This window comes from Anastrepha obliqua, chromosome 4 (genome assembly GCF_027943255.1).
Source record: "Anastrepha obliqua isolate idAnaObli1 chromosome 4, idAnaObli1_1.0, whole genome shotgun sequence".
Taxonomy (NCBI): domain Eukaryota; kingdom Metazoa; phylum Arthropoda; class Insecta; order Diptera; family Tephritidae; genus Anastrepha; species Anastrepha obliqua.
This window is the reverse complement of record NC_072895.1, coordinates 43,631,320-43,775,498: the sequence shown is the minus strand read 5'-3', so window position 1 is coordinate 43,775,498 and position 144,179 is coordinate 43,631,320. Positions and strand designations below refer to the sequence as shown.

The following is a 144,179-nucleotide window of genomic DNA, read 5'->3' as shown; positions in this document are numbered from 1 at the left end:
TGATTTTCGATTGGGTGATGTAATTTTTATGTAGCGCTACGTAAGCATTTTTTGAAGTAAAGCAATTGTTTTCTAAAAGCTACAGTTATTAAATGGTGCTTCAAGATTTCAATTTTGAGAAAAAATCGGTAAGTAACAATAAGTTTTTAAGAATAAAATAATCAAAACAATGAATGTGGATAAAGTCATTTGGGGCACATTTGACTTTTGAGTGTGGGGTACTTTTGACGAATGTCAAATGTGCCCCTTGTTATAATTATGTTAATATGTTTGGTAACTGTAAGTAATTTGGCTTATGTATATATGACTTTTGTACAGTAATGGTACGAAACTATAAGAAAAAGTCATCTGGAAAGGAAATAAATGAAGAAAATATTAAAATAGCCATGAAAATACATCATCAAAAGAACGACATTTATAATGCGAATGAAGCGTCAAGGTCCACTTAAACTTACGGTGGACTCTAATAATAGTCATATCGTGTCAACTCTTCACAAAGAAACTCGAAGAGCAGCTTACTGACTATATAAAGAAATGTGCGTTTTACGCATATGGCTTGTCATACCAGATAGTCAGAAAGTGTGTTTGTGATTATGCTAAAATAAATCAGATCACCGTTCCAGTTGGATGGAATGTTACTAAGGAAGAAAGTAAGGACAGGTTTTATGCTTTTCTCAAAATAAACCCAACTATTTCATTGCGAAAGCTAGAGAAAGTAAGCCTGGCCAGACTTTCGGGCTTTACAAAATCAGCTCTAGAAGAATTTTACTCAAATCTCAGGGCAACTTATAAAAAATACTCCTTCCAGCCAAAGGATATATATAACTTAGATGAAACTGGAGTAGTCTCATTATAGTCTCGAAAGCATTAACTTTTGCAGAGATAATGGAATTGTGATGCTATCTTTTCCACCTCATACCTCGCACCGTTTGTAGCTTTTAGATGTGTCCATATTCGGACCATTTAAAAAACTTTGCCGAAAGAGCTTCAACGATTTTACTGTTTCAAACATCGGAAAACAAATAACTACGAGTATTTATAATGTGGCAAAACTAACTTGTCAGAAAATATATTGAAAGGGTTTAAAAGTACAGGTATTTAACCCTTTAACTCACACATTTTTAGTGACGACATGTTTACGTTGGAAGACTTGCCGGAAGAAGAATCTCGCCCAGTTATTAATGTCAGCGAAAACGTAGAAAACAGACAAAATATAATAAATGTGCAAGAAAGCCCACAAAGCAATTCGGCCCAAAACCGAACTCCTGAAATGGTTCGCCCATTCAAACGTTTGTGTGCCTCTAAAAAAACGGCCAAAAGTTCAACATTCCGTATCATAACGAGTTCAGCTGAGAAACAGAAGATGATGGAACCTAACAAAAAAAAAATATATATTCATAATGTAAAGCGAACTATTGTGTCAAAAAAAAGCGAACGCTTTTAAAGAAAAAATCCATAAAATATGACGTAATTGAGTCTGATACGACTGAAGAAAATGAAGATAACGTTTCCTACTGTGAATCCATTAATTCCATTGGTCCATTTCCGACGACGAAGGAAATTATGACATCGAAGATAACAACTTATCTAAATGGAAATTAACCGACGAAAATATAATATTAGATATAGGAGATTTTGTTCTGGTTAAATTTGCTCCTAAAAATCAAAAGCCATTCCACTATATTGGTGAAATAACGGAAAAATTCAGTAACAACGCTTTTAACATAAAATATTTACGAAGATTTGCAACATTGAACTGGGTATTTGTAAAACCAGACGTAGGATACATCGCACTAGCTTCAAGAAGTGAAATTGAACTTAAATTACCACAGCCAACTAATCCCGTATTTATTTTATGTTAACTTTGGAAACTGCTATATTAAATAATCAAATACTTTTTAATTACCTTTGTTCTCTCTTACAAATTTTTACTATGATATAATATTATTTTGATGTAGCTTCGATGGAAAAAAGAAGCCCGTGTATTTGTTTTTTGAAATAACGTCTTGTTTTTTACGTTATTGTAAGTATAAAATAAAGCAAACAACGCGATGGTCAAATGTGCCCCTTTAAAAGTCAAAGGAACCCCTCCGGCGGGTCACTTTTGACAAATTGGCTATTTTTTAAAAAGAGGCCGAATAACAATTGGCGCGTACACTTCTGTTAAGTGTTTGGCCGAGCTCTTCCTCCTATCTGTGGTGTACGCCTTGATGCTGTTTCACAAATGGAGGGACCTACAGTTTCAAGCCGATTCCGAATGGCAGATATTTTTTAACAGGAGCGTTTTTCATGACAGAAAATCACCCGGAGGTCCGGCATTGCCTGCTGAGGGGCGCCCGCTATTAGAAAAAACTTGTTGCATTATTTTGCTGTCACGAAGCATCTGTTGCTTTTTTGATTGTATGCGGCAATACTTTCATTGTGGCCCCACAGCACGTTTTACACTTCACGTCAGTCAAATGCGTTGCCGCAACGGACACGAGGAACCCATTGTGGCAGCCATATTATTGAAGAACAAATATAATACATACTTTTTCTTTTTATGTTCTCATCAGGCAGAAAAAATAAATCTCTTTTTGAAGCAAGCCGAACATTTTTTTTGTCAATCAAATCAAATTTGGTATTCAAATAAAAAAATGCATCTATGTATGTATCTTTTTATATTAGTTTACAAATTTAAAATATGTAATCTCATTTTGTAGCTTGGTTTTCATTTTTTTGCACTGAATTTCAACTTAAGCTGACATGAATGCTCGTAATACGCAGATTTTAATTAATTCACTGACAATTACGACTTTAATTCGAATAATTTTATACATAGCTCTGTGAGGCCATAAATCTATTTGTCACATTTCAAGGCAGACAGCTTTAAATGTCATAGAATTTTCATTCAACTCATTCACAAATTCACAAATGTATGTGTGTTGATAATAACGGTATGGAAATGTATGTATAGAAATAGGCATTTCAATGTTGCTCGGCAGCAACGCCCACAAATCAAGAGCGCCCATTACACGCACCACCACTAATCCGACGACTTGCACAACAATTAATATTTAAATTTGTTGAAAAGCCAATAACAAATTTGCACTAACGACACATGTTTAAAAAGTAATATTTTGCATGCGAAATGATATGAGATTTGCAAGCGGAGGTATTGCTGCGTGTTTTACAACTAAAAAGTTATATATCAGCAAATATCTGTAATATTTTTTATTATAATATTTTACTCTTATCCCAAAAGAATCTTAATATTATGGAATTGTATGCTTTGGAAAATGGATACGCATAAATGAGAAAAAAAATGTTTCGCTTGATGCTCATAAACCATTGGCAGCCCTGGGTACCATTCCAATATTTTTTTATTCACTATTCCTTTATGCGCATAATTTTTAATAATATTTTACTCTCAGTTTTTATTCATTGTGCTTTCAAGAAGTTTAATATAATAAATATAAGTGTCAAAACTGTTTAAAATTGGAAGTAATTTTTTGTTTGTTTTTGTTTTTTTTTTTGTTTGTCTTCCTCCAAATAAAAAATGTCTAGCAGTCGTTATATGAAGAAAATCAAGGCGAATCTATTAAAGGTAGTGTTGGTAAATCAGCTGATTTATTTTTTTTCTCTCGCTGTGTCCATGTGGCTCTCAGCACAGAATAAAATAAGGCGAATTAATTTTTCGTTTTCAACTTTTCCAATACTTTGCCATGACAATCAAACGTACAAAACATTGCACAAAGCCGCAAAAAAAAAAAATTGTCAGAGAGCAGCGCGATTTTAGAGCACCTGAAGTTGTATTTATATGGTTTTTGCAGGAGAGTGTACCACATTTTCATAAAATACAATTATAGATAACGCGAATTTAACATAAACCTTATATTTTTACATATGTATATATATTTTTTTTTGGCGGTTCAAAATACCTTCGCACCATATACATACATATTTAGTAACCGTCGCTACTACGTGCGTGGTGATTCCACTAAAAATATCCCTCCTCTTCTCTTGGAATTTTCCCTCCACCCCGGGACTGCTTCCGCTTCGAGGTAGAGGGTCAAGACGGCGTCCTAAGAAGGACACTTACTTACTCACCCTGCGGCCAGGGTCGCCTGTTTTGAGAAACCTATGCTCAATGATCTTCAGCATAACTTTCCATGTGAGCGTTTGAACTCTAATATCGGAGAAGCGTGGTACTGGGATTCCTGTGTTTTTTGCCTCCCATCTCCGTTTGCGCTCTTGTGCTAGAATATCTATAGGGATGGTTCCGCTGGTAACTAACACCGCTGCTTCAGATACTGTTCTGTATGACGAAGCCACTCTGAGAGCACAGGTGAGTTGCACAGATTGCAGAATTTTCCGCCGGCATTGCACCCTTAGCGAATCTGCCCATATTTCGCATCCGTATAAAAGAATCGAGTTCGTCGTGTCCATTAAAAGTTTTCGCTTGTTCTGCGTTGGACGTCCAAGGTTTGCCATGAGCTTACTTAACATGCCGCTTACTTTGGCTGCTCTTGTGGCAGCATGGTTTATGTGCGCCCAATAAGTTAGTCTTGTGTCTATTTGCACTCCTAGGTATTTGACCACTCTTTTTCTCGATAAAGTGGCATCGAGCACTCGTATGTCTACTTCTAATGAGATGCGTCGGTTCGTTAGAAGGATTGGCTCTGCTTTCTCTGTGGCCAGCTTTAATCCATGGTCTTCTAGCCATTTCTGAACTCGGATCATCACCTGATTTAACTTCCTTTTGGCTTCGTCAGTGTTTCGGGCGATTATTACAGCTGCAATGTAATCTGCGTATCCCACTAAATGCACATCCTTAGGCATCTCTATTGCAAGGATTTCATTGTATCTTATATTCCAATATTTTCACATATGAAAGAATATTATATAGATAAAAGAAGACGGTTTAATAATTTTTCAACTCTATTTTTTATTTTATTTCATTATGGTTAGCAGTTTAAGAGTTCTGTAAAAATTACTACCATGCTTTAGATTTCATATAGATGAAATGACAGTTTGCCTTTTAAAAGGTCTCCCATTGTAAAAAAATATCTGATAATTTATACGCTAACTTCTTCAGTGGTAGGTAGGTTCAGTTTCAGAAGTGTGCACACTATTTCTGATTTCTTGAGGTGGCGCTCTTATCAGCCGCCCCTCGTGCTTATGTAAGTATAGGTAAGAAGTTTCTTTTATGCAAAGCAAAAATCATCCCGACCATAACCACAACCAATATCAGAATGGCCTACGAGGCTGAGTTTACTTACTGCTTTATGGTCTGCTAAGCATCTTAAACATTTTAGTCACCAAAACTAAATTTTAAATTTTGAAACTTTAAAATTGCATGTAGAAAATATGTAAAAAAAAATAAAAATAGAAACGAATTATGCAAAAAAATTATTGCGCAACTGTACCGAACCTAAAATTTAAGCCTTTTGAAAATAATTTGTGCAAGTCGCTAATGAAGTCAATGAGTATACGAGTATGCACCAGTTTTTTACCATTTAAAAAATTTTAACTCAATTTTAAATAGCTTTCAACTGCATGCTCTTGCCTTAGTTCAATTCTCCTTTTTCGCTTTACAAGTTAAAGAATTTTCTTGACACCTTTTTAACGGTAATAAACTGTATTTATTCGTGTGCACTCGAGCGCAGCTGCTGCCCCACGCCCACTCCCACTTCGAGTGCACTGCGCGAGCGCAGAAAACCTGTCATCAAAGCTTCAAACAACTTTAGTGTTCATTTATTTGTAAAATGCTTTGTCGCCTCTGTTCTATGCAAATGCAGACAGGTTGTTACAGTTTACTTTAATGATGACTGTAATTATTTAAATGGCGTTGCGATTTGTTATCGTTCACTCAACGCGGATTTTCTTTTTTTTTTATCACATATTGTAGAGCAACATTTTTTTTTTTGCTTTTCAATGGTAAGGAGACAAATTGCCAACAAGTCGGTGGTATGACGTATGATTTGCAGTTTTGAAATCATGAAATGAATTTTAGTTCATATAAGCTTTGTACTTGTAAAAAAATGTATGAGAGAGATTTTTGATCTTTCAGAATTGGCCAGGAAAGAGAATTTTCATTAGCTACTCTAGCGTAGCTGTTAGGTCGAATTGTTTAATAAAGTATTTTAGAAATAATGTAAATGAAGAAAGCATTCACAGGAGGTATACTTATAGTGAGTTATTTCCGTAAGCAGTCCACGTGGGGTGGAAAAATTTCGCGACCATCATTCACCTAAAATTGTATAGAAGCGAAACTTTTGCTTACGATTTTTGATACGATAATTGTAAACATCGGAGCTTAGGGGATTTCGTTCTTACCAAATTGCGATGATGAGATGTAAAAGCTTAAAGCCCTGCTAAAAACTTAATTCTGGTGCAATGGCCTTAACTGGATATACAGTGGTCACACAATTTATTCGTACACTCACAGTTTATAAACACGATCGACCTGATACTTAGCACGATTTATACAAAAGAACAAAATTTGAATATATTCGTAAGAAATAACATTTTTATTCAATATTTAAGGAACCAAAACTTCCAAATTCATTTCTGGAATTAGAGAACTTAAGGTAATAACGAAATAAGGCAAATAATTTTATGCAAAAATATTATTCGTACATAGCCATATAAAGAATATTTTATTTAAAAAAATAATAGAAAAAACGAGTATTCAGTACTTTGTTGGGTCACCTTTAGCTTTAGTAACTGCATCCAAACATCGGTGCATACTTTTCACCAATACCTTGGTTTCATTTGCTGCAATTTTATGCCACTCAACACTTAAAGCTGCCTTTAATGATGCCTTTGACGTTATTTTGTGCTTTCTGATTCTCCTTTTAAGAGCTCTCAGACATGCGCAATTGGGTTCAGATCCGGTGATTGATGTGGAGTTTTAAGCTGCTTACAGTGGTAAATAAGCCATTCAGCGCGAGATAAGATGAATGTTTTGGGTCATTGACTTGTTGAAACAAGAACCCTTGGACTGGATGCTGTCCAAGTTTAAAGGCAATACCATGGAAATTATTCTTCAAAATATTTAAATACAGATGTTTGTCCATTTTATCATCAATAAAAAATATTTTTCGTACTCCAGATGCAACTATGCACACCCAAACCACTGCGTTTCCTCCTTCTCCAAACGACTGCATTTCCTCCTCCATACCTAACGGTAGAATACGATTTTTTCATTCAGTTCTGTATTTTCTGTTCGCCAAACTTTTGGAGGGTCATCTAATCCGAAAATATTAAATTTCGACTTATGACTGAATACGACGCTCTCCCAAAAAGAATCTGGCTCATTTATATAGCGTTTGGCGAACTTCAATCTCTTCCCTCTGTTAATATCTGAAATGTAAGGCTTTCGGCGTGTCATTCTGCTATGATACCCATCGTTATACAGGCAATTACGGACTGTTTGTGGGCTTACTTTTTTGTGCAAAGGCTCTTGAATATTTCGGCATAGTATTGTGAGGTTATTTTTGGATTTTGCGCTCCTCATGGGGAGTCAATATTTCTCGCCTTCCGGCTTGGTAGTGATTAACTTCCAATTTACCAGTATTAACGTATTTAGCAATAAGACTTTTCGCTGTAGAATGCGATTTGCCAATTGTTTTACAGGGTTTCGCGCAGAGACTTGTTTTCCAAGTACAAATTAATAACAAGTAATAATTAATAATTTTACGCATTTCTAATGGTAATTTCGTACTTCGTCCAATTTTGCCACTTTCAATCGAGATATTACATCCAACTCAAACTAAAGCGACGATAAAAACTAAGAAGAACCAATCTTATTTCATTTTCAGCAATATGAGTGAAAAAACAAACGAATTTTACTGTTACTTTTGCACCAACAATATCATGAGCTGAAAGTGTACGAATAAATGTTTTGCGGCATTTTGCTACGTCTGCCTGCTTTTCTTGAAACCCTTCAGCGTGAGTTGAAATAACGGGAGTTTTGTTTGCGGAAATTCATTAATAATGAAACATTCTTACAGTGACCCAAAAAAATATATTGCCACAGCAAATATTTTGCGCAAAGCTAAAGTTTTTTACGTACTACGCAGGGTATACGAATTAATTGTATGATCACTGTATATGTATTGTATATATATATTGTACCAGCAGCATAGACCCCGCCTGTCGTGGGAAGATATAAATCTGCAAATCAACAGGAGACTCGAACCGACGTTCTCTCTGTGAATTCCGAATGGTAGTCACGCACCAACCCATTCGGCTACGACGGCCGCACTTTACTTTACTAAAATTGAAAAAAATAGAATACTAAAAGAAATTCTAATTTAAACTTCGGGAAAGGTGGTGAAATGTTTTAGGATTTTTTCTAATTTTTATATAAAGTTAGAGATTTGGATATTCAAGGTATAATAACTTTTTTACTAAATAAAAAAAAATGTATCTTTATTGTGGTCCTTACGCGCTCCATTGCTTGTCAGTTTGTATACTGCAGCTGTCTAGTTCACAAACGTCAAATGTGATTGAGATACGGCACCATTTGCAAAATTTATAAATCTTCCAATAGGGTGATTCATTTTGTGCCAGCTTGTATTTGGTTTTTGTTCGACAATGATCTATGTATGTATATAAAAAATAAAAATAATCAAAATTGGTCAAAATGCATTTTTGCGGGATATACATACATATTATATATTTGCTATAAAAGAATTCCTTTAGTCCAAATCCAGTATAAAATTATTTTTCGTATTGAAATTCTTGCGAATTTTACCAAATCGGGCATATGTAGTATAGTATGGTACTTTTGGTTATGCCTGCTTTATTTCTTTGCTTGTTTTTACTCAATAATTTAATAATAATTCAGTATGCAGCTGTAGGGCTGGAAGAAGTAGAAACTTGGCTGTCTCATCTTCTGTTATACAGATACCCTGCCAGAAAATTCTGACCCAGTAAAGATTTTAGAATTGGTATTTTTCAGAGCTGCCATTTAAGTTCAATTCAATTGAAAAGTTTCCAGAGAAAATTTTATTACTTTATAATATTTAATTTCATAAGAAGATATAATATAAAGTAGACCGCAAGTTGGTAGAAAAACAGTTCTATTATAGATTTCCACATGATTTTAGCTCCCCCATAAAGAGTTCTTGAATGACATTTAACAAATTCACAAATTCGCATTTTCTGTATTGGACGTGAACTGGCCCATCTAGCTATTTTCCAAACATCCGGACAAATATATATTAATATTTTTTAAATTAGTCCTATTATATTTTTCTTGCAATTAAGCATCTGGAAAATGTCCAGTACTAAAAAGTTGACTAGACTAGATAGTAATTGATTATGAATTTCACTTATGTCTTTTTTATATGCAGATACACACACTTTCTCAATAAAATACGGCATTTTTATTGTCATTTTAAATATTTCTGTTCTGGTTATTTTTGGGTAAAACGGAATTATTGAAAACAAATATACCAACTTTATTACTATTATGGGTACTAATAAGTAGAATATAACCGATTTTCCGCACTAAAAGATATGTATAAAAGAAATACAACTGAAACTTCCTAAGAACATCCTTATCTAAAAGACCCAAGTTTCTTGTTTGGAAAAGAGAAGTGGTGGCAGGCAACAGTCATTAAAAATGTTTGAACTTATCTAAAGTATCAACAGATAATCAAAAAAAAAAACTCAAGCTTCATGTTTTACTTAAAAAAGTTAAAAAAATTTATTAACTACACTTTGTAAAATTTGTGTTAATATTTTAAATACATAGAAGCATCTAGAGCAGGCCCGACGAAAGGGGGGAAGGGGGGAGATCGGGTACTTTTTCCCCCGGGCCCAGAGTTTCCAGAAGGGCCCGGACTCGAGGGTAATTCCAAGAAATTTCCTGCTTGAAAAAATATAGTAAATAATACTTCTACCAGAGTTCCGTCACAGACTTTTTTTGGTGTCACCATATCGCATGTTATGATCACGATTACGAAGAATAAATACATATAATATGGTGATACAAAAGTGAAAGAGATTAAATATAGATAGTTGTATTTTAAATCAAGACCACTTTTGAAACGTAGTTATTCTTTAAAGCAATTTGTCTTTACGTTGATAAAGAATTAAATGTAGAGATAGCAATAATACTTTTTATAGACTAGAAATTTTTGATTTTTCACTGGGTATGTTATTATATAAATAATTTTTTAAATTCGTTTCCCCAGTCAATTTCACACTTTTATTTTATTTTTTTATGTTTCGGCAACAAATGCGTGGCCCCTTTCAAGAAAAGGCTCACAAAATGAATAAAAAATTCATTTTAATCAATATTTCATAATTAATTCTATCAAAAATTTTATCAATTAGGTTTTCAATGTTTAAATGTTATATCACTATAACATAATATGCATTTTGATAAATAAAAAAAATTTGAAGGGGCCCGCATCTCAAGTTTCCCTCGGGGCCCGAATACTCTCTCCACAGCCCTGATCTAGAGTAATATTAGGAAGCTAGAACTAAAATTCCTAAGCTCGAACACTAAAATAAATGCTAAAACTAGTCTCGAAAAGGCTAACTTGGCCACACGGCTTATCTAAAACTTATTGGTACAAACAGTAATGAAAGCGAAACCAAATGTTTGCCTGTGGGGTGAAATTATGTTATATTCTAGTGAGGTAAGTTATAATATCTCCATTGTAGTGACGTTTCTAAATTCATTGCCTGGAACAGCATTCGTTCGCAACTAGCCGATTTCCTGCAGGGTAAGTATACACTAGAATGTGTGTGTATGGATATAACGACGCAAAAACGAGACATTCAATTGAAATGCACTTTCGGCTGTAAACGAATTGATATTACTCCGGGAGCTGAACTTTAATGAAGAATAAAATATCAATTTTATTAGATAAATTAATGGGAACCACAACCAGAGCCCATATATATGTAAGTAAATGGATATGCGCGCTAGAGTGGCTCGCAAAATGAATTTTTCAAGTTAATGTTTTTGGAAGATTTTGTTTTTTATTTTGTGAGAAAGTTCGTAGTGACAATCTAAGCCGGTTCCAAAAATTTACCTATAGGATAAATTTTTCTATGATATAAAATTTGGTTAAATGATCTAATCTTCAATCGGTTGCAGTACAAACTTTTAATTACTGCATTTTCACTTATAATCATTATGTTTTCAGAAAAAAACGTAAGTTGGGCGGATTCTCCCAAAAAATATAGTCAGAAAATATATAAAATATAATAAGAGAATAAAATATGATTTACCTACGTAAATAAATGATTAAGGCTTCTTTGAGATAAATTCAAATAAATAAACACTACGATAACAATTATAATAATTAAAATTACAAGTGAATTTCATTGACATTTTCTGGTAAATCCATTGAAATCCAATCCGAAGTGAACCACACAACCTGCCTGATTATTTTAAAACTCTGTTATATACTCGTAGTATTTATTTGCCTTTTATACTTTCACTAGCGAATAATACTTACTCTCTTTTTAAGGAAAAAAGAGTGGAAAAACAATAATCATCTTTCAAAAATCATAAGTTGATTATTAGTCTTAATCAAAAACATTTAAATTGAGAAATAATCAATACTAGGGAATGAAAAAAAAAATATAAAGGGTGGTTAAATTTCAAGGGCCGATATTGAATGTGAACCACACCTAAACGTGAAGTTTTTTCCGCATTTCATTTAACACTTTTTAATTTCAAACCAGCGCAATTTGAATAATGGAAATATACACAATCGAGCAGTTCGTTAAAGTTATTCAGGCTTATTATGAAAACGGGCGTTCAAATCAAATGCACTTCGGGATTTTTTCGGTCAATTTAATCGTCCAAATGTGCGTACAATTGGAAAAATTGTGCAAAAGTTTGAGCAAACCGGGTCTGTCGAAGATATGAAAAGACCGAGACCGAGACCGCGGCGGCCATTTGGCCAATATTTTGCTTCATACGTAATTGAGCCATACCAATATTATCATAATAAAGAGAACTGATAATAATTTAAAAAAAAAAATTTACTTTATTGAAAATCAATACCGGCCCTTGAAACTTAACCACCCTTTATAAAAAAATCGATATAATCACTTTTCGTAAAATATTAATATCAATACAGGGATTTAATTAATATTCGTAAGTGAAAAAAAGTTAAATTTAAATAATTACTGCTTTTGAACAAAAAAAATATAAATGTGATTATAAATATTGAAACAAAATAATAAAAAAAAATCAAATGTAGAATATCCTCATTTTTTTTTATTAAATAAAAACCAAAATTTTTATTTTCCGTCCCTGAAATCAAGGACTTAAACCTTTTAAAGATGAAAAATATGTGAAAATATTAACATAGATAAAATTTACAAAAATTTAAATAGGACATTTTTTTAGACAATTAAAATTATAGTCAAATAAATCCACTCCTTTTTATTTAAGACCTTAGTAAGTCTTGTAGTTCAATGAATTATTTTGAAGATTCGGTAACGCGATTTTGCTCATATAACTTTTGACTGGATGTAACATTAGAAAGATGGCGACTGCCGTGGCCTAATGGTTTGTGCGTGACTACCATTTGGTAGTTTTGTTTTTCATAAAATAATTAAATAATAAAAAACCAATAGAGATTTTTAAATTGTTATTTTTTTAAATCTTCGTTAGTTCTGTTGAAACAAAAAAAGAATTTATTTCATAAGTATTCTTAAAAAAAAACACTAATGAATAAATTTCTTAAATTCTGTAGAAAATAATTTGCGCAAATATTTTAGCGGAGAGTATCCTCTATAGAATTAAGATCAGGAGGCAATGCCAGCCACCGCAGTAATTAAATATTGCGGGACTCGAAAAATTACTTTGCAGCAATATTCAATTAACATGATGGAGCTTCTCTCCAAACTGAATAAGTTCACTGTCCGAAAGACTTATGTACATTCCGTCAAAAAAATAACGGGAATTGTTCATTTAAGGCCAGGTTACCCTTGATTTGTGTGCTTTTTTAAATAAACTTTATTCATAGTACAAAATATATTTATTAATCAATTTTTTTACATGTGAAAAAACAAATATTAAATTGCTTAAAAAAATTTTTTTTTTTTTTTTTCAAATGGTGGCTTTCAAAATGGCTGCTAAATTTTAGCTGATTCGTAGTTGGATGCCATCATATCTCGAAAACGAATTATCTGAAAGTAAAAAATCAAACGGTTTCATCTTCTGTATTGAATTGGTTATGACCGCAAGCAGAATCAAATATTTTTAATAAAAAAAAACAAAATGGCGGACTTTTGAATTTTTTGCCACTATTTTTTCACTTTTAATTGTTTATAACTTTTTTAAATAACAATAAATGTTTGTGATTCTGCTTGCGGCTATAACCAATTCAATACAGAAGATGAAACCGTTTGATTTTTTACTTTCAGATAATTCGTTTTCGAGATATGATGGCATCCAACTACGAATCAGCTAAAATTTAGCAGCCATTTTGAAAGCCACCATTTGAAAAAAAAAAAAAAAAAATTTTTTTAAGCAATTTAATATTTGTTTTTTCACATGTAAAAAAATTGATTAATAAATATATTTTGTACTATGAATAAAGTTTATTTAAAAAAGCACACAAATCAAGGGTAACCTGGCCTTAAAAAGCGCGCCTTAATTTCTAAATTTTTTTTTTGCTGGAATGTTGGTACAACTGCCGTCTATAGTGTCGCAGAGTTTACGCGTGATCTGTGAATTAGCTTCTTTTTGGCGTTTAATTATAATATATCAGTCAACCGCAGGAGTGCTCTGCGATTTTCACTATGGATAAAAATATCGAACAAAGAATTTGTCTTAAATTTGGAGTTTTGAACGGGATTTCGTGTGTCGAGTCGTTACAAATGTTACATAAAGCCTATGCTTAGTGTGCTTTATCAAAAACACGGGTCAAGGAGTGGTATACGAGTTTTAAAGAGGGACGAGAAGTTGTGAAATCTTTGGCCCGATCTGGTCGCCCATCTACGTCTTGAAAGGATGAAAACGAATCAATTCGCAACATTTTACACCATCAATTGGGCATGAGACGCGTGGCTACTCGACTCGTTCCAAGAGAGCTGAATTTCTTTCAAAAAATTCATCGGAAGAAGGTGGCTGAAGACATATTTGAGCCAGTAAATTCGGACCCAGCGTTTATTAAGCGAAAGTGAAAGTCATGCTACTGGTTTTCTTTGATTATCATGGTTATGTGTACTCGGACTCGTTCCAAATGGTTCTACGATAAATAAAGAATATTATTTGAGGAAAGACAACTCATGGATCTTGCACCATGATAACGTACCGTCTCACAAGGCTCATATTGTGATCACTTTTTTGGCCAAAAACTCGACAAATATCGAACGACCCCTGAATTCACCGGATTTAACCTTCTGTGACTTTATCCTTTTCCAACAACTTAAATTGCCACTCCGCGGACGCCACTTTGAGTCGATAGAGGTCATTAAGGAGAATTCGCTGAAGGAGCTGAAGAAGATCTCTTTAAAAGATGCTTTGATGGCTGGACTACCATTCGGAATTCACAGAGAGAACGTCGGTTCGAGTCTCGGTGAAACACCAAAATTAAGAAAAACATTTTTCTAATAGCGGTCGCCCCTCGGCAGGCAATGGCAAACCTCCGAGTGTACTTCTGCCATGAAAAAGCTTCTCATAAAAATATCTGCCGTTCGGAGTCGGCTTAAAACTGTAGGTCCCTCCATTTGTGGAAAAACATCAAGACGCGCACACCACAAATAGAAGGAGGAGCTCGGCCAAACACCCAAAAAGGGTGTACGCGCCAATTATAAATATATATATATGTGATAGCTTCGAATGGAGCTTATTTTGAAGGCGAAAAAATAAATGTTGATGATTAAGCAATTATTTTGCGTTTTATTCGCGGTACTTTTTTGACAGAATGTACATTTGCATTATTAACATTTTGTATGTAAAAGCGATTTGCCAGAGCTAATGGCAGCCCAAACAAGAGCCACCTCCGTGATTACGCTTATGGCAACTGTATCTTTCATGCCACATTTGTCGCCAATATTTGTGATGACCGGCAGGAGCATAAATAATGATATATATAAATAACTAATTATAACATGGTAGAGCTCTTCATCCCAAAAATTATTTAATAAGATGTTACATTTCTTTGATTCTCCTGCGCTCTCTATCTGATAATTTCGTTTTATGGGGCATTTTGTTGAAAAAAATTAAAGAATAGTAAAAAATAAGGCTTGATTGAAATTAGCTCCTTCCAATGGATTAGCATAGTATTAATAAAATGATATTTCTTTTTACGTCATGAGTTATCCAGTGTAGAAAATATTGATTTTCAATTTAAGATAACTTGAGAACTATGATAAGCTCTGTTAAAATTTTGAGATCGTAAAATGCCAATAAATTTAAACAATTGGCGATTTTTGTTTATTTGTCGATTTGTTTTTTCAATGTTTTTATTTTGACAGTATATGTACCAGTAGAATAAAAATAAAATAATTAATTCGAATATCGGCTTGCCTTAGTATACATACAAACGTGTGCAAATATGTGTAAAAAAAGGTCAGCATATTCTCTTTCTTGGCGCGTATTAAAATAAGCAAATTATTTATTATTTTCTATATACTCATACATAGGAACAATCAGCTGTTGATGCGCATACGTAAGAAAATATGTATGCTTATTTTTATGTAGCTGACAATGCGCGCTCATCAACAACACCGAGACACAGTGTAACGCGTGTGGCCAAAAATTGCACAAATGAAAGTGGCAAGTTTATTAAAAATATGTTGGGAATCAATCAAAAGTATTCTAATTAATAGGAGGCTGAAAATTATTCGCAATTTACTTTTTCTAATATAAAAATTCGCTTGTAAAAGTGGAAGTTTAAAGATGTGCTTTTTTTTACAAAAATTAATTATTTTGTAAGCTGTTTTTGGAAGGCTGTAGTTTTCTTATTTGTGAAAAAATTGTATTATTATTATTATTATTAAATTTGTATAATAACAAGCTATACAAATATAAGGCGGCAGCAGCATTAGCAGCATGGGCCATCGGCTGAAAAAAAATTATTTATTTGATTTGTAATCAACTCTGCATTTATTTAGCACTCAACCGCTTTTTCTCACAATCAATTATAACTTTTTTATTTCTGAGTAACAATTCATAAGTAAAAACATTGATTACATTAATTGACGGGTGGGGAAGTAGGCTAGGCTTCATCATATTAAAATTCTACGATTACTCAAAACATAAATTTAATCTCATTTAAGATGTGCTAAATTTTAATAAAATGGCGCTTCTTGTTGTCAAATTTGTTTCCAAATATTCAGTGCGCTCGCCCTGCATCGTAACGATAGCTCCTATCTCATTTCAAAAGAAATAAAGATCGATGATGCTGCCAATACTCTGTGAACTTCGTTAACAGGTTTTTTTTTTTCAAAGTATATCTTCAAAATTCAGAAGCCTTGTGCTTAAACTATTCATAATGACTTGCCAAACCTTTTTCTTTCTGTTCAGAAATTTCAACACAGTTTGTCATTCTGAACTGCCAAACCATAGGTATCGATATCGATAATTCTGATGCAGCTAAAAAATACCCTATATGGTAATACCTTACGCAATGAGGATATGGAAAATGTGCCGAGAATATGGAAATTGTGCCTAGACTTGCCTCAGCGTTTTCCCGCATATTATAAAATAAACATCATATTTCATGAAAATCAGACCGGATAGAACATTAGGCGCCACATTTTGTGTGGGTGGGGTGCTTACATGTGAACTAATCTTCGCTATTTTTCAGACTTATATTTCTATTGGTAAAATACATACGCACACCACATTAAATCAAAATCCGATAATTTTGAACAATTCCGCCCGCGAGGGTGGAGGCGTGGAAGTAGGCCAATCCTAATCATATTTCGTCTTTTCTAAGTGAAAGTAGGCCATAAACAAATTTTCAAAAAAATCGGCAAATGTTTTGTACTATATTTGGCCGTCGCTTGCATGGAGATGCTTCACTGTGCGCCACCGGCCGGCCGGCCATTTGAACGACTGATCAGTCACTTGATGGTTTATATTTGGTCTCCAATAGTACTGGACTGGCAATGTCGCCGCTCGTTATGGAATCGGCGAATTGACAATGTTTCAGTCAAGAAACGAAAGTAATCGAGGGTGTGTCGCGTAGCAAAGAATTTCGTTGAGCAAACGTAAAGAAAATAATTTTCACCATTGACGTAGGAGGAAAATGCCGATTTTCTCAAAATTCGCGCTGCTAAAAGGTGTGTAATTTTGTTTATAATATAATATTAAAAAAAAAAATATGTAGACAAAAAATAGGTATGAAGATATATATAGTATAAGTGTATGTATGTAAGTATTAGTGCGGATTTATTTATTGGCTGATAAAACGTATGGAGAAAAATATTTCAAGAAAAACCAATTTCAAGATACTATGGAATACCGGGCAGCGTCTGTAATTCAGCGCGAATAAATTTCATTGAACAATTTCTACCAATTACACTGCTATCAATTCAATAACGAGTGAATTTCAATGCAATTATTTGAAAATTTCAATTTCGATTTCTAGCAATTGAATTGAATTACAGCAGCAGTGGATTACAGAATCTGCCTGAATGTTTTAAAACAACTTCAAAAGTTTCACGAAAGTAGAGCGAAGAAAAAATAAAATTATTTTTATTGTAATTATATATGTATATACATATTTAGAGTAAAAAAAAGTAGTCCGCAGATGCTGTATTCGAACTTATATCATTTTTAACAAAAATACTTTGCAGAAATTACGATTAATTGAATTTTTATAATACATTAATAGAAATATATATGTCTTTTGCAAGAGAAAGCGACCTGACCTAATGATTCGTTTAATGTACGTAACATCTCTGTATATATGTAGCATCTCTGAACATATAGATACATGCATATTAGCATTCCACTACGAATTCTATTTATATGGCTGCCAAGAAGCACAACGAAAAATATTTCCAATAAACAACAGCTGTCAGCAAAAAAAAAAAAACAAAAAATGTTCCTGCGCAATCGAAATAAATTGCATTTTATAGTATTTTTAATATTTTTAATTTGCTTGCACTTTAAGTAATGCCTCTCCATTTCACTCGCAGGCGCTGATAGCCTACTACGCCAGCGTCAACGGTTCTTCGCCTTATCCAATGTGGCTGCCTCAACCGCACGTCCTGCGCTCACTCAATTCCGTGATATTCTCAATACACAAATTACCAACATTAAAGATGCAGGCACCTATAAAATGGAACGCATTATCACCTCTTCACAAAGCACCGAGATCACTGTGGAGGGTACATATAAACGCATTTTGAACTTTTGCGCGAATAATTATCTCGGCTTGGCGGTACGTACAGATACGCTTGTGCTCACGTAATTAAATCACTTTATCTTTTTGCAATATTCGCAATAATTTTCACGGTAAATTTTTTTCGTAATTGTTTTATACAAAAGTAGCTCATTGTAAAACAAAACCCCTCTAAATTAAAGTGACAATTTGTATAGGAAATTCACAAAAAAAATTATTAAAAAATTTTCACAAAAATGTTTCACTTTTTAAACAGAATCTTTAGAAAACTTTTGGGTATGCAAATTTGTAGCCAATTCAATTTTACTGTATTAAAGTGGAAGTTTCAAATTTTGAAAAAATTTAGAACCAGAATTTTTAGAATTTTTCTGAGTATGATTTTTGGCAATTTTTTTTTCAAACGTTGTTGAGCAATTCTATCGCACAAGTGCTTTAATAATATCGTATGCAAAACATTCAATAGGCCATTAAACGGCATACTAAGAAAAATTCTAAAAATTTTTGACATAGTTTGAAATTTGCGTTATATGTTTTTGTTGTACTATGAACTAAAAAAAACACAGTGTCTGTTTATAATTTAGCAACGGGGTGTATATTAGAGAAATCTTAGATATGAATTTATGAAGGGCAGGGCACATATATTATTTACTGACACTTACTTACACATAAATATATCTTTGAAAGGTTTTCGGCCAAGCTTCTTTTGCAAGTTTTCCAAACTCGACATGGAGAGAATGGTGGGAGCGACAACCACTACCATTTCAATATTAATGGCGTACATACATAAGTACCTAAACTGCGAGGAATCTTTATTGAACTCATACCAGGTTCGTTTTATTCGAACGATAAGTGATTTGCCGCCGCATCTCTTCCGAGTGACTTTAATTTGCCAAGTGTACAAAAGTTCATTGTAAACTATGGCAGGTAGTAGCCTTCTGCTAAGCACAAAATATTTAATACTGATACCAGCGTTTCGTACAGTTACCACGACTCAGATTACTTACAACTCAATGATCACTGTGCTGATTCACCGATAAATTGTAATTAATACTAAATTTGTGTTCGTTCTGACAGAGTCATAAATAATTGTTTGCTAAAAAATATTTTGGGATTTGATAAGTAAATACACACCGTTTCGCAAGAAAAAAGCGAAAACTGAGGTTTGCTAGATCTCTTTATGCTGATTTTAGAATGGTATTAGACGGTACCTCCATTTGTGGAACAATATCAAGATGCACACCACAAATAGGAGGAGGAGCTCGGCCAAACATTTAACAGAAGTGTACGCGCCAATTATTTATTTATTTTTTATTAGACGGTACCAGCCTTTTTCGTATTTTTTTTATAAAAATTGTATTTCTTCAAAAACTGAAAAAATATCTGCTTGTCTCAAAATAAATTATCTTTCTAATGATGTGCTAAGTTTTGTAAAGGGTCAAATGGTTTTCAGAATACGTAAAATTGACTTTTACCTTTAACATCTGCTCCATTTTTATTGGTTATGAGAATAAGTTTCCGCCCTAGAAAAAGAGGGTTGTCGCTGTTGATACTATTTTTGTGTTCGCTATAGTGATATAGTGGTGATTGGAAGGTGTATAAGTATGTGAGGTCTCGATCGCAGTAGTTTGCATTCGCCTAAAGATTCTTTTTTATCTGACGTCAACAATGTCTACGTTCGTCCGGAAAAAACAACATTTGGGAAGTCATACTTCATCATTACCTTTCGAAGAAAAGTGCAGCTACAACGAGTCGTATATTGCTTAATATTTACGGTAATCACGCTCCATCAAATATAATACAACTTGTAAAGAGTAGTTTCGACACTTCCAAAGTGGCGATTTCGGGGTGAGTGATAAAGATCGCGAAGAGGCACCGAAAAAAATCAAAGATACTCAATTACAACAATTATTGGATGAACCCTTGATGATATGTCTAAAGAGTTAAATATTGACAGAGCAGTCGTCGCTAAACATTTGCACGTGATCGGAATAGTCTAGAAAGTAGGTAACTGGGTGTCACATCAATTGAAGGAGAGGGATATCGAGAGACGTTTGGCGAACTGTGAGATACTTTTTAAATGGCAGTAAAGAAAAGGTTTTCTGCATCGCATCGTCACTGGCGAGGAAAAATGAGTTTATTATGACAACCCTAAGCGTCGAAAATGTTGGAGCCTGCCAGTTTAACCAGGTCCATCGACAACGAAAAAAAATATTCATGCATCAAAAGTTATGTTGTGCATCTGGTGCGATCAGAACGGTGTCAGCTATTATGAACTCCTTAAACCATCTGAAAGCATCACTGGCAATTCTTACCGACTGCGCCAATGCGTTTGAATCGAGCTCTCAATGAAAGGCGGCCAGAATGGGACGGTAGACATGACAAACTAATTATGCTGCATGACAACGCTAGGGCGCACGTTGCTAAATCGGTTCAGAAATATTTAGAAAACTGAGTTGTTAAATTTTGCCCTACCCGCCATATTTCCCAGACATTGCACCTTCGGATTACCATCTTTTGGAGAGCGGTTCACTTCCTATGAGAGCAACGCAAGCTGGCTCGTCAGAGGAATCCGTATGCTGCCCGAAAGATGGAAGCACATACTTCACATAATGTCTTGTATTATTTAATTGCTTTAATAATTCGTAACTTTGGCTAAGAAAGGACGAAAACTTATTCCCATACCCAATAGTTTCCGCAAAAACAGAAACATTTTTTTCATTAACTTTATTTTACTTACTCCAAGCTTTTTAGCACGGATCATATCAGCGAAATTGCGTTTATTTTAAATTTCTATCTATGATAGTTTCTTCTGTACATAATCTCACTCCATATATTTTCTAATTCCTCGTAGAACAATCCCGAAGTGGTAAGCTACAGCAAAGAGCTGCTGGACAAATATGGTGCCGGGCTTAGCTCGGTACGCTTCATTTGCGGCACACAATCGATACACAAGGAATTGGAAAAGAAGATCGCACAGTTCCATGGACGCGAGGATGCAATTTTATATGCGTCTTGCTTTGACGCAAATGCCGGTATTTTTGAAGCTATCCTCACACCTGACGATGCAGTCTTCTCTGATGAATTAAACCACGCCTCCATCATCGATGGCATACGCTTGTGTAAGGCACAGAAACAACGCTACAAGCATCGTGATGTGGGAGGTAAGAGCGTGAAAAGATTTGTCCTGTTACCCAATAATATATTCTCGAATAAACACAGATTTGGAAAAACAACTGCAATCGTCGTCGGCGCGCCTTAAATTGATTGTTACCGATGGCGTCTTCTCAATGGATGGCAACATCGCACCTTTGCCGAAAATCGTCGATCTCGCAGCCAAATATGATGCGCTCGTATTTATAGATGAATGTCATGCGACTGGTTTCTTTGGCGCTACTGGACGCGGTACTGAGGAGTACTATAATCTTTTGGGGCGGGTCGATATTATAAATTCAACATTGGGTAAAGCGCTAGGTGGCGCTGCCGGCGGTTACACAACTGGCCCTAAAGAATTGATTACGTTGCTACGTCAGAAATCACGACCTTATCTCTTCTCGAACTCACTGCCTCCACCAGTGGTGGCGACAGGCATCAAAGTCATGGATATGCTGATGCACTCCGATCAATTGTCACAGCGTGTGCAAAGCAATACAAAGCGTTTCCGTGATGCAATGACAAAGGCCGGATTTACAATCGCTGGGGAAAATCACCCCATTTGTCCAGTGATGTTGGGCGATGCGCGTCTCGCCTCAATTTTCGCCGATCAAATGCTTTGTAAGTAAAATTGAATTGAACAGCTGGATTAAAAACACTTTTCATTCGCATACTCCTTTACCGACAGCGCGTGGCATTTATGTCATTGGCTTCAGTTATCCGGTGGTACCTAAGGGGAAGGCGCGCATTCGCGTACAAATATCGGCAGCGCACACAACGGACGACGTCGATCATGCAGTGGCAGCCTTCATCGACGTCGGCAAATCGCTCAAGGTTATCAAGTGAAAATGAATGATCCCGATAGGAAACTAAATAGCTTGAGCGGAGCCTGAGCTGGATGCCAGGAGAAGTGGCGGTTTTTTTAAATGTGCATTTATTATGTGTAGTGGGTGTAGAGTAGGTAGGTGTAGTACCTACCTACGTGTTTAGAAATAAAGGAATATAAGACATTTGATATGCTGAAATTATTTAAGATTAATCAATAAAATTTGATTTTACTTTACGAGCCAGCCGTTTTCAGCTGATGGATGACTTAAAAGAAAACTTGATTCGAGAACTGAAGTGGATTCCAGAAAATGCGTTTGATAAATATTTTGATGATTGGCATACAGTGTGTTACAGCCAAAATGATGCAGTAAAATTTTTAAACCCAATAATGAGAATAACGAAAAATAAAACACATTTGTGACAAAATTGATTTGACAGTTGGTAAAAAACCATGTTTTTATTTTAAATATAAAAAAATCATTAATTTTCAATATTCAGGATATATTGCATAGTTTTGAAGACTACGTGGCATGGATTTCTTTCTTGTGTATTCTGGACTAATTTGTTTTTACTCTTCAAGTATCGCCTTTTTCAGATTTATTATGACTGTCATATTTTCTTATATTTGTACGATGACGTTAAAATCTGGTAATTGTGCAGAAGTCGTAGCATTTTTCCCGAAGACTTTCATTTTAACAAAAAACGGTAATTATATCAATAAGTTAATTAATTATATATTCGCCGTTGCTATTTACAACCTCTTCCGACTTCTCGACCAATTCGTTGATGCCGTTCCGCCTAACATCGTCTGGTCTGGTGTCAAAGAAGTTGTTGAGCCAGTTTTCATGAACCTCTTTGTTATCGAAGGTAACGCCCTTCATATGATTTGACAGGCAGCGGAAAAGATGGTAATCGGTTAATGCAAGGTGCGATGAATACGGTGCATATTGAAGAACCTCTTCGAGTGCGGCTTTGGCGACTTGTGCAACATGGGGCCTGCCATTGTCGTGAAGGAGTATGGTTTGACTTTGTCGATCAGGACTTTTCAGTCGGCAATGTAGAGCTCCTTGTTGACCGTGGCATTCCTTTCAAGCATTTCCTAGTGCACCATACCCTCCCAGTCCTACCAAACACATATCATGATCTGCTTTGGAGAAAGATCCGGCTTGACTCTCGGCTTTGGCGTATCTCCTGAAGCCATCCACTTCTTGCTTTGCTTCATATTGATGTATAGGCACCATTTCTCATCTTCCGTGACGATTCGGTAAAAAAGCGCTTTTTATGCCCGCGTGTTGCTCGATGGCGGGCCGGATGCTGAGAAGCATTTTCAAGTCGATTTTCTTGGTTTTTTTCGTTGAGCTCGTGAGGCACCCAGACTCCCAATTTTTCAGTAAAGCTCATTGACTGAAGGTTGAGATTCGTTGTATCATCACAGTTCATTTTTTTCGCCAATTCACGACTGGTTTGGCGATCGTTCTTCTTAAAAAGGGACTTGAGACGTTTTTCATCGAATTCAGAAGGCCTTCCACTGCGGGACGTGTCATCGACGTCAAAGTCACCATTTTTGCACTTTGCAAACTATTTCCGTGTGGAAGACTCGCTTATGACATGTTCTCTATACACGTCGTAAATGGCCCGGACCGCTTCGGCTGCTGTTTGACCTCGATGAAAAGCAAAGAAGTGCAGGTGTCGAAAATGTTGAGTTTTGCCTCCTGGGTACTCAATTTCTAAGCCTTACAACTAATAGCTCAAACATGTAATTAACATAGTTTTGTAGAGCAGAATGAACTCTATCGAATGAATACTTACCCTTTGCCCAACAACAATCAAATCGTTGTAAAATGAAATAAAATATAAAAATGTCATGCACTTATTCTCCAACCCAATAACAACCATGTTTGTATTATTTTTGACTTGTGAAAGTGAAAGTTATCTTCAATTTGGAATTTTCGAGCGCTTTGAAACAAATTTTCTTGCAGAACTTTTAAATAAACATATTTGTTCATTGTTTCTTCGATAAAGTCGAATTTCCAACTCTATTTGATGGCATGCATGCCCAAGCCATAACGTTGCCACCGCAGTGTTTTATATTAGCTCGCAAGTTTTGGAGTTTGAGCTTCGTATTTGCCTCGTACTAAATGAAAAGTTTGCCATATGGTCCGAATAAGTTTATTTTTACCTCGACTACAAAAGCTATGGCCCTGCAAAAGGCTGGGGTCTTATTTAGATGGTCACGCGCAAACTGAAATCTGTTGGCGCTATTCCTAGCTGCTACGAAAGGTGTATTAGGGTTTGTCATTTAAATTTGCTTACCTCAGTTTTCTTCGAGCAGTTTCTGGATGGCAAACCTTACGATTTTCATGCATAAAAAGTTCAATAATGTGCTGAACTATTCAGCTACTTTACGACGCGGCATTCCTTCTTTGAAATGCTCCAAAACTAGCTCACGCCCTTCTATCGAAGTACGCGGTCCAATGGCTAAAAAACAAGATTTAATATTACTTTATGTCAAACTCACTCGCATACTAAAAATGCAATTTCGTTTGTTGAAACTTGCGTCGGGAATAGTGGTACTTTTTACTGTATCGTTCAAGTTGCGGCGTGAATTGTCTGTATGTTGTTTTTGTTTTTTGCATTACAATCAAAAAATTAGTCACTTTTTTGTATTTTATGTTGAGAAATGAAATGAAATATAATAAATAAAATATCTGCATACTCTGTTTTTTCATTTTCGCAAAATATTTTGAAAAATGGAACATTTTACAAAAAAAATGTGTGTGTATCAAATAAGGTGTAAGTGACTGTAACTTATAATTGGCGCTTACATCTTTACACTAACCCATTCGGCAACTGCGCCAGCCTTAAGGCAACTGTGTGACAAAATCATGCAGTCCTAAAAACACATTGCTGATAACTAATATGGTAATACAAATTTTAAAGTTGTAGCAAATTTACATTTCGTAATGTATTTCTTCTTGAAATTAATAGCTTCGAGCCTGCTTTGAACCCATTCAACTAACTTCTTTGCATCCACAGAATAAATTTTTTGGTATTCTTCTTTGATTGCTTTTTTGATCTCAGATTGGTTTCAAATTTCGTATCTTTCGAATACCTTTATCTAGAACCGATTACAGGTTATTAATAACATTCAAATCTATTCCAAATGAGCCAATTTGTACAATCGCCGATTTATGCTTCATTTCGTTAACATAAGAGAAGCAAAAATTTTCTCGAATGCTTAAATGTAGTAAATTTTCTCTTTCAAGATATTCAAATACTTATGCCTATCCATTTTACTATCAATAAAAATTATATTCCCGGTTCCCCTTTCCCACCGTGTTTGACTGTACTGCGCATATTTTTTGGATGTAGATTTGATTTTCTCCAAACAAAACTTTGCCGTCTGATCTGAAAAAGATCAAATTGCTGGAGTTTCAAAATTGTGGAGCTTCTGAGGTTCTCATTGATAGTTAGATAATGTCATACAAGCTTCATTCGGTTTTTTGCACCTATAAACGGCTGTGCATATATGGAAATCAGCTTCCTTAAGACTCTGCGGACAGTTTCAGGCTGCACATTTTTCTCAAGATATTTTTCACCTTCATTTGCAATGATTGGCGCACTCTCAAGTGAATTTTCACCTACTCTCGCATCATCCATATAGGTATGTATGTAGAATAACTTTTTTTAAAACCTCGTAATGCGCAGTTTTTTCTTCTTTTGTACAATGTCTTTGCGCAAATAACACTAAGCAATGTTTTGTATGATGGATGGTTCCATGTGTAGAAGTCCACGCAAGTGGGGAAAGTTACTGATCGCCATTCACTTGGGAGTGGCCAGGACGATTCTTCTGCATATGGTTCAAGCAGCTCACAACGTCCGGGATTAGCCCACGTATCCTCTGGGTAGCTTCCGAACACCCGTTCGGGAGTGAGCTAACGTGAGAAGGCGAAGCATTCCAGGATAGCTGGTTGTGCGCTGGATTTGGGACCCGACACTTAAAATTTGTTGTGGGAGAGAGAGTACGCCAAGTACTTTCGTTCACTCCGGTGTACGAGCGTCTCGCAATAATTCGCATCAAAGCGCGATTTTTTAACATCTCGCTAATTTGCGCCCACGCCCCGACGGAAGAGAAGGATGATGAGACCAAAGATTCCTTCTATGAGCGCAAGGAACGTTCCTATGAGCGCTGTCCCCGCCACGACATAAAAATCGTGCTTGGCGACTTCAACGCCAGGGCGGGCATGGAGGGAATTTTTGCTCCCACAGTCGGAAAATTCAGCCTGCACAACGAAACATCCGGTAACGGACAGAGGCTGATCGACTTCGCCGGGGCCCGAAACATGGTAGTCTGTAGCACCAGATTCCAGCATAAAAAGATACACCAAGCTACATGGCTGTCTCCTGATCGAAAAACGCGAAACCAGATCGATCATGTTGTGATAGATGGAAGACACGCTTCTAGTGTATTAGATGTACGTACGATCCGAGGACCCAACATCGACTCGGATCATTACCTTTTTGCAGCCAAACTGCGCACCCGCCTCTGTGCAGCAAAAAACGTACATCCACCTACGCAAAGAATGTTCGACATCGAAATGCTGCAATCACAACGGACAGCCAAAAGATTAGCCACTCGGCTCTCACTCCTGCTCTCAGAGACCACTGCCCAACAAACCGGCATGCACGAGCAATGGCCTTAACAACCGCGCTGTAGTTCTGCGTTCTCCAAACTGGATAAAGAGTAAAAGACTTCGTTTATTTAGGAACCAGCATTAGCACCAATAATAATGTCAGACTTGAAATCCAACGTAGAATCTCTCTTGCCAACAAATGCTACTTTGGACTAAGTAGGCAACGGAGCAGTAAAGTCCTCTCTCGACGAACAAAACTAACACTCTACAAGACTCTCATCATGCCCGTCCTAACGTATGGCGCAGAAGCTTGGACGATGACAACATCCGATGTAGCGACGCTTGGAGTGTTCGAGAGAAAGATTCTGCGTAAGATTTTTGGACCTTTGCACATTGGCAACGCCGAATATCGCAGACGATGGAACGATGAGCTGTATGAGCTTTACGACGACATAGACATAGCGCAGCGAATAAAGATCCAGCGGCTACGTTGGCTGGGTCATGTCGTCCGAATGGATACAAACGCTCCGGCTTTGAAAGAATTCGATGCGGTACCAGCTGGTGTAGCAGAGGAAGAGGAAGGCCTCCTCTGCGTTAGAAAGATCAGGTGGAGAAGGACTTGGCTTCACTTGGTGTATCCAATTGGCGCCGGTTAGCACGAGAAAGAAACGACTGGCACGCTTTGTTAAACTCGGCCAAAATCGCGTAAGCGGTTATCGCGCCAATTAAGAAGAAGAAGAAGAATGTTTTGAACAGTGCCGAGACTTAATTTAATAATTTCAGCGATTTTTCGTTGGCTTTTACCATCTTTTTTGTTATTAAATATGTACTATTTCATGCACTTTGATCACTATTTTTAGTATTAAATATGATTGTTCTATTCTTAGACACTAATATTACTTGCTGCGCCGCTTAAAATTTAGAACCGCTTTGTCATAACTTCCAGTAAATGTGCCAGTGATAATAGTATTTACGCATGCATGAATGTTGAAGATTACACCACAGCGATTATGATGTTCTTCCAGGCTTACATACATACGCATGTACACTCTCACGTTACCTCTCGTTGCTCCATGAGCGCACCAGCATAATCACTTTGTAATGCAAGGCAGCTTTTTTGTTCTTACCTTTGCGTAAGTGAGTGCGAAATTACGATGGCTGTTGAACACTGAGCACTCACCACTGATCACTGAGTGCTGGCCACCAAATGACCAAATTTAACTCTCTCCTGCGCTTCTGCTTCCGTACTGTTCTCGATTCTCGCTCGCTTACTTGTGGGACAGTTTGCTATGGTTTGCTCTTCCCTTTCTGGCCATACTTTATTATTCCTTTGGCTATAATCGTCTCTGAGCCTATGGATGGTTTCTTTTGTGCATACAAACCAACACTTATGTTAATCGGCTTTCTTTCGCTGTTTTTCTTTCTTAGTCTTGTTTTGTTTCTTGAACTTTCGTTTAAGTGGCGTTGTATATAAATTGAAGGTGTCCCGGCATTCCCAGTTTTAGTCTTGCATTGAGTTTTGTTTACGAAGGTACAAAGTTGAATATTTTACGGCACTGTAATCATGAGGTGGTTCACAGGTGGGTGACTGAATAACAAAATAATCTGATTGTGCAAAATCGTGTGGTGTGGTAAACGCAAAGTTTTGATCGAATTTAACATTCATTTTAGCCATCCTATTTTTATTCAACCATTTGCTAAGCCGCGATGTTGCCGCCAATGCCATACAGGATCGCAATCTTTTTGCTACCGAGCTCTTTCAAACAATCGCCGCCGATAAGCAGCACGAGAATGTGATCATCTCACCTGTGGCTATACAAACAGCGTTAGGCTTGGCTTACTATGGCGCCGATGGCCAGACTGCCACCGAATTGCAGAAGAGTTTACATGCGCAATCGCAAAGTCGTAGTACCATCGCCAAAAATTACTACAAATTGTTGCATTCATTTGTCAAACCCAAAACTATATTGGAGATCGCCAACAAGATTTACGCCAAGGATGCGCTCGTAATTGAGCCGGAATTTCGTGATGCGGCACGAAAATATTTCGATTCCGATGCTGAGCAATTGGATTTCACCGATGAACCGAAAGCTGTAGAATTGATTAACGATTGGCTTGCCAAGAAGACGAATGGCAAGATTGAACATGTTTTGGATAGTATTGAGCCAGATATTAATGTAGCGCTGGTCAATGCTATTTACTTCAAAGCCAAGTGGGCACGTCCTTTTATGGACGATGAAACGTCTGATCGTCCATTTTGGATCAACGACAATGAATCGGTGAACGTGTCCACAATGTTCGCTGACAACTGGTACAACTATGCTGACTATGAAGAATTGGATGCCAAAGCGATTGAGTTGTTCTTTGAGAATACCGATTTGCGCATGTGGTTCATATTGCCGAAGAAGCGTAACGGCCTTAACGAGCTGGAACAAAAATTGAAGGGTGTAGACTTTAATGCGCTCGAAAAGCGTTGGGAATGGAGCAGTGTAACAGTGAATTTGCCGAAATTCAAATTTGAATTCGATACCGATCTGAAGCCGTACTTGCTGAAGGTGCGTATGGGGTTGATATAAATTATGAGTAGTTGCATGGATTAAATTAAAATTTAATGTATCAAATTTTTTTGCTACCAACAGCTTGGCATCAGGACTATGTTCACAGATGAAGCAGACTTTAGCAATATGTTCCGCAACTCGCCGATTAGCACACGCGTGTCACGCGTCCAACACAAGGCTTTCATCGATGTGAATGAGATTGGTTGCGAAGCTGCGGCGGCCAGTGGTAAGTTGAAGTGGAGGCAAAGGATGTTGTTAAATATGTACATATTTACGGTAAAATCACTTTACTTACTTTTTTACGCAGTTGCTGTGGGCGTGCCAATGTCCTTGCCGTGGGATCCAAAAACCTTCATTGCCGATCATCCTTTCGTATTCATCATTCGAGATGAGCATGCTATTTACTTTACCGGTCATATTGCAAGATTTTAGGGTTAAGACATTTGAATATTCGTTTTTACGCATATAAAAAAATTAGTTTTGAAGAAAAAATTATAAGCTAAGGATGTGACATCTGATTTAGCATATGAATTATTTAATAAATTATAAAAATACATTTTTTTACATTCGGGAGTATGATTTTTAACTCATAGAAAATTCAAAATTTTGGAATATTTATTTATATTAGGAAGTCACTTTGGTGGTGTACGCTGGAGTGTTGGCATTAGGGTGAAATGAATTACTTGAAATCCATAAACAACGAAAAAAATTTGCATAATAAATAAATACATTTGTACGTATATATGCATATAAATATATATATGTAATTTCTTTTGCAGTAAATACTCGAAAATATTTCAATAAAAAATTGATAATAGTAAAGTTACGAAAAATTAATAAAAACACGAAAAATTTAAAATACATAAAAAATTGTTCATTATTTTAAGTTTTTATGCCTGACTCTTCTTCTTCTTAATTGGCGCGATAACCGCTTACGCGATTTTGGCCGAGTTTAACAAAGCGCGCCAGTCGTTTCTTTCTCGTGCTAACCGGCGCCAATTGGACACACCAAGTGAAGCCAAGTCCTTCTCCACCTGATCTTTCCAACGCAGAGGAGGCCTTCCTCTTCCTCTACTACCACCAGCTGGTACCGCATCGAATACTTTCAAAGCCGGAGCGTTTGTATCCATTCGGACGACATGACCCAGCCAACGTAGCCGCTGGATCTTTATTCGCTGCGCTATGTCTATGTCGTCGTAAAGCTCATACAGCTCATCGTTCCATCGTCTGCGATATTCGCCGTTGCCAACGTGCAAAGGTCCAAAAATCTTACGCAGAATCTTTCTCTCGAACACTCCAAGCGTCGCTTCATCGGATGTTGACATCGTCCAAGCTTCTGCGCCATACGTCAGGACGGGCATGATGAGAGTCTTGTAGAGTGTTAGTTTTGTTCGTCGAGAGAGGACTTTACTGCTCAATTGCCTACTTAGTCCAAAGTAGCACTTGTTGGCAAGAGAGATTCTACGTTGGATTTCAAGGCTGACATTGTTATCGGTGTTAATGCTGGTTCCTAAATAAACGAAGTCCTTTACAACCTCGAACTTATAACTGTCTACAGTGACGTGGGTGCCGATACGCGAGTGCGCCGACTGTTTGTTTGAAGACAGGAGGTACTTCGTTTTGTCCTCGTTCACCACCAAACCCATTCGCTTTGCCTCTTTATCCAGTTTGGAGAAGGCAGAACTAACAGCGCGGTTGTTAAGGCCGATGATATCGATATCATCGGCATACGCCAACAATTGTACGCTCTTATAAAATATTGTGCCTGAGCGATTAAGTTCTGCGGCTCGTACGATGCTCTCCAACATCAGGTTAAAGAAGTCACACGACAGCGAGTCACCCTGTCTGAAACCTCGTTTGGTATCAAACGGCTCGGAGAGGTCCTTCCCAATTCTGACGGCGCTGCTGGTGTTGAGCAACGTCATCTTACATAGCCGTATTAGTTTTGCGGGGATACCAAATACAGACATCGCGGCATACAGGTAACTCCTTTCCGTACTGTCGAATGCAGCTTTGAAGTCGACGAAAAGGTGGTGTGTGTCGATTCTCCTTTCATGGGTCTTTTCCAAGATTTGGCGTATTGAGAATATTTGGTCGATGGTAGACTTTCCAGGTCTGAAGCCACACTGATAAGGTCCAATCAGTTGGTTGACGGTGGGCTTCAGCCTTTCACACAATACGCTCGCTAGAACCTTATAGGCGATATTTAGAAGACTAATCCCGCGGTAATTGGCACAAATTGCAGGGTCGCCCTTCTTATGGATTGGGCAGAGCACACTTAAATTCCAATCGGCAGGCATGCTTTCATCCGACCATATTTTGCATAGGAGCTGATGCATGCACCTTACCAGCTCCTCGCCGCCATGTTTGAATAGCTCAGCCGGCAGTCCGTCGGCGCCCGCGGCTTTGTTGTTCTGTAGCCGTGATATTGCTATTCTCACCTCGTCATGGTCGGGTAACGGAACTACAATTCCGTCGTCATCGATTGGGGTATCGGGATCTTCACATTCTCTACGACATGCGCAGCTGTCACTGTTTAACAGGTTCGAGAAGTGTTCCCTCCATAATTTAAGATTGCTCTGTACGTCAGTCACCAGATCGCCGTCTTTGTTCTTACAGGAAAACGCCCCGGTCTTAAAACCTTCTGTAAGCCGCCGAACTTTCTGGTAGAATTTTCGGGCGTTGTTCCTGTTGGCCAGCATCTCAAGCTCCTCGCACTCACGTATTTCGGCCTCTCGTTTCTTCTGTCGGATAATACGTCTCTCTTCCTTTTTCAGCTCTCTGTAGCGATCCCACATGGCTCGCGTTGCGCCCGATCGCAGCGTAGCTCTATAGGCGGCATCCTTTCTTTCTGCGGCAGCATGACATTCCTCGTCGTACCAATTGTTTTTTCGGGCTCGCCGGAATCCGATTTCTTCTTCGGCCGCGGTACGTAGGGAACGAGAAATGTTGCTCCATTGCTCGTGCATGCCGGTTTGTTGGGAAGTGCTCTCTGAGAGCAGGAGTGAGAGTCGAGTGGCGAATCTTCTGGCTGTCTGTTGTGATTGCAGCTTTTCGATGTCGAACATTCTTTGCGTAGGTAGATGTACGTTTTTTGCTGCACAGAGGCGTGTGCGCAGCTTGGCTGCAACAAGGTAATGATCCGAGTCGATGTTGGGTCCTCGGATCGTGCGTACATCTAATACACTAGAAGCGTGTCTTCCATCTATCACAACATGATCGATCTGGTTTCGCGTTTTTCGATCAGGGGACAGCCAGGTAGCTTGGTGGTTTTTTTTATGCTGGAATCTGGTGCTGCAGACTACCATGTTTCGGGCCCCGGCGAAGTCGATCAGCCTCTGTCCGTTACCGGATGTTTCGTTGTGCAGGCTGAATTTTCCGACTGTGGGACCAAAAATTCCTTCCTTGCCCACCCTGGCGTTGAAGTCGCCAATCACGATTTTTATGTCGTGGCGGGGGCAGTGTTCATACGAACGCTCCAAGCGCTCATAGAAGGAATCTTTGGTCGCATCGTCCTTCTCTTCCGTCGGGGCGTGGGCGCAAATTAGCGATATGTTAAAAAAACGTGCTTTGATGCGGATTATTGCGAGACGCTCGTCCACCGGAGTGAACGACAGTACTTGGCGACGAAGTCTCTCTCCCACAACAAATCCGACACCGAATTTGCGCTCCTTTACATGGCAGCTGTAGTAGACGTCGCAAGGTCCTATGGTTTTCTTGCCTTGCCCCGTCCATCGCATCTCTTGGATGGCAGTGATGTCAGCCTTTGCTCTTACGAGGACATCAACCAGCCGGGCAGAGGCACCTTCCCCATTAAGGGACCGGACATTCCAGGTGCATGCCCTCAAATCGTATTCCTTATTTCGTTTGCAGGGGTCGTCATCAGTGTTGGAAGTTCTCATCCGAGGCTTTGTTGCTGTTTTCATTGGGGGGGATTTTTAAGTGGCGGGTCCCAAACCCAGCGCACAACCAGCTATGCTGGGATGCTTCGCCTTCTCACGTTAGCTCACTCCCGAACGGGTGTTCGAAAGCTAACCAGAGGATACGTGGGCTAATCCCGGACGTTGTGAGCTGCTTGAACCATTTGTAGAAGAATCGTCCTGGCCACTCCCAAGTGAATGGCGATCAGTAACTTTCCCCACTTGCGTGGACTTCTACACATGGAACCATCCTCCTTTTATGCCTGACTGCTTACAAGAAAAACTCATATGAAAAATATAATACATACGAAGGAAGGTCAAAAAGTTCGTGACATGGAGAGTTTGGAGAGCCATATTTCCATGCACATTTCTATCTTTGTTGTTTACTTAGCGCTACTTGTTGGATTCATTCAAACTGTAAATACTTAGCTTCACTCGCATTGGTCCATTAACCATTGGTGAGATATTCACGGCTAAACAAGTCAATAAGTTAGAAAACTTCAGCTATGGTAAAATTGAGCTTTCTGCCGTCATTAATTTTCATACGAGGAACAAACACTACGGATCTCTTCAGTTGGAGAGATGCCATCTATTTTCCAAAAAAGAAAGACAATGCTTTGTAATTGGCATAGGCGGCCGCCGTAGTCGAATGGGTTGGTGCGTGATTACCATTCGGAATTCACAGAGAGGTCGTTGGTTCGAATCTCGGTGAAAGCAAAATTAATAAAAACATTTTTCTAATAGCGGTCGCCCATCGGCAGGCAATGGCAAACATCCGAGTGTATTTCTACCATGAAAAAGCTCCTCATAAAAATATCTGCCGTTCGGAGTCGGCTTGAAACTGTAGGTCCCTCCATTTGTGGTCCCTCCATCAAGACGCACACCACAAATAGGAGGAGGAGCTCGGCCAAGCACCTCACAGAAGTGTACGCGCCAATTATTTATTTTTTATTTTTTTATATATTATATTTAGGCAAGATAGAGAGCCAATTAAAGACCACCAGTGCTCAGGCCAACAAGTTGTAAAGATTTTCTCAGACATATTTGAAAAAGTCGAAAAATATTCCCTGGGAAATGTTTGAAAAATCAATGAATTGCAGAAATGGTTTCATCTAACAAGGTTTTGAACATTCTTCATGATTCTCTAGGCATGTCGGAAACCGATACAAAATAAGCGCGGAGAATGCCCACACAACTCCAAAATCAAAAGCGAATCTGGTGTTCCCGCGCACTTTTTATTCTATGTATCCGCGAATGAATACAGGGTCCGGCACTCGAAGTGTAACCAACTAAAAAAGCCATAAATTTAGTTTGGAAAATTACTTTTATTCAGTTGAAAGTAAAAAATGTGTGAAAATAATACCAAATTAAGAATCAATTTAGTTTTGCTCGATAGGACCACCTTTTGCTCGATTATGGCCTTGAGATATTCCAGAAATGAATCGTAAGCTGCCCGACTGTGACTTGCAGATATTTTGGCCCCCTCGCGAACAATGGCTTTTTTCAGCGCCTCTATACTGGTGAATCTTTTAGTTCGGACTTTGTCCTCCAAAATGGCCCAAAGAGAATAATCCATAGAATTTTCGCTCAAGTCGCTTCTTCACTTTTTGAGCCATACCACGTGATGTTGCAGTCTTTTGAGGATCACCTCCACAACGTTTCGCGATGCTACTAGTATTATTGTAACGAGTAATGGTGCGATAAATAAAAACTTTATTTACCTTAAAGTGGTCGAGCTCACGAACAATCGCTGGTTGTGATTTTTCAGTCAAATATAATGCAATTACACTATAACACACAAAAGGTGCAACACTGTTTAAGAATACGAAAGTTTCACAATAGGCTGCATATATGGCTACTGCCTTTAGAATTCAGAAAGCACATTGTCGACCGATTGTAAAGAAAAAGTTGTCAATATCAATATTAAGAAAAACAGAAGATGCCATTAAGGGAAAAGGATAGCAATAAGTATCATCACGCGGGAGAAATTCCAAACGTTTTCGAAACGGAAATTGTTGCCATTCTGAAAATAGCAGAATGGATAATTGAGCGGAGATGGAGACGGAAACAGATTGGAGTCTTTAGTTACAGCCTGATTGTGCACTTAAGGCCCTGGAGAACGCAAAGTAAGCCTCAAAGATTGTTCAAGTACGTAAGGAGAAGACGGAATAAGGTTGTACTTATATGGATTCTAGGAGACTGCGGTGTTCAAGGAAATGAAATAGCGGTTACCCCACAGCGATCAGAGCGAATAATCGGAATCAGCTCTACAGAAATCATGAATTGGATCAGCGATTATGTATGCAATTTGCATAAAGAGTGATAATTGGATCTAGAACGCTGCAGAACTGTAAAGTGTTTTATGACAAGCCCGAAAAAAAAACTGTCGAACTTTTTTATAAAACTTAGAAGAAAAGACGTTCGACTGGCAGTCGGTATTAATTATTACTGGCCACAACCCCTGCGTAATATTCGTTCTCTCAAGCTGGACGATAGTTTTGGAGTTGCCAAAGAATTTGGATTTGCCAATGGACTCTCTCTTTGTCTATTCTATCCTCTCTCTCTCTTGTCTTGCCTCTCTCGCTTTCAATTTCAAAGGGGAAAATGCAGTCTTCATTTGCTTCGGTTGTACGAGAATGCGCCCATTTACAAGAGTTTGATTGCTATGGTTCATCTATAGAGGTGTGGCTTCCAAGCACGAGCCGCTACAGTCACTATAGTCTATGTTCAAAAATAAACTGACCATGATGAAGTGAAATTAGATACTTTTGTCTGTTTTAAAGGCCTAGATCAAACAATTTTTTTTTTAATTATTGGTATGACATATCTGAGAAGTACTCGTAAATTAAAGAAGAATATTTCGAAAAGGAAAAGAAATTTCGTATTTAATTTCAGACCCCTTTTTTTGGACTTTTTATTTTGCTGCTTTAAGACACATCAGCAGAAATATGTGAGCCGAAATGGAAAATGTGTACGGTAACATTGAAATTTTACTAAAGCATTTTTGTAAATATACACTATCAAATTTTTTGGAATATTGCGATACGCTACATCATCCATTAAGGACTTTTTTTGCTCTTTCCCAAAAGAGAGCCCAGAAAGACCCATCCAGTGAGTATTTGGAGGGTTAAAATGTTCCACGAAAATGTTCCACGTTGGGTTAAATGTTAGGATGACCCAGTTTTATATATAATCAGGAAAAGGGAAACTTCTTTACTTTGAGAATTGTTAATCGCCTCAGATGATTGAAAACCTCGGTCAAGTTCTGTAATTTTCTTGCGAGGGCATGCAATTACCACAAAATTTCAATGAAATCGGTCGGAAGTGAATTACAGAACCTGTCCCATCATTTATTGATGAAATTTTCATAAGTCTGGCTGACGAATAACACTGTTTGGACTAAAATTTTTTTGTGGTGAAAGTCATTCATATACGAAACCTAATTATTCGGTAGGAAAAGCATAAACGTTTTTTGGTAAAGCAACTCGATGTATGTACATACATACGGATTTCATACCATTGCTGCCAAAATACAGTTACATATGCAAATAAAATACTTAAACGGTTAAATACCCGAAAAGAGGCTTTTGAACACTTATTTGCTTCTATTTTTTATTTATTTTCTTTCAATTTTCTGCAACTTACTTGCTGTAAGTAATATAAGAGTAGCTAACCTGCACGTCTTGAATTTAAACTAAACAAAATTGTACTCTTCTTACTTTTCTTTGTGGTCTGAAAACAAAAAATCGAAAAAAGAAAACACTAAAAAATTATCTCTGTTAAAAAAACATATTTTTAGCAATTTCATTGCTTGACCCACAAATTATGCGATTTTATCTTTATGGCCGGCTTGAGTATGAATTAATTTCCAATAAGCAAATAAAAGTCAATAAAATATTTTATAAGTTCCACACCTGGCAGAGTGGCACGTACGAGGCGTTGAACGTTTCAAATGTAAAATTACAAACAAACAACAAAATTAAACAAATAAATAAATCGAAAAAGAAAGGCAAGAGCTGAGACAAGTTAAAAGTAGTGAAGAAATTGGATTTTCGTACCCACAACTGAGCAAAGCGGCGTTTGCGCCTTGTCGTAATACAAAAGTTCATACGAACTCCATGCCCGTTAATGCGTACTCACTCACTAATTGTGTATTGTATTTGTTGCCGATTTTTACATACACAGCTGCATATCTGAGCTTACACGGGAGTGAATAAATAAAACCAGTATTCTTTCAAGAACTTATTGCTGGTTCAATAGCACTGCACTCAGTAGTTTTCAGGTTAACGCATACATTGGAAAGGGTTACCATCTAAAGGCATTTCTGTTATGAGAGTCTGTTGTAAAGTAATTTTTATAATACAGTACCAAAATTCAAATACAACCAGCATAAGACCACTCATACCTTTTGATGTTCTTGCAAGAAATGTGAAAATGTGACATTAATTTCTACCTCTTTTCTCAAACTCAAAGTTGATCTTCCCGTATCTTAGTGAAGCATTATATATATAGGGTTGTTCAATAGGTACGCTTCAATATTTTTTATTTTTCGCTTGTCATTTGTAAACTTCATTAGTATACATTTCATCATGGAACGCTACACACTTGAGCAACGATTGCAAATCGGGCAAATTTTTTATGAAAATAATCGTTCTGTTGCTGCTACTTTAAGAGCATTACGGCCATTTTACGGTCCATTTAACAAGCCGTCCCGTTTTGGGGTTATGTGAAGTCATTGCTCTACAGTAACAAGCCGGCGACGATTTGTGAGCTCAGAGCCAATATTGAACGCGAAATTGCTGGAATTTCGGCCGATTTATGCAAAAGAGTGGTCGAAAATTGGGTTCAACGATTGGACTTCGTAAAGCGTGCACGCGGTGGTCATGCAAAAGAAATCGAATTTCTTACTTAAATGTATATGTTCAAACTCGATAATAAAAAAAAATTAGTTAAAAAAGTCAAACCGTTTGTGTTTTATTCAAAAAAGTTCAAAAGTTGAAGCGCTCTTACTGAAAACCCCTATATATACTTATATAATTGGCGCTTACACCCTTTTTGGGTGTTTGGCCGAGCTCCTCCTCCTATTTGTGGTGTGCGTCTTGATGCTGTTCCACAAATGGAGGGACGGACTTACAGTTTCAAGTCGACTCCGCACGGCAAAGTTCGATGTTGTTATTATTATTGTTTAACCTCATATAACTTAGATCACTTCGATAATGTAGTATGTCTGTCCATCAGTGAAACGTTTGCCAATAATCGTGGGAAATTGTTCTCTCCGTCGGTTAGTTTAATGCCCATAAACTTTCGGTAATCAAATACCTTAACAGTGACAAGCCATTAATAGTTGATGGTCTCGCTGCCGGAATGATTAAGGACACGCTAGAATAGAATGGAGGGAATAATAAGGTGGCGCCTATCGTGGTATCGCTACTTTGCACTCAGCGAATTCGAGCGTTGTCTGTGTAATTTCTTCTTTTTCTTGTAATCTTGTTCTCATTTTCACATCTCTCTCATGCAGCTGCACCAATGTGACGTCACACACTCTCTGATGGGCGCAATATTGTTTTTATCATTCTTGACTATGTAAATACTATATGTACCAATATGTAACTCAAAACTTCAAACTTTGTACAAAATTCAACAAAATTTAAAAAGAGGTGTATATAGCTAAGACTGCCGTACTCTAACGCGGAATTCTTCTTTACTAAATTATCCGAATGGTTTTGGGAATAGGGTAGAGGGTAGAGATAACACCTTATCCCGTAAGAAGTCGGACCTCGCATTGCACGCGGTCGCTGAGAGGAGCTGATTCTCACCCAAAACCTTATTATGGCTCCTGAAAAGTTACTTGTATTCTTGGGTCAAATAGGGAAATCGAAGGATTGATGGAGCAGGATTGTGCAACAAAGATTGCAGCGGATGAGCCAACAGCCCAATAGTGTAACCTTCAAAAACAGCGACAACTCTAAGTACAAGAGCCTTTTTGGTAGCCGAAGAGCCTCCATGTAGGCGTCTGCCTGCAGGATGCGTGGCCTAATCAGCTGCCTATCTAAAATTTACTGCGTATTGCAGCCACAACAATACAAAGAAACCGGTAACTACACCGTACTGGTAGGGCTAAATGAACTGCTACAACAACAACAATAACTAACTAAATTCGCAGTGTTAAACGAATTGTTCTTTGCCAACATCGGTACTTGAAATCTAACCACCCTTTATTATAAAAACTTAATTTTATGAAAAAAATTATTTTGTTTATTTGATCTACCAATACTACGTATATGTAACTTTTTGGCGCTCAGTATAACCCCACCAGCTACTTTGTTAGCGTCCACTGTATTTCGATAAATCGAGCTGACTTATCACTAGTCAATAATAGTAATTAATAAAAATTTCCGGAGGCCCATGTCTATGTTAAGTATTGTTATACTCGTGCTCACGAGGGCAATTTAATTGACTACCATTCGTAGTACGCAGGTTCGAGTCACCGTAAACACCAAAATGAAGAAAAAGTTTCAAACCTCCGCGTAAAATTCTGACATAAAAAAGCTCTGCATAAAAAATATCTGCCGTTCGGAGTCGGCTTAAAACTTTAGGTCCACCGATTTAGTCATATCCGCCCGGGATGTACGGAATGTAGGGATGTCCGTCCTTGCGTACCATAGCTCGAGCAAAAATTAAAATATTTCAATGACACTTGGTACACATATTACTCTTCCTCAAAGGTAGTTCGGTATTAAAAATGGTTATAGTCTTTTGGTTCCGAAGTTTAACAGTCAGCCCTAATAAAATTTTGGTAAACATCTAAAATGTGCGAGGATATAAAAAGCCCGGTCCCGATCGAGTTGAACCCATTCATGCTGGTCTTTTTTATTCTAGAGCTGAATCTGGTGTATTATAAGCTACATTGAAATTTTAACTAGTTAGCATTATTTTCATGGAGTTAAGTAAAGTTTCAATTTATTTTCTGGCAACCTTAACATTGACCTCACAACATAGGGGACTAACAGTTTCGTCTCATTAATGGCGCTCACAGTGCACAAACGAGTACTTCTCTTCAGTGCGGCCAGAAGTCAAGATTCGCATTCAAAGTTAAGATGCAAAAATTCATAAATAATCAGAAAAATAAAAGATATTAAAAACAAGTATGTCATATGTATTAAAAATGTTTGCAGCGAAAATATCTGGAAGCACTTAAAGTTTTTTCTAATAGTTGGTATGCCAATTTCTCATTTTTTTCCAGTATTTGCTGCACCGTTCTAAATAAAATATATCTTTGTAAGTTGACTTAACTTCTTCAAGGCATGCCATTTAGTTTTATGTAATTATAACAACTGTAAATAAGAAAAAAATAGCAAATATTTTATAATGACTTATTGGCTATAAAATACAGAAATAAGGGTATTAAAAATCCCATACATTGGCTGTACTGATAGTATTATTTCCGATTTACTGTTAAATGTATCAACGAAAGAAATAAAAATGTCATCACTGATGAGCAAAATGGGGAGCACAGTACGAACTCATGCATAGTATACGAGGGGCGTTCAATATATTCTCGGTATCACTATGGAAAGCTACTCGGACTTCAATATTCAATACATTTTTGTTTTTTACTGTTGTTCTCCCTTAATACCGATAGACTTGGTATATCTTGAAATTAGTTTTTCAACGCCCTCTGAAAAATATCTTTCCTCCTCGTCCGATGGATGTCCGTTTATTGCCATCTTGAACTCTTCATACAATGGACGGTGGGTGCTTGATGTCCACGAAGCCGCAAACTCGAACAGCGCTTGTATTTAGTTGTTGTAAAGAACAAACACACACCCTCTTTTTTTTAATTATTTCCTATAACTTATGCAAAGTGTTTGCGTCGGTTGTTGCGTTTTTCATGTACTAAGTCACTAAAACCCCCCTTTATTGTAACCGCGGAAGAAAAAGAAGACTCACCACTTTGGAAATAGGTTTTCAGTATTTCCCAATTTTGTTCAAGCGTATAGCGTCCCATTTCGTAAATGTCAAACCTTTAAATAAATTATGAACACATTTGACATGCCATTTGTGTTACCATTCTCAAAAAAATAGGTGGTTCAAAAAGCAACGCTATATGGCCCACCCTGTATTAACCTATATATATTTCGATTCTTCCAACCGATAGCCTTACATTTAATAAAATTTCATTTGTTAATAAGTAGACAAATGAGTATAATTTTTTTGTGTAGTTCAAGGCAATTGTATGCTAATGTCCATAACATGTAAATTCAATATAATATTTATAAAAACATGTCATCAACTTATGGATGGTTTTCCAGTATAAACTGTATCGTCTTTTTCATTAACCCATTAAATAAACATATATGTACTTATATATTTGAAGAGAGAAATTTTTGCAATTTCGGTATTTATTCTTGCCGTTTTGACTTCACTTCACTTATCTTTGAGAACATTTTTCTGGCAACACTGCTTCCAGGTAAATGTTGCTCTCTTTATGCTTGATTGTTTTTTTATGTTATGCTTGTATATACGTATGTATATTTGTATGTTGGGAGAGTACACAAACACTCGCCCTCTGTCTCACGCACACACGCTCCACATGCAACAATACTCAATTTGCTCCAATTGGCGCTGCGACGACTCCAAGCGCTCACAATTGAAGCGCACAAATTGAATTTTGTTTACGATCCGTTGTTGCGTTCATTGTGCTACGAAGTTCATCGCGTTCATTTCGACTCTATCAGCAGCGCAGTAGCAGCAGCCGAAGAACGACCAACTAGCGGTACGGTAGTAGCAGCAGCAGCAGTAGTAGTAGTGGTAGACGTTGAAGCAAGAGCAGCAACCAGCAACAGTTTGTGGTCCTCCGCGTAAATTGCTGCACATAGCAAACGTCACACAGCACAACAACATCGCGTCGTAGTCGGTTGCGTTGCGCGCTTTGTCGAATTACTTGGAATTTTTTTTCAATTCGTGTTCGCATATTTACGTCTATAGAAGTGCAATTGATTGGATGAAGGGTTTGTAGGCATACTGTTTGATATACATACGTTCATATGTATGTATATGCATACAGTACATTTTGAAAAATTGCGAATCGCGAGAACACGTGAATGCCTCAAACCGCGAAGGTGGAGGGCGCAAGTGAAGGTAAACGATACACGCGATCTGTATGTTGACACCGTGGTTTGTGAAGTGAGCTCCGTGAAAATGGACGCGTAAATGGTGAACAAAAGTGGAGCATGATTTTGAAGTGCAAAAATAAAAATATCGCAAAATAACGAGAAACCAATGGATAAGTGAAAAATATTGAAGCGAATTTGAGAATCTGATGAACAGAAAAATATAAGTAATAACATAAAAGTTTTACTCTTAAGAAGTATTGAGTGCTTAGCGTTCAAAAAGGTTATTTCCGCAAAATATTTTACAAAAAATTTGAGTGCGCGTTTTTGTTGTTGGTGCCAACCATTCCCGATTCCTTGCCAAAGTAAGCGACGAGCGCAGCTGTCGTTGGTTTATTTTGTTGCTGCTGCTGCCAAAGTTTTTGTTGCATGCACAACAAGCAACAAAAAGTGCTACTGTTGTGACAACAGTGCAACCGCCGGCCGTACAAGCAAGATGCCTTTGATATGCGCAAATGCATATTTGTACAAACAAATAAGATTGCATACTTGTACGTTTATTTGTATGTATGTATGTATGTATGTATGCACATATGTGCATACAGCGCATATAAAGCGTACGCTTGCGTGTTGCACTGTGCGCTGTCAGCACAAAAACAATTAAAAAAAAAAGAAAATAGCAAACCGTCATTTCAACAGACCCGTTTAGCAAATGCGACGGTTCCAGCGTCCTAACTGCAGCAACATGTCCCAGCAGCCAGCAACAAGCGGCAACAGCCAACGAAAACTCCAACGGCTGCGCAGGCTACTTAAAAAGCAACAGCCTGCCTCATTATTAGCTTGAAATGCTGAAATGGCAGCATTAAAAAGAATGCAAACAAAAATAGCTAAAATAAAACAGAATTGCGCACAAGAATTGCAGCGTTGAAAAGAAATGCTGATAAAAATGCAAGAAAAATTGAATGCAACCGTTTTTTTTTTGTTAACTTTGAATGCGGCACAACCTTGCTTGATCGAGTTTGTGGTGCGCATTTATTAAGTAAAAATATAATATAATAAAAAAAAAAAAATTAAAAAAAAAATAGTGTATATACTGATAATGGAAAAAGAAAAAAAAAAAACTGTAATTAAATGTGTTTTTCTAACGGTGGTTCATTAATGTTTGAATGAAATGTATTTGTAAGTAGTGCGGTAGCCAAAAACGAGAATTCAAATTTGCCTAATTTTTGGATTATAATGACTTAATGAAAACGCGACTAAAACGGGCAAAGTGCATATCAGTGAGAGTAGACGCATTTTATGATTTTCCTTCACATTTGGCGCTTCAATTGCATATACTTTTGGAGCCAGGACCTAGAAGCTTCACCAATTGTCACTCTCGAATGTAAAGTTACCCAGTTATTTATGTAAACAGCAGACAGATCCTTTTGAACCTCATCCTCCTATCATGTTCAAGGCTGCCGAGACGTAGGATATTCTCACTGGATCTCCTGTGACTTGCCTGCCTAATCCAGAGCACTTTCTTGGACTAGTGAGAAGCAAAGGAGCAGACATTCAAACGTGTAAAGATGCAAAGCAGATTTGGTTTAACTTCCAAAAAACGAAGAAAACAAATGAAATATGTAAATAGACAAGCATATTTAAAGTTATTGAAACAATAACGATCCCCTGACCGCAGCTGCCATCTGGACGATAACGAAAAGCTTGTTCATAACTTGCTTTAAGGACGTCTATGCTGCGTCTGTAGTCTGTGTTGCGGTGTCTAGCATCTTTAGGGCAAATAACTGTCGCTGCGGTCATCAAACAGCGGATTCCTTAATAGGTGATTTCAATAAATTTATTAGAAAATCGAAATGGTTTGACTAATTACGCTACGGTGGGATGGGCGTATTATCCACGAAAAGTGTATTGAAAGGCCGCATCAAATCGGCAGCAAAGTCAAATGCTTTGGTCTTATTCAGGATGCCAAACTCAGTTCAAGAATCCTAGGATGAATGTACACCATGATAATTAAATCAATGATAATACGAATACGCAGTGGTTGTGTGGGTATCGAGAACCGCTGTATTGACAGCACGGCCCGCTCTGGCTAGGCTTCAGCGCTTAAGATTACTGAAGCGATGCGCACCTGCCTTGCTCAGGCTTATACCGTTACATATGTATGTATATGTAGTTATTCAGCAATCAGCCAAAAGTACATTGTTAAATATGTATACGGAAGGCTAATGAAAACGAAAAATTATCTCCTCTAAGAATACGGAATCTTTGAGCCCGCAACTTCTAACTTGCCCAACTCCTCAGATATGATATCACTAAATTCATAAAATTGAAAAAAGGTTAAGTATTGAACTCGGTGATATACCAAATTGGTAAAATGAGTCTACTCTTAAAAAGAAACTACAAGAGTGTACCCTAAACTAGTACTAGTGTACCCTAAACTAAGCTCGTCCTTTTCACGAGGAAATATAAAATACCCAGAGCTCAACTCTCCTCGATGGGGGGCGCTCCGCTGGTGCTTTCTGACAAGGTGAAGTACCTAGGTCTAATCCTTGACAGTAAGCTAACGTGGAAGCCCAACATTGAGGACAGAGTAAGGAAGGCAACAATCGCCTTGTATGGGTGCAAGGGCGCGATTGGCAAAAGATGGGGCCTCTCGCCCAGAGTTGTATTCTGGCTCTATAATACCATAATAAAGCCAATTTTGTTATATGGAGTCATTGTCTGGTGGAACACACTGGAGAGGACGACATCAGTTAAAAAACTAGAGAGAGTCCAGAGGTCTGCACTCATTGGAATCAGTGGGGCGCTTCGAACGACTGCTACTCTGGCGCTTAATGTAATGTTAAATGTGGTACCTATAGACATCGCAGGCAAAATTCTCGCTGCTCGTACCGCAATCAGACTGAGGGGCTTGGGCTATAAGCTCAACCTCACATATGGGCACTCAAGCATCCTCAGAAACTTTGAGTTCATCCCCTCGTCGACAGACCAGTGTGTGCCTTCGCTAAGTCCAAGCGGAACTTTCTCCACCCATATTCCACCAAGGGAGGAGTGGACAACACTTGGGGACAGGGGCCTCGTTAACCTGTTCACGGATGGCTCGAAGCTGGACGGTAGGGTTGGAGGAGGAGTATTCTGCAAAGAGCTCCCCATCAAACTCAAATTCAGGCTACCGGATCACTGCAGTGTGTTCCAAGCAGAGGTGGCCGCAATTAAAGAAGCAGCTGAGTGGCTACTTACTTGCGTAATAACTGTTAAGAATGTAAATATTTACTCCGATAGCCAAGCGGCCATTAGGGCCCTAGGCTCTATTTTGGTGCATTCGAAGCTGGTAAGGGAATGCCTGGTCTCACTCTCGATTGCATCAGAATTCTTCGACATAAAGATCATTTGGGTACCTGGTCACAGTGACATTGCAGGAAACTGCGAAGCCGACGAGCTGGCCAGACAAGGAACCTGTGAGGCAATGTGCCCGCGAAAGGAGAGGATCGGGATCCCCTTGACAACCTGCGCTATACTCCTGGAAGGATGGGCTCTGCACCAACTCAGCGGACGCTGGGCAAGTACACGAACGTGTAGGGTCGCGAAGTCCTTCTGGCCACGTTTGGATAGGAGGCGTTCGAGGGATATCCTGGGGATGACAAAATGTCATCTCTCAAATTTCGTGGGCAACCTCACGGGGCACTGTCCGCGAGGTACACATGCCGTGAGACTCGGAATTACTTCGAGTTCTTTTTGCGTCAGCTGTATGGAGGATGAGGTGGAATCATCTCAGCACCTGCTCCTTAGCTGCCCAGCCTTCGCGGGACTAAGATTCAAGTATCTTGGTTCTCACTTCTTTTCTGCGCCTACTGATATAGCAGGTGTTGATAACAAAAATCTGATGAAATTTATTAGCAGCATAATGAGGTTACCATAACCGCAGATTAGTCACCGTTCGTAGTCCACAAACACTCACCACTCCCCATTCCTTTCCTTTCTCCCCTTTTTTTCTTCACCCTCTTGCAATGGTATCACAAAGGATGAACCAAACTATTTCATCCAAGTGGGTCCTACTCTCTGGGCAACCATCACTACCTAACCTAACCTAACCCTAAACTAGTATTCAGATGATCTCAAAACAAGGCTGTCGGTGCCAAGTATCCTCCATGCGGAAATGTATGCCATCTATATGTGAGCAGAGATCAATCGAAAAGGAAAGCTCCGAAATGAGATATGATGACATTCTGAGCGAAAGTCAGGTTACATTCAAGGTGTTGTTATCCTTTGTGCATGGAGATATTAAATTTAGTATGAAGAAACGAAATAGCATATGCATTGGCGGCTTCGAAACCAATAGAACCTGAGTTCTTTCTGGCCATGAGACAACATACCGTCAAAGAAAGAGCTTAGAAGTGAAGAGCTAAGGGCTACGAGGAACAAGCTGACACCAAACAGCGGACCTACGACAGGCTGCCACCTGCACAGACTCGGAATATTGTCCAATGACTTTTGTCGACTCTGTAATCAATCTTAAGAAACACCATTACGCTTGCTTCTAGAATGCGTTGTCATAGTGAGAAGAAAAAAAGGCACATACGCTCAATCCAACCCAACTCCATTCTAGGTTTATTGGGGGAAGTGGAGTCTGCATAAAGAGCAGAGGCACAAAAATCGTATGCGCGTAGTACTAACCTACATTTTACTCTATTATTTCTGTTACTTACTGAGTCCAATACTGCTGCATTTAGAACGTTATATTATATATGTTAAGTCAGCGCGTGACGAGGTTCCACCCTGTCATTAAGTATCTTCATCAGAAATTGGTTATAGAGTGGACGTTCAACTATTATCACTGATTGTTCGGAACTTCTGCTATTTGAATACACAATACCCTGCAAGTTTAATACCATTCGAACTTTTCTTTAACTCCCCCTATGCCAGTTGTGGAAATGTTTTTCGTACAAAAACCTCCTTGCATCTAAGTAAACTTGTCTCAGTTCTTTCTAAGAGTTTAAGGGTTGTTTTATTTGGCAAGTTATCCCATCTTATCACATTTTTCCCCTCAAGAGTTACCGGCCCTTCGCAATGTCGAATGTCGAATGTCGGAGATTGCCCTCGTGACAGGCAAGGCACTAATAACTCATTTACGATTATTCGCGAAATCATACACATGATTGCCTACCAACTCAAATAATTTCTTGACTGCCGCATAACAGTGAATTTTGGTGTTCAAATATCACAAGTTGTAGAAACTTTTTTTCTAATAGCGGCCACTCCATAGCAGACAATCTCTTGGTGCAGATCTGCCATAAAAAAGCTTCTCATACAAAAACCCACGGCCATTCGGGCGCGATCTATATCTTTAGTTCCCTGCATTTGTAGGGTCCATTGCAGCTCACGCTAAAGAAGAAAGAAGAAGCTAGGCCAAACACTTCACCCAGAATGTAACCGCCAAATGAAATTTAAAATTTGTAAGCAAAAAATCGAAATTGGCTAAATAAAAAAATATAGGTAAATATTTAAACCCGACTTCTGACCAACTTAAATTTACTTGACACCCATTTAATTGTTGAAAAAAAAAAAAAAAACAAATCCAGTGACTCATAATGCATTGCAATCCATTCATAAATACATACATACATATGTATGTGCAAACAAAATTCATTACAGTTTTACATATAAACTTATATATCTACATAGTGTCAACCTAATTCATCGAATGTCAACTTTTATTGCCGAATTGGAGCGTTTTCATAACCAGAACTGTGTATCATAAAACTCAAATATCAAATAAATAAATGCATATATACATATATATATATACTCAAACATAAATACATACCCATATACTGATGTATATAAAACAAAATAGCAGCAAAAAGAAATGTACCGATATTAGAAAGAAACGGCAATAATAAATAATAAAGCTAAAAGTGTACAATTCGCCACAGTGGGTCGGTGCCTGCTCTCTCACCGACACGCCAATGTCGACGGTGGCACCAACAACACTGCTGTCGCTTGAGCTGATGGTGGCGGCTAGGGCGAAGCTGCCTCTACTGGCTCTTGCATTGGTCGCGCATAATTTGTGATTTACGTTAGTTGATTGTAATCGACAATAAGCCAGCGAAAACTTGCAATAAAAAAAAAACACGAAAATCAGTAATAATTTTGAAAAATAAATTAAAAGTTGAATGTGAAAAATCATAAAAATTGAATTTTTAAATTGCAGAATTACAAAAGAAAAAAAGAAAAAACAAAGCACCTGGATCTGCAAAATCTCAATCAGTGCGAAAATCGTTGGCAACAAAAATCTTAAAAAATGCTATATGTAAAAAATGATACAAATCACTTGGAATTAATAAATTTTGTGTGTGTCGAAAATAAAAATTATGGGCTACAAAGGCATCTACCTACCTACGAACATTCAAACATAATTCCACTGAAGTCATTAAGTTTATTATACCCATATATTTGTGCACGGAAATGTGTCAATTGTGTGACATAATTTTGCATTTCAAATCTGTTGAATAATCGAATTCGCTGAATAAGAGAATTTCCAGTTATTTTAGCATTTATACAAATTTTGCAGAGTTATAAAAATTATCCAATGGCTTAAGTGATTTAGTTTTACAAATACACGTGAAAAAAAAGAAGCAAGAAGCATACATTGAAAATTAAATATAAATACTTGAAGTGAAGTGTAGTGACAAATATAAATAAATTAATTATTTTGTGTAATAACAACAACTAACTACTGAATTCCTGACAACATAAATATACAGGTTTTGAGAATGGATAATAGACCGCAGAAAACTTTGGAGCTAGAAAGGTAAGTTCGCATAATTTTTTGATTATTTATACGCGATTCTGGTTGCAAGCGCATTCTACAGGGTCTCTCAGATCTCAGCTCTTTTTTTTTTGTAATTTCATACTCCAGAATGCCATAACTGTTTTGTTGGCATGCACTGGATTTATGAAAATTTGTGATCATTTATTTATTTCTCATTTAATTTTAATAATTTCTTTTTATGAAAATACTAGCTGGCCCGGCGAACTTTGTTCCACCCTAGAGGCAATAAAAAAGCAGATTTTTGATTTTATTAAGTTAATTTTTTTATTAAACAAGTATTTCAATGAAGCTTTAATAGATTGCACTCTTCAGTTAAGGTAAGTAGTCTGGTAACTTACACGTTTTTTGAGGCCATGTTTGGGACATTTTTTGGAAGGGAAAATAAAATTCAATCGGTTTGATTTTCTGATATGTTATTAAAGGTATCAGAAGGTGTACAAAAAAAATTTTTTTTTTTTAATGTTTTGATACTATTTTTGTACACTGCAGCAAACGGCAACAAAAAGAGGTACAGTGGCTGGTCGGCGTGATTTCGTCACTTGTGGTCATCTGAAACAGAAAAAACAAATTGCTTATTAATCAGTGTGCTTGTCGTTCTGGCGGGTAGTAAGATCAAATGACAATTGACAAAAAATAACAAAATGGCGGAAAATTGCCTTTTTTAAAGTGGAAATCGGACTAAAAAATGGAAAGTTAGGGACGAAATAAATTAAATCTACTACCCGCCAGAACTATTGATGTGTAGAAAAACATATTTAAATTTCAGCTCAATCCGTTAGATAGAAAATTTGTTTTCACGACGGCCATCCGGAAAAACGTTGTTTTGAGAAAAACGCGTTTAAAGTTTTAGCGGCTTAGCGCGCGCAAGTACAAGCCGCTCTCATGTATGTGCTATAATTTCGTCAATATTTCGAATTTCGGTCTAAAATTTGTACAGTATATTACCAATATATCGCACTCTCAAAATGTGTAAAAAACCGAAATTCGAAATTTTCAAAATAAGTTACCAAACTACTATCTTAAGTACCTTATGATACACGACATTATTTGTTTTATTATCAGGTGCAAGAACAAACAACGCAGATGGTTTTCCGACCCGTGTACATGCCACATATAATTGACCATGTGAGAAACATTGATTTTCTAGATTCAGACCACAAACTTTCAAGGATTGGCCTTGAGATTTGTTAATGGTCATGGCGAATGCAAGACGGATCGGAAATTGAAGTCTTCTAAACTCAAACGGAAAATCGGTTAGAATCATCGGGATCCTCCGAATGAGAACTTCTTCACCTTAGAATTTTCCTTTGTGTATCGTCGCGTAAATCACATTGTTCATCAATTTATTTACCACCAAACGCGTACCGTTGCAAAGTTTTGGTGGGCTTATGTTTCGAAGCATGATTACTACGGAGTCAACTTTTAGGCGTAAATTGTGCGGTGGTAAGCCAGGCACATCCAAGGAGTTTAAAAATTCAATTGGATAGTTGGTGGCTTCATCTTCTTTTGTTACACAGTCAGTGGATTTGAATGAATGCATTGCTCCAATGATATCATTTTGAATTATGTAGTTTAGGTCATATACATATTTATTCTTAGCCGCTAAAATTGCTCGCTCACTCAACCATTCATTATTTTTGTAGTTGATGATGTTTGGGAATACTTTATTGATAAGTTCGTCTTTCGATGAGACAAAGTTACAGACATTCTGAGGAAATGAAATCAATCTGCTCGATTCGTCGACAGGTACTCGACCATTACCGATAGTCAGTAATTGCCCAGAGAAATCTTCAGTAGATGTGTCATTAAGTAATGCAACTCTCAGGTTTGTTGTCAACTGAAGTTTCTTCACATAGCGCCATAGATTCGATGATTTGAGGCAAGCGTTTATTTCGTCAGCAGGCGTTGATCTTGGAATTACTGGCAGTGTTTGGCGGAAGTCGCCAGACAGTAAAATCATTGCGCCTCCAAAAAAGTCAATAATGGCAATTTCACTCTTCCACTAAGGCAGCACAATCCCGGCGTTTCTCCGGAAAACTTCAATGTGCCACAATACTCGCAAACAACGTTCATTGGCCCAATGCAAACGCTAGGATGCAAGCAGTAATCAGTGTTGCAATCATATCGAAACGCTGCTCGATTCAAATCAGTACTTGATGATTCTCTTCTTGTGTGTCGAAAATGATCTACTTGTTGATCTCTCTTATTTGCTCGACGATTTCGCATTACCAACCCAGCCGTTTCACGGGCTGCCTCGCTTTGCTCTTGTGATTGAGAAGCACGAAGTCGAGCCATACTAACGCGGCGCTCTTCACGGGCAATTCCTTGAGCTTCTGCAGTCGTTTCATTCACAATGTTTCTCTTCCGTCTTGCATTACGGCTTTGTCGCGGCATTGATAATGATGATTCAAAGAGAATAAAAATTATTGTGATTATATATTTCTGACAAAATTTATATCAAATTTTTTACTTAACCATAGACAAAATTGCGTTTAGCTGTCATTTGCGTTTTGTTATTCCACATTAGATGCGTTTTTGTTATACCACATTTTATAGTGACTTCACGAAAACGCGTTCGAATGGGATAAAAAGTATCCTATGTCCGTCTCCTGGTTCTAAGCTACCTCTCCACCAATTTTCTGCCAAATCGGTTTAGCCGTTCTCGAGTTATAAATAGTTTAACTAACATGACTTTCTTTTATATATAGAGATAGTTCATTCTCCTACAAATCGATATATAGCCAAGTTTCAGACTTTGTGCGAATTTAGAAAATATTCAAAAAATCCCTCCAAAATTTTTAATCAAACTGTTTCGAAAAATATCTGGTACGCAGTTTATTAGTCACTTACATTTTTGCATAATAAAGTACAAGTACAAGTCAAATAAATCATCCAATTTCTTTCTGAATACCTTTTTTACTAAATAAAGAAAATTTTGAGCGATGGCTGGTCTATATTTTGACCTCTAAGCGCTCCACTCCTTGTCTGTTTGTTGTATTGCAACTGTCTGAATTCACAAATGTCATATATGACTGCCGTATGACGTCAAAAATTATAAATTTTCCGATAAGGTGATTAGTTTTATGCCACCTTGTATAAGTTTCAAGTTGTTCAAAAATCTCTTTTATTTTTGACAATTTTTCTTTGCTGGTGGTTTTGTGTATTTTCTCCATGCACGAGTGCACGAAATTTTATTGGTTTTTTTTGCAAGCTGCGGTGTGCCATTGTTGGCTACTAACAGAGTAGGTAGTAAGAGAAGCTGCCGCATGATCAAAATGCCTTTAGTTTGCTTATACCTGCCGCAATTAGAAAAAAAAAAACGTTTCCTTTCATCTTAATAATAGGACTATGAATAAGTTCGTGCGGTTTTTTTCGAAATTTGAAACTTTATTGACGTAAAATGGTTACAAATTTAATATTCAAAGTATTGTCCATCGCTTGCTACTACTTTTTCCCATCTTTCTGGCAATTCACGGATTCCCTTTGTGAAAAATTCGGTCGGTTTTGCCGCAATCCACGAATCGATCCATTTTTTGACTTCATCGTAATTACGGAAGTGCTGGTCAGCCAGGCCATGTTGCATCGATCGGAAGAGATAGTAATCGGATGGCGCAAGGTCTGGACTATACGGCGGGTGGGGTAGGACATCCCATTTGAGCGTTTCTAAGTATGTTTTGACCACTTGTGCAACATGTGGCCGAGCATTGTCATGTTGCAAAATAACTTTGTCGTGTCTATCGGCGTATTGCGGCCGTTTTTCTCGCAGTGCTCGGCTCAAACGCATCAATTGTCGTCGGTAGACATCCCCCGTAATCGTTTCATTCGGTTTCAGTAGCTCATAATACACAACACCCAGTTGGTCCCACCAGATACACAGCATAACCTTCAGGCCATGAATATTCTGCGCCGACGTCGATGTTGAAGCATGGCCAGGGTATCCATACGTTGCCCGACGTTTTGGATTGTCGTAATGGACCCACTTTTCTTCGCCAGTCACAATTCGATGCAAAAAACCCTTTCTTTTGTGCCGTTGAAGCAGTTGCTCGCATGCCATAAAACGGCGTTCAACGTCTCTTGGCTTCAATTCATACGGCACCCAATGGCCTACCTTTCGGATCATTCCCATGGCTTTTAAACGTTTGGAAATGGTTGATTGATCAACTCCCAAAGTTTTTGCAACCTCTTCTTGCGTTTGAGCCGGATCTTGATCGAGCAATTCCTCCAATTCGGTATCCATGAACTTTGGCGGCGCACCCTCGCGTTCTTCGTCTTCCAAGCCAAAATCACCACTTTTAAAGCGTGCAAACCACTTCTGGCACGTTCGCTCAGCTAGAGCATGCTCACCATAAACTTCCACCAAGATACGATGACTTTCGGCTGCTTTTTTCTTCATATTAAAATAATGAAGAAGAATTCCCCGCAAAAACACATTATTTGGCACGAAACTCGACATTTTCAAGTGTGGTAAAAATATTGTTGTTTACGCTTCAAATAAAAAACTTATACTGACGTTTGTGCCTTACGACAGTAGCTCTCCAATGAATGTTTGGAAATGTGGATCGATGGAATAATAATCAAGTTACGCCATCTGTTGTAAAACCGCACGAACTTATTCATAGTCCATTATTTCATGACAAGTAAATGCGAGGTGTGTTCAAAAACTAAGGCGAATTTTAAATTTTCTGAAAAAATATTTATTTATTCCTCAATTTCTTTTTTGCCTCCTTCAAAGTAGTCGCCCTCAGGTGTAATACATTTGTGCCAGCGCACTTTTTGGTATATTCTTAAGCTCTTTCAGCGATTCGGTTTTTATATCCTCAATCGTCAAAAACCGCCGTCCTTTCATGGGTCTCTGCGCTCGTGGAAACGGAAAAAAGTCGTAGGGGGCCAAATCGGGTGAATACGGTGGCTGAGGCATGATGACGGTGTTGCTTTTGGCCAAATAATCTCTAATAAGCAGAGATGAGTGAGCAGGTGCATTATAATGATGCAAAAGCCATTGATTTTTTTTTCCCACAATTCTGTGCGTTGCTTCACGGCGCATAACTTCAAGGCAATACTCTTTATTTACCGTACGAGCTAGTGGAAAGAACTCCTGATGCACTATGCCATGGTAATCGAAGTAAATAGTGAGCAAAACCTTGACATTTAATCGAACTTGGCGTGATTTGTTTGGTCTTGGCTCTCCTGAACTCTTCCATTGGGACGATTGGGCTTTGATTTTGATATCATAACTAGTAGTATACCCGAGTATAACGAGTATACCCATGATTCGTCACTAGTTATAACCCTTCTAAGCAAATCTGGATCATGGTTGACGTCATTCAACAATTCCTGGCCATGCTCATGTGACGTTGTTTTTTTGTGAAAATGCAGCAATTTTGGAACGAACTTCGCTGCCACACGCTTTATGACCAAAATTTCCGAAAAGATTGCATGGCATGAGCCAATCGATATGCCGTCATCCTCAGGATCTTCTTTAATTGTGATTCAACGATTCTCCTTAACAATTTTCTTCACTTTCTCAACTTCTGCTGGGGCGTACAGAGTGAGCGTCGTCATTCACATCTTCTCGACCTTCTGTGAAAAGCTTGTACCACCTGTAAACATTTGTTTGATTCAGAGTAGTCTCACCGAATGCCACTGCCAACATTTAAAGTGTTTTTGAGCTCTTAATTCCATTTTTACACAAAATTTGATGCAACTTCTTTGATCCATTTTTTTCGATATTAGAAAATCGCCGAACACGCAAAACACTTGTCTAATTTATGCCTCTCACAAACAAACTAAACATGGTATATTGCTAAAACCGTGAAGAACATAAAAAATAATAATAATAATCGAAAGACGAATGTACGTAAACGCAAAATTTGAAAATTCACCCTTTTTTTTTTGAACATACCTCGTACTATACTTATCTGAGATCCGGTCGGACACACAACAACCACTGGATATTAAAGTACACAGACAGCCTATCAAGGACATTCTCCGAAAGTGCTTTACCAGCATCATGAACTTGCACTCTCCGCATGTCTCCAACTTATGCACTCTCGCTCTTCGATCCATTCTAGGCGAAGAGCTTTAACTGTCTCGTGTGACCTACATATCCAGAATTGAAACATATATATACTCAATGAGAAGATACCCCAAGTAGACACCAACCTCCTGTTCACACGCCCACTAACCCACGCATCTAAGAGCGATTTCCCTCTAGTCCCGTCTGTCGAACAAGAATGTTTCCTAACCCTACCGTTCAATGAGATAGATGGCAACGATCGGTGACTTTACTGCTATACTAGGCATAATTTGACAAACTGCTACAACAACAACAGCTGCATCTAAATTAAGTTAAATATATTTTTTAATGGGAGTCACTACAAAATTTAATTCACTTCATTCGAGATTTCGAAAACGGCAACACGGTTCGACGCAAATAATGGCATTGCCACAATTAATACGAGGGGTGCCTTTTATACGTCGGGATTTGGCAACCCTGGTGTTGCAATCTGACAACTGACAGCTGTATCGCAAAGTTTGACATTTTTTGGCTTTTATGTACTCAGAACATTTTGAAATACCAGCGCTATTTGTGTTGTTTACAGTAACTTAAAAAATTCATCTCGGTCCAAAAATGAAATTAAATCGTGAACATTTTCGTGCGATTATTTTTTACAACTTTCGACGTGGATTAACTCAGCAACATTGCATGGATGAACTTAATTCATTTTTTGGCGATGAAGCTCCATCAAGGACCAGTGTTTATCGATGGTATGGTGAATTCAATCGTGGTCGTAGTTCACTCCAAGACGAATTTCGTAAAGGTCGTCCAAAATCAGTTGTTGATCCGAAAACCATTGATGCTGTGCGCGAACTGATATTGCAAGATCGTCATGTGACCTATCGTGAGATTGAGACAATCTTAGGCATTAGTGGGACCAGCATACATTCAATATTGCATAAACATTTGACTGTCAAAAAAATTTGTTCGCGTTGTATCCCACTCAATTTGTCAATCGCTCAAAAAAAAGGCTCGTGTCGATTGGTCGAAGGAAATGCTCAAAAAATACGATCGCGGGGCTTCGAAACACGTCTATGATATCGTGACAGGTGATGAATCATGGATTTACGCGTATGAGCCCGAAAGAAAACAGCAGTCGACTGTATGAGTGTTTCAAGATGAGCCAAATCCAACAAAAGTTGTTCGCGCACGAAGCACTTCCAAGCAAATGGTCGCCTGTTTTTTCGGAAAAACTGGACATGTCGCAACCGTACCACTAGAGCAACGTAGAACAGTAAATTCTGAGTGGTACACAACCATTTGTTTGCCAGTTGTCTTCCAAGAAATTAGGAAAACCAATCGCCAAAGACGGATCACTCTTCACCAGGACAATGCGAGCTCTCATACATCGGCTCAAAAACTGCATTTTTGAGCACCCAAAACATCGAATTAATGGGTCATTCGCCGTATAGTCCTGACTTGGCACCGAATGACTTTTTTTTATTCCCATACGTAAAAAACAAACTGAGAGGTCAACGTTTTTCGACACCTGAAGAAGCGGTTGCGGCATTCAGAGTGGCAAAAGTGCTTCGACAATTGTTTCAAAGGCATGCAAAAGTGTATAGATCTTCATGGAGAAAAACAATAAAGTGATTTTCGATGATTAAAATTTGTTTTTGTTCTCTAATCCCGAAATATAAAAGGCACCCCTCGTACTGTGGGAAAATGCAGCTACTTAACAGTGGAAGAGCACCTGAAGGCCTGAAAGCTCATCACCTCTTGGTGGCTAAATATACTGATAAGGTAGTGAACAATGCCTGTGGCAGTTTATTTCAATGGAAGGCGACAGCTCTCTAGTCAATCATATGCTAGTTGGTAAGGTGGATACTTCCCTCTATCATTCAAACTTTCAGTTTTTTAAATTAATTCATAGTAAAACTTACAGTTTTCAGATTTGAACGAACTAATTAAATAATATTTAATTTTTTATTTCTTTGATTTATTGTAAAACAAAACATCCCAAATTTTTTATTCAAATAATATATAAAAAATAATTTGAAAACTCCAGCTTTCTCTGGGATTTTAAGAGCAAAAGATTTCTTAAAGAAATGTTTCAGATAGCATTAAAGTCCAGGTATCGTATCAAATATATACAAAAATGAGCAAGGAAATTTATAAAAAATGAATTGAATTTCATTTGTTTTTATATACAAATATAATTATTAAAATTAGAAAGCCCTAATTTTCTAAAAAATTTCTACATTGTGGTCGAAAATACAGTTTTTTATTTCGGAAGTTTACAGTTAAAAAAAAATAAACATCTGGCATCACTGTCTACCATTTTTTGTTTTTGTGTATGTTGTCGAAGATTTTTCAATCAGAACCGACAAAAAAAACGCCTTCTTGATTTTGTTATACCAAACAAAAAAATTCAAATTATAGTGAAAGTAAATCACTTCCAAATGCGATAACTGGATTTATTGGAATTTTTTTTAAATTCTATTAATGCCTACTTTATTGTAACCTTTCAAAGTTTAACTTTAATGTTTGCTTTTCGACTTCAATCTGTCTTAAACGTTGAATGTGACATGACCTATAAATATGATCGAGTCCTCATGTTTGATAGCAAACACAAATGGATGATCCACTTCGAACGATTTCGGACGCGAGAATGTCAAAAAGCTCTTCAGGCCTAAAAATGTCAGAAATTCGTAAATAAATTGCTAGGAAAATATGTTTACTCGCAAATATAAAACTTGCCTCCAGATTCCAGTGACTGTACTGAACCATCTTCGGTCACCTCCACATATGCCTTGTGGTTGGCGCTATTGATGTAATGACTCACGAACATGCGATACATATGACCGAAATCGCCTTGTCGGCTAAACATAGTCGAAACGCCAAGCTGAAAGTATTATCTTTCTATTAACTGTTACATGTAAATTGTATCCGTTATTAGTTAACTAAAAAGGCATCTACTTAAATGCTCTATTCTCTGCGCTTGCTTTCTTTCCGCACATACTTTCACTCACCTTCGCGAACGGCTGTTCCAGACTGACACCAAATTCGAAACCAAATTTCGGCAGTCGTACCTCAACTTTTTGCGAGCTCAAACGACTATCCACGAGCCCAACCAAATTCTTGCCCAACAAACGCTGCACCAGACTAGACAAACCATTCATTTGGTTCGGCAACAGCACAAGCATTGAATATTCAATATTCTGATAGGGCAGCTCGATCACCTTTGCATCCAGCTCATTTACTTCGCCATAGCGGAAATTATTCACTGTCCACATCATATCCACATTCACCGAACGTCGACCACCAGAAGAGAATTCGCGTCGCTCAGTCTTGCCCGCCTTGAAAGCGTTCAACCAAGGTGCACTATATGCTATACCATTCACCATTACACCCTCAGTCAGATCGTTCAATTGTTGCGGCTGCAGAATATTGGTGACTTTATTTAGGGTTTTTTGTTCTACCTCTTTGTTAATGCGATCGGCGGTACGCTTGTTGTAGGGTGGATGAAAGTCTGCCGTTTCGAGATCGGAGTCGAAGCTGCGTCGAGCAATATCTCTGAAATTGGCTTTGAACTCTAAATTCTCGTTTATGTAGATTTTATTGAATAAACGTAAATTGTTGCTGCGCGTGAAAGCATTTTGAAAAGCGCTGAAACGACGCACCACTTCATCGGAATTAGCTGAGCCGAGACGTATGCCCGCCTGAATTTCAGTTGCAGTGCGACCTTTGGCGCCGTAAAAGGCCAAGGCCATAGCCGTCTGTATGGCTGCAGGTGAGATCACAACATTCTCACCCAAATGATCCACAGCTATGATTTGATAAATGTCGGCAGCGAAGAGATTGCGTTCAGTTGTTTCGCCTTGGTTGCCTACTGTGGCAGCAGAGGCGGGCAGGTAACTGCCCAGCGTGGCCAATGCGGTTAAAACTGTGAATAATTTAATTTGGTGCTTATTGAGCTTTGATTTGTGAGCAATTATTATATTATTGTTTTGTTTTTTTACTCTACTTACATAACAGGGCTTTCATGCTGTGCCTGTTTGAATTTGAGATTTGATGGTGGTGATTAAGGTTTTAGCTGCGATCGGTTGTTATGCTAAATTACGACTAAATACTTGGCACAATTTTTTCTCGCACTACTGCCGTACATTTTTAATTCGCGAAAGAATTAGACTACAACGATCGCCTATTAGCATAAGAAAAAGCTGTACACTGAGAAAAATATTTTTTAACACCGTAAATAATTATATAAATATATACATGGAAATGGTTTTTAATCAGTCAAAATCTGTTTAGAACTCAAATCTATAAATTCACCAGAATTGAAAAATCCAATCCACATTGTGGTAAGTTTTGGGTAAAAATTTATACCATTGAAAGATCGAAAAAATTGTTTTAAACAATCGGTCGCTGCACGACATTGTGTTCTATTATTCAACCTTACATTAATTAAATTAACTTCATTCATTCAATTAATTTCAGACAGTAATATCTGCTATTCTATGTTTTACTTTAATAAAAAATTTTTATGCCTCCATCGAAAAACTCAATATGATATTAACTGCTTTCGATTCACCAACCACCTAGCTATTAGTGAATAAAACGAAAGAAAATCTCTGTAATTCAACGTTGGATATGATTTGGCAGCACTGCATTATCTTCATTTTGACAAACTGTTATCTAATACCATTGCTTTTCAAAGGGCATAACCTGAAAGTATGCAATAAGGTTTGATCCCGTCGTAAGGCGGTCAACTTTCTTTTCACCACGTGCCGTTCAAACTGTTATCCGATTTCATTGCTTTTCATTGCCTTAAGTATGCAAAGAAATAACCTACACTTGGAAGCACTGGGCTAAGTATGCCGATTGTAAGCGACTATAAGCCGCTTGACTATCGTTAACCCCTTGTTGCTTCACTACAAATTGACGAGCAGAGAAGTTGTGACTTGTCATATTCCGGCCGCAAAAAAAAAACCAAACTGGCAGTTTTGAATGCATCTGCTTTCTCAACGACTTAGAAATATTTTTTTTTTATTACCACAGATCAACACAAATATATACATAGGAGTCGGCTTGAAACTGCAGGTCCCCCTATTTGTGGACGACATCAAGACGCTCACCACAAATAGGAGGAGGAGCTCGGCCAAACACCCAAAAAGGGTGTACGCGCCAATTATAAAGGGTGGTTAAATTTCCAGGGCCGATGTTGAGTGTGAACCACACCTAAACGTCAATTTTTTTTCTGCATTTCATTTGACATTTTTTAATTTCAGACTAATTCAATTTGAACCATGGAAAGATACACAATCGAGCAATGCGTTAAAGTTATTAAGGCATATTATGAAAACGGGCGTTCAAATCAAAATCAATATCACGCACTTCGTGAAGAAAATCATCTTCAGTGATGAGGCACATTTTCTCCTCAGTGGATTCATCAATAAGCAGAATTGCCTCATTTGGGCGAGTGATAATCCAAGAGTGATTGCCGAAAAACCAATGCAACCCTCAAAGCGTGACTGTTTGGTGCGGTTTATGGGCCGGCGGCATCATTGGGCCGTATTTTTCCAAAATGAGCTGGTCAGGCAGTTACTGTGAATAGTGTTCGCTATCGTGAGATGATAACGAACTTTTAATGACTCGAATTGGAAGATATGGATGTGGACGATATGTCAATAAGCCAGCAACAATTCAAGAGCTAAAGGATGAGATAATTCGGCACATTAACGGCATAGAACCTCAATTATGGCACAGCGTCACCGAAAATTTGGACCATCGGATGGAGGTGTGCCGCTGAGACCGCGGCGGCTATTTGACCGATATTTTGTTCCATACGTAATTGATTCATACTAATATTATCATAATAAAGATAAATGATAATAATTTCTTAAAAAGAATTGTTTTTTATTCAAAATTAACACCGGCCCTTAAAACTTAACCACGGTTTATATATTTATATATAATAAACTATCCAAAAGTTAGCCTCATTTTAAGACAAAAAATGTGGATAAATTCCGAAATTCATAACCAATCGAAGGCGATGAGTTTGGAGTAGAAAAATATTTAGGTACGTTCTTGCACTTTCGAACTGTTATGCCATTTTGGCCTTTGGGGGCCTTTTCTCATTCAAAACCACTCTTCACTCTGTTGTTTTTTTCATAAATACATATTTTGCAATTCTATTGGGATCACGATGGAGAGAATAATAAGATGGCGCCAATTGTGGTACCAATACTTTGATCTTGGCAAATTTGACAATATCAGTTGATTTTCGTGACGTCGCACTGGTGCAATTGGTGATCAGTGTGATCAGACTAACATTTTCATAAGTAGATTTAGCATATTTTTTGTTCTCTAGCCTTCGAGTTTTAGTTCTTCTTTCTGACATTTCTTTAACTTCTTTTAATTAAAATGGAATATTTATATTTATGTAAATATAAGTAAAAAAAAATAGTTCAATAATTCATTTTGTTCTATTTAGCTTTACTTTTTTATCATCTGGTCATATTGTCGGCGATTGCGATTGTTGTTGGTGTTGGTGATTATTTCTTCGCTTTATTTACATTTGTTTCTAAGTTTTTTGTTCTTCTTCTTCGAGCAGTCTCTCGCAACTGCAGTGTTGCCTAGTTTTGGATACCAAATAGCACTAAAAGTCAATTTTAAGAAAAGGAAATACTCAATTTTCCTTGAATTACTTAAAGAACTTTGTATGCGTGAAAAATTGTCTTAGTTATACGCGTTTTTTTAAATAAATGTGTTATGGTTATGTACTACAAACTATATGTATAATCAGAGTTTTAAAAATCTATCTATGTATTTAAAACTTATGTTGAGAGGATTTCTTTAAACAAAGGCCGAAAAATACTTGTTGAGATTATGTAACAAGATAAGGTATTCTTTTGCCAAAAAGGACGTTATGGTTTTTAAGTATTATCTGGTATTTTTGTTTTTTACTATGAGTACACTTCTATGGCTTTAATTTGTACTCAGTAAATTCAAAGGCTTTTCAAAACTTATAAAAATATTTTAAAGAAGAGTCAAGAGAAGAAGATCCAATATTCTTGCATAACTTTAAAGGCGAAAAAACTAAGATTTGCACTTTCAGAACATCAAATTTTTCAATAGCAGTGAAATCTGCTATTATATTTTTTATTTATGATTTGTTTTTTAACTCAGAATTTTGGTATATGATTTGTTTTTTAGCTCAGAATTTAGGTAGCTTTAAATTAAAAAAAGAAACAAGCACCCAACTCACAATTTTTTCGTATTTTGTGTATAAGAGGGTAGGCAACACTGCACAACTACACTAATGTGACGTTGCGCTCTCTCTGATAGGTGCAATCTTGTTTCTGTGATTCTTGCATTGTGATCATAAACGCTTCTAACAGATATTAGACTATTACAAAGTGATCACTAGATCTCGATAAAAGATTAAAATTTTTTAATTCGCCACACGTTTCATGCTTCAGCATTTAAGAATTTTTTCACAGTGTACACTCTCTCACTGATACGCAGTATATGGCTATTTACGAAATTAATTATCAACTTTGTCTAAGCGACGGAGAAGAGCTTGCTTAGTATGATTGTGTGTATATTTATATGTATGTGTGTAATTGCTTATGTACAGGGTCCGGCACTCGAAGTATAATCAACTTCAGACCGCTCGCCCAGCTCATGCACGGCTATCAGCTGTCTGTTACTTGGCTAAATGACAGTCCCGAGTATTGTTTACAAGCGCACGGAAGCACTTTGCCGAGAGTAAACGCGAAAAAAGAAAATCACTAATGGATTTCAAAGTGTGATTGTATTATATTTGGCTGGAAAATTACAACCAGCGGTTGTTTGCGAACTCGAGCACCTTAAAGTAAATACAGTTTCGCAAAACGTCATAGAGGCGGTCATCAAAAGACTGCAACGTCACGTGAAATGGTTCAAAAAGTGAAGAAGCGATTTGAGCGAATCCCCGACGAAGTGTCAACCAAATGGATACTGAAAAATAATCTTAAAGTCAAGCCTTGCAAAATCCAAAAGGAGCATGATCTCACACCAAAGCAGCAACAATTCAGACTTAAGAGCGCAAAATAATTGTTTCGCTTGGCCGAAAGTGGTCAATTTCCGTGTTCCGAACATTGTGTTTTCTGACGAGAAAATTTTTTAAATTGAGCGATTCGTAAACTCACAAAACGATAGGGTTTATTTGACCGACCGTTCCTACGAGAATTTGAGTCAGCGATTGACCACCAGGAGGCAGCTCTCGCGACAGGTAATGGCTTGAGCTGCTGTAATCGCAGATTGGCGCTCTCCAATCGGGCTTCAAGGTAAATGTGAAATATTATCCGGAATGTTTTATGGAGGTTGCATTGAAGCCGTGCGCAGACAAACATTTCGGTGGCAGACATGGACCTTTCAACAGGAAAGTCTCACAAAGCTCGAGTGAACCAAGAATGACTAAAAACCAACGTTCCAAACTTCATAACGTCCAAACAATTGCTCTCAGATTCAACAGACGCGAATCCGATGGATTATTCTCTTTGGGCCATTCTGGAGAGCAAGGTTCGAACTAAAAGATTCACTAGTATCGCGACGCTGAAAATGCTATTACCCGCGAGTGGGCCAAAATACCTGCAAGTCACATTCGGGCAGTTTGCGATGCGTTTCTGGACCGTTTCAAGGCCATAGTCAAGGCAAAAGGTGGTCATATCGAGCATAAGTAAATTGATTCTTAATTTTGTAATATTTCACACATTTTTACTTTGAATTGAATAAAAGTAATTTTCCAAACTAAATTTATGGCCTTTTTAATTGGTTACACTTCGAGTGCCGGACCCTGTAAGTGTGTAAGTAAGTACGTGGAATTTGTCTATGATTAATGCAATTTTCTCTAAAAGAAATAAACAAACAAGTAAACAAACGAAAACACACACATTTACATACCAACAAAACCAAGGCCTTGTATGTATTAAAATCAGCATCTAAATTTATTTTTTGAATATCAATCAGTAGCTTCTTGACCCGCGCTTGTTTTACTTCGCAGCTGATAATGAAATTTATAAAGCGGCTTGTATAGAGCGCCTCGGGTAATTGAAAATTGAATGCTTTATTTTTATTTCTGCCATATTTATATCTGTTTCACTACTTACAATCAACGCGTCATATAAATGAGAAGGAATAAGAGCGCAAGAACTGATTATAATCAATAATTATTGATCTTCAGGGTGTTGTACTAATTGTTTTTTAAAACTCTCTGTCCCTGGCAAGCATTTTTTTTTTTGTTTTTCTTTCACTTTTCCATCTTGAATATAGAGAACCTAGAATATAGAGATAGAGGAGGGGTTGAAAACAGCGCTGTGCAACATTTTACGGTACTGAGTCTCTCTTATTGCGGTGTTTCGTCGAGTATCGCATGCACTTTGGCCCACAGATGGTAAACGAAGTACACGGAACTTGCTGAAGCTCACGAACACAAATATACGACCTCTAATCGTGGTAAAAAGAATACCGTTATTTGGCTCTGAGCGAGAGCCGAGAGATCAGCTGATTGGCTAACGTGACAGGAGATGGGTTTACTGAGATTGGGTTGGTGATATACGAAAAAAAATCAACATGTCGGTTCGTTGTCATCTGAACGACGACTGATTATACGAGTGTGTAAATATATGTAAAATTAAGATACAAAAGGACTCGGCAAGGGACTCGGCAGTCGAGGGGAGCCACAATTTGTTTTTTCACCATAGTTAATGACTAAACCGGGTAAATCTATCATCCTTCACCTCTAACGGGACTACTAGAGTAGCGTCCGAGCCTCATGTGACGAGTTTATAGACAATTTAATTACAGTCTCGCTGGAGAAGCTGATCGGTTTAGCCACAAGATCGGTATAGTTTAAGGACCGTAGAGAGTGTACTATAAAAATCTGTCCTGGGAACTACCTTAACTTAATATAATCCATGAAATAATTAGGCGCAAATATACTGTTTGTTCTTGTTCATCATAGAAACTCTTTCAACTGATTCTTAATCTGTTCTGGAAAAAAGAAAATTAATGAATTTTTCCGGTTTTAGGTATACCATCGGTGAAATTTCTGCTATGGAAAAATGCACCTCATAAATATCTACGAGTATGTGCCATTATGATGACAAATAAAACTATAGATTCCTACATTTGTAGGCAGAAGTGAATATGTGTGTGATTGGATAAGACGATCACTTTCGTGAATTACGGTTTGTAATAAACCACGTTATTACCTTTCGCACCAACTCGTGATCACCTATGATGGAACCTTCTACTTTTTACGCTATTCTCCGTATTCTTTCAATAGTGATATTCTCTTTTTTGCATTTCTCATCTTATCAGTAGATTCTCCGGAACTATCGAAACATAATAATGTACTTAGCAGTAACATCTTGAGAGTTAGAATCCCGTCGTTCGCTTAAGTAATTTTTACTAACCTCATCATGATTAATTTGGTTAAGAAATTTTCGTTCAAACTACATTGGGCAAGATCAATTTTCAATCAATTTTCGAATCAAACAAATATTTGAATTATAATTATCTATAACCAATCGTCATCCCGACCATTACCAAAGAGTTGAAATTTCAACTTATCAAGGAAAATAATATTTCTCTAATCAGCAGTGTTTTTTGAGAATTTTTATTGTCACGTCCTAGCTTTCTGTAGCTTTTGAATTTTATAAAAGTTATTGAATTTTTTTTTTTTTTGCACTTACTTCCCATCAACTTTTATCTTATTTCCATCGCTGCTCAAAATGTAATAAGGTTAAAGGAGGTTGGCCTCTGAAGGCAATCTCTTAAGGGACATGGTAGCATTTTTAGGCAGTTAACACCTTATTTCTCTTCTGGACTTCAGACAGATCTCTCTATCCGCAAACAGGAGTTTGAGGGTCATGCCAGTGCAATTTTTCCAAGGAGGCAGGATTGGAAGGAGTAGAAAATCTTTACCATTTAAACCCCATTGCACAAGCTGTGAGAAACTTTTAGAGAAGGAGACTTTTGAGCACTTTCTCTATAAATGTCCGGGCTAGACGATTAAGGTCACTGAGTGCTCATTTCTTCGACATTCTGGGATAGTGGACCTAGGGTCCCAATGTTCTCCATTACATCAACAACACTGGTTGGCTGTAGTTAAATGCGTGTTGCAGTTCTTATAATGGCATCAAAACGGCGCTTTGGTGCTACTAGGGGAGTCCCAGAGTGGTACTTCAACCATTTCACCTAACTATGTACCTACCTATACCTATGGTACGATTTTGTAGGCCACTGCACTCCAGAGAGCTATTCTTCTTCTTTCAGGGTATGGTTATTTTATCTCATACGCAAACTTTTTCTTACCGTTGCCATTTTTATCTCCTACACTGCGTTAAAAAACTATAGCATACATAGGAGTTTTATAGCCCATTGAATTTTGATATTATAAATTGCAAGTTTGGCGTGACTCAATAATCTGGTTAATTTTTGACAATTTTTTTCTTTTTTGCTGACCGTCTTATGCATTTTTTCATATAACGAAGGTTGGAAATCTTTTTATATAGCAAGAAGACACTCATCACCAATATAAAAAAAAACTTTCTAAAATCAACGCAATGTTTGAGCCACTTTAAATTGAATGGGCAATAAAACTGCATACCGGAAATTTTGCTAAAAATTTCGATTAAACATTTGTTGAGTTTTTTTTTAATTTGCACAAAGTTTAAAACTTGGTTTTATATGATTTTTGTGGGAGCACGACCCATATTTTTATACAAAAATTATTAAAATTAATTAAGAAAATAAAAACGTGGTCAAAAAGTGTCAACTGATTTAACGCAGAGTATTCGTCGGTACTTTTCTTTAATTGTAACTTTCTTTAGATGTAGTTTACTATGCATTTCAATGATAAAGAATTATCTTCAGAACTGTTTTTCTCCACTATATCAATTATTTTTTTTTTTTTTTTTTTGTTGAAGTTAATTTACTCACTTGTAATAAATACTTTTGCTAATTCGGGAGTTGAAATGTTTTCACACGAATTAAAAAAATTAAATTCAAATTTCGCTAAAATCGAAACAAACTACTGTACTTGTAAGTCTCGTAAACATATCCATGTAATTTCTTATTTCAGCCGTTCAAAGCCTATTGGAAAAGCAACGGGGACCTTTATGCGCAGTCATTCATTTATCATTATTATCTTCAATAAACTTATAATCTTTTTACTTTTAACCGAACAAATAAATAAATGGCACACCTCTTCAAACACCCTATATTTATTGCAGCAACTTCAAAGTGGTGGTAAAAAAAACCAAATCCAGTTGTGTTCCTAGTTTTGTAATTCCCAAGGCATTCAATAATTACCGGCTATTTTTTATATTTATGAAAAATTGATATTATTAATTAATAAAAGTTTTTTCTCTCTCTCTCTCTCTCTCTCTCTCTCTCTCTCTCTCTCTCTCTGTAACTATTTTCAAAACTGAATACTCAAAATTTGATTCGGAATTCTCTTTGGCTGCGTTGAAATTAAGTTTATGCGGGCCTTAGACATTCAAATGATGCACATCAATCATGCAGATATGTATGCCTGTCTGTATTTATCTTGCTCTTGCCAACTTTATGACAAGTCAAAATCAATGGAAGTGTTTACCGTACATGAAGCTGATAACACTGCCCAACAGCATTTCTGATGATTGGGTTATGATACATGTTTTTAGTCCAATTTTTAATGACAATTTCAAATCTGTAACTGAAATTCCTGTATCAGCTCTATATGACTCTATACGACACATTTGACTTTTTATAATAAAACACTATAGATTTAAAGATTATTTTATTTTATTGCCTTCTTAAGTTTAAATTTTTTTTTTTTTTATATGATTTCCTTGCTGAAGTTGAAGGCATAGAACTGTGGTTAATGCTCCAACAATAGTCGGCCATCATGTGTGTGTTCCAGTAACCTTGATAGCGTTCCTCCATCGTACGAAGGTCCTGGTGGAATCGCTCGCCCTGTTCTTCGCTGAGATCCCCAATATTGGCTGGAAAATAGTCCAAATGGTTGTGAAGAAAGTGTAACTTAATGCTCATATTACATCCAACCCTTTGGAAGTGACCCATTAGTTGTTCGACGTTTTGTTCTCTTCTGCGATAGTAAGAAATTTTAGTTTCTTTTGTGACTAAGTTTCTTTCTTTTAATCTAGACGCCAACATTTCTGAACCAGTAAATCAAAGTAAATTCATAAGTAATTAATTCAGTAATTGATTTGCTTGCCTTTCTTGCTTTATTTTTTTTTTATTTACTTTGAAAACTTCTATTGGCAAATGATAAGTAAAACTGGGTGATGTCAAATAAAACTTTGCGCTATCTAAAACTTTAGGTCAAATGTACAATCATATGTGTGGAGAAGACCTAATGAAGAGTTGCTTGAAAAAAACTTACGTCCGACGGAATGGTATGAGGTTGTATGTCCGCTGCTGGTACTGGAGATTTGTGCTTCATTAACGGCAATATGGACCACAAACAATATCTAATAATTATAAAAGAAAATTTGGTCCAAAGTGCTGAAAAGTTGAGAATTAAAGACAATTTCCAGTACTATCAAGACAACGATCCCAAACATAGGTAAGGCGGACATCAATGTAAATGGATATCTGTGTGCTCCTTTGGAAAAGCAACTGAAAAAGCTTGTTATTAGAAACAAGAAAGACCTAGACGATGCTATTAATGAAGAGACGATGCTATACAAGTAGCGGGTCGAATCCATTCCAAGAAGACTGAATGCTGTGAGAAAATATAAAGGATTGCTCACTAAATATTAATGTACATATATTGTTTTTTCTCAAATAGTATTGGACGAACTCTACTTTATATAAATGTCCATGGTGGTCAATTGTCCATATTTTCTGAGCTATCCAAACGATCCATTTTGTACCGTGAAGAGATGACACTGAGTTCTGCCACTCATTCGAATGCGAAAAAGCTGTCAGTGCCGCATTTTGCATTTATCTGTAAAAGCCAATCTTATTAAAGAAACTCTACTTGAGTTTAGTGGCTCTTTCAACTTCACAACGTAGTAATTTTACTTTCGTTTTTGTGCGATAACACATCCATATGCATTTATTTTTATACATATGTGCATTCAAGCTATACAATTGTGTCCAACGGAATGCCAAAAATACTGACATCAATCATTTAAACATGTGAGATCGCATTACTTCCAACGGAGAGTTTGGAAAACTTGGCTGAAATCGTGAACATGATAAAAATTTACTTACTTTGTGTAAAATTGCTCATAAGAGCAGAGTGACCCTTTGGGAAAATCCGTCAGTAGCGAACTCATGGTTTTAGTGAATTCGGAACTGATATTGCACACAGTCACAAAGTTGTCCGATGACATCCCTTTTTGGCTAGAACTGAATTTGACATATGGAAAGTGATCAGGAACGCCCTGCATCCCTTTTCCTAACAATTACATTTACAATATTTGGTTCTTAAGAAAAAATCCGTAGTAATCGATAGTGGAGATCGATTAAATAAATTTCATAAATTTTATTGTATTGAAATTCAATAGTGACACAATAGAAAAGCTCATAAATTTTCTCGATACCAACTCGAATTCGCAATTTTGGCAATCAAAGCCCCCTGTTAGTAATTCCCCAATGCGTGTGCTTCAAGCTAAACTCTCATTTTTTTTTCTCCCGAAGCCAGCATGTACTATTTCGCTCGGATGTGTTTTTTAAGTGTACTATTCGGTTTTGCCTGAGATTGACGCCCTGGGCATGAAAGACCAAATGACAGAACGAGTTTTTTTCAAAAGCGGTCGCCTCTCGGCAGGTAATACCAACATCCGAGTGTATTTCTGCCATGAAAAAACTTGTCATCAAAAAGTAGCTGCCATTCTTAGGTGGCATAAAATTGTAGGTCACTTCTTTTGCGGTAAAATACCATGATGTATACCGCAAATTTGAAGGAGGCCAATATATATTTATATTTTGGGTAGTCGAAAAAGTCTTTTCGTATTTTGTCAATAGATGTCGTTGGAGTCATCTATCTCCAGTGCTACCAATCACATTGTGTCATATCATATGGTGTTAGAAAGGTGACATTTTAAGCTTGAAAAAAATAAAATTCGGAGAAGTTGAAAAAAGTTAGAGCTGTTCAAAACTGAGTGAAAATAATGAAGAAATTCGCTATATTTTGAAATTTTTGTATAAAAAAGGGAAGAATGCCACGCAAGTCACCAATGAAATTTGTGAAGTTTACGGGGACGATGCTGTATCAGTTCGTGTAGCGTAACAATGGTTCGCTCGCTTCCGGTCTGGAAATTTCGATGTGAAAGATGCACCTCGTTCCGGTCGACCTATCGTTGAAAAAGACGATGAAATTATGGAAAATATTGACCAGGACCGTCACATAAGTTGCCACGACATCGCCAAGGCACTAAACATTCATCATCAAACGGTTTTGAACCATTTAAAAAAGGCTGGTTACGAAAAGAAGCTCGATGTTTGGGTACCACATGAATTGTCTGTGAAAAATTTAATGGACCGAATTAACATCTGCGATTCTTTGCTGAAACGAAATGAAATCGCACCATTTCTGAAACGAATGGTAACAGGAGACGAAAAGTGGATCAAATACGACAATAATGTGCGAAAAAGATCATGGTGCAAGGGTGGTGAAGCTCAACAAATGGTCGCAAAGCCAGGATTGACGCCTCGAAAGGTTATGCTGTGTGTTTGGTGGGATTGGAAAGGAATCATCCACTATGAGCTGCTCCAGCCTGCTCGAACGATTTATTCTACACTTTACTGTCAACAACTGATGAGATTGAAGCAAGCAATGGAAAATCACGGCCAGAACTGATCAGCAGATATGGCTTCGTCTTCCATCAGGACAATGCTAGGCCACACACATCTTTGATGATTCGGCAAAAACTGGGAGAGCTTGGCTGGGAAGTTTTGATACATCCACCATATAGCCCTGACCTTGCACCATCGGACTACCATTTGTTTTGGTCAATGCAGAACTGCCTTAATGGAGTAAAGTTGGCTTCAAGAGAAGCCTGTGAGAATTACTTGTCGCAGTTTTTCGCCGAGCAAACACAAAAGTTTTACACTGATGGAATAATGTCTCTAGAAGAAAACAAGGCAAAAGGTGGTCGACCAAAATAGTACATATTTGGTTTAATAAATTTCATTATAAATATAAAAAAAAATGAGTTGAAGTTTGATTAGAAATACGAAAAGACTTTTTCGACTACCCAATATAAAGTATATACGCTCTTGTCTGCGTCTGTCTATCAGGAAAATTTTTAGATAATCTGTGTTTTTGTACTTCTTGCTTACTTAGTAGGTGAAAGTAGAAAAATTTAGTATTTGTAAAATGATAGCATGAATATAAATGAAATCGTAGTCGGAAAAAAATAAGAGATTCTAATAATTTTATTTTTTTCATTTTAGTCTTAAAAGTAAATTTAATTTAATACTATTGAATAAACTCGAGTATTGCCATTTTACATACTTCTTAACCTATCCATTTATACCACTAAGTTGCGTTAGTTACTGCCTTACTTTAAAATTAGTGACTTTTCAGTTCATATTATCATAAAATCGTGTTTTTTTTTGGTTTTTTAAACCATAATTTTATTCACATTTGTTTTTTTTTACTGACCGATTTCCTGTTTTTTTTAATTTTTTGTATTCATACTAAAACTGTTTTTGCCATCTCAAAATAGCCAAATTCGAAATTTTCGTTGCAAGTCCAGTTAACAAAAGCGCGGTAATATTGAATTATTTATTTTATGAAATATACTAACATTTGTATCATTTGGCTACTTTCGTTACTGGTACCCACTCGTTATTTTTTCGATATTTATTCACTACACGTTACTTTGCCACGGCACTATGTTTCGTTAGTTCTCAGCGAAGTGCATGTACACCCACAAACTTGTTTCACTACTGCAGGTTTCCCCTGCAGGGGAGATGCTGACAACCACATACCGTTAATTATACCGCCGAAGCGGAGCGACGATGATCCGTTCGATAGCCAGCGTGCAATGATGGATGGGATAGTTTGAGAGATGAAGGAATTAATGAGTTTAAAGAGAATAATAAATGGTAATTTAGTTTTGTTCTCTTTTAACTTTCATGAATCATGAATAAAATGCAATTTATTGCGACTCTACGTTTACAAACAAATTAGTTGCAAGCAAGTGAAGACATTGCTGTTTAAAAGCTATTTATATAAAATTTTATTTTATACAAAAATAACGAACTGTTAATTTATACAACAATACGGTATGGAAGAAGGTACATGGACACAAAACAATAACCTGACGGACGAGGAGTTGCGGCAAGAACGTGAAAATCGCAAAAATGTAGAACCAACTGAAGCTGGATCAGCAGATGACAATTGTTTCTGGTGGACATTATGTTGTTACAATACTACTGCTAATGACGAATGTTGTTGCATTAGTTGCATTAGTTGCCTTACTTCTCTTGCTTCTCTTTGTGCTTAAATAATAAGATTATGTTTACTGTTTTTTATTAAGATGCTATTAGTATATGTATGTTTAAAATCATTTTATACAAAGCAATTAAAACCAAAATTGTAAATGCAAAAAAAAAAAGAATTAATTAAAAAAGTCTAATACTTTCGACTTTAGTGTCAATTACATTGCGTGTGTGAATACGTATGAAATGATCGTACAGAATTCGACTGCCGAATCCATAAGTGACGTAGCAGCCGAAGTTTCCCCTACACAATTTTCTTTTTCACCATAACTAAATAGCATCCTTGATTGAATCATGGCTTACTTACTTTGGAATTCTATGATATCTGGTGTCATGGAAAATTGTTTACGTGAAGAAATTCATACAAGGGCGACACTCGAGCAATTATACTTTTGCTGCTTTTGCAATTAAACATTTTGGGTGTAAAATGTAAACAAACAAACAATGCAAAAACAAAAAACAGATATCTGCTAAGCCGCCAAATAATCGAGTTGCGTCAATCATTTAACAAATATAGCATTTTCGAAAAATTTTCATTGGCATAAACACAAAAATTAAATAAAAATCCGGAAGTTGTATAAAAACCTCACCATATTTATGGTGAAGCTATGTTACTCCGAAATTTCCAACTTTGTTATCTCTTTTGTTCCAGAAAATAAGGCAGACGAGTGCACAAGTGATTGTCAGATACAGAACTTTTTCAATTGAGTTTATGAGTGCCTACAAGCCCCTCAGATTTTCTGTTCTCACAAGTTGAGGAGAAAGTTAAAGCATACCCACCAACAGTAGATGGATTAGTCGAGAGACCTACACCACACCTTCTATTTTGCCAATACTCCATGAACGATGAGCGAAGAATATGAGATCTACTGAGATTCTCAAAAGCGTGTGCAAAGTGGCTCTAGATTATGGTCAGTATGACCGTCTGGATCAGAGCTTCACATAAGGTTTTTTGTAGAAGTTGTGATTAGATAGAAACAGTTAGTGTATTCTGTTCCTGTGCAAGATGCTACGCTCCATCAAGAATGTACTTCAGATTTATGGAAAATCAAATCTTCGAGGAACCAACAAAATTAATCTAGACTCGGTAAAAGACCTGATTGGATTAACCAAAAAATGGGTATTCCTCAACGTCATGTTCATAAGTATAAAACTGGACTTTTCTGGGCACCACAATAAATCTTTGTGACCGCACCTAATCAACTTTCTTATGATAATACCAGTTTTAAATTAAGGATCTTCTTTCACGCTAGTGTTTGGGCTCCTTTTTACCTTTGATATTGCTGATAAAAATGTGTAAAGTATTTACTTAGATATAAATATTTATTAAAAAAAACTATTTAAATTTTTATTCTAAATTTCACCATTTGCTTTTACACAAACCTTCAAACGATTAAGCCTTTGAACTATTGCAGCACGCACGGTTTCCATGGATATTCACGTCGCTGTTCCTTCTGGTACACTATTGCGACGGTGTTAACCTCTTTTACGCGGAAATTAAAATATCTAACGCCTTTACCAGACACGCCCCACCAAACCATTACGGAGGCCGGTTGGTGGCTGCGCTGAATCCTTGGAACAACATTTTTTGCGTCTTCAAAAGTCTTAGCACACATTTTGTTGGTTTACTTATTAAAAGCTTATTTCGCAGTGAACATTTTCTCATCAGTGAAAATAATATTTTTATGGCCGTTGACAATCGAAGAAGCTGCTTGCACCTGTCGAGTCTAATTTTCTTCGCGTTGTCAAAAGATGACCTGTCGAGCGACGGAAGGCTTTCATGTGGAAATCATCTCTAATTAGTTTTGACATGGATCTGGTCGATATATTCATTTCTCGGACACGATTTTCTGCTTTCTAAGGGGATTTATGTGAATTCTTTCTGGAACGGCTTTTACGGCTACACTGTTTCGAACCACGCGAGGACGATCACTTATTTTTCTGCCTGTCACTTCAGGCATTTTATGTAATGCATTCAGTGCAATGACCCGATTTACACGAGGAGACATCTGGAAGGGAGACACTGGAAATTCTCTTTTGAAGTTTCATTCGCGTTCACACGGGCAAAAATGTTTCCGCGACATTTTGACATTTAACACTTTAGCATCGTCTGGTTCGGATGTATTCTAGCACGCGCTTACATGTAAAGCAGAGAGCGTTCGACAACAGTTTCTTAAATATATGAATGAAAAATGCAAACTGGTTAAATAATAAATAATTTGTTGTTTTTTTTATTGAAATATATTTATAAATTCTTATACTTGAATAAAAAAAAATTAAATTAAAAATACTTCATATGTAAATAATTAACTTAAAATTAACTTGAGTATCTAGAAATGCGAGGAAAATTAGAATTCAACATAAACATGCCCCATAATATAAGGTTGTTAAAAAAGTCTTCCGGTATTTTTATCGAATTTTCAATTGTTCATAAAATTGGTTATAATAATGCGATTTAAGTCAAATATGCGCCGTTTTGTTCGATGACGAGTTCCCAACGAGATGCCAACTTCATAATGCCCCTCTTATAGAAGCTCGCTTCCCTATTGTCAAAAAACTCGGAGAGCCAATTTTCACAGGACTCTCTTGTGAACAACTTCCGACTACCAAGCTCGTTCGCCATGGACAGAAATAGGTGGTAATCACTTGGTGCGAGATCCGGACTATACTATGCATTCAAGTGGTCCAGTTGTTGGCAGTACAGGTCCGAATTGAGCGTTTGGCCATAGGGGAGCAGCTCATAGTGGATGATTCCCAGCCAATCCCACCAAACACATAGAAGAACCTTCCTGGCCGTCAATCCAGGCTTGGCCACCGTCTGGGCAGCTTCACCGCTTTTCGACCACGACCGTTTGCGCTTCACGTTGTTGTAAGTGACCCACTTTTCATCGCCAGTCACCATCCGCTTCAAAAACGATCGATTTTGTTGCGATTCCGAAGCGATTCGCATGCATCCATACGGGCAAAAATGTTTTTTTGCATCAAGTCGTGTGGCACTCATACATCGAGCACCTTTTTGCATCCAAGCTTCTTCAAATGGTTTATAACGGTTTGATGACTCATGCCCAGCTCTTGGCCGATGCTACGGCTGCTACTATGCCGGTCTCTTTCGATCAATTCTGCGATTTTATCGCAATTTTCGACGACAGGACCGTGGCGCCTCTTCGATCACCTCTGCACCAGAACGAAAACGTTGAAACCATCGTTGTGCGGTGGAAATGGAAACTGTATCGGGTCCATAAACTGCACAAATTTTATTGGCAGCATGAGATGCATTTTTGCCTTTATCGTAGTATATATTATAGTACTGTAAAATATGCCGTATTTTCTCTTTATTTTGCTCCATGTTTGCGACACTATAACTCACGAACGACTAAAAGCAAACAACAATTAATCACACACGTGTTAGCACGTGAAAAGAGCTTTCCAAAAAGCTCTAGCGTGAACCGATGCGACGAATACAACTAGAACTACGCGCTTGCAAAGACAAGCTTGCGGAAAGACTTTTTGGCCAACCTTATATATTTTAAATTATACCTACTTTACTAGCAAAAATAATCGTGCATTTCCCAAGCAGTGTTCGGATGTTTGTCATCTTTGTTATCTTCCGTTTGCTTGAAAACCAACACATAACTCAGAACCTTCTCCCATAAAAGAAGAAAACGAATGAAGCAACTATCAAAAATTGGAAAGATTGGAAATACGAATATGAAGAGCAAAGCGTGTCGCCGAGTACGGGAGACAAAATCCCTTCTCTCTTCCCCGACCGTCCTTCGCCACCGAACAAAATGTTTCCCTTCCAGATGTCTCCTCGTGTAAATCGGGTCAATGCGTTTTTCCTTAGCTCCCCACTGCATTGTTAACAAGCGAAATTTGCCACGAAACCGAGTATAATTTATGAGTAGACAAGAATAAATAAAGGAATTTTTTCTGCGAATTTTTTATTGCCGGATGCATTTTAAAAATTTTCACAGAATTCATGGCAAGACTAAATATAAATCAAATACCGAGAATTCGACTCACGCGAGGGTTTTTATCATGCAAATTGCTCTTGAGTTAATAAATCCACATACATATTTTAAATGAGTAGGCAATGAAATCTTTACTAAATAAATACACAAAGAGATACCATAAGATGCACATCACCAGCTATCGATGTAGAAAATCTGCCTAAATAACCAACTTTTTTGAGCTATTCCCCCAGCAGTAAAAATAGGATTTGGAAAAAGGATGCACTTTATGTGGAATATTACTCTGGACAGATTATGTAAGGTACACATACGTGAGCAACTTGCTTCAAAAACAACTTTTCAGCCCATGTGCTAAATAACAATGAATCTTAGCGAGAACTGATTTTGTTTCGTATATACCTGTATTGGGTATGGAAATAAGTTTCCACTTACTTTTCTTAGCCAAGGCTACGAATTCTTTACACAATTAAATAATACATGATATTCTTTACTCCATCTTTCAGGCAGCATACGGATTCCTCTGACGAAAATTTCGAGTTCTTTTGACTTGACCCATTCAGTAAGCCAGGTTGCGATGCTCTCGTAAGAAGTGAATCGCTCTCCAATAAAGGCTGACTGCATTGATAGGAACAGATGGTAATCCGAAGGTGCAATGTTTGGGGAATATGGCGGGTATGGCAAGATCTCCCAATGCAGTCCCTCTAAATATTTCTGCATCGATTTGGCAACGTGTGGCCTGGCATTGTCATTGCAAAAAATTCAGTTTGTCAAGTCTACCATCCCATTCTGGCCGCTTTCCTTTGAGAGCTCGATTCAAACGCATTAGCTGCAGTCGGTAACGATCGCCAGAGATGGTTTCACATCGTTTGACGCATGAACATTTATCTTCACTGTCGATGGGCTTAGTTCACCTGGCAGGCTCCAACATTGTCGACGCTCTTGTTAAAGCACTAAAATTGCGGTAGTTTACACGAAAGGAAACACTAATTTTTCCAACGAATCTGTTTGAAAATATGGGCAACAAATCGGATTTCTCGTCTTCTTTGCAGTTATTGTAAAAAAAACTTCAGAAAATCGAATAAAATTAACCTTTTATATTCTTTGTGTGCATCGCAATTATATTTTTTAGTTAGAGGCGTTTAAAATCAAAGAACAGGGACATTTTCAAGCTTTTTCGAAATTTTTTAATATTTTGTTCTCCCTTTTTAGTTTATAAACTTTGTAAAAAAAACATTAAAATTGTCACGAAAATGTAAAATCTAAGAGCGCTAAAATCAGAAAAAAGTATATAAAAGTTATAATAACTTCAATAAAAAAGCGACTAACATCAATTTTCGTTACATTCCTTCCTTCAGTTGAAAATCTGCTAAGCACTTATTGCTTTTTTTATCGTTTCTGCGGTTGTACATATGAAAAAATGATCAGAATTTGCTGCGACGATGATTGCAAACACGTAATTTTTTTTGTCAACAAACCATAAATCTCCAGCTAAAAGAAATGATCGCCTAATGGACTTAAGGGGTTAGGCCACTCTAGGATTTTCAAAATATCGAAATTTTTTTTTTTTGCTTAAAAGATGCTTTAAACTCTTTAGAATATAAAACAAAAAGTCCTATGCGTGAAAAAAATGTTTATCTCTAATATTTCGCACTTTTGCGCGAGCGCCTCTGACGTCTCTGAACCGACTATTCAAATTTAAAGCGTGTTTATCTCAAAACGTGATTTTTCAAAACGGCAAGCAGCATAACACAAACAATTTTTAATATTTTCACTTGTAATTGTACAAGGATCTTTAGAACATTATTCCGCACTGAAATACGTACGGATTTTTTTATTAATTAATTAGAAAAATTTTTATAAACAATTAACGGTTCCATTTTAGACGAAAAATTCTACTTTTGACTTCAAACATCTGCAAAATACACAAATTTCAATATTTCTAAAATCCCGTACGTATTTCTACAGCTATACTCACGTCGATTGAGAAGAATGTTTTTAATTTGGTTTAGGTGGACATTTACGTCAGTTGTACTGCTTGCCGTGAAGTGCCTTTTTCGCAGGGCGCGTTCAGAGATTCACTCCAAAGGCGCCATTTTGTAATATTTTTCAATAAAAATATTTGTAATTACACTTAAATACATGCTTAATAATATACTTAAAAAGTTTTTTCCTGGCACCTTTCTTTCAATGTAAAAAAAATCCTTAAAAAACTGCTTTTTTACAGTAGCTAGAGTGGCGTAACCCCTTAAGAAAAACTTGTTTTTTTATTCTGTTAACAAAAACATTATTTTTTTATTTTTATATTTTTTATATTAGAATTTTACTTTCTTAAAGTTATAAATAAATATATATTTGCTTCTTAATAATTTGCAATTATGTGAAGTGGTTTTTCATGAATGTATCATATTTGAGGAGGAACTTGGCCAAACAGCTGGCAGAAGTGTACGCGCCATTTTTTTATTAATATTTTTTATCATATTTGATTTAGTCGGTTATTGTTTGTGATCATAAAAATAACTCAATTTTGAATTTCAAGTGTTTATATTCATACGTATGACCTATTCATTCTTCATTCCACTCAAACATTTGCAATGTGCCCAGCCATTAAAATAGTCAATTCAGACTTAACCAAGAAGTAAAACGGATGATTCACCACCAGCTGCATGGGGCGCCTAAAAAATCCGCTGATCGCTAAAAACGAAAAGAAAAATTTGCGAACAAAATTTTACCAAAATATTCAGCCTCAAACTCACAAAACTCGCCATCGATTGCACCGCCGGTTTCATCTACCCACCAAACTGCCCTATGTGGCATATTCGACACAGCTGGGGAGCGCGTATTGAAAAAGGAGGAGAACATATGCGTGAATTTCGTTTCACCATTAAAGATGCGTGCGAGGCCCAACTGTGGGAAAATCAAAAATGAATGAAGTAATGAAAAATAGCAAAAACTGCACACAAACCGCACTAAGCGCCTCCTTGAGGTCAGCGTTGTATTCAACACGGAATTTCGGCAGAGTTAAAGCCATTTTGTGTTCGCTCAACTGCTCATTGAGCTTTATAAGATCCTCATGTTGCAGCCGCTCCTCAAGCTCCAACAAACCATCCACTTTGTTGGGCAACAATAGCCAAAGTTTAAGCGTGTCATTCGCATATGGCAACTCCACCAATTTGGCGTCCAAATGTGCCAATTCTGCGTAACGAAATTTGTGTGTCACAAACATGAAATCGACTAATTTATGGTTAACGCGATCAGTGAAAAAATTTAATTTCTCTGTTTCCTTTACATTGAAACCCACCGCCCATGGCGCATGAAATATTGCCGCCGTCGCTAAGACAAAACGATCGTCCAATTCGGCCAATTTTGAATTGAGCACTTGACCGCAACTGTAGTTCGATTGCCTCAAGAATTGGTAGTTTAGTTCATCAATGGTTTTGCGATTGAAATTAACCATTTCAGCAGGCGTTTCAAAATGTTTCGACATTTCCAGGAACTCGTCTTGAAATTTGAACATCACATGCTCTTGTACATAGATGGCGCTCAGCAAGCGCGCGCTGTGTTGAGCACGCCTTTTCACTGAGCTTAAAAGGAGTGACATATTTAGTGTTGCAGTTTGTTTTGTCTCCGTTTGTGGCAAGTGCAAAGCAGCGCGCAATGTTGCAGCCTCTACATCATTGGCGCCGTAGGAGAGCAACGTCAAAATGGCTTGCACCAATACTGGCGAGATGACAACATTCTGTGCCGGCAACTGTACGCCAAGCGCGGTGGAGAGTTTTAAGGCAAAACGATCGCTGGCAACCTTGGCTGTGAGTGCGGGCGCTTCGGCGGCTATCGTCTGGAGCACAAAAATGCGGCTGAGCGCAACGAAAACTGAAGCGGCCAAATGGGAAGATTGTAAAACGCGATTAGTGGGTAAAGTGTAAGGGTGAATACGAAATTTGCAATGAAAAGTGGAATTTTCAATAAGGCAATATGTGTATGTATGTATGTATTTATGTGTGTACATATAGTAGTAAATTATATGACTTACATGATCTGAGATTCATAGTACTGAATACAATACTTTCTAGTTAATTAAACACATTTAATATAGAAATTCCAAAGGCAACGCGTTTTCGGAGAATGTGGTCGCTTTATCGCGTTATGACTGACTAAATTTCCTCTACACAGTGCGATTTACGATTAGTCTTAATTTTGCTAAGATCATAAATAATTTAGCTCAGATTGTCAAATAGTCAAATATACAGTGTGGAGACAAAGTATGCATATGTACATCTGCGAGTCTTATCAAATAAATATCGGTCAGACATTAATATGAAATAATGTTTTCGTATAGAAAATGTTAAGCTCATATTTAGATCAATAATAATAAAAAATAATAATAACATCAAACTATAAATAGCCTATACTACTCTTTAAAGCTGGTCGGTGTTTGGATTTCGAATTTTGAAATAATTCGACAAGCAGCCCTTTTTTAATTCAAGATACTTCGATTCTGGTAAAAATGATCAAAATTCAGTAATCGACGGCGATTTATGTATATTTCAATTGTAGAACTTGATTTTCTTGCACCTCTATTAATTCTAATTGTCCAGCTGCTTTTTGCGTTAAAATTATATTGGAAATGGAAAACTCACCTTTAATTATGTTAATTTCAAATGGATTGAAGTCTCTTTGCCTACATATTGCAGTGCTGAATATAGCAACAAAGTGTCGTGTATAGATGAGTTAAGCAGTAGCATTTAGGTTTGAAATCAGCTTGAGGTTGAATTGAAAACTAAGCTATCATATTTCTCAAATCTACAAGATTATTTCATAAGAGTATTTCGAATTGAGAATCGTAGCTTCTTCAATGAAAAGTATTTTCTTTTTATGGCAAAAAAATTATTTCTCAATTTGATAAAGAGCTCTGGAGATTTTCAGGGTCCCCAAGAGAGCTCAACGAAAAATAATTCACGCTAAAACATTTACAACGAAAGCATCGAAAGGATCGATGAACTAACTGGGAGATGACAAGAGGAAACTCAAGGACGAGAACTGGAAGGGATCAGCCGAGGATCGGGTAAAATGGAGACATTTTGTGAAATAGGTCTACGCTCACACAGAGATGTTGATGATGATGATAAAAAATAGCTACACATTTTTTTAAGTAAAGCAGAGGATGGGTACAATTTTTTGGACCTTTGTGAAGGAAAAATAAAAGGAGGTCAAATAATATCGATTTATATCTAAACATTTTATACCAAACTTACGGAAAAATTCATGTTTCCCATAGCACGGGTAAATACTAAATAACAAATAAACACAAAAATAGATGTCTAATTCTTTAGCCCATCGAACAAGTTTAGTAGCATCAAGAAAACATTGAGATATCATTTTTCAGTTGGTCTCAATATATTCAATTCAGTTCAAAATGTCATAGATGAATTAGAAACGTTTTCTTGATTTTTCTCTGCAATTCAGGGATATGTTCATAAATGATGGCAGATCACGCGTGACTACTGTCAAATTAAATGCATAATTTTTTCGGTATTCAAATTTATTTACAAATCGTACAATTGTATTACAAAAACTGACGCTCAGTGAAAAGTGTTCATCATGCGTTCAGGCCAACTTATGATGTACAGCGATGAGACCCATTTTTGGCTTAATGGCGGGGTTAATAATCGAAATTGCAATATTTGGGCTGAAGAGCAACCCGAAGCCATTCAAGAACAGCCATTACATCCATTGCAAACAACCATTTGTTGCGGCCCATGGGCTGAGGAATCATCGGCTCATATTTCTTCAAAGACGAGGCTGGCGCCAATGTAATAGTGAATGGCGAACGCTATCGCACCATGATAAACGACGTTTTGATGCTGGAAATTGAAGCGCGTTTCACATAAAATCCATCTGCCGTTTAGAGGCGGCATAAAACTACAGCTCCCGTAGCTATTCGTAGAACAACATCAAGACGTGGAGCATATATTGAAAGAGGAGTTCGGTCTAGATTATAATTATTATTATGACCTGAAAGAGCAACGCCCCTTTATTGGTTCAGCAAATTTCTCTGAGTCCAACTTTCGCAACAAATTTTAATATTTGTTCTATTTTATTGAGTTATATTTCCTCCTCTGGTAAAATATGTTTATCCAGGTGTTTGTCCCGCTAGGGCTTCCATTAGTGCTGATAAGATGATAATTCAAACTAAAATGCCCTGTTATAATTCCTGTAATGATTCTAAAACTATTTTTCTTTCATTCCACACAATAAAACCATCTATTAATGATTTTGATTGCGATGAACCCTGTAGTTTGTACCAGTGTGGTATTCTTTGTCTTTCTTTGATTTCTTGAATAATAAAGGAGAATTTACCATTTCCTAGGCACAAAATGGCTCTGAGCCTATTAATGGGGAAGTCACGCGTGTATTGGCTAATTTATTTGCCATATCCCGTTACCCATAGTTCCTATGTGCCCTGGAACCCATAGAATACGTTCCTGACAGCTCTGACCTAATATATTCATCTTACCAAGACATGTAAGCTGGAGTGAGTTGACAGCCTTGATTGCTGCCTCTACCTCCTTTATCGTGCAAGCTTTAGATAACCGCTTGCAAGTCTTTTTATTACCAAGCTGAATCTTGAAGCGTTTAACAAAATTGAATATTGAATTTAATAAGCCTTTGAAGCCTTGCTTGTGTGTCTTTTACTGTTTGCTTGGTCGTCTAATTATCTCATGCCCTGTCATTTTTGCTGGATTTATGTATGTTCAGTTCTACCTTTAAGCACCAGCTTCAAACTCTTAAGCTCTTAATTTAAGAAACAATCTAAATTTTACGATGAATTTATTTTCAGCAAAGTATGGTTGTCCTAACTCTTCAGAAATTCTCTTAGTTGAAATTACTTATGTGCATACTTTTGCCTCACAGTGTAATTTTTTAAATGAAAAAATATTTGCGCATAGTCTTTTCCCCCCGTTCTCTGCAACCAAACAAATGCGATTTTTCATGATTCCGAGCTACTGTTATCAATGGAAGTACAAAAAAGCAACACCTTTTTTTATAAAAAATGTTTATTTGAGTATTTTGTGTCATAAATTCCATGATTCTCTTCTTTTTTCTTTGTTTTTTTTCTCTTTAAAATTACACACACACATAATGGCATGGAGCATAAATTAATATTACGAGTAAAAGTATTCAAGTCTTAGAACAAATATTTGATCATATTTTTCACTGTATATTAACGACATGTCCAATGAACAATACAGCCTGCGGGCTTCGTATGGCGAACATGAACGGATGATCTGCCGTGAAATGAATGATTCTGTTGGGTAGCGAGAGCGGGATTAGCTTGATAACTGTAATAGAGAAGAATTAAAAAAAGGAGAACAATTAAAAATTTGAATTTTTTCTCAATTCGTTAGGTTTGAATGTGGCTTTGTTTTTGTTTTTCCTTTGCTTTCTATTTGCTTATGTAAATACTTACATGATGCTGCTGCCGCTTCGGAGCCTGCCTCATTGACATCGAGGAATGCTTTGTGTTGCACTTGCGACACACCAACCGGTTGTGAGCGGAAAAAGCCTTTCAATTCAGCCTGGTCGGTGAAAAGATCTGTAATGCCGAGCTGTAATGGAAAATGGGCAATTAGTTAAATGAAATTTGCTTAAAAGTGTATTAGTGACAATATATGAAAATGAAAGCAAGCTAAGCGCTTAAGCAGAACTACACTTAACTCAAGTAACTGAAATTTTAACTGGTGAAAACGAATACTTTTCCGAAAGTATTGGCCTGTTAGGTGAAACAGACATAGAGATATTTCGAAAAATCTTTTTTTGGGCCTATTTTAGCTCAAATCCACAGTACAAGACATGGGAAGCCACAATATGAAATAGAAATTTCCATAAAACTCATAATAAGGGGCTTGAAATTTTGTAGAACCTGAAAGTCCTGAGTTGTTGATGAACAGTGTATGGTTAAGACCTCCATCTATGTACTAATGGGTGATGCGGCTTTGTTAGCTTAAGAAGATCCCATGGTTGCGTTTAACCCATCCATGGCCCTTCTTGGTTATTAAGATGAAATCCTCCTCCAATTTGAGGTATACAAATAAAGTTTTACGCCACCTCCGAACGGCGGATAGTTTTTTCGTGAAGAGATTTTTTCATGTCAGAAATACACTCGGCAGTTTGCCATATCTAGCTGAGGGACGACCACTATTAGATACAAAATTATGTCACCCTAAGGTTTAAGTTTCTCGTTTCCCACTCTTAGCGTTAAGTTTTTCTTTTTTTATTAAAACGAAAGTCACTGCAATTGATTTCTTTTATACATCAGTCAATCACCATTTGATATATGAATAAACAAGAACGCCAAAATCTGTAGTGGCAATTTTCTATCATTTTGGTATTTTGTGCTTAGAGCGTCGTTCGAACCCGAGCTCTATTGGTAGCCAGCTACGGCGGGCAAGCAGAATGGTTTTACAACCCTTCAAATCAATATTTTTGTCCAAAGCTCGGTGCGCTGATTGGCCGCGAATAGACCGTAGATAGCTAGAGGAACCCACACCTTCACTTTGCACGGAGAAACCAAATAATTTCGATCGTGAGTGATCTTAAGTTTTGATCACCAGAGGCAGAGTATTGCTACTTTTTCCGTACCTTATCATACCCCCAGCCTCCATATACAGATTTTTATGAAGAGAGACGTTGTACAAGAAATTCAGAAGAATTTGCTACTTTTATAAATCCTATAGTTCCTGATCTGCTTCGCTTTCAACTCACCTTTTTCAATGGACCTTGCATGTCCAACTCGAAATCCACGCGGAATCTTGGTATTCGTACTGTCACCGTCTCCATTTGCATGCGCGACGTCAACTTATTCAAATTGACATTCTGCAATCGTTGTTCCATCGCGGGCAAACCATTCAACTGATTCGGTAGCAAAACCAACATTGAAATATTTGAATTTGCATACCTCATTTCCAAACCGGCTGCATCCAATTCGGGAAATTCACCATAGCGGTAGATGTCATCATTGTACATCATATTGACGGGCACTGTCACCTGTGGCGAAACATAGAAATTCTGTTGCTCCGTATCCATAGTGGAGAACTCATTCGCCCACTTGGCCTTGAAATGTATGGCGCTGACAAGTATCGCCTGCGTCTGTGCATCTAGTTGATTTGGTGTAACCAGTTGCTGTATAATATTTTGCGTCTTTCTCGCCACCCAATCATTGATATTCGCCGCCGCCGCATATGGCGAGCCAAAGTCAGTCGCTTCGATGGCACTCTCGAAGTAACGAGCGCGTTGCAGCATATCCGCTTGTACCCTTAATTGTTGGCTGTGATACATTTTATTTGCAATTACCAGTTGTGAGCTGCCGGCGTTTAATTGCGTTTGCAACAAATTGTAGAAAAGCTTTTCGGTATCTTGTTTAGTGGCGGGTAGTGAGAGTGCGCGTTGCAATTGGAACGCTGTCTGGCCACTGGCGCCGGTATAGACGAACGCCAACAATAATTGCAGCGAAATGGGCGAATAAACGATGTTGCGCTGTGGCAGCGAGCCGGCAATTATGTAGAAAAGATCGGCATTGAAATCGTTATGAGAGTTTGATGCAGCTGCAGCGGCAGCGGCAGCGGCTTGTGGTTTAAAACGATCCTTGAGCCCATCACTGCTTCCTGGGCTGCTATTGGGCCAAATTGGTTTCCTATTTGCTGAGTGCGGCGGCCGTGTGGCTAAGGGATGTGGCTGCGCCTGTAGCAGTGGTTGACCCTGTTTTTGCTGTGCCGGAAACTGCAAGCTGACAAATGATGATTGTGGAGGTTCAGCGTAACTCGTGCCCGGCAGTGACTGTGGCACCTCATTTGTTTTTGCTGGAATATTGTGATGTTGCGTCAATGAAAGGATTGAGCCGGTAGCGGTGTTGGCAGTGGTGTACGTCTGCTGCTGATCCACATAATTTGTGTGTGTGTTGGGCGACTGCAGCTGCCCCTGCGAAGTTTGCGGTGTATTTTGCATAGGTCTTTGTGCGGGCTGTGTCTGTGCCCAGAGTTGTTGTTGTTGCTGCTGCTGCTGTTGGTAAGGCGTTTGAAATGATTGCGCCGCCGCATAGCCAATTAGTAAGGCAACTAAAAGTAGAGTAAATAAAAACACTCAATATTTGTATTAACGCTGCAAAAAACGAAATGTAGCAGAAAAACTGCTGGTTGTTTTTTAGGTTGATTTGGGGGGAAATCCAGCAGTACGCAAGAGATCGCTTGCGTTTCGATATGCCTCCCAAAGAGCCAAAAAATTATCGGCTTCGGCGCCATCGAGTTAGAGATGTGCAGCTACGAGATCGTAGTAGCTCCGAACCATCGAAAAAAGAATACAGTGGCACAGTTATCGAAAAATTATATATGCATTTTCCCCTTTCAGTTGTCCTTTATGTTCTTTATCTTAAAGCCTTGCTTAAACACAATTGGGATATCCACAAGGGCTTCGTAATATCGTATTGCTGTGCGTTGTAGACTTGAAAACGGCTAAAAGTATATTGAGGGGGTTTGCAAGGTGCCGTACCAGTCATATTATGTTATGATTACTTCGCAAAGTCAAAAAATATGTAGTTGATTGCGGTTTCGAGTTGCTTAAAAATTTATTTAAACGATACATAAGACAGTACGACAACATATGAATCACATAAATGTGTGTAGATAGAATATGACCTTTAGGAATTGAACTACAAGCACTTCGGTTAGATAAAGTCTTGCAAGTATTTCGCATTCTCGAGGAAAGGCAGATAGTCGACTTTTTATTTATTGTTTGAATTTGAAGAGGTTGCAGAGGTTGAATCATTTAATACTCAAGAATTTTATTTCCGGTAAGGAGTTTTTTAAGATACGCTTTGAATTTTAGTTTAAAAATTAAATTTTTTTAACATTTTTTGAACTCCCTCAGTTTTAAATGTTAATATTTGCAAATTTAAGTGTATCGATCTTGAAATTATGCATACCGAAATGTACATACATACATATATAAATGCGATAAGTCAGCAAAATTTTGTATGTTGATAAAATATTAAATAATCTGTATTCGCTCTGTACAGTGTAAATAATACAATGCACATCAACGGAAAGGCCTTTGTGCACTTTGCAGCTAATTTTAGAGGACAAAATGATAAGGTCCCAAAATAAGAAATAAAAACATACTTCATTGTGCAACGAGTAAAGGCAGATTATAATACCTTATATGTAAGTGTATGGATCAAATTATTCAAATTTTTAATTTTAAAATCATAATTTTTTTTTGATCGCAGAAGCTTTCGATATGTAACGCAAATCTTATATTTCAAAAAAAAAAACACTAACAAATTATAAATTGAGAAATAAAAATAATAAAGTTAAATTAAGTAAAAATAATGAAGTTAAGTAAAATACAAATAATGAAGTAAAATAAAATAAGAATAATTGAGTGAAATAAAATAAAAGTAATTAATAAAAATACAAATATAACAAAAATTTGTATATAAAAATTAAAATTAAATTTAAAAAAAAATTTAAAAACAAAAATTAAAAAATAAAAAAATCAATAAAAAGAGTAAAACAAAAATAATTACTTCATAATAAATAAAAATAATTTAGTAAAATAACATAAAAATATTTACGTACAATAAAAGAAAAACAGCTACGTTAAAAAAATAAGAATAATTCAGTAAAAAAAAAAGAATAATTAAGACAAATACAAATAGAATACATAAAAATGTATAAAAATATGTATGTCTAGTGAAATACCAAAGAGCAATTTGTAAATTACAGAAAGCATTTAAATCGTTGCATTAACGTAAGTGGTCTCGGTGGTTTAGAATTTTTAATAAATCTATTTTTTTTTCTTGATATTTCGAAATTATAGACTTTTAAGAATATACTGTGATATTTTTGCAAGGATATTCCCAGTATTTTCGCTTCTACAGCCGTTTTAGCAGGTAGAGTCAGATTCGTCACGCGGCCACTCTCAAAACTTCAAACTCAAAATGATTTTTTTCGGTCTGGTGTTGTCAAAAAAATAAAAATAAAAAAAACTATGCAACCGCATCGTCTGAAATTTTTAATATGTTTTTGACAACACCAATGGCTATCGCCTGTACTAGAATCAAATTAATATTACAATTATTTCGTATTTTTTATTAAAAAACTGAAAAAAAACGATTTTTAGAGTGTCAAATCCGCGCCGGTTAGTCAACGTTTTTTTTTTTAATATTCTAGTACGGGACGTAGCTACAGTCATACTGATTAATATTTTTTGTGGTAAATAGAAATGCCAAAATGGACAACACCGTCCAGGTCCAATTTTTCGGGAGGGTCAACTTCAGCGCCATTTTAAAAGTTATTTAAATTAAAAAAAAAAAATTTTTTTTTTTCATTTTTGTATGTAATAGAAGATAAATATATTAAAAAACCCTAAAAACTTTAAATATCGTTTTTCATTCTTTCTTTTTATTGTAAAAAAAATCCTGAAAATACCCTAAATTTTCGAGCTCTAGACCACCAGGACGCCTTAAACTAACCAACAAAGGGTCTTATTTAACCCTAGAGTTTAAAAAATCATACAAAAACTAAAAAAATCAACTAATATATACAAAAAAATTTAGCATTTAATTAAATGCACAAAAATATCCGAGTTTATTTTACGACGTATTTACAAGTATTTCAACTTAAAATAGCCATAGTCGCATCGACGAAGATGGTTCTTAGCGTATAAAAAATAAGAAGTGCAAGCTAGGGCTAAGAACGCATATGCACCGCATTTTCTTCCATCATATCCGAATTTCGGCAAATCAGTTTCTGGTATTTCCATTGAATTTCAGATATGTATGTGTGTATGTACGTTCTCAGCGAATGCGATTATTTATATTTTTCCATATTTTTTGGTGTTTGTGTTTTTTTATGTAAAATACTTTTAATTAGTAAATAGCTTACGAAAAATCCCCTGCATTTTGTTGGCTTTATCTCTCTCCACTCTGCACTAATACAGCATCAATTCTTTGTTCTATTCACTCTTTTTTCCCCCACTAGTATTCACTTGTATATCCGCTACTAGTAGTACACGATCACCAATACGATTCGGGCTGCAATTCGTGCAGTTAGTTAGTATTTAAAAACTTTTTGCGCAAATTTTTTATATGAATAACTGTTTTTCACTTGTTTATAGCTTCATTTATTTTTACTTTTAATGATTTTCTTTGCTTCCTCCTCTTTAAAAGATTACCAGTTATTCACTGTAGAACGAAATCTCGCGCACACGTATCTTACTATACACTTTGTTCATTGCGGCTACAAAGCGGCACTGGTCGTAATTTTATAAGCTTCTTAATATAAATATTTGAGGCCGTGGTTATGCTGAAATTGGCGAACACCGTGCAATTGTTGTTGGATCGAACATGAAGAGAGAGAGAGTTCGCCGATTCTCACAGCATGATATAAACACATTGACGACGGCAAACGGCAGGCATCATCAGTTAAATATTAAAATACTATTATTGTAAATTCTGCAGTATTGGAGCAAAACAATTTTGTTATTTTATTTACTCTAAAGTTCAAAGATTTTTAATATATTATATATTCTCTGTAAAAAGAACTATCTGTGATAACAAAAAATTGTTATAATGTAAATACATATGTAGCTTTTTTGTGAAATCGGCAAAAACGATTACTACTTTTGCGGTTAACTTTCTTATAAAACCGGCATACCCAAGACATACTGAACAGTAGAAGCTAGCAGTAGAGCAAAAACAACAAGTGAATTTTTGTTCTGCTTTCGGTTCCTGGAATATAAAAATCCATAAGCAAAGATCGATATAGTAATTTAAACAAAACTTGACAATTTCGAGACCAAATAAATACATATGAAAAAATCAGCTCTACTGCTACTACCTGTTAAATGTCCAATGGGCACAGCTACAGATTTGTGATGAAAAAACTTCCGAGAAAAGTTGTGGCCAACATCATACAGTTAAACGGCGCTCAGCAACTTTAAAAGAGTCAGCTAATTTGCTGACGTAACAAGGGATGTGGCGACGCTTTGTTTACCATCACCGTATCACAGTGACAGATGACATTTGGCAAATATTAAAATACACAAATTTTTATCAAGAATGTTTCTCACTAATTGTGGCCGCTTTCTCAGAAGTCGAGTTTCTGTAATAATCCACATTCTTTTAGATTTCCGAAATATTTGATGAAAATGAGTTTATTTGCACCAGCATAGGTAAAAGCTATTTGGCTGCTGGCTATAAAAATTTCACGTTTAGTAACCTGAAGTTGATCCCTTAAGCTTTATGCACTCACAGCAAAGCAATTGCAAGACTACCGGAAGTTATGCTACAAATATTATGTAGTGTTCGACTGCGGCTTTAAAGTCTCTCTTCGGAAAGGCTCATCTTTCGAAAAGTTGCAACTGCTGATGCTTGACGGAATTTCCCTAATAAGTCGTGAACAGTTGTTCTGGGAAAAATTCCTGGATTGGCAACGCTTGTGCGAAGTATGTTTTTTCATAGTCATAATTAGTGAGTGGATAATCTCAGAGCGACCACCGTAGCCGAATGAGTTGGTGCGTGACTATCATTCGGAATTCACAGAGGGAACTTTGGTTCGAATCTCGGTGAAAACATCAAAATTAAGAAAACATTTTTCTAATAGCGGTCGCCCCTCGGCTGGCAATGGCAAACCTCCGAGTGTATTTCTGCCATGAAAAAGCTCCTCATAAAAATATCTGCCGTTCGGAGTCGGCTTGAAACTGTAGGTCCTTCCATTTGTGGAACAACATCAAGACGCACACCACAAATAGGAGGAGGAGCTCGGCCAAACACCCAAAACAGGTGTACACGCGAATTATATATATATATATATAATCTCAGGGCGGAGTAATTACTGCGACTTAATTGGGAACGACAGACAAGCAAAGATGTTCGGCTAAACAATTGGTAAAAAGCACCGTGGGCTTGAAGGTAGAGCTGGCATTAAATTATTCATTAATTACTTAACCTCACATTCAGCTATGTTTTCATATGCCTCAGTTTGGTCTGCCTGCTGAGATAGATTTTCCCGAATACCTTGAGGCAAATTAACATTTACAATATTAAAATATTTTAATTTCACATAGTTCAGGATTCGTCTATGCTTTTGTAATTAAAAATAATATAGAGAAGACTTGTGACATAACTTCATTTTATCGAGACTTGTGACATAACTTCAGTTAAGTCCCTAAAAGGCATCCGTTTGCTCTTGAAGGAAAATAGGGGTTTTGCTAGGGCTGCTTCTAGCCGGCCGAAATCGCTAAGGCTACGCCATTCTTGAAAAACCATCAGACGATCCTTACAGGAATTGGCAAAGCTTTTTAAAATATTATTATTCTCGGTTAATGGGACCATTTGCCCCCATCGTTCGTGAAACTACTTTTGGACCTTCAAATTTCGCAATTTAAAAGAAAAGACGAGCCATTTTTGTTTTTGACAAAAAAACTAAATCCATCTGACAAATGCTATATTTAGTGTTTCAAACATCTTTTAAAAATTTCCACACGCTTCACAGAACTCGTGGTTCTCATGGAGCGTGCTTAGCTCTACCAGCGACTTGCCTATCGAACGACTGCTTTCGACAATTAAAACTATCTGGAACTAGATTTATTGAAGGAAATTTCAGCGCAGCGTAAGCATCAAAGGGGCTCTTCGACATTGATTACTTTTAACCAAGAAAGTTCCATTCAGCTCTCATAAAATTTTAAATAGGTATTTATTAGAAACATTGGTTACAAATTAAAAAATAATGAATGCAATTTTTTTGATTTAAATTGACTTAATTTTTGATTAAAAAACATTTGTTGCCAAAACAAAAAAGAAAAAATACTCGCGCACTTAACAATACTTTCTAGATGACGCATACCATTTTTCTCAACATCTGGGTATCCCGTATATAATTGCATTCGTCACGTTCTGCGAATGCCGTAATTATGCAAATATTTTTAATTTTTGCCAGGAAACTACGCAAAATGCCACATTCCACTCGTGAGCGTCTAGTGTACATTAAATTTACGAGAGCACGAGCAACATCACTGAATTAAAACAAAAACAAAAAAAATACCGCAAAAACCTGAATTAATTGCGGCTATTGATATTGATAACATGTAATAAAAGGTAGATGAAGAAAGAGACAAGAAAGGGATAAGAAGTCAATCAGAGCAGCAGATGTTGAGATTTGACAAACTGTACTTTATAATGCTAGAGGTCAGATAAGCTTTAATGAGGAAATTGTTCAATTTTTTACTAAAACCCCATAATTATTCTTCACTATTTTTTTCTCAAATCAAAAACTATTAAAAGTAAACAATAAACAAATTGACTTCAATGCTAACAAAAAAAAAAAAAAACAAACAAAAAAGTCAAAAAAAAAAGAGTTATAATAATAAAAAATTATATTTAAGCGCCAATGAATTGAGATTCTGCTAAAAACCTGTTTTTAAGGCGGCGAGTAAGCTTGTTAATTGACTTCAATACTGTAACGATGTACTCGCGCGTATGCCGAGTGTACGAACTGTGTGCCCAGTGTACACTTCACTTACAAATGTATGTGTGGACGTATTGCAGCGTTTTGCTGATTGTTTTTAAAACAGGAATTCCCCAAGTATCATAATACTATTGCTTGCATAATACATACATACATACATGCAAGTATACTCCAACAAACAAATTGAGATGCATAACTGATGATGTAGAGTACACTGAGAGGCTGAATGAAATTGCGGTAATAGGTAAGAATTTTTGTTTACTCACCAGCCATTTGATGCTCATTTTTTTTAACTGTTTTAATGTTTTGTTTTATTTACAGCCGTTGAAAAATGTTCATGAAATACCCAATTCTCTCCATCTGAAACTTTTTTCAATAAATAACTTAATATTTTGCATATTAGGTTTTGTTTTATAAATGTAAATTCTTTTCGATCTCTGTTAGTCTTTTTATTTAAGAATAACCTAATAATTCAAAAGATAGTACTATTTGAAAGTCCTTCAATAAAAATATTTAAAAACGTAGCAAAATAATAGTCAGATCTTGAAAGGTGCAGGCGAATGGGAAGAGTATACATTAATATTTTGTCTAAAATCCATTTTACCCTATTGCTGCTGCGCAGCGCCTTTGCGTCGACATTATTAACACATTGTGTGCGGGACACGTAAAAATACGTTTTTCGCAAACTGTGGGTAGAACGCGGGTCACGTAGTTATACGTTTTTATAGATGGGTGGTAGAATAAGGGAAATAAAGATATACGGGTTATTAATGTTTGTTGTTACCCTTTCTCATACCTAGTATTACGATGTACAAACATATACAAATCAAAATAATAACGGTAAATTGTGTTTAACAGTAAACATCATACGAGCAAATTTAAAAGCAATTAATTTCAAAACAACTCTTATTTCAGTTTTAGTTAAGTGGCGTAATTCACAGTATACAGAAAGTAGCTTTATTTATTATAATAACGATAGAGAATACATTCTAAGATAAGAAAATAAAAGTTAAAAAAAGAAATGAGAGCCTTTTTAAATTTATACTGATTTTTAATAACAATAAAATTCGCGCACATTTTTCAATAAATTACCCGCTCCAGCCGTAATGCACTGGCACAAAACGCCCGACCACAATGTGTTAAACCTCCAATATGTTCGGCCTCGGTTGTCTAGCGTAGTGCACTAGCCTGCTATCCCAAGGGTTGTTGATTCAAATCTCCACGTAAAGCACGGACCTCGCACTTTTCCAAATTTGCTTACTTTCTCTGTTTCTAAAACCAAGAAAAAAATTGTATTCCTTAACCCGAAAACCTTATCGTTTCCATTCTTACTCCCGCACAATACTCAGCGCATTATTTGCATTGTGGCTGCTAAAACCAGCAAAAAATAAAGAAAACCACACAGTTACACATTACATCAGTGGCGCCAGCAAGAGGAAGCGGGCAACCACGGTAATAGCACAGACACACCAAATTTAGTGAAGTCCTCAACCATCTGTGCGATCCTTCTCGCAGAAAAATGTGAAACACCGATGGCGCCCTAATCAGTTAGAAGGGGTTGTTCCTAAGCAACGATAGGTGGGCATTTCCATTATTTATTACTGGTAGCGGCAGACTAATCACCTACCCTGTCAGAAATTAAAATAGATTAACGGAACCAACGCAAGACTGAGTCTTGTCGGGGCCCTATGCTCCCAAGTGGTGGGAACAAGGAAAAAAAAAATATGTTTAACATGAATATCTTGACCTTTTCAAATAACTGATCCAAATTCGTGATATTCTACATATTGAGTGCATTTTTTACGTCGTTCCACTTTAGTGGTTTTATGTTGCACTCAAAGATGCCCAATCCAGAACAACAGTGATCAAATTGTCTGTGAAAAACTTTTTACCACACGAGAAATGTGCTTCGAATTATTGTCCTGAAAATTCTCTTCCGCCACACCATTATTGAGCCTCATCCGTGTTTTATGATTGGTGACATCAATTAGGTCGAATGCTATACGTTTTGGCCGCCGCACATACTTGCTACCATCTGGACCAACTCTATTTATTTTCGTGTCATCGCTGAATAAAATATAACGCCACTGATTTTGAATGAGCCGATATGTGCTTTCGAGTAAACTGAGTTCGGCGCTCTCGTTGCGACGCTTTTACCAAAGGTTTCTTCCGTGATAGTCGACCGTGAAGCCTTGCTTTTACCAATCGGAATGCAACTCTTCTTTTAGTTATTGGCTTTTCCAGGTTAACAATAATTTTTCGATGGATGTTATTAACACTCTTCATTCTATCAATCGCGCTTTTGCGAGTCTTTCGCGCTTTCTTTTTTCTGTAAACGTTTTGTGCTGTTTTAAAAAAAGTTTAGAAAAATATTTCAGAGCACGTTTAATTGCGTTGAAATATTATTCCAGACTAAACGTTTCAACCTAAGTAAAGTACTGAAGAAGTACTCCGGATACCTCATTTTGTATTTAACCAGTTACAATATAAAACAGAAAAATTCAAAAAATTTTGAACGAAGACCGAATCGTTAAGTATATTTCTCACAAAAATATCAGTGCTTCTACTAAAACGCAAAGAATCCATGCGAACCCTTCAAGAGATATAGATAAATGCACCTAAATGGGATCACACCAAATAAAGGGTGATTTTCTAGCTATTATCTTTTTAAACAGTTGTTTTAAACAGCTGACGCTCGTTTCGTGTTTTAGTTCACTGTCAAACATCATTCAGTTTGATCTATAATTTAACCATGAATCGTCTTACAAACGAATAAGGCTTGCAAATCATTGAATTTTATTATAAAAATGCGTGTTCTGTTAAGACAGTTTAAGATCCACTTTTAATCGAAAAATTGTGTTCAGCGACGAAGCTCATTTTTAGATCAATGGGTACGTAAATAAGCAGAATTGTCGATTTCGGAGTGAAGATCAGCCAGAAGAATTGCAAGAGCTAGCACAGTTTGGTGCGGTTTATGGGCTGGAGGTATCATTGGACCGTACTTCTTCAAAGATGCTGGAAATCGTAACGTAGCTGTGAATGGTGAGCGCTACCGTTAAATGATATCCAACTTTTTTTTGCCCAAAATGCAAAAGTTTGACTTGCATGACATGTGGTTTCAGCAAGACGGTACCAAATGTCACACAGCACGCGTAACAATGGACTTATTGAGAGGGGAGTTCGGTGAACATTTTATTTAACGCCTTTAGATTATTTTTTGTGGGGCTATGTTAAAGCTCATGTCTATTCAGACAAGCCTGCATTGGGAGACAACACTAAAGTATTTATATGTGAGGTACCGGCCGAAACATTGGAAAGAGTATGCCAAAATTGGCATGAAATAATCTTCAAACATTAAATTATTATATATGGACTGTACTGAATTTTACGTGTGTTTTTTTGAAAAACTTTCCTATAGCGCTTAAAAAATCACTCTTTACTTAGCATAATCTTCGTGAATATTCGACCGAGACGACGTCGTAGAAGGATGATCGAGCAGTCCCCATGACTTTCTTTTCTTTGTATTGCTGTAATGAATCCATTTTCCATCACCCGTCACGATGTGATGAAGAAAACCCTTTCCTTTTTCCCGCTAGAGCAGTTGTTCACAGGCGAAAAAACGATCTTCAACATCCCTTGGTTTTAACTCTTAAGGAACCCAAGTCCCCTGTTTCTGAATTATTTCCAAAGCATGCAATCGCTTGGAAATAGATTGGCGGGTAACTCCTAATACTGAAGTAAGCTCTTCTTGTGTTTGATATGGATCCTCATTGAGCAATGCCTCCAATTCAGCGTCTTCGAAGGTTTTCGGCCTTCCTTCACGCGGACGGTGGTCAACATTAAAATCACCGTCTTTGAAGGGACGGAACCAATCTTGGCACGTTGTTTCACTTAAAGCAGCATCTCCATAAACTTTGTGCGCTTCAACCGCCGTTTTTTTCGAATCAAAGAGAAAAATCAACACTTTCCGCAAATGACGATTATTCGACACAAAATCAGACATTTTCACAAAACCAAAGTATATGATACCAAAACAAAATCACAAATGTGTCGAAGCAGTTTGTTTACCATATGTCTAAGCTTGGTTTATGATGTCTAGGTCATGTTAGAATCGACTAGCACACAGTGCTGGCGGCATCTATTGACAAACAGCGAGAACTTAGTTGCGCACCTAAGAAAATAAATGTAACTTTTTGTTATTTGCAACTACTCATGGGACAACTAAATTGCGTTTCGAAAGATTCAATTGTATTTATGTTAAGGAATTGGCAATTTCAATGATAAAAAGAAAATCTGCTCTCTATAAATTATTCAATGAAGTATCCGTTTTTTACTTGTAGGAAAGGCTTGTGTGCAGGCAACACTGGGCAGTCTATAACTGATTATGGAATTCACTCTCGACTATGTAGGGTGATTCCATGTCTAATGATCCAAGTATTTTTGACAATGTCGTAAATTTTTATAAAAATTGGTTTATTTGTAGGCTTGGCTATAGTGAGAAGTAAACGGAAAAATTTAACAAAAAATTTAATAATTTTAAGATTTATTCAATGTTGAAAGTTTTTGTACATATCTTCTATTTTTATACTTTTTTTAGAAAACAATAATGCTTTTTTATCACTACAAAGACAGAACTTACTATTAAAACAGCAACGGCCACTTCACAGTCCCAAAGTGACGCTTTGGCATGCATTGTTAAGCAGTGAAATAATTTGACTATATTTTTTTGAAAATCTTCGAGGACAAGCAATTACTATGGACGTGGTGTCTTATCAGCACATGCTAGATGATTAGTTTATGCAAATAATGAGAGAACATTCCTCCACCAGTACACGCACATACTTTCAGGAGATAGCGCCACGCCACACTAGACCAGAGAGAGGACCATGGCGATAGTGCGTCTTTTCCTCCCTAACAAACTGATAAGCGGTTTCGATGGCATATCCTGGACGCCGTGGTACCTAGATTCTTAAAGTGTATTCGATGTAAAGATTAATATTAAGAAAAAAAAACCAAACTTCTCTTCGTTTTCTTTCTCTTTAAATTATGTTTCAAGTTACCGTTTAATTCCTAATTCTGCCACCGGACACTCTGCAGCTACTTTATCGAAATGAAAAAAATATGAATTTATTATTAACAATTACGTCATTGCAGGATTCCTGATGTTACTTCCCATTAAGGTAGGTAGATACAGTGGCACACCTAGGCCTACTGTAGGCCCATTGTGACATCACCAGGGCTGTCCCCTCTTCTCACTATACATTGATCTCATTGAACCAACCTGTAGATTTAAAGTATCTAACAAAGCTAAATGGGCTACTTCTGCCAAGTTATTCAAGGAACTTTTTCATAAAATATTGAACCTTTTTCTACCCAGAGCGATGCACCCGCATAGAAAGTATTCTTTAGCCTCTTCGGCTTAAATGTCGTTACAGCTTCTGCAGTAGTGGTTATAGGGTGCTCTCAGTCTGCTGGCATGTCTGCCAACCAGACAGTGCCCTGTTAGAACCCCAAGAAGATTTCTCATGCCCTCCCTGTTCCGTTTCAACAGTCGGTTTGTGCGGCCCATGTTCCATACTGGTTAGGTTAAGTTAGGTAGTGATGGTTACCCAGAGAGTGGGCTCACTTGGACGAAAGAGTTTGGTTCATCCTTTGTGATACCATTGCAAGAGGCGGAAAAAGAGGTGAAGAAAAAGGACGATAGGACGAAAGGGAAAGGGTTGGGGAAGGTTGAGTGTTTGTGGACTATGAACGGTGACTGGTTTGCGATTGTGCTAACCTCTCTATGCTGCTGATGAAGTTCATCAGTTTTTTGTTATCAAGACCCGCTATATCAGCAGGCGCAGAAAAGAAGTGAGAACCAAGATTCTTGAATCTTAGTCCCGCGACAGCTGGGCAGCTGAGGAGCAGGTGCTGAGATGATTCCACCTCATCCTCCATACAGCTGACGCAAAAAGGACTCGAAGTGATTCCGAGTCTCACGGCATGTGTACCCCGCGGACAGTGCCCCGTGAGGATGCCCACGAAATTTGAGAGATGAGATTTCGTCATCCTCAGAATATTCCTCGAACGCCTCCTATTCAAACGTGGCAAGAAGGACTTCGCACCCTACACGTTCGTGTGCTAACCCAGCGCTCGCTGAGTTGGTGCAAAGCCCATCCTTCCAGGAGTAGAGCGCAGGTTGTCAAGGGGATCCCGATCATCTCCTTTCGCGGGCACACCGCCTCACAGGTCCCTTGTCTGGCCAACTCGTTGGCTTCGCAGTTTCCAGCAATGTCACTGTGACCAGGTACCTAAATTATCTTTATACGATATCGAAGAATTCTGATGCAATTGAGAGAGAGACCAGTTATACTGGCCACGTCATCCTACTTTTTGCACAGGTCAGGGACTGAGTCCATAGCCCGTTGGCAGCTCTGATAGCGTGCTTGTCTATAAGCATCTTACAAGTTGCTAAAGATTGTTACAAGTTGTCGCTGTGACCTGGACCCAGTGCAGGTTTATTGCAAAGTACTGTGATAGTTCTGTCAAAACGTCAACACATTCTTTTACTGTGTTCGTGTTAATATTAGGTGATTGTAATGCTTTCATGGCCGATTGGCTATCTAAATAATAGGACTATGAATAAGTTCGTGCGGTTTTTTTCGAAATTTGAAACTTTATTGACGTAAAATGGTTACAAATTTAATATTCAAAGTATTGTCCATCGCTTACTACTACTTTTTCCCATCTTTCTGGCAATTCACGGATTCCCTTTGTGAAAAATTCGGTCGGTTTTGCCGCAATCCACGAATCGATCCATTTTTTGACTTCATCGTAATTACGGAAGTGCTGGTCAGCCAGGCCATGTTGCATCGATCGGAAGAGATAGTAATCGGATGGCGCAAGGTCTGGACTATACGGCGGGTGGGGTAGGACATCCCATTTGAGCGTTTCTAAGTATGTTTTGACCACTTGTGCAACATGTGGCCGAGCATTGTCATGTTGCAAAATAACTTTGTCGTGTCTATCGGCGTATTGCGGCCGTTTTTCTCGCAGTGCTCGGCTCAAACGCATCAATTGTCGTCGGTAGACATCCCCCGTAATCGTTTCATTCGGTTTCAGTAGCTCATAATACACAACACCCAGCTGGTCCCACCAGATACACAGCATAACCTTCAGGCCATGAATATTCTGCGCCGACGTCGATGTTGAAGCATGGCCAGGGTATCCATACGTTGCCCGACGTTTTGGATTGTCGTAATGGACCCACTTTTCATCGCCAGTCACAATTCGATGCAAAAAACCCTTTCTTTTGTGCCGTTGAAGCATTTGTTCGCATGCCATAAAACGGCGTTCAACGTCTCTTGGCTTCAATTCATACGGCACCCAATGGCCTACCTTTCGGATCATTCCCATGGCTTTTAAACGTTTGGAAATGGTTGATTGATCAACTCCCAAAGTTTTTGCAACCTCTTCTTGCGTTTGAGCCGGATCTTGATCGAGCAATTCCTCCAATTCGGTATCCATGAACTTTGGCGGCGCACCCTCGCGTTCTTCGTCTTCCAAGCCAAAATCACCACTTTTAAAGCGTGCAAACCACTTCTGGCACGTTCGCTCAGCTAGAGCATGCTCACCATAAACTTCCACCAAGATACGATGACTTTCGGCTGCTTTTTTCTTCATATTAAAAAATTCCCCGCAAAAACACATTATTTGGCACGAAATTCGACATTTTCAAGTGTGGTAAAAATATTGTTGTTTACGCTTCAAATAAAAAACTTATACTGACGTTTGTGCCTTACGACAGTAGCTCTCCAATGAATGTTTGGAAATGTGGATCGATGGAGTAATAATCAAGTTACGCCATCTGTTGTAAAACCGTAAGGAACTTATTCATAGTCCTATTATATATTTATTTCTCTTGTAGTGAGAACACTTTTCTTTAAGGCTAACAGGCCTTCCCTAGTAGCCAGAATTTCAGCTTGAAATACGCTGCAGTGATTCGGTAGCCGGAATGAAATGTTGGCACTCATTTCCTCAGAGTTTCCTTGTTCATTTCGTTTGGAACCACCAGTATAGATAATGATTCCACGTCCATTACCCCATTTTCTCAATTTTCTCTCGTTGGGAAAGTTGTGGTAAAGGATGTATTTACATTCACCTTTACTGAGTTACAAAGGTCTGTCGTTTGATGTAAGAAGGATTATTCATCTAGTCTACTTACGTGGCCCTTCCTATTAGTGGCTAGGTAAGAAGATTCTCTTAACCTAAGTGCCAATTTCGCCGCCAGCTGTTTGCTGTAGGCCTCAATCGGTAGTAAGTGCAGCATGACATTCATCGCTGCCGTGGGCGTAGTCTTTAGTGCCCCGCTTATGCAGAGACTAGCACCCCTTTGATCTTCAAATGTTTCACTAAAGCCGTGAAATGCAGATCTGTTTTATTTTTATTTTTGAAAACAACCGCTGTGTTCCGAAATCAATTTAGGGAGTTCATATTCAAAATTCAAAAAGAATTTCTAAAAATCCAATTTCTTTTTCAAGCTAAGAGAAAAGTTTGTTTACTCAACAAAAAGTAAGTAGAGTAAATACATCTAAAGAATTGTATATTTTCGCATTTCAATACTCACATACGCCTCGTGTTGCTCTCTTTTGTTTGCCCAACTCAATTATCTGGAGCCAGTATTTACATAGTATAGGTACTACATATTTACCAACAAATTTATCAATTTGTTTTTGTATGGCTTTTCTCTAATTTTTGTTTGGAAATGCAGCTGTTGATGGGATTTCTCAACATCTAATACTACAAAAAACATATCTACATATGCATATACTTACATACATATGTGTGCAACATATGCTCATTTAGTGGCAAAGTAAAGTGAACGAGCTCTATAAATTAGCTTATACACATACATATTTATGAACATATGCGCCCTATAAACAATAACAAATAAGTCTCATCAATTAAATTTTGTTTACTTTTGGCTTTCTTCTCGCTATCAGAATTCCACACCCCTGTAAGCATTAACTAGAGAAAGTGGGAAAATCTGGTGATCAGCGTCGCTTTTTTCCTCGAATGAAAAAGTGTATTAAATTAATATTATTAAATAGAAAAACACATATTGTTTTAATAGCCTATTTTTTCGCTTGAACTTCGAATAATTTGACACATGTACATATGTAGATAATCAAAGTATAACGAATATACATGAGTGTAGGTACGTGTAGGTACATGTACACATGCATATATACAGGGTATTTCAAGTTCGAGTGTATTTACTAGCACTTTTGTTACAGTTCGATGGCGTTTATTTAGACAGATGTAAGGCAGAAAATAGACAATTTACTAAAATATTTAAAATTCACGACCAAATGGGGAATCCCAAAATTATGGCTTCTGCTTTTTGATTGAGCGATCACCGCTTAAGCGATATGAGCCAAGTTTAACAAAGCGCGCGAGTCGTTTCTTTCTCGAGCTACGCAGTAGTCAGTTGAACACGCCAATGGAAGCCAAGTCCTCCACCTGATCAGTCCAATATAGAGAAAGTACTCCTTTTCCTCCGCTACCATCAGCTGGTACCGTATCGAATACTTTCAGAGACGGAGCGTTTGTATCCATTCGGACGACATGACACAGCCAACAAAGTGGCTGGATCTATATTTGCTGCACTACTTGCTGACGCTAACGTGCAAAGGTTCGTAGAATCTTTCTCTCAAACACTCCAAGGTACGCCTTTATCGTACAAACTTCTGCGTCATATGATAGAACGGGAGAGATGAGAGCCTTATAGAGTGATAGTTTTTTGTTCGTTGAGACTATTACTATTCAATTGCCTACTTAGTCCAACGTAGCACTTTTTGGCAAGAGAGATTCTCGGTTGGATTTCAAGGCTGGCATTATTATTGGAGTTAATGCTGGTTCCTACATAAACGAAATCTTTTACAACCTCGAAATTATAACTATCAATAGTGACGTTGGTGCCGATACGCGAGTGCGCCGCCTGTTTTCTTATGACAGGGGGTACTTCGTTTTGTCCGATGTTCAGGCCGATGAATTGATATCATATGCCAACTATTGTACATATGTATATTATAAAAAAATTGTGTCTGAGCGATTAATTTCTGTGGCTCGCCCGATCTTTTCGAGCATCAGGTAAAAGAAGTCACACGACAGCGAGTGACCCTCTCTGAAACCCGTTTGGTATCAACCGATTCGGAGAGGTCCTTCCCAATTCTGACGACGCTGCTGGTATTGAACGATAGCCTTTTATATAGCCCTATTAGTTTTGTGGGGATACCAAATTCAGACATCGCGGCATATAGGTAACTCCTTTTTGTGCAGTCGAATGCAGCTTTAAAATCTACAAAGAGATGGTGTGTGCCGATTCTCCTTTCACCAGTATTTTTTAAGACTTGACAACGTATTTTGAATATTTGGTCGATTGTAGATTTTCCATGGCTAAATCCAAAATTATAAAAAGGTGAAGTCCAAAATAAACAAGACTGAGCTAAAATGGAAACGACAGTAGCTTTGTTCCGATAACTTTGAGTTCATTTATTCAAAATGCATAATTCCTTCTGGCCTCGACACACTGTTTTGCGCGATCTAAAAGCTTTTCGAAAGAGTGTTTCAGGTCATTGACCGGAATGTCCTTCAGGATGTCAGTACAAGCCTTTTGGATGGCCTCTACGGACGCAAAACGTTTTCCTTTCATGGCCGCGTGGTTGACATACCACACAACCCACTAATGAATGTTTCCTATCTGGCCTCTCCCAAAGAAAAAAAATATTCAAAGCAGTGAACGAACAGAAAACCAATAAAAATTTGGAAGTTTCTTACTTACTGATCGTTTCTTACTTAAGTGAAATAAGAAATATTAAAAATTCCAAAATCTTTACGTAGTGTGTTCTCCAGGCACATTCTGTAGATTCCGATGTAAATTTATTTATTTCTTTCATATCTAAAATCTTCATATCTAGTTTTTCCAAAGTTAAATTAACTTTTCTGATTTGATGTTTCTCCTGCTGCTTAACATTTTGCGAGGAGAGACTAGCAGCTTCCCCTCAAAATTAAATGTCGTGTGAGAGAGTAAACGCAATTTCCCCACAAACGCATGAATCCTTGAAAGTCAATATGCGGAGCGCGAAGCATAATTGCCGAGTTAGACCCACGGTTATGCCTCAAAATCAAATATTATGCTTAATAAGGAATGCGCGAAATTTTTTTTGTATGAAAAAAAAACACCCAACACCGCCAACAAAAAAAATCGTCAAAAATCAAGGCAATTTTTGAGTCACTTCCAATTCGCTCTTTATTATACCAAGATTCAATGGGCTATCGAACGACATATACATACGTAATTTTTCTAAAAATTCTTAATGAAAATTTTTGATGCTTTTCTTGTTAAATTGTCAAAACTTGTCAATAAGTCTCTGTGCTATAGTTATTCAGCGCAGTGTACATAAGCCAATAAACAGATATGAAATTTCCTTGCATGGCATGTGCTTATGCAGTTTAAATTTAAAAAATTAAAATGATTTTGAAAGCCCTTGTAGCATTGCTGTTTTATTGCTTATTATTGCTGTTCTTATGTAGTTGTCCAAAAATTTCTTTGATTATTGTGAATAACTTCTGCTCAAATATGAACGAGACGGTATCAATAAAACGGTCCGCGGATGACATATGGCAAAAATAAATTTTTTGTTTTTTGGTAGGACTGTTATAAGCTTACATGGCAAATTTCAGCGTGATATGTAACATAGTTTGTTTTCTGTGCTACTGTAAACAAGTCAAGCTCGAGTGTGTTCTTCGAATTTAACGATGGAAATTCAAGTTGAACAAAGAATTTGTTTGAAATTTTGTTATTCCAACAAAATTTCGGCTTCAGACGCCTTAAAAATGTTGCAGACAACCTATGGGGACTCTGCTCTATCGCGTGCACGTGTTTTCCAGTGGTACAAATCGTTCAAAGAGGGCCGTACATCGGTTGAAAACTTGCTTCATGAACGTCGTCCATCAACATCAGTAAACGACGAAAACATCGGAAAAGTAAAGGAAATTGTGCTTGAAAATCGCACAAATCGCAAAATCGGTTAACGCTGAATATTATTTGGACGTTTTAAAGCGTTTGCGCGAGAACATTCGTCTTAAAAGGAAGGAATTGTGGGACAACAAGTCATGGTTCTTGCATCACGATAATGCACCAACTCACACATCACGTCTTGTTCGCGATTATTTGAACAAAAATAATGTTAATATCGTTCCGCAAGCACCGTATTCGCCTGATATGGCTCCATGTGACTTTTTCCTGTTTCCCAAGCTCAAGTTGCCGCTCCGTGGAAAACATTTTAAGACAATTGAAGTCATAAAAGAGAATTCGAAGAACACACTCGACTTGTTTACAGTAGCACAGAAAACAAACTATGTGACATATCACGCTGAAATTTGCCATGCAAGCTTATAACAGTCCTACCAAAAAACAAAAAATTTATTTTTGCCATATGTCATACGCGGACCGTTTTATTGATAACGTCTCGTTCATATATGAGCAGAAGTTATTCACAATAATCAAAGAAATTTTTGGACAACTACATAAGAACAGCAATAATAAGCAATAAAACAGCAATGCTACAAGGGCTTTCAAAATCATTTTAATTTTTTAAATTTAAACTGCATAAGCACATGCCATGCAAGGAAATTTCATATCTGTTGTTATATGGTATAATATATAGGCATATCTGTGAAATATGAAATTTCCACTTTATTGGGTTTTTGTTGACTTTTTTTTTTCTGGTTATCTATGGCAATTATTAAAAATATTTGCATGTTTTTTTGCGCATAGTAAAGTTATAGACTTTTCGCTGTAAATACAATTAAGGCAATCAAAATTCGAACAGCTACAGGCTTTAATTTCAACTTTGAATGCTTTATTGCTTAACAATACGTTAATACAAATTCATATAATACATACTTGGATATGTATATTACATATATCCAATATTAACTTTCATATGTGAAAAATGGTTGCCGTGAAAGTTAAAGTATGCCGATTTTTTAGAAAAGTAACAAGAGAGATATTTTTTGTATATACAAGGCACACTTAACAGGTTGCAGCAGTAGTTTTGCAATTTAAATTTTTGTTCTATTTATTTGGTCTCTAAATTGTCAAGTTTTGTTTAAGTTACTCTAAACTGTCAAAAATAGTGGGCAAGGCAAACATTACAGAAATTTGATTGACACCAAACGCCAGATTTACACTAATTAAAAAAAAAAAATACAGTGTATAGTCATCATAGTGCTGAGACTGCTTTTCCGATTGATTTTCAGAAGCTAAAATCACACTTATGTATGTAGAGCGAACTATTTCTCATCTCCCATGTTACTCTCTCACATTTTGCAGGCACAGACTTCGGTAATTTTTAGCCACTTTAATTCCATGGTTCAGTAAGCAGTCACTAGTCACAAAGAGGAACTTTCTGCAGGGAAATATAATTTCTATGCCATACCTGTAGATACCTATGAAATGAGAATTTTTTTCAATTTCAAACGTTTATTAACAAAAAATGGTTACAAATTTATTCTTCAAAATAATAGCCAACGCTAGCGACACATTTTTCCCAATTTGTGGACACATTTTTCTCAATTTCAGGCAATTTGTGGATGCCGCGCCAAAAAAAATTGACCGTCTTCGGCCGCAAACCAATCACCGACCCATTTTTTAGCTTCTTCGTGAGAATTGAAGCGCTGCTCGGAAATGAAAATTGGAAGGCGCCAAGTCTGGTGAGTAAGCCGCATGCACCAGCGGTTCCCAATCGTACGTCTCCACCAATTCTCGGCTCGCTCTTGTTCGATGTGGCGGTGCATTGCCATCAAGAAAAATTACTTTGTAACGCCGATCGGGTTATTCGGCATATTCTGGGTGTTTTCGGTGTATAGCGCTGTTCAAATCCGCCAATTGTCGTTGGTAGCGTGCACCGTCAACTATTTCACCTAATTTTAATAGCTCGTACCAAATCATACCACGCTGATCCCAGAAAACACACACGCTTGGAATTGGAGAAATACACTCATTTTTCATCACCCGTAACGATTCGATGCAAAAAAGACTTCTTTTTGAACCCGGAGAGCAGCATTTCACATGTGGTTTTTCGGTTCTCTTGCTGCCTTCCAGTCAGTTTATCCGGCACCCATCTTCCGACCTTTAAAATCATGTCCATGTCTTTCAAACGTTTGGAAATGGTTTTTTGGGTCACTCCCAACTGCTCTGCCATCATTTCTTGCGTTTGACTATCATCTTCATCCAACAATGCTTGCGATTCGGTGTCCTCAAACGTTTTCCGTGGCCGGCCACGGTCCTCGTTTCCCACGCTAAAATCACCACTTCGGAATTTTTCAAACCACCTGAAGCACTGTGCTATACTTAGAGCATGTCCACCATAAGCTTCTATAAGCATTTCATGAGCTTGAGAAGCGTTTTTCTTCAATTGATAACAGAAAATCAACTATGCCCCCAAATCGTAGTTTGAAGGCACGAAATTCGACATTTTTAAGAGCGACAAAAAAGCATTGTTGTATGAAAACAATGAACTGAATATTGTTGACAGATTAGAGACGAAAAAACAAGACATTTAGGAAGGTTTAAAAGTACTCCTAGCTACATCTATGGACTAATATCTGAAAGTCTCATTTCATAGATATTTTATTTAAAAAAACCAAAATGAAGTTTAATGGGTGCGAATAAAAAGAAATTTGTTTATCATCTAGAAATTCCGTAGGCAAATTTTTACTGGAAGAAAATATGTTCAAAAGTTTTCCAATATTTCTAAATTCAAAAAAAAAAAAATTCAAAAAAAATTATTTCAAGGAAACGATAAAAAATTTTCATTAATTGGACCTCATTATTCGCTGCCTGTTTCCATTACTTTTCACCGCCAAATTTGGTAACTTTTTTTACTTCATGTTACTAAATATTTGAATCATCTCCAGTCACAAAAATAGTGTCTAATACAGGGTGGCTGATGAAAGCCGCTACCAAAAAAAATTTGAATAACTTTTTTTCTTTTTAAGTTATCTGTTCCATTTTTGTTTTAATTTGCAGATTGATCTTTAAAATTTATTAAAATGGATAACTGGGACACGCAAACAAGAATTTGGATAGTCCGCCGCTATCACGCACTGGAGTCCGTAGTTTTGGTACAGAGAGAGTACAGGCGGATGTTTGGCGGCGATCCCCCGAGCAGATGGACCATAATGAGACTGGTGAATAATTTTGCTGAGCAAGGAACAGTCGCAAGACGGCCTTATCATCGAAACCCACCAGTTCGGACGGAGGAAACGATCGCTGCTGTAGCTGCAGCTATACAAAGCAATCCAAGGGTTTCAACAAGAAGCTTATCTGCTCAACTTGGTGTCAGCCGACAGTCTTTGCAAACAATAATGCACTAAGATTTAGACTTATTTCCCTACAAAATTCAAATGGTTAACAAACTGAATGCAGCAGACTTGCCGATTCGCTTGGAATTTTGCCAGAAGATCCTGCAAATGGTGGAAGAAGACCAAAACATGTTAAACTGCCTTTTCATGTCTGATGAGGCCCATTTCGATTTAAACGGCAATGTGAACAAACAAAATTGTCGAATATGGAGTACTTCTAACCCACAGATACTCCACGAGACGGAATTGCATCCTCTTCGCGTGACAGTGTGGCGTGCGGTTTCTTCACGCTGTATTGTCGGGCCTTATTTTTTTGAAGAAAATGGTCACACCGTTACGGTTACTGGAGACCGTTATTTGAAAATGCTGAAAGAATTTTTCTATCCAGAACTACGCCGAAAGAGAATTCCTTTCAACTCTGTGTGGTTTCAGCAAGATGGGGCAACGTCTCACATAGCCCAGACTGTTATGACAGAGTTGCGACGAAAATTTCCCAATAAACTGATTTCAAGAAACTCCGAATTTCGTTGGCCCCCAGGTCGCCTGACCTTACTGCACCTGACTTTTTCGTGTGGGGTTTATGTAAACAAGAAGTTTATAAAACAAAGCCAACAAATTTGGATGAACTAAAACAATCCATTCGGGCAACAATTGCGGCTATTCCTGTCGCAACTCTCAAAGCAGCAATGAACAACTTTTTACTAAGATGTTAAGCTACATTTAATAAAATTTAATGACCTTCAACTTGAAAAAAAAATAAATGAATTCCATACACTAAAAAAAAAGTTATTTGAGTTTCTTAATGTATCAAAATTCATCAGCCACCCTGTATAAAATCTCAAAAATTAGTAACTTCGGACTGTTAATAGTTATTGCATATCAGCATAAATCCTATGATAGGAATTGAATGAATTGTACTGCAGGAATTCATCAAGGATACTACACGATTAAGCAACCGGTATCGCAAAAGTTAGTCTTCTCTCATGGCCTAGTTGTGCCGCTGATTTCAGCTGCAGTAACGTCAACCATTTTTTGCCAAAACGTATCACTTCAATTGTAAAGTTGTCATGTAAAGTTTGCGCTCTAAAACACACATCTAATAACGCTGCTTATTTTATAGAGGAAAAGAAGAAGAAGAACAAGCGAAACAAGTACCATTCAAAAACAGCAGCACGTACATAATTATTTTTGACAAGTTGTCAACAAATCATTGACTCTAACTGTAGGTGAACCAGAATAAGGCGAACGTGATTGCATGCGATGGATGGATTGTGAGTGTCAGTGTATGTGCGCGAGTGAGTGCGTTAATGCTGCTTACAAATATGAGCTCGTCAGGCAATGCAATGATTTTTTTTCTGCAGTACAAAACATATTATATTTTGTTATATGCTATATAAAGAAAAAAAAATTGTCTTTTTTTTCAAATATTCAATAATGCTTTTTAATTAGCGCAAACGTAAAAGCTCATTTATGTAATTAAATTGTGTGCTTGCACACCAACAAACGACCTTAGGGAACTGGAGTGAGTTTTGGAGGGGCTATCGCATACATAAACAACAAAAACAACAATGTTGTTTATTTGTTGTAACATATCGATACGCTGTCACACATGAAAGGCGTCTCTTTGCCATGCGTTCGTTAGCCGCACGCTGTTCACCGCTAGCGACTTGTTGCTCGCTCGATCGTTGATCACAAACATGAAAAACGCATTAAATGTGCAGCTTGTTGCTAATTGCGGTAATAAATCATGAATTTGCAATTTAATATCAAAATATTTGCCTTTTGCTGTGCATACAAGTGCGAGCATGGCAGTTTTTGTATTTGTTTTCTTATTTCAGTGCATTTGCGCGCACCCGTCAATAATTTTGTATGCACATATTGTACCAGTACAATGTATACAGTTGCAGCACAAATATTAGCACCACACCCACGGGTGTAAAATATTATTACAGACATTATATTTTTTCTTCAATGGAAATCACTCTCGCACATATATGAGGAAATGGCAAGCCAAAAATACATTCCAAAAACCCTACAAAGCAATAAGTGGAGTGCTTTGCTTACTTTGGAGTAGACGCTAGCACATGGAAAGTCCAAGGCCTAACAAAGAAAACACGTATTTTTTTGTTCAAAATTAGATTTATTCATCAACGTAATTTCTATCAAGAACAAAACTTTCCTGCCAGCGCCGCTCTAATATTTAAAACCACTTTTGTAGAACTTTTGGGCTCGAAAAAAAAGCCTCGTTCCAGCGACATACTCTTCATTCGAGCAAAATTCTTACCGGCGAGCATTTTTTTTTAGGTCTGCGAACAGCCAGTAGTCGTTGGGAGCCAAATCTGGCAAATACGGTAGATGTGGGGACAATTCAAAGTTTATTTCTTGTAGTTTTGCCATTGTTCTGATTAACTTGTGACTTCTTGTTTTTGGTCAGCACTGAGTAAACGCAGCGCCCATTTTGAACAGAGCTTTCTCATAGCCAAATGCTCATGTAGTATAAGTCCAACGCGTTCTTTTGATATTTTTACGAAGTGAGCTAGTTCACGCAACTTCACTTTTCTTTCATTCAAAACGATTTTGTGGAGTATTTTGATGTTTTCAGGTATTACCGGATGATTTGGACGACCACTGTGTTGTGCATGATCGGTGTCGCTACGACCACGTTTGAAGTTAGCAAACCATCGTTTTTTCTTGTTTATAATAAAGCGGAGTCTCCATAACACTTTTAAAGCCTTCAAGGTTCGCTTGAATGGTATTTGTTCTCATCAAGAGGCGGTGTAAAACACGAAATTCTTTACGACCCATTGTTTTGAAAATAACAAAAGTAGTGTAATTTTTAGCACAATAACTCAGGAACCAATAAATAGAATATCATGAAATTATAACAGCTGTCTCTTTAAGATTAGTACTAAAGAGGTGAATGCAATAAAGCTAATGCCATCTATGTGTTAGGCCCGGGGGTTTACAGCCCATATATTACATTGAATTATAAAGGGGCATAACAGAATATATGTAATTAAAATGTTTGTGTTGATATATTGACGAAAATGAAGTTCCCACATGCCCCAATTACGACGAGTCGTTACCAAACCGAAGCTAATGGAAAACTTTTATTTATCATTAAAAACTTTAAAGGCGCTGAAGAAAGTAAGAAATTGCGGATGGAAAAATCCTTTTTGGTAATGGCAAATATTCAGCGGATGGAAATATATGGTATATGCCTGATATTTTTCAGACACATGTAAAAAGTGAAAGCCAAGATATTTGAAAAACAGGGTAGCAAAGGAGTAAATACTGTAATGATACCATATCATTACGTTCAAGTCAGTTTCCCAAATAATTCTTCTCGAAATTAAGTTGAGTTTTACGCCTTGTATTCCTTTTTAAGAGCTCCGTTATGGATTCCCCTACTAACAGAATCGCAGCTTCGTTACTCTTCCTCAAATGCTCTTGATCTCCCCGTGGCCTGAATTGCTTTCCAACTTGTCACTTACATTCACTCGCTGACTTGACTCGTGACTCACTTACCTAGGGGCTCTAGAATACAGGTAGCCAAAGAAACACTCTTTTTGCTATCTTTTGACACGACGAAACCACCTCAAGAGTGTCTTTTTTTAAATATCTCATACAGTTTCTTACAATATTTCTGTGGCAGGTGATACATATACATGTGTAAGTCTGATAGCAAAGCATTTAGCTGCGATCGCAAGTGAAGTCCCCTTGTGCATTTTATTTTGCAAGCATTGCATCATCTCAACATTACTTTTCGCTATGCCGATAAGCTAATTAAGTTTGTTGTATTTTATATTCAGCACAGCTGTTTTAATTTTAACATGCTGCATCCACTTCAGCTTAGCGCCTAGCGTCATGCTCAAGTACTTTACGCTGCAAGCGCATGGAATGTTTACTGAAAGTATATGAACGGACTGATGATGTTTTTTTGTTTGTAAAGTTTTGGTACATGCGCTGATTTTGTTTCAATCAGTTTTATGTTTTCTTCAGGCTAGGCAAGGCTCATTAAGTGAGACTAGGGTCTTGATTTTCGCTCGACAATCGAAACAAACATCCAATCGATTGAAAGCTTGATAGTGACTATCTATGCTGGCAAAACTATTCAATGAACCAAAAGAAATAACAAAAATCAACTTGAATTTTAATTTTTATTTCTTTAATTTTCACTCTGTGATTTTACAGAACTGCAAACCGCATACCCAGAATTTTTCAAAAAATTCTAATATAACTAAAAATTGAAATTTCGATGACAGTTTTTTTTTATTTTTGATTTTTTGTTACTTTTATACTACGCTTGAATCTTTATGTTATCTGGTTTTTATTGTAGTGTGAACTATATTTCTATATAAAAAATTATATAAAAAAATTTTCCGAATTTTGCATAATGCCTCGCTGCTATTATTTTGCCCGCCGCTGTAGGCATACTTATATCAAATGCAGAAATGAGCTGTTTTATGGCTTGTGAAGCAATTACTATGATTTGCAATGCTTAAATGGGCGTTGGTGTTTGATCTACATACACATACACACATAAGTATACTAGTATTTGTATTGCAGTTATTGGGCGTCGGTTTCAAAGTGGTGATAAGTGCCATTTAGGGTAAAATTACAATTAGTAGTAATATTAATAAAAAGTTATCTTAACTCTTGGTATATCGTTTTAAGTTTATTACATTTTTGGCATAATTTGGTAGGTCGAGTTTTCGCTACGAAAGTCTTAGGAAAGCCATAAAATAATTTTAAATTATTGGTGAAATAAGAAATCCTGATCATTTTCCACAAAATGCCTCTAATGAACTATATCTTATATAACCTTATCTGATATACTCATTGCAAGGGGTCAGATTTGAGTTTATATTCTTCAGTATTACGAGGACTCCGGTGCAAAATCAGAGCAAGTTGCCAAAAAATATGTGCGATTTCTTGATTTAAACAATATCGAATGCTTTGATATGATTTGATCGCCGAAAATGTTGAGGAAGACTAACTTGTGAACTCTTAATCTGGCTCATCTGAGAGGGCTGGTCTGCAGAAAAAGTTCGATCCACATGATATGACGCAAAATATTTTTTTGAAACCGAAATGGCGACAGCGATTCTTTACTGAAACGTTAGAATATCTACTTATTTTTCAAGCGGATGGTAACTGGATAAGAACTGGATTTTACACGAGAACAACATTCGAAAAATATCATAGTCAAAATGAGGTGAAGCGGTCAAAACTATAGCCACATTCCAGTTATTGGCCAAGAATATTTTTCTATGTGTTTGTTGGTATTGGGATCGAATCAGGCGCTATGAGTTTCTCTCAAACTCTCAATTCGGACCTCTACTATCAGCAACTGATGAGATTAAAACCAGCAATCCCAGCAATGGAACCAGCAATGTGCCAACGAGATAAATACATTGAAAGACTTAAATATATTTAACGATCCACCTGAAATTCTGAGGCTTATGTACCATAGAATGAGAGAATGCTAGAAGAACTAGCAGCGAGTTATTATTACTTTTTCAATCATTTGAAGAATTTCTCGATGGTAAAAAATTGGTCTCAAGGCAGGCTTTTGAAAATTTACTGGCCAAGTTTTCTGCCAAAATGCACGAGGATTTTTTCAATCGCGAAAGTCGTAATAAAGCGAAATAAAGGCTCAGAACTTTTTACTTCACATAATAATTGCTTTGAATTCACCAATTCTCTGCACGCCAAGCAAAAAATTTGTATGTGAAAGCAACTTTAGCCAACTTTTTAGCCTCTTAACTCACAAGCCACGTGCTTAGCCCAGTGCTTCAAAGTATAAGTAGGGATATTATACGGATTATGCTCATTTCTTACCAAATTTATTCATTTATTTTATTGTCCATTTGTCTATTTGTAGATGTATTTTGTTTCTTTGCTTAAAATAAATTGGTTTGAAAAATTTCTCTTTGCCAACTGAGCGATTTCATGATAGGTGACCCGAGTATCTGGACAATGTCATCAATTTTTCTGAGGCTTGAGTACTGGGTTGCCCATATTCGACGGACCCATGTGTTTTTTTTTAAATCAAAGAAAACACAATTTTTTTGATGTTGACGATAATAATCATTTTACTTGGTTCAAGTAAATTTGTTGACATCACTTTTTGAATATGATATCTCTCAAATGGCCGCCTTGAGCCTGTATGGCGTATTGTGCCCGTTTTGCAGCATTTTCCATAGTTTTAGCTAACATTTCGGCTGGAATAGCGGCTATTTCCTCACGGATGTTGTTCTTGAGCTCTTCTATGGTCTTTGGCTTATTAATATAAACCTTTGATTTTAAATATCCCCAGAAGAAGAAGTCAGTTTTTCGACATCAAACGACGAGAAAACAATTTCTTCAAAAAATCTATTGTGGTGCGAGCTGTGTGTGGTGGAGCGCCGTCTTGTTGAAACCAGAACTGCCTCATACGCTTTCGATGAATAATTGGCATCACAAAACTGGTTATCATATCGCGATAACGCTCCTGATTCTTCTTTTTGATTTGAGTTCTTTTGTTGAATGTAAATTTCTACAATTTGGGAGCGCTCGCGTGGCGTATACTGTTCCATGGTAAAAATCTGTTTGGATTGACCCTTCCAACGCGGTATGTCATTAAGCGATCTGACGTCTCTGTCAAAAGATACAGGGTTGCCAGATGTGTCCGTCGAATATGGGCAACCGTGTATAATAAGAAGAAAATTGAAAAAAAATTATTTATCAGATTCATTCATTCATTGTTGAAAATTTTGGTATAGAGTTCTTAAAGTAAAATATTATTTAACATATATATATAATTTTTTTTATAAGTTTTCGGATGAAATACCTACTTAAAAGAATTTTTTTTTGGAATTTTTGTTTTTTGGAATTTTTGTTTTTTGGAATTGTGAAGGGGTAAATTAATTAATTTTTTAAAAATTAATTTGGAAAGAAAATTTAATTTTTTGTTAAGAATTTTTGGGGAAAGTTTTTTTTTTCAATTTTAAAAAGGACGCCTCAGATATTTTATTATTTTATTTAATTAATAGAGTTCTTAAGGTGAAAAGACTCCTCAGATTTTTTATTACTATTAGGAAAAATTTAATATTTTTTTTTTTAATTAATAAAATTAATTTTGGGAGGGAAAAAAATTGTTGTTAAGAATTTTTAGGGATTTTTTTTTGTTTCAATTTTGAGAAAAACTCTTCAGATTTAGTATTTTTATTAAGAAAAAATTAATTAAAACAAAAATTAAATTGTTTGTTAAGAATGTTTGGGGAAGTTTTTTTTTTATTTCGGAAAAGACTCCTCAGATTTTTTTAATATTTTATTTAATTCATAGAGTTCCTAAAGTACAATATTTCATTAAAAAAAATTCCTAGTAAACAAATTTAATTTTATTGTTTTTTTTTGTTTTGGAATTTTGGAAAAAAATGTAATTAAGTTTTTCGAAATTAATTTTTTGAGAAAATTTTCTTTTCCAATTTTGAAAAACACGCTTCTCAGATTTTTTATAATTTTATTCAATTAATAGCTGAGACTATGCTCAGTAATCTCTGGCAGTTTCACAGTGTGATCGCATAACTTTTCGATTTATATTCAAATACATACATACATACATACGTACAGTGAACCAGTTAAAACTCAATGCAAAATGCTGCTCTAGCGAAGGGCCAATATTAAATTATTATCGATCGACGTACGTATGTACATTAGTAAGCAGATACACGACATGCATTACATTATTAATACTAATAATTTCCCCATATGTCACCAGAATTTCCAACTAATTTGCAATATTTGTTTAATTTTATTTCTCGCTTAGTTCGACATTAAGGTCTTATCACTTTTCACAACGCCTTTTACGTCTTTTACTGGTATCCTCAACCCACCGCCTGCAATAGCTCAATGACACTCACTCAATCCAACCCAATACTCAGTTTGTCCCGCTGACAGTATGTAATGACTTCATCACTCAGCTTGTTGTTAATAGTGGAAAATTTATCTGGTTTCTTAATAAAAAACAAAAAAAAACTAACGAATTGTTCAAACGAACCGCTTAGAACGCGGCAAGTTTTTCTGAATAGGCGGCAGCTGCTATATGGTGTTTGTTATATATCTATTCCTGGGGTATGTATGTATGTAGATATGCGTAGTTGTCTGACGGGCCCGACAAGCGAAAGAAAGCCCAACTCCAAATGAAAATAGCGTGCTCAAAATCCAAATATTTGCATTCATTTTAAACTAGATGTTATTAAACTCATATGGGCGTGCACACATACATACATATCATACGTATTCAAGTGTAAATGTTTATACAAATACATAGAGAAAAAGTCATAAAAAAGTTCTAAAAACCATCAGGATGAGTATGCACAAAGCGCATGAAAGGCAACCCCTGTGGCGCATGCGTGGCCGGTCACTTGCCGCTTGGGAAGACTACAGCGCCTTAGCTGAAACTGGTACTCGTATTCCTAGTTCCGCACGTATTTATGTATGTCTGTACAAATGTGTGTAGGTTTGAGCATAAGAATATGTAATCTACAACGGTAGTTATCGCTAAGACTGGGTAATAAACCCACTTTTTCCATTAAATTTAGTGCCAACTTCAGGTACATGTGAAGTTGTTGTCTTTGCTATTCTATATTTTATGGTAATAGCCTAACACTTACGTAACTCTATACGATATTACAAGTGCGTAGAAGAAGAAGTAACTAGTTATAATGACAGCGTGTATAAACATATGTACATATATACGTATACATCCACATATATAAGTACATTAGGGTGCCTCACCAAAAAAAGTTGTGATTTGCTCAACCAAAATATTTCGGAACAATATTATATTAAGATTTGTTTGAGCTTAACCTTAATTCGAAATTTTATAACTAATCATTGACCAGTTTTGACTAATCTACGTTTAGCTAGCTAAAGGACAAACATACTTCTAATTGATCCTGAACCTTTCTGTGGACTTACAAAGGGCCACTTTAACGAATTTCACTGGAGGTGGAGTGATAAAAAATTTTGGCACTGCCGAAAATCTATCAGTCAGCGACAAGCAAAACCATTCCTAATGCCGGACAGAGGTTTTTCTGATAAGCTACCTTCACTCAGCAGAGTAGTCTTAAGACTCTTAACTGGTTACTTCACAGGCCACTGTAGCCTAAAATACCACTTAAATGGCCTCTCTGAAACCAATCATAGACACTGAAAGTTCAGAACGCATTCCTTGTAAATGTCGTGCACTAGGCAGAAACCGGCTAAACTACCTTGGTGGTATTGCCGTGCATCCATACCGTGAAAAACCTTAAAATATAGGCTACCTCAGCATGCTTTGCAAAACAAATCACTTTTGGACGCAGTGCGCAGTAGCCTAATAATAGTAATAATTCTACTTTCATTTAGTGCCTAGTAAATTCTTCTATAAAATTAATTCATTATACAGAAAAAGCATATATACATACATATATGTATATGTAAATCGTTCTTTCAAATCGTTTTGTGCTAAATCTATGAAAATTATGAAAATTGTGCAAATTTGTATGAAAGTTTCACACTTCTTAATCAGAATTTGTTGAATAATAAGTTTTAGCGCAAGTTACAAGTGGTCACAAAATTCAGTCGATTGCAATTTATTATACTTAAATAATATGATAAGCTAATAATAAGCCATAAAAATGAATATCAAAATGTTTTCTAGACATTCTAATGAAAAACCGGATTTCCCAAAAATCACCTTAGATAGTTTTGAGCTTAAAATGTCTACATAAATTTTTTTGAAAAATTCTTAAAGCATTCCTCAGCTAGCTCAATGTTATTACATATGTATAAGCATACACTGCAGTACACACAAAGCTTCCCAGCTGCCTGACAAAAGGCATTTGCACTTTGAAGTTATATCTTCGAAGACACTCTCGACCACAGATTTATTTTGATGTTCGGCCCAAAGACGCCCGTACCAATACTACCATCCGCAAGCTTCGACCCATTTTTGTTCCAGATTTTCAAGGCAGATTCAATGTATGAATTACCTGTCGCCCAGCGCCCTCGTGCTGGAAATTTTCGAGACCATTTGAAATACTGGATTTATTATGAAAATCATTGCCATTTCGATGTCCTGTGAAATTTCCGATTTTTTTTGTTAGAAATATTATTAAGGCCCATTGCTGCTATGGTTGATCCCTTGTCTATAATGATAGGGACAGTTTCCCGTTACCTCTGTTATGTCTACACATACCAATAGTAGTAATTTACTGAATTTAGTTCCTGCAGCTCTTTGACTAATTTCAATTTGCACCATGGTAAGGAATTATTGGTTCTCAATAAGTTGCATGTGTTGTTCCTCTTTTTTTTTTATTAGTATTAGCTCATGTGTGTATCTCTGGGCTGGACTCAAGTAAGTCTATTCTTCCTCCTGTTTGGCGCGATACCTGCTTAAGGGGGTCTAAAAATTTCAAAAAATCGATTTTTTGTTTTCTCGATATTTCGAAAGTATAGTGTCTTAAGAATGTACTGTGAAATTGTCATGCGGAAATTCCCAATATTATAGCTTCTATAGCCCATTAACTAAGTACAGAGGGGTCTGCGCGCTCCTGTACCTCAAACTTTACACTCAGTTATCTCGAATTGACTTTTTTCGGCCTGGTGTTGTCAAAAAAAAAAAAAAATTCTACCGAATCGTCTGAAATTTTAATATGTTGTTTACAACATCACTGGCTATCGCCCGTACTAGAATCATTTGATTGTTTCAATTATTTCTTTTTTTTATTAAAAAACTGAAAAAAAAACGATGTTTAGATTGTCAAATTTAAAACCGCGGCATTTTGTCAAATATTTTTTTATTCTAGTACGGGGCTACAGTCATACTGATTAATAATTTTTTTGGTGCTTGTGTTTAGATAAATAGAAGAGCCAAAATGGACAACACCGTCCAGGTCCAATTTTTCGTTAGGGTCAACTTCAGCGCCATTTTTTAAATTATTAAAATTAAAAATTTTTTTTTTTTCATATTTGTATATAAAAGAAGTTAAATAAAAAGCCTAAAAATTTAAATATCGTGTTTCATTTCTTTATTGTATATTAAAAAAAAAATTCCTGAAAATACCCTAAATTTTCGAGTTCTAGACCACCGGGACCCATTAAACGGTCGGGTTTAACAAAGCGTGTCGTTTGTATACACCAAGAGGTGAATACTTTCTGAGCTGGAGTGTTTGTACGAATTCGGACAACATGGCCTAATCAGCGGAGACGCTGTGTCTTTTATCGCTGGACTATGCCTATACTCCTCGTACATCTCATTGTTCCCTCGCGTATAATACTCGCCGTCACCAATTTGCAAAGGTTAATAAAAAATTCCGCAGAATCTTTCTCTCGAGTACTGGAAGGGCCATCTCGTCGGATGCTAGCATCATCGAAGCTTATTCGCCATACAATAAGACGATCATGATGACTTATAAAGTGCGATTTTTTTTCGTCAAGAGAAGAATCTGTCGACATAGTCCAAAGTAGCACTTGTTGGTAAGATGGTAACTGCCGATACGTGAGTGCGTCGAGTCAGAATAATGATGACAAATCGTTCCATCTCTCATAAATCTTAATATTTTTCCGAAATATTTGGCGAAGTTTTGAAATATAATAAATTTAGCATACCATTGGAAAACAGTACCGATTTTTTGGTATGGGGCGCAAATCACCCTAATGTGTATATTCTAAATGCCAGTTAATGACTGTTTTTGGTTTTTTGCCATAATTTATGTAATAAATGCATGTGCGTGTGTGTTTACACTCGTACAATTCCATTTGTCAGCATGAAAGATGCACTCTTCAGTTCATCACAAGCGTAATTAAGCGCAAAAGCTGTGCCACTTTCGGTCACCGTAAGTTACTAAAAATCAACAGCTATATTTTATTAACACTTGAAATGAATGACGTACCGATATGCAAAGTGCATAGATATGGCTGCAGGAGCATATTCTTGCCATTAGAATTTATAACCAATAATTTGGTCTTGGAGACAAGCAATTATCGCGCAAACTATCAAATATAATTTTATGTTTCACTTACATAGAATATTTATTACAGGGAAGTTATTAAAACAATTGGATTAAATTTTTTGTACATAAAAATATCCAATCTATTCTTTAGCAGCCGGCGCACAGTGGGATGCGCATATAAAAAAAAAAAATGGGGAAAAAAACATGACAATTTTGTGAATGCATTTCTACATATGTATGTGTTTTTGAAAAATATGAAATGAGTCGGCCGCCGTAGCCGAATGGGTTGGTGCGTGATCACCATTCGGAATTCACTGAGAGGTCGTTAGTTCGAATCTCGGTGAAAACACCAAAATTAAGAAAAACATTTTTCTAATAGCGGTCGCCCCTCGGCAGGCAATGGCAAATCTCCGAGTGTATTTCTGCCATGAAAAAGCTCCTCATAAAAATATCTGCCGTTCGGAGTTGGCTTGAAACTGTAGGTCCCTCCATTTGTGGAACAACATCAAGACGCACACCACATATAGGAGGAGGAGCTCGGCCAAACACCTAACAGAAGTGTACGCGCCAATTATTTATTTTTTTTTATGTGTTTTTGAAAAATATGAAATGAGTCTTAGGTTAAAATTATTTTAAAATAGCCTCATTATTTGTGAATTTTCAGTCTTAGAACCAGTGTTGTGTGTGATTTTGATTGAATGCGAATATTGGCATGCTGTACTGTCTCGCAAAGTGTTACATTGCGAAAGCCTGAAAACCTAGACTTTAATTCGTCATTCTTAATTCGGATTAGTCATGTCTCTCCAACAAAATCTCAAATATGGAAATATATGACTTTTTGCAGTCATTCCTGGAGCGCCTTTGAAAGCATTGGGCGTCCACTCTTATTTTATCTTTCGCTTATGCTTTCATAATTCAAAATTTTTGCTTTGTGCAGATTTCTTAAAAGTTTTTAGCAGAATCTTTAACTTGTCGGATGCTTCTTTCTACAAAGTGATTTAAACATTTTAGTTGGCTGGAGTATTAGAAGTAATTTGTCTCTTAATATCAATATTGGCATTCATACGACATTCTCTAAATCCAATAGCTTCTGCTTTTCTTCTTTTAACCCTCAGCTTTCTAGTGCCAATAAATGTTTAGACCCCGGTGGCGTTTTTCATTCAGGCCTTTCATTCGTTAACCATTACTAGCCTCAGGCCAATTCTAACTTAATATTTGTGCAGCGCCATGCTAAGGACTTCAAATATCCATATACTAGAAAAACGAATTACAACTTCCTAGTTAGGTCAAAGCTGGAATATGCGCCAATAGTTTGGAATCTGATTTATGCCACGACTTCCCACTGATTCGAAAAAGTTCAGCGAGGATTCATTCGCTTCGCAAGTCAACCGCTTAATTTTGTGGAACCTCCACCGTCCTACAGTTCTCGGTGTATGCTCAAACAAAGGAAGCCACTTCATTACAGACCCACTATACAGTGCAAAATATTTGCTCTTTCCAACGCAAAGGAGGTGAATACTTTCAGAGCTGGAGCGTTTGCATCCATTCGTGCAACATGTTTTAACGGCGGAGACGCTGTATTTTTATTCGCTGCACTATGCCGCCTATGTTGCTCATCCGATACTCCTCGTCGCTAACGTGCAAAGGTCCAAAAATCGTCCGTCGAATCTTTTTCTCCGCAGAATCTTTCTCTCTAATCGTATGTTGTCATCATCACCATACAATAGGACAAGCATGATGAGAGAGCCTTATAAATTTCGGTTTTTGTTAGTCAAGGGAGGAACCTTGCCTTTTTATCTTCAACAGTGACGGGGATGCTGGTACCTGAGTGCGTCGATTGCTTGTTTGATGACAGACAGCTCTTTCTCGTGCTGTCGAATGCGGCTTTGAAATCAACGAAAAGATGGTGCGTGTCAATTCTCCTTTTGTGGGTATTTTACGAGACTTGGCGTTTTGTGAATATCTGGTCAATTGTGGATTTCACAGGTCTGAAGCCACACTGATAAGGTTTAATGAGTTCGTTGATGGTAGATTTCTGAATTTTGTTCAATACGCTCGGAAGAGGATACGTGATATTTAGAAGACTGGTTACGCGGTAGATGGCACAGATTGCAGGATGACTATTTTTTCAATTGGACACAGCACTATTAAATTTCAATCCACGGCCACGCATTCATCTGACCATATTTTGCATAGGAGCGGATGCACGAACTTTACCAGATCTTCGTCGTCATACTTGAATAGCCCAGACGCAGTCTATTAGCTCCCGTGGCTTTATCGTTCTTTAGCCATTTTGTTGTTATTCATGCCTCATTATGTTTGGGTAACGGATCGGAGTCTTCCCCGTCTCTGTGACTTCAGTGTTTTCCCTATTTTGTATGTACGAGTTGTTTTAATTCCATAATTTAAGTTTGTTTTGGACGTTCTTGCGGGAAAATGTCCCGGTCTCGAAACCTTCTGTAAGACGCCTAATTTTTTCGTAAAGTTTTCGCATTAGCAAAGGATCAAAATAGTTACTTATGCGAAGGTTGTAGTCATCCCAGGAAAATGTCTCTTGACTATTAGTGGACTCAATCCGCGCGAAGTGAACTTTCAAATGGTCCAATGGTTAATTCAGCCAAGACCGAACTAGTTCTGTTCACTAGGAAATTTAAGATACTGAGCAGAAAAAGGGAAACCGTAAATAACCCCTGCGTGTGTAATACGCTCATCAGACCCATTTTGATTCACGGGGTTTCCGTGTGTTGGAAGGCATTGCAGACACAATTCTACCTAAAGAATCTCATAAAATCCAACGATTAGCTTGTGTAGGAATAACATATTCGCTCCGATTGATGCCTCATATGGCGCTGGATGTGATCCTACGTAATCTGCTTTCAAGATTAAAGCCGCAGGCATGTTAAAAGAAAACACTCACGGTCATGCATCAGTTCTACTATCTACTGAACACTTGTCACACGAATCGAGAACAGACTATCTGGTTCCGAAGATAGATCTGAAGAAAGACTATAAAATACGAATACCCGACAGAGAGCATTGGCAGACCAGAGACATATCAGATGATAGTGGTCACTATATTTATACTGACGGCGCAAAGATGGCCAGTGATACTGGATCGTACTTAAATTGCTTCTTTAGACTCCGAGACCGGAGCTTAAAAGACAGCTAACATCTACGCTATAGACAAAGCAGCAAAAACGATAAGACTAATAGACTTACCTCCGACAAACCTGATCATTTTTGTCAAACAGCGATCAAGGCACTGGCCGCAGCGCACTTCAAGAGAAAATTTGATTGAGTTTAATTTCATAATAATTCGGTTCGTTTCCATTTCCCCATTTTTGATGGGGAGCGAAATTATTGGTAATAACCAATTGGTAATTATTATTAAGTCGATTCAGTTCAGTGAAGCCTATTTCTATTCATCAATGACTGTCACGCTACTTCTGCTTCTCCTGACTCTTCGAGTAAGCAACCAGCAAAATTTCGTTCATATCGCAGTTCATCGATTAATTCGTTCAACCCCACATTATTGATGGCAATTTATCGCAATTGGCGATCGACAAGCATTTTCGCCAAAATGCAAAATGCAAAAACAAGAACAAAAATAAAAGTAATAAAACGAACAACAACAATAGCAACATGCAAATAGACAATATCAGCAACAATCAATTGATGCAATGAATAAAACGATTTGGAGTATTTGGACCACCGCATGCATGCCACAGCTGCAAAAACAATAACAACAAACGACAACAGCAGCAGCAGCGATCAGCGACATGACGCACTTACAGTTGGATGAATACATAAAAGCAATTTAATGGGAGTCATACAACACAAGCACTTAGTGTGTAGATATTGACTTGCGCATACAAAATAGCAATAAAATCCAGTTGCACCACAAATGCGTCACAAGACATGGCTACGGATCGGCAAACTATATGAAGAATTGCAATGCACAAGGCATGTGGCATGATCCGTGATCCATGCGCATGTTGGATATGACAAGCATAGCTGCATTTGTATGTGTATCTAATGCGGAAAATTCAGTGCAATGCTGGGGAAAAACAAAATAGAAAAAATGCTAAAAATTAAGCTGAAAATACGCTGTAGAGGAGACGAGTATTACAATTGCGCGGTGCCGCATGTCTTCATAGACAAAGTTGGCACTCCTACAGGCTGTATGCAAGGCCCAACCCAGCGCTTCGGCGCCCAATGCTGTTGCCACAAGTTGACCTCTGCCTTGCTGCAGTTTAGTTCACTCGCTTGGCTGCACTCGCCTACGTTACTTGTGGCAATTTGTGGCTGACGCACGTAGAGCGGCCACAAACGTCAGAACGTTTAAGTATTTTTTGCCTTAGATATTTTTGCCTTCGCCCTTTTTTCACTCAGCTTTCAGAGGGCATTTTGCTGTTTGAGATAAACGCCAGATTTATCTATCGTTTGGGCCATTATGGCGCCTAACGTGGAAGCTTAGCAAACCTGAGGATCATTTTGGATGCTTTATAGATATGTATAGACATATGTATACAGATATGTGCCTATGTATGATGGTTTATTTGGATATTGGTACTTTTCGTTTTTGGGATTTTCTGCTGCATTGCTCAATAGTCGAATATGTGTGTTGGGATTTGGTTCTTTTGTTGGGCTTATTTTCACTGTAGGAGCACTGATACATATTTTCTGCTTTAATACTTAAGTTCGGGTGTACGTATGTGCATATACAAGTAGGTATATTTATTGTTCTCTTTATTTTTCAACATCACGAGTAACAAATTTGGCTCGAAGTTCTGGTAACTGGTACGAATGTATTTGTAACAATGTGGTGCTACCCAACAAGCCCCGAGGTGCATATGATATATCATATATGAAATAGTTTTTTCCAATCCCAAGCGTCAATTCTCAATGGGGTCTCAACAAACGGATTGTAGTGTTCCCAATGTAAAAGGTACATATAAATTTTCTTAGTTATCAAGCTAAGTCATTACTAAATCTCCGCTTGACTTCAAAGGGATTTCTCCAATTGGTATCAAATGAAATGATCTTTTTGAAGTGAAAACTTCTTTAGAATCGTTGGAAGTGATTTGAGAAAAAGTGAAACGAAAAAAGCGACACTCTTGGCTACGAATATTACATATACACGTAGCGACGAACTAAATAACTTTTAGGCCAGCGCCGACAGCATACCGCGATAGCCGAGCGGCTAGCAATGTGAGCTTCCGATCCAAAATCCTTGGTTCGAATCACAAGAAAAAAATTTTTTTTATACAGTTATTTTATTTTATTTTATGATATGTTTATGAGGAGCTTTTTTTTCATGGCAGAAATACACTCGGTGTTTTGCCATTGCCTGCTGAGGGGTGAGCGCTATTAGAAAAATAGTTTTCCTTAATTTTGGTGTTTTCACCGAGATTCGAACTGACGTTCTCTCTGTGAATTCTGAATAGTAGTCACGCACCAACCCATTCGGCTACGGCGTTCGTTTAATTTTACTGATGCAAAAATGAGGAAAAATATATGAATAAAGTTTGCTTACTGTTTACACATTTTCCAAAGGTGACGGAGAACCAAAAAAAAGTCGATTTTCAAACAAATACGAGTGCATATGTGTAATTGTGTTAGAGTTTCGGTCACGCCCCAGCAAAACCTGCGTGCATATGTGTTTGTAACATTCAAAAAAATGTAATTGTGTTAGAGTTTCGGTCACGCAGGTTTTGCTGGGGACGCTCATAATAGCAACCGCGTGTGTATTTTTATATTCGTAAATATTTTCATTTTTAAATATTTACCGCAATTATGTCGAAAAATAATGCAGAAAAGTGTCGTGAATATCGACAGAAAAAAAATCAATAAATAGCATCACGGAATTCATTCACGAAAATTTAATAAAGTATACACCAGAAGTATCGCGGATACTTAGAAAAGATTACAATAAAGTTCCAATGATTTTAAGTGGCGATTTTAACGTAAATTTTGCATTGGACACAGCGGTTCCTTTAATTGACGTTCTCAATACAACATTCAATTTAAAAATGTGTAACAATCGCACTGAATCGACAACACGATCAAAAACAACATTTGACGCGGTATTTCAAAGATATGTTGACAACATCGAAACCAAAGCATTTGTATCATATTTTAGCTATCATAAGCCACTCGTATCATTTGTTGAAATTGAAAACATTGAGGATGAATAATAATAAAATGAAGGAAATAAAATATGAACTTTATAGCAATATTATAATGAACCTATAATTATCTTGCTCCTAATGCTGCTTTCGTCTTATTCTCTCTCAGTTTGTTTTACGGAAGGTTTCACTTCTATCGCGTCTAACCGTTAGACTGGTGTTTTTTTATTCTATAATTTAACTGGTTTTTATTATATTATATTCACTAGCACTATTAATTTATGTAGATTAAAAACCAATTATATTGTAGAAAACTTTTAAACTTTTTAAAAATAAAATTTAAAAAATTTTCGGCATTTATTTGATATGAAAACGTACACTCGTCGAAAACAAAACCCACAAACCCTTTGTGACTACACAGTTTTAAATTCCATTTTCTTTTCATTTAATTTTAAATAATTTTCACACATTTGATATATGGAGGAAAGATTCAAACCGTAGCAAATCTTTTTTCCAAAACCAGCCCGATTTTTGAGACATTTCAAACCTTCTTTTTATCGTACTAAAATTGCATACTTAAAAGTTTTCTAGAAACTCAGATTAAAAATTTGGAAATTAAGCTGGAAATTTAATTCACGTGGATTTCGTTAAAGAATGAACTATATTTTTGTTGAAAACCAGTTAAAATATAGTATATTTGAAAAATTAAATGCGAAAATTTGTATTCACCAGGATGATACGGGTTTTTTTTTCGACGAGTGAACAAGTTAATCGAAAAAAAATTAAAAGTGAATAAGGTACTTTGCGAGCCAAACCATCAGCCTTTTCCTGAATTAATTATACAATGTGGCGCAAAATTTATCACCCTATCAGCAGATTTATAAACAGCTGCGGTATACAAACAGCCGATCAATGGTGCGTGTAAAAATCAAAATAAAAATTCCCATTACTAAAAATTATTATTTTATGTTTTATTTAGTAAAAATGTTATTTATTTTGCGTCACCTTGTTTTATTTTTTTTGAATAAAAGTTTTGTTTATAAAATCAAATTGCAAGGAAATATAATTACTGCGTGAAATTTGCTACTGATTTCTCAAATATTCTTCAACTGCTTATTCTGGAAAATTATTAGTACGGTTATCAAATGCTAAGAAATGCCGAAACTTAACAGGGATGATAGATTTACAAGGTTTGGCCAATAAATATGGTGAAAAAGAACAATGTGGTGGGAACTCGGCAGCCGAATTCTGCACGATAATTTCACATGTAATCACACAGTCGTCCAATCAGTCGCTGTTCAGACGGTAACGAAACAAGATGCGTTGATCACCAACACACTCTCAGTTTTTTATAAACACATCCCCTTTTACGTCAGCCTATCAGCTGATTCTGTCGAATTCGCTGAGAGCCGAATAACGGTCTGTTATTGGCCACACCTTCTCAATTATTTTCCCTAAAAATTACCTAAACGTTGAAGAATATTTTTTCTTGTGCTTACTGGGTAAGTTTTGCACACTAATTTTGTAGATACACACATACACATATGTAAGTAGTTCATATATATATATGTATGTATGTATGTGTGAATGCATTTGTACATTTTCATTTTATGGGCATAATCTTACTTTATAGCGCAAGTGGTTTAGATAAACGCATATAATTGGTATTTATGAGGATTTATTTAACAGCATCAAAATTTTATAGTTTTTTAAAGGCGCTATCATGAAAAATATTTATTAGATAATAAGGGGACAAATTTTTGTAAAGAAACTTTGTGAAAGGATGCCGAGTAAGTATTGAGTTTCACAATCCCCACCTATAATAATTTATCAACAAATAAGGTGCATATTTTGTGGCCGATTTCTTCCGCATACAAAATGTCGAACATTCGTTTCACTATAAAACTGCATACTTACAGACTGCAAAATTCGAGTTAAGAAGTGCGAGATTTAAAAAAAATTTAATTTAGTATAGTGCATATAGTGCAATACTTCATTCAATGGAAAAAATCAAGTACCCTGCAGTAATTGAATTTTTGTATTTGTATAAGGTCTGTTCGCCATCAATTCATCAATTAGTACGATAGAAAGATGGCTTGCTGAACTTAAACGTGGTCGTACAAGCCTTGAAGACGATCCACGTCCACAGCAGCAACAGCATGAATCGTAGAAGAAAGACAGGATATCGTATTTGAAAATCGAAGAGTGACTAAAAGGGATTAAGGGGGGGATAGGGTCACAAAATCGAAATTTTTTTTCTTCACTCATCTTATAGTAAATCATTTCAAGAATGTTGTGTCAAAATTTTAAGTGGATCGGAGCAGAACTCTCAAAGTTATAGCCTTTGTAGGCACTCTACCTCGAATGCGGAGCATAGATAATTTTTCAGAGTCATTTTTTCAAACGCGTTTTTCCCGAAACGACTTCTTAAAAGTCGGTGCCAATCACAACTCCGAAACTATTCAACCGATTCTTTTCAAATTTGGCACACGTTTTCTAAATCAAAAATACCTCCCCCCCACACTGTTTTTTTTATTTTTTTTTTTTAAGGGTGTTTTTTACTTACAAATATGGCGAAATTGTTCGCCAAAAATGCTCGTTTTACGTTTTTTTGCCACCAAAACTACAAAAATGAAAAAAAAAAAAATTTTATTAATGGGGGGGGGGGGGGAGCATTACGTCATACTTTAACTGAAAAATTCGACTTTTTTGGTTTCAGATGATTCTACGACGAATGCCGATTGGCACCGCAGAGCACCTCTCGAAAAACATATCTCCAAAAAAACTCTGTCATGGGCTTATTTGTCAATATTTTATTATTAATATTTTTTAAAAACTTATTGAAAAGATGTACAATAACATGCAACTGATTTTATTAAAGTATCTTAAGCCATATTTCTGTAAGAAATTAAAAAAAAAGTGGTTTTTTAGCGCTAAACCCTACCACCCCCTTAAGTAGAAGCTCTAAGCATCTCATTGGGAGGTATAAACAATATTTTGACTGAAGGTGTGGCATTCGCTAACAATGGAACAAAAACGCATTCGAATGTGACTTTCCCAGCAACATTTAGGGCGTTTTCGAAAGGATAAAGTGGATTTTTTACGTCGATTCATCACTATGGATGACACTTGGGTCTATCACCATGATCCTAAATTACACCAAGAGGCTAAAAAGTGTTGTGAACCTGGTTCTTCGACTCCTAAACTAGGTCGTGATCAGAAATCGGCGAAGAAGGTTGTTGTCCCAACAATAGGCGGCCCGCAAATTAAACAATATTCAAGTCCTTGTAGCTGTAGGCTGAAATCTTTATTTTACAATTAGTTCAAATTTAATAATAAGAATGTACAATATAAAACTTACATTTTGTTCGCTTGCGGCGCCTGTGCTCGAACAATGTAGAAATCAAAAAGAATGAGTTGACATTTTTATGAGAGAATGAGAAAATGAGAAAATGGCAAACAGATGAGTGCGATGGGTTGCCATCGCACCTTTCGCAACAAGCGTGAATGTAAATTTTTAAATGAATGAATTTCGCAACAAGCGTGAATGCAAAATTATAAAATGAATAAATTTCGCAACATACCCCCTCTCGTAAATTTCCTACGAATTCTAGTATGAAATTTACCAATTCAATTATGACTAGTGACATCGAGTTTTGCTAATTTAATTACGGGTCGGGTGCACAGACCGTTTGCTAGTTTCACCACAGCGCTACGAGCCTCTCCGTCCTTTCCACGGTGGAGATCTATAACTATTCCTTTCGGCCATGAGTTCCTTTTCGCATTGTTGTCAACGATGACCACGACGTCGTTTATTTCGATAGGTCGAATCGGCGGGTGGAACCACTTAGAACGTCTAGTAAGGCACGGAAGGTATTCTTGGATCCAACGCTTCCAGAATTGGTTAGCTAGCTGGTTTGAAATTCGAAAGCATCGACGGAGAGCTGGCCCACTGTCGTCATCACAACCTGATTCGCGAATTCCACTTGAGTTTCCTAACAAAAAGTGATTGGGCGTAAGTGCGTCGTCGTCTGCAGTCTCCAAGGGCACATATGTCAGAGGTCTTGAATTAAGAATATTTTCAATGTCCGCTAAAGTGGCCCTTAGAACTTCTTCACGTAGTATTGCTTCGTACGTAATATCCATTAAAATTGATTTTGTTGACTGTATCATTCGCTCCCATGCCCCACCCATGTGAGGAGCCGAGGGCGGAATGAAGGACCACTCGATTTGGGGATGTCTTCTCTCTAGGTCATCGGATGACACCCTTTCTATCTCGCTGATAAGTGCTCGGCTGGCACCACGAAAATTTGTGCCGTTGTCTGACACAATGCGCTTCGGGACTCCTCTGCGGCACACGAACAACTTCAACATTAGCAGGAATGTCTCCGTCGACAACGACGCGGCGATCTCGATGTGAACGGCACGACTCGTCAGGCACGTAAATAACACGCCCCAACGTTTTTCACGCCGCCGGCCAACAGCTACGTCGATAGGGCCAAAATAGTCCACTCCTGTAAACGTGAATGGCCTTGTAAATGGTGACAGTCGTTCTACAGGTAGACTTCCCATTTGAGGCGGTTGCGGCTTAGCTTTACGATTGCGACATATTTGGCATCTTTTGGCGCACTCCTTTACCATCGATCGCAAAGCACCGACGCAGTATCGCTGGCGCATCTCATTGACAATAATCTCATTATGATGGTGGTGAAATTTTCTATGGTAAAAATCAATTATCAAACGCGTTACTGTATGATTTTTCGGTAGTATTATAGGTCGCTTAACATCGACTGCTACTCCTTCTAAGAAGTCGATTCGACCTTTCACGCGAAGAATCCCAACCTCGTCCAGATACGGCGACCATTTATATATAGCAGACTGCCGTTGAATATTTTGACCGTGTTGTAGGCTTTTGACTTCTTCGCTAAACGCATTTTCCTGGCTTACGGAAATAAGAATTTGCTCTGCTGCTTGAATATCGCGCAATTCGAAAAGTCTTAGTAGCGAACGTGGCGTAAACTTCAAGATCCGGCGCAGGAAACGCAAAACAATTTGTTGTGTGGAAAGCAGTCTCTCCCATGTGCTAAACCTTCGTACGTCTGGAGAAATTACTGACAGGGTGGGGAACAATGGTGTACTTGTACTTATGTGGTGCAGCTCTGATGTAGCGCCTACTAGCTCCCCTACAGGCCAACTAGATTCGGGCTGGGCTAAGAACTTTGGCCCTCGAAACCAGCGTGCATTGTCGTCAAAATTGCGAACGTCGGACCATTTTGTGCCCTCATCAGCGATGTTTTCAGAAGATGGCAACCACCTCCACTCTTTAGCGCTGGAACCCTCAAGAATTTCGCCGACACGTAACGCAACAAATTGGTGGAACTTTCTTGCATCTGAACGCACCCAGCATATCACGTTTTTCGAATCTGTCCAAAAAATTCTACGGCTTACCTGAACAGAAAGTTGCTTGCCTATAAAAATTGCCAACCGCAGGCCCAGAACTGCTGCCATTAACTCCAACCTCGGTATTGAAATGGGCTTCAATGGTGTGACCCTTGTCTTCGAAGCCAGCAATGAACAGTTCACCGCGTTACCAACTTCAGCACGCAAATACGCCACAGCAGCATAAGCGTTGATACTTGCATCCACGAAAATGTGCAACTGGTTACTCTGGCTACAGCTGGAAAGTAAGTAGCACCGAGGAATTTTGACGTTGTTTATCGAAGAAATTCTTTTCAACCAGTTCCACCAGTTACTGCGATCATCCTCTCTGATAGGCTCGTCCCAATTAACACCTGAACGCCAAATGTCCTGTAGGATGATTTTTGCTTGTATGATGACATACCCGAGCAGTCCAAGGGGATCGAATATTTTCATGATCGTACGCAAAACTTGTCGCTTCGATGGGAATGTGTGCTCATCAAAAACTTCTTTAGGAAACTTTTCCACAAAGGTGAGCTCATCCGACGCTGGTAACCACCACATTCCAAGCACCTTTTCGATAGTAGCTTCAGGTTCCTCAAAATATCTGGACAGCAGCGTGCTGTTAGCAGAGAGTGCAGTCAAAGTTTTCTTGGAATTGGATACCCAGTTTCGCATCTCGAAACCTCCTTCGTTATGGATCCAGCGAACAACAGTAGCCAAACGCGATAACTCTTCCTCATTGTCTGCACTCTGAAGCCAATCATCGACGAACGTGTTATTTATAATGGCTTGTACAGCTTCGGGATAGTTTTCGGAAAAACGTTGTGCATTTTGGTTTTTTACGTAGTTCGCTAGCGAAGGAGAACACGAAGCGCCGAAAGTCAACACACACATGGCATATACATCTGGCTGTCGATTAGACTCACCGTCGCGCCATAAAAACTTCTGCGCCACTTGGTCCTCTTTGGCTACCTTAATTTGGTGAAACATCTCGCGTAAATCCCCGCATATTGCAAAAGGCTTTTCGCGGAATCGAAGAAGAATGCCCATCATCGAATTTAGCTGATCAGGTCCTTTTAACAGCATGTTGTTAAGTGCAGTATTTCCAGCTTTGGCTGCAGCGTCCCATACCAATCTAGTTTTGTTTTTGTTAACGTTGAGCACCGTGAATATGGGAAGGTACCACGATCTGCCACCTATCGATGTTTCAAGTGACTCCAATTTGCGTATGTAACCCTTTTTCTTGTAATCGTCAATTTTGTCGACGATAAAACGGTGGAGTTCAGGATCCCGCTTCATCTTGGCTTCCAAGCACATTAGTCGACGGCGCGCCATAGGAAGTGAATCGGGTAAATCGACGACGTCTTGTTTCCATAGCAATCTTGTTTCCCATCTCTTCTCTGTCGGCAAAAACTTGGTGAATTTTTCCATCAATTGTAAAGCACGTTCATCATCCTTTGACCGAAGCGGTTTAGCTGGCGCATAGACACCGATAGCGTCGATAGCAAAATACGCCTTCATCTGTTCGTCCATTCGGTCCCTGCTCGTAGGATCGCAGCTGCAGATGTGGAGCACGCGGGGCATCACTGCGTGTTCAGATGTGTCTCGACCGTAAACGGTCCATCCCAGCCGGCATCTAGCAGCAATCAGGTTGGAGGTGCTACTCTCCTTAACTTCAATTGGCACACAGACTTTCGCGTTGTCGACTCCGATAAGAATTCGAGCCCTAGCACCGTTATATGGTAGTATAGGTAGACCTCTGAGATGGGCATGCTTCTCCATGGTATCGCGGTCCAATGTTTGAACAGGCAGGCCTAAATGAGCAATAGTGCGTACACCTCTTAACATGTAGTTTGGAGAGCCCAACTGTGTCGATGCGATCTCAAAACTTACAAACTTGGAGTTATTTTCGCTTTGAGTAGTTTCGTTAGTCCATCGCAGACACAACGCCTCGGACGGCCCGTCCAATTCAAGATAATCTGCAAGCTCATTCTCAATTAAAGTACAAGACGCGCCTTCGTCGATGAGTGCATAGGTGTCAACAGATTTGGATGCGCTACGAACAGTAACGGCGACGTACCTGAATAGCGAGTTCTGCTTCTCCTTTGGTGAGCCTGAATGACGTTCGTGGTATAGCGCCGTTTGCTCATGACCGACGTTGCTCTTAACGGGAACAGGCGTATGCAGAAGAGCGTTGTGTGCCATCTGGCAGCCGTCAACCCCACACCTATTCTTCAGATTGCATCGGCGAACATAGTGAGAATTGAAACAGCGTAAGCAAAGTTTTTTCTCTCGTACAAACAGCCATCGATCACTTCGCGAGAGCGCAGTAAATTCTGCACAGTCTGACAGCTTATGGTTGGCGCCACACTTTGGGCATATAGTCACCTTCGCGTTTACCTCTAAATTTTTTCCGATAACTTCATGAACTAAAATTCTCGCGTTGTGGGAATTGCGGCCTTTCTTTACTTCAATATTTTCAAAGGCAGCTGTGGTTGTGGGTGGCTCACATCTTGTTACTTGACTCGCGCATGTAGCAAGTCCGAAAAGCCAATCGTCAAACACCGCAATGTCGACGCGACCGAGCGACATACGATAGCCGCCCCAATTGAGCCTTAGATCGCTTGGCAATTTGGCTATCAAGTCATTAAGCAACACAGGATCGTTTAAATAATCGGCCAGGCCTACCGCCTGGATCGTAGCGCGATAGTTTTGCACTGCAAGTGAAAATGCTATGAGCGTTTCCAATTTATCGGCCCTAACTGCTGGCTCTTGTCTCAATTTCATCTGCATTGTTTGATGAATAATGTCAGGCCTACCATAAAGCATTCTCAATGTGTTGATTGCCAGACCTACTGTTGCTGGCATCATTAACCTACCACGCACCGCTTCGAGAGCTGGTCCCTTTAAACACTTTTGTAGTCTGATCAGGTTTTCTTGATCGGTGAAGCCACATCGCTCGGTAGACTGCTCGTAATTCGTGATGAATAGGGGCCAGTCCTCAGGCCTGCCGGAAAAGGTCGGTAAATCCTTGGTTATCACTTGCCTGCTGGAAATCTGCGTTGGTGTTAAATTGACGTCGGATGTGCTATATTGGCTGAAAACGTTATAAGAGGGGTCGCGCGTTTGGTTACACGATGGCATAATGTTCGGCTGCATGAAAACAGAAGTATTCGGTGGTGGTGCCACGCGGCTATGCATATTCGTCTGTGAACAAAATGGCCGAAATGTATTGCCGAACGTTGAATAGGTTAGCGCGCTACAAGGCATAACAGCCGAAGTGAGGTTAGGTATGGCACCATTAGCAATGCCGGGCCCACACGTGCTTGTAAATGCATTGACTGCCGCGGTTTGAAACAGCGGTGCACTGGTGCTATATACCATGTAGTGCGGTTGAGTTCCATGAACTGATGTTATCATGGATGCGTTGTTCACGCCCGGTACTGTAAATGTGGAAGGGTGAGTAGTGGGCGTTGATGCGTGACAATACGGTGCACTACCAGCTGTGAATGTCGATCCAATTCCAGTTGCTGTGTCGTTGCTAGGCTTGTCAGCCTCACCAATGGTCGCCGCCGGTGGTATTTCACTGCCTTCCATAAGTACGCTAATATGTTCGGAGTCTTCCATTTCCGAACTTCGATGGCCAAGGGACTTCAGAATCCAAAGAAAAAATATTTGTTTCCGAAACAAAATATTTCAGAATGTTGTCCCAACAATAGGCGGCCCGCAAATTAAACAATATTCAAGTCCTTGTAGCTGTAGGCTGAAATCTTTATTTTACAATTAGTTCAAATTTAATAATAAGAATGTACAATATAAAACTTACATTTTGTTCGCTTGCGGCGCCTGTGCTCGAACAATGTAGAAATCAAAAAGAATGAGTTGACATTTTTATGAGAGAATGAGAAAATGAGAAAATGGCAAACAGATGAGTGCGATGGGTTGCCATCGCACCTTTCGCAACAAGCGTGAATGTAAATTTTTAAATGAATGAATTTCGCAACAAGCGTGAATGCAAAATTATAAAATGAATAAATTTCGCAACAAAGGTGTTAACATCAGTGTTTTGGAATGCTTGTGCATGACTTGCAAACTGGTAAAACAATAAATTTTGAATATTATATTAGACCAGATGAAGGAAACAGCTCGTGAAAAAAGAGACAGTTTGCAAAAGAAAAAAATTATTTTTCATCAGGACAAGGCACCGTAACACAAGAGCATTTTGATAATGGCTAAAATCAATGAATTAAAGTTCGAATTGTTGGAGCATCAACCGTGTTCACCAGATTTGATCGCTTACCACTTTTATCTGTTGCCAGACCTAAAAAAATTCACGCGTGGAAGTCGTTTTTCATCAAATGATGAGGACATAACCTACTGTGGAAGCGTTTTTTGCAGTCCTCCCAGATTCTCACTTCAGGGATGGAATTCATAAATTGGAATCTCGCCAGAACAGGTGTATTGATGTGGTGGTGATAATCAGAGAGTCTATACTGAGTAATAAAATGTATTTCAAACCATAAACCTGTGTTTTTCTTATCGAACCGCAAAACTTATTGAATAAAATAGCATATTGAACCAATAAAACAACCGAGGGTTAGTGGTCAAAAACCGACAAAACAAAAGTCGCTGAATTTGCGAAACACTTTTGTGTTAGTTTTTAAACCTTTCCCAAGCCAAAATCCCAAAGAAGATAGCGGCTGTCTTTTTAGACATAACACAAGCATTTGATAAAGTCCAGCATGCAGGTCTGCTATACAATCTCAAATGAATCTGCGTCACTGCTATTACAAGCTGCTTAAATCATACCTAGAGAGTAGACACTTTATTGTGAAAATTAAGAATGAAGTTTTAGCCTGCACGAAAGTGAGCAGGCGTGCCTCAAAGGACAAAAGCGCTATGTTCTTTATTTACTGCCGATCTACCCTTGGTCACGCTAGTCTATTATTGCGACAAACTCAGTTAACCTCGGTGAGGACTGACTACATCGTCCCGATGGTAACGTTCAATAGGAATTTTGCCACACTCTTTCCATCTAAAAAAGAATGGAATAAGGGATTCTCTCTAAACAACTTCGATACCACAGTCTATACAGATAGCAGTAAAATGGACTGTGGTGTTGGAGCTGGTATATATTCTCATAGACTTGGAATTGAAAAATCTGTGCGTCTCCCTAATACCAGCAGCGTCTTCCAAGCGGAAGTACTAGCAATTGGGGAAGCCTGTAGGTTACTAATCGCAGATTTCTCTTTTAAGGGCAATATCGCTATTCTTTCGGATAGCCAAGCCGCAATCCAGGCGCTGGACGCGACTATAACAACCTCTTAAGTGGTGGAGCAAAGTAGGAATAGCCTCACCAACTTGAGTGAAAACCATAGAGTAACCTTAACTTGGGTCCCGGGACACCGGAACATAGAAGGTAACGAAAAAGCTGATGAACTGGCAAGAGGGGGATCTGCCATGAATAGCGCTCTTGCAGTACCAGTATTCACTCCACTAGGTGCGGTCAAGAATGCAATCTCCCTAAAATACCTTCGAATTGCGGATTGTAGATGGAGAGACCAGACGAAATGCAAAGTCAGCAGAACGTTATGGCCCACCTACAACCTCAAGCAATCGTTGACATTAATAAATATGAAACGACGGGACACCTGTAGACTTACGGCAGTCATAACTGGCCTCTGGTCTATCGGAGAACAAGCCGCCAAAATGGGCATCCCTCACAATACATACTGTCACAGTTGTAAACAACCGGAGGAAAAAGAAACAATCTTCCATTTCCTCTGTGAATGCCCTGCCCTATGGAAGGACAGAATGTTAACCCTGGGCAAACCGCTGTTCGAGAGTCTCGAGCAACTGGCTGGCTTAGACGTCAACAACCTAATAAGGTTCCTAAACCGCACAGACTGGATATAGTCCTGCAGCAAATAACTGTTAAACAATTTGGTAACGAGAATGTGGCAACAAATTGGTGCGGAAGCGCTAGTGGGATTCTGGATGAATCACCACTCTAACCAACCAACCAACCCTTGACAAACGCACACAACTACATACCCAGACGATACCGTTGTAATGAACCAATATGATCTTGCCCCCAATGCTTCATCTCTACTGCAGCACAACATCGACAAGGTCAGGACCTGGTTGAACAAGTGGCGTATAAAAGCCAAGCAAAACAAATCGGTACAAATAACGTTCACACTCCGCAAAGACGCATATCCTCCAGTAAGTTTAAATCACTGTCAAATACCTCAAGCTGCTCAGGCAAAAAAAAATGTCTGTGTATTCAACTCGATAGAAGCTTAACATGGTTTCCACATATATTCTTGGAGCAACTGGTTTAAAACTTCACTCGCATTATCACTGGATCTACAAATCTCTACTTAAAGGGATCCGGTATTTTGAGGATTTTTTTTACAATAAAAAAATTAATAATGATATTTAAATTTTTTAAGCCTTTTATTTAACGTCTTTTACATACAACAATGAAAAAATTAAACTTTTTTAATTTTAATAATTTAAAAAATGACGCTGAAGTTGACCCTCCCGAAAAATTGGACCTGGACGGTGTTCTCCATTTTGGCTCCTCTATTTATCTGACTGTAGCTATGTCCCGCTATTAGAATAAAAAAGAAAAAAAAATTGACAAAATGGCGCGGTTTTGAATTTGACACTCTAAAATCAGTTTCAGTTTTTTAATAAAAAAAACGAAATAATTGAAATAATTATATGATTCTAGTACGGGCGATAGCTATAGATGTTGTGAACAACATATTAAAATTTCAGACGATTCGGTTGAATAGTTTTTGTTTTTTTTGACAACACATGGCCGAAAAAAATCGTTTCGAGATAAATGAGTTTAAATTTTGAGGTACAGGAGCGCGCGGACCCCTCTGTACTTATTTAATGGACCATAAAAGCTATAATATTGGGAATTTCCGGTTGAAAATTTCACAGTACATTCTTAAGACACTATACTTTCGAAATATCGAGAGAAAAAATCGAGACTTTTGACTTTTTTTTCTAGACCACTGGGTCCCCTTAAGCCAATATGGTCTATTGGGCCCAGCCCTGAAATCAAACCTAGAAATTCTTCAAAGGTTTCAATCCAAAGTACTACGCATACGCATGTACAGATACACCATGATGTGTTGGTAACGAAATAATACACCGTTAAAAAGTACCAACTTTATTCGATGAAATTAATTATTTGATTAAATTTGCGCCACCTTGTACCTATGTATGGACACATCTGCATTAACAAGCACGCATCTACCTGCATTAGCTTTTCGTGTAATATGACTGAATAAGAAGTAAATATATGTATATATATAAACTCATTAGAAAATCCTACACCCCTGCATACATACATATAGATGTTACAAACGCCGTCAGTGCACTATTTTGTGGAAAAAAATAAAATGAAAAATCCCAAAATTACTAGAAAATTAAGTATAATAATGATGAATTGCAGAATTACACCAACACTTCGTCCATGGCCGTATGTATGCACGCACGCACGAATAACTCATCGGCAAGTACCAAAGTGGCAGCCTAGAATTTAATTTGGAACACGCCACAATCATAGACGCCACCGGCTGGCTTTCATAGACAACACACAAACATACCTGTTCAGCTAAAATATGTATGTATGTACGCCCCTCTACCCAAGGCGCTTACTCAGCTACATACATACATAGGCCACTGCAACAGCTAGCGCACATTCGTCTAAGATAAATAATTTCTTCCGCGAAAGCATGGCTCTGCTAAGCTTAGCTGCACAGCTTGGCTCGGCAACTTGGCAATGAATGATCCACTGACGCATCGACAACATGAAATTGTGCTTTGATGAAGATTTATTTAAATTACATGTTTGCTCGTACCAGTGCAGGCCAATAGCACAAACAATGAATGATTGAAGTGCATCGTCCGTGTGTGTGTGTGTGTGCGTATGTGTGGCATGCTATTTCTAGTGCTGCAGATTTGAGTTGCAAAGTCGCAAACCACATCAGCACACGCTGCATTGTGGCTTTGAACCTGAGACGGCAGTCAGCCAACATGCTAAAATGCCATTTCTCAAGTATGTATGTATGTATGTACATTTGATTGTATTGGTCTATTAGCATTGGCCTAGTCGCTGCGCCAGCCGCTTACCGCTTTTCATAATGCAATATGCTTATATACTTACACACCTGCATATATACATACATTCATACATATATACATACATGCATAAATGCATGCATACATACATACATACATACATGCATACATATACATATGTAAACAATAATAACAGTGCAATAACAATCATAATAATAAAATAAAGTTGCGCATGCGCGTTGCATTTCGGTTAGTTTGCAATTTTTATACTCACTACAATTGAGTGTGTTGTAGTTGTTGTTATTGTGGACGTTGCTAAGTTGCGTGTTCATTACGCCAAAATGTACCGGCTGTAGCATGCAACAGTTGTTGGCGCGCCTTCCCCACAGCTACCACTATTTCTCATGGAAAGGTTCATTTCAGCATTCCATGCAAGCTAACGTATGCTTCTGTGTTGTAGCACACATACATACACACTTCGGCATGTATGATCGCATATGCACATGCATCTAAATTTTTTTCAACAGTCGCAGAGCCACCATTTGTGGTTGCCATGAGGCACGCTCGTCTCGTCTACCAACCAATAAAATTTCATTTGATGCATTACCAAGCTACGTACGAGTATTTGTGGTTGTTGGTGCTTTGTGAAAATAATTTAATTTTATGAACACACAATTTATGTCATTACAGTCTTCAGCGGCGCAAGGTTAATGGGTCAAATTGTGTAGGCAATTTGTTGACAGTTCCCGCTGCTTTTGGTAATAAAGAGTTCAGGAATTTTGGTGTGTGTGACAAAATGTGAATGTCACCACGGATGTGGTCAAACTTGTTGTGAGGAATGGTTTAATATTACAGAAAAGGTAAAATATACATACCTATACATTTATATATACATACATTAATATATACACTGCTTTAAATAACTATAACACAAGGACTTATTGAACAGTTTTGACAATTTATTTGTTTCGCATTTAATTTTAATATTTTTTTTATGAAAATATAGTGCATTCTCTTGCAAATCCTATAAATGCAAGATTCAAACTTCCTGAAAATTAAAAAAAAATCTCAAATTTTCACCAAAATTTTACATTTTTTATGCAATATTAAGCTTTTAGAAAAATTTAGGGTATGCAGTTTTATAGCCCATAGAATTCTGACATAAAAAGATAACAGTGTCAAGGCGCTCAGAAACTGCGTTGATTTTTGACAATTTTTTTTCTGCGTGTTTTTCACATTCGTTAAATGGAGAAAATGCTAAGACCGCCGGATAAAAAAATTGCCGAAAATCAATGTGTGTTTTGAGCCACTTTAAACTTGCACTTTACTAATTTTTAATGTGCTAAATAAATGTGTACCCAAAAAAAATTTTTTAAGTTCTGGTTAAAATTTGAAATTTTTTTATTCTATATTATTTATATTTTATTTTTATAAGTTTTGTGCAAAGTTTTAAACCTTTATTTATATGATATTTTTGGTATAGTTAGCTATATTTTTGTAACAAATTTATATTTAAAGCTGGTCTAAATGTTGTGGTACTATAATTTTTCTCAGGCTGTATAGACCATTAAAACTTTCAAAAAACAAGAAATCATTTTAAAAAAATGTTTAACCTGCTGAAGTTTGTTACAAAATTTTTTATATAATATAACAATATTGTATAGACAGTAGAATGGAGCGTCTTGACAACGCTTCTCTCAAGTGCATACTTTGATGCTATTGTGGACGCCTTTGAGAGCGTTTTTTCGGTTCGTTGGTAGAAACTTTAGGATCTGAGCTAAAAGGTTAAAGTTGTGTTCTAACTCTCTATTCCAGAAGCAGGCCATTGGCAGATGGACCCACACGGATACATTTAAAATTACTAAACAATCGTAGCCCAATTTCAACAAATCCAGAACTGACGAGTTGTTAAGAAAGCTACGAGCAGACACGAGCATATTCAGAATTACGTCAATAATAACCGGCCACTGGCCTTTGGGAGTCCATGCCAGCCAGATGTGGTGACCGTAGAACGATAGATGTAGAAGTTGCAATCAAGAATAATCGAAGGAAATAGTCTTTCACTATCTGTGTGAGTGCCCAGTCTGGGCGCTCGGCGGCATAGACTGCTGTGAGAATTCTCGATGTTTAATTTGAAAGAAATTGCAAAAAAGAAAAAAACAACATAGGCATTTTCTTAGTCAAATCATGAAGGTTTGCGTAATAAAAAGCAGTGGCCCTGCAAGTATATCTTGTGCTAATTGGGACTGGGCTGTGACACTCAGACAGCACCTCTAACACCACCAACAGGTATTATGACGGGTTTGCTGTCGCGAAGCCATTGTGTTAGACCAGAATACTGTTATGTAAATGAATAAAATTAAAAAAATATCTTTCATGCAAAGAATGCTTGCAATTTTTTTATTTAAAATTCGCAACACCGTCAACAAAAAAAAAATTTTCAAAAATCAATGTGAATTGTGAAGAGCATTCAAGTCACACATAATATTGCTAAAATTGAATGGGCTAAATATATCTAGAATATTTGTAAAAATTCTGACGAAAACTTTTGAATTCTTGATAAAAAATTTGTTGAATTTTTTTAAATCTGCACAAATAGTGAAAATTTTAGTTATTTGGTTTTTGTTGTAGTTGAATCCATAGTTTTAGAAAAGAAATTAAAATAAAATATTAAAAAAAAAATTAAAAAAATAAAGAAATTTAATAAATAAATAAAAAATAAAAAAATGTATTAAAAAAATTTTGAATAAATAAATAAAAAAATTTAATAAATAAATCTATATATATAAAAATGAAATGATGTTCGTTTGTCCGCATTTTTTTGGGCCGATACGAGGCCAATTTTATTCGTTCTTTTTTCATATTATAGGGATCCACTAGGGGAAGGTTTTTAGCAAAAAAAAATTTCTTTTAAATATTTTCTTCATATAAAAAAAAGAAAAAATCAAAATATTGTCCAAAACAAAACTTGCTCGATTGTTAGATTAAAGTAAGTTTCGAATCGACATTCATTTTATGTGTAATTTTATGTGTATAACTTTTTTTGAATTTTTTGTATTTGTATTGTGATACAGAAATGTATTGTATACAGACATTTCAAATGATTCGAATGAAATTTTTTTTTTTTTTTTTTATTTCTTCCATAAAATATTACACCTGTCGTTAGACAACAAGTAATTTGATTTACAAAAAGATGGAATGAGAGTGATATTGAAGGGCCAATGCCCCCAAGCTCATTTAGAAGAAATATATACATATTATTTAAAAACAAGTGGTTAACAAACAATGATATATACGATTAGTTGACAATTGATTACAAGGATTTTGCAAGATCTGTTGGTGTTTGACGGTTAAGCCGACTTTGGGTAGATTTTTCTTTATTTGGTAGTCTTCTCATCATAGGATTTGTATGCGTTAATAGTCTATTTATGTGTCTTCTGCTAGCGCTTTGTATTGTTTCATCAATAGTATCGATGTCAAGGTCGCGATGAATATCTGCGTTAGGTATGTACCAAGGTGCATTAGTTAAGGTCCTAAGTATTTATGAAAATAATGTTTCAATTCAATTGAGCAATGCTTTCTTTGACCAATTCTATATGGAAATGAATGCGTTTGCAAACGATGTTTTCGGCTATGAACAAATGTTGGAATCGAATGAAAAAGGAAAGAAACGCGAAATGATAAAAAAAATTCTTGGAAAATTTAAAATGAATGGTGCTTCATTGGAAAAATTCAAAGGTAATAAGAACATACAAAAGATAA

At 37.3% G+C, this 144,179-nt stretch overlaps 5 protein-coding genes across 5 annotated transcripts; 2 read left to right on the top strand and 3 right to left on the bottom strand.

Annotated features, from left to right (window-relative positions):
- The first annotated feature begins 17,089 nt into the window (after positions 1-17,089).
- Positions 17,090-22,512, top strand: LOC129245910 (2-amino-3-ketobutyrate coenzyme A ligase, mitochondrial). Its single transcript, XM_054884349.1, has 5 exons — positions 17,090-17,262; positions 18,124-18,368; positions 21,181-21,490; positions 21,549-22,100; positions 22,168-22,512. Exons 1-5 carry the CDS (start codon positions 17,229-17,231, stop codon positions 22,323-22,325), a joined length of 1,299 nt encoding a protein of 432 aa, XP_054740324.1. The 5' UTR covers positions 17,090-17,228; the 3' UTR covers positions 22,326-22,512.
- Positions 22,513-28,410: 5,898 nt separating this feature from the next.
- On the top strand, positions 28,411-30,072 carry LOC129246068 (serine protease inhibitor 42Dd). The gene is made up of 4 exons (XM_054884596.1): positions 28,411-28,521; positions 28,613-29,496; positions 29,581-29,725; positions 29,807-30,072. Exons 1-4 carry the CDS (start codon positions 28,506-28,508, stop codon positions 29,929-29,931), a joined length of 1,170 nt encoding a protein of 389 aa, XP_054740571.1. The 5' UTR covers positions 28,411-28,505; the 3' UTR covers positions 29,932-30,072.
- A 27,726-nt stretch (positions 30,073-57,798) lies between these two features.
- Positions 57,799-90,131, bottom strand: LOC129244112 (uncharacterized). Its single transcript, XM_054881726.1, has 9 exons — positions 89,786-90,131; positions 85,611-86,959; positions 84,316-84,454; positions 84,064-84,187; positions 79,810-80,701; positions 79,601-79,751; positions 58,395-59,308; positions 58,123-58,267; positions 57,799-58,054 (listed from the first exon to the last, which is right to left on the bottom strand). Exons 1-9 carry the CDS (start codon positions 89,799-89,801, stop codon positions 57,933-57,935), a joined length of 3,852 nt encoding a protein of 1,283 aa, XP_054737701.1. The 5' UTR covers positions 89,802-90,131; the 3' UTR covers positions 57,799-57,932.
- On the bottom strand, positions 79,370-80,984 carry LOC129245288 (ovalbumin-related protein X). Its single transcript, XM_054883370.1, has 4 exons — positions 80,878-80,984; positions 79,810-80,717; positions 79,601-79,751; positions 79,370-79,538 (listed from the first exon to the last, which is right to left on the bottom strand). Exons 1-4 carry the CDS (start codon positions 80,891-80,893, stop codon positions 79,426-79,428), a joined length of 1,188 nt encoding a protein of 395 aa, XP_054739345.1. The 5' UTR covers positions 80,894-80,984; the 3' UTR covers positions 79,370-79,425.
- LOC129244110 (uncharacterized) lies at positions 89,856-135,941 on the bottom strand. The gene is made up of 3 exons (XM_054881725.1): positions 133,241-135,941; positions 131,257-133,165; positions 89,856-89,934 (listed from the first exon to the last, which is right to left on the bottom strand). Exons 1-3 carry the CDS (start codon positions 135,939-135,941, stop codon positions 89,856-89,858), a joined length of 4,689 nt encoding a protein of 1,562 aa, XP_054737700.1.
- Between the last annotated feature and the right edge of the window lie 8,238 nt (positions 135,942-144,179).

What these genes read in the sequence shown, in the direction of transcription:
- LOC129245910 (XM_054884349.1), top strand. Translation starts at nt 17,229, where the DNA reads ATGCCGATTTTCTCAAAATTCGCGCTGCTAAAAG. An exon ending in ATAATTATCTCGGCTTGGCG is followed by an intron (nt 18,369 to 21,180) that starts GTACGTACAGAT and finishes AATTCCTCGTAG; the next exon opens with AACAATCCCGAAGTGGTAAG. An exon ending in CAAGCATCGTGATGTGGGAG is followed by an intron (nt 21,491 to 21,548) that starts GTAAGAGCGTGA and finishes GAATAAACACAG; the next exon opens with ATTTGGAAAAACAACTGCAA.
- LOC129246068 (XM_054884596.1), top strand. An exon ending in TGAAGCCGTACTTGCTGAAG is followed by an intron (nt 29,497 to 29,580) that starts GTGCGTATGGGG and finishes TGCTACCAACAG; the next exon opens with CTTGGCATCAGGACTATGTT. An exon ending in CGAAGCTGCGGCGGCCAGTG is followed by an intron (nt 29,726 to 29,806) that starts GTAAGTTGAAGT and finishes TTTTTTACGCAG; the next exon opens with TTGCTGTGGGCGTGCCAATG.
- LOC129245288 (XM_054883370.1), bottom strand. An exon ending in TCAAGGAGGCGCTTAGTGCG is followed by an intron (nt 79,752 to 79,809) that starts GTTTGTGTGCAG and finishes ATTTTCCCACAG; the next exon opens with TTGGGCCTCGCACGCATCTT. An exon ending in TGCAATCGATGGCGAGTTTT is followed by an intron (nt 79,539 to 79,600) that starts GTGAGTTTGAGG and finishes TTTCGTTTTTAG; the next exon opens with CGATCAGCGGATTTTTTAGG.
- LOC129244112 (XM_054881726.1), bottom strand. An exon ending in TGCAAGGTCCATTGAAAAAG is followed by an intron (nt 84,455 to 85,610) that starts GTGAGTTGAAAG and finishes TTTCCATTACAG; the next exon opens with CTCGGCATTACAGATCTTTT. An exon ending in GGACATGTCGTTAATATACA is followed by an intron (nt 80,702 to 84,063) that starts GTGAAAAATATG and finishes CGTTGCGCTCAG; the next exon opens with CCGCATTTTTGTGCTCCAGA.
- LOC129244110 (XM_054881725.1), bottom strand. Translation starts at nt 135,941, where the DNA reads ATGGAAGACTCCGAACATATTAGCGTACTTATGGAAGGCAGTGAAATA. An exon ending in GAAGTTTTTATGGCGCGACG is followed by an intron (nt 133,166 to 133,240) that starts GTGAGTCTAATC and finishes CTCCTTCGCTAG; the next exon opens with CGAACTACGTAAAAAACCAA. An exon ending in TTCCTGCTAATGTTGAAGTT is followed by an intron (nt 89,935 to 131,256) that starts GTTCGTGTGCCG and finishes CACGAATTGCAG; the next exon opens with CCCGAATCGTATTGGTGATC.